This window comes from Amblyomma mixtum, chromosome 1 (assembly GCF_055824585.1).
Source record: "Amblyomma mixtum isolate Tamu chromosome 1, ASM5582458v1, whole genome shotgun sequence".
NCBI classification, from domain to species: domain Eukaryota; kingdom Metazoa; phylum Arthropoda; class Arachnida; order Ixodida; family Ixodidae; genus Amblyomma; species Amblyomma mixtum.
Genome location: NC_143012.1, coordinates 218000539 through 218105180, shown reverse-complemented (window position 1 = coordinate 218105180; position 104642 = coordinate 218000539). Strand labels below are relative to the sequence as shown.

The 104642-nt window shown below is 47.6% G+C and overlaps 5 protein-coding genes across 5 annotated transcripts; 2 read left to right on the top strand and 3 right to left on the bottom strand.

Moving 5' to 3' along the window:
• Positions 1-4105: 4105 nt before the first annotated feature.
• On the top strand, positions 4106-12948 carry LOC149370909 (START domain-containing protein 10-like). Its single transcript, XM_089563520.1, has 6 exons — positions 4106-4411; positions 4503-4650; positions 4725-4828; positions 5083-5200; positions 5299-5351; positions 5468-12948. Exons 1-6 carry the CDS (start codon positions 4256-4258, stop codon positions 5690-5692), a joined length of 804 nt encoding a protein of 267 aa, XP_089419646.1. The 5' UTR covers positions 4106-4255; the 3' UTR covers positions 5693-12948.
• Positions 12949-19173: 6225 nt separating this feature from the next.
• Positions 19174-24030, top strand: LOC149370908 (uncharacterized). Its single transcript, XM_089563505.1, has 2 exons — positions 19174-19408; positions 19476-24030. Exons 1-2 carry the CDS (start codon positions 19393-19395, stop codon positions 22064-22066), a joined length of 2607 nt encoding a protein of 868 aa, XP_089419631.1. The 5' UTR covers positions 19174-19392; the 3' UTR covers positions 22067-24030.
• LOC149370907 (2-aminomuconic semialdehyde dehydrogenase-like) lies at positions 22161-60386 on the bottom strand. The gene is made up of 11 exons (XM_089563512.1): positions 60305-60386; positions 53403-53537; positions 51860-52021; positions 49494-49694; positions 43960-44171; positions 43188-43354; positions 40692-40762; positions 39062-39166; positions 33266-33437; positions 24061-24270; positions 22161-22371 (listed from the first exon to the last, which is right to left on the bottom strand). The coding sequence occupies exons 2-11, from the start codon at positions 53414-53416 to the stop codon at positions 22222-22224; spliced, it is 1464 nt and encodes a 487-aa protein (XP_089419638.1). The 5' UTR covers positions 53417-53537; positions 60305-60386; the 3' UTR covers positions 22161-22221.
• A 4925-nt stretch (positions 60387-65311) lies between these two features.
• On the bottom strand, positions 65312-86169 carry LOC149370906 (kelch repeat and BTB domain-containing protein 8-like). The gene is made up of 11 exons (XM_089578828.1): positions 86053-86169; positions 84841-85247; positions 81197-81293; positions 78605-78727; positions 76258-76465; positions 73941-74057; positions 72362-72545; positions 69875-70075; positions 67363-67574; positions 66261-66534; positions 65312-65597 (listed from the first exon to the last, which is right to left on the bottom strand). The coding sequence occupies exons 1-11, from the start codon at positions 86152-86154 to the stop codon at positions 65312-65314; spliced, it is 2211 nt and encodes a 736-aa protein (XP_089434954.1). The 5' UTR covers positions 86155-86169.
• Positions 86170-89858: 3689 nt separating this feature from the next.
• LOC149370905 (uncharacterized) lies at positions 89859-94167 on the bottom strand. The gene is made up of 5 exons (XM_089578815.1): positions 93912-94167; positions 92973-93152; positions 91997-92150; positions 90035-90245; positions 89859-89951 (listed from the first exon to the last, which is right to left on the bottom strand). Exons 1-5 carry the CDS (start codon positions 94165-94167, stop codon positions 89859-89861), a joined length of 894 nt encoding a protein of 297 aa, XP_089434941.1.
• Between the last annotated feature and the right edge of the window lie 10475 nt (positions 94168-104642).

Sequence of the window (104642 nt, the reverse complement as noted above, 5' to 3'; positions counted from 1 at the left end):
TTACTTCGCACAGCTCGCCCACGCGTAGAGGTATAAGCGATAACTAGCCTTTGTTTTTCAGATAATTTCGCGATTTTCAAGCTCTTAGGCCTAACTGTGTTTACCTCGCAAGAACGACACCTGGTGAAGCAGTTGTCTAGCTTTTATTCACTTGCTACATTTTCATCTATTAGCAGTTTTTCTACTTGGAACGAAAAAAGGCTCGCAATGCACCCATCGTAGTTATCAGCAATTACGGATAAAAAAATTCTTCAACACAGCGTTTATGTGCTTTGGCGTCTTGTCACTAGATGGCGCTACCGTTTACGCGTGCCCCTGATGGACGGCGCGGCCAGCTAAAAGCGACTCCTCCGAGAGACAACACGCCGCTCGGCCGTTTCGGCCGAGAAACCCGAAGCCCAAGCCTCGGTACTATAGTGAACTAGAACTCGGTACCCTCGGTGTGTCAAACGCCCGTGTTTCCGGATAATAACTATGCTTTCCGGGAAGCACGACGCAGTTTTGGTGGTCAAGCTACAGTGCCAGAGAGAGCTCGCAAGCGCGTCTCTCTCGACCGGCGTGGCTCCGCCCAGAGTCACGTGACGCCCGTTCCGGCTCTCATTGGCCCTCTGTCGCTGCCCTCTCCTGGCGTCGGCGCGGCGTCGACGTTTTTATCTGTTTCGACAGAACCCGACGATTTGGCAAAAACGTCCTCTCCGGCGGCAAAAAAACGCTCCGGTGCCGTCGACGCCGACGAATCGCCCGGAAAAACGCTCCATGCGGGCCACGCTTGACACTTTATTTTTCCGTGTAGCAGCACACCCCGATAGTGTCACTCGTTCTGGAGAAGTGCACTTCGTGAAAGTGTCACTAAACTTCCCCGTGTGACAGGGGTATTAGACCATGTAGCTTGTCCACTTTATTCTTAATACTTCTGCAGTTAAGTACTAGAATCGACAAAACAGAGTGATCCGGCTTAACTTGTCAAGAGGCTCGAACTACCTGCCCCTGCCCCTCGAACTACCTGTTGCTTTGTCGGGGCTGTAGACACTGTAGACAGCCACGCATTTTGACGGCGTCTTCCCCCCGTGTACGCGACGCCGTAGTCAAGGCAGGGGCGACTAACAACAAAGGAAGCTCCCCGAAGTTTCTTTTCAGTCGGACTGGAAGGCTGTCGGCAGTAGCTCCCCTCCCCCCCAAACTCAACTCCCGTCTCCTGTCCGGCCTTTCTCTTCACAATTCTGGGCAAGGTGTGTCGACTGGCTTTTTTTTTCGCTGCCGTCTTGGTATGGTCACGGCCGGTTTCGACGCGCGAGCTTTCTGGTTTGATCCAACGTTTTTTGAACAGCGCTGGCCGCCAAGAAGGTTTGAAGCGGAATGGAAAGTGTCGCCCCTAGCTTTATTCTTGTTAGTTTTCGTTCGCTTTCCTTGCTTCTTTCCAGTCTTTGTGGCATGGGAAAAGCTTTCAGTACTCAGAGACTTAACATTTTGGATCCATTTCGCAAGTATAAAGGAACAATATGCAAACTGGACGCCCAACCAATGAGAAAGGCAGCGCCCTATCTGGATGCCAGCTCATTTCCGCTGCCGCAAATGGCCGCCGCGTTGCGCCACCATCGGCTCGAAACAAGCATTTCTAGCGAAGATTAAAATATCAATTATTATGATTTCGGTGATTTCATTGCGCGTTCAGGACTCACAATGTTCCTTACTCTGCATACAAAGAATAAAGACCCCATACTTTATCTACGTTGCAGGACACCTTTAATGCGTCATTTTTTTAAACTTCACACTTATTTATGGCACCAGTTCTAAATAACTACCCAATATAGCTCAATAACTCGCTTGTAAGGGTCTCGAGTCGCACTTCATCTAAAAGCTGCAGAAGCAGTTTTCTTTTCGGAGCAGTAGTTTTCGTAAATATCCGGTCAAACGCAGGCAAGTCGAGCGAAAATATCGTTTTATGCCCATCGCTCTTTTGCTCACTGCTATCATACTAACGTGAATAGCTTTTAGTGACACATACCATCAAAAGAAGATACAATTATCTTTACAATGCGCTCAATATCACTTTTCTAGCGCAAACGGATGAGCCACACCGCTCACACAAACATGATGAAAAACGGCTGCTGACCGCCGCTAGCGTGGTACCAGTCTTTCGCCTCGTCTCCTGTCGCCCACAAGAAAAGGTACGAGTAATAAATTTGCTTTATTTTGTTATTTAGAGTGACGATTCTGCCCCTTTAGGCTAAGAGGAGCGTCGGTTTGTTGACAACAATGGTTCCCATCTTAACCACCAGATGGCGCCACTAGTCTGAACATCGTCAGGCTCATTTTAAAAGTGACAATGTTAGATATGGCGTAAGGTCCGGGAAAAATAGCTGCATTTAGCGTACTACGTAAGCGTGCATACGGTTATGGTATGTAGACGGCATCGATTAACATCTTGAAATATCTGTGTACGTCGTATGCAGACACTCTAGTATACATGTAATTAAAGCAGGAAAGTTTCCTCCAGCTGACTGACATATTTTTTAAACTGAAAACTACCAGCTTTTGCTCTGCCTGCAGTTAATGCTGGCCTCTCTTAAGCTCCCACGTTTCTACCACCAACACTTGAATAAACGGGTTCTGCGTCACTTGCGCTGCAGTGAAACTGCTGTCACAAGTTGTGCTGTACGTTAAAGAGACGCGCTCGACGTAAAAATTACAGGCTGACATGTCAACACTCTATACTGTTACCTTTCGTGGCAATCCCTACAGTCGGATACAACTTAAGTCTGCAGTGAAGCTCCGCCCACATTCAGCCTCCGCGCACAAAATTCCTCCACGACGAAAAAGTAGTCCTCTGGTTAAACGTTTCTTGTTACGTAAACAAGAAGCTTATCACAAGAAAAAAATGATAAGCTCTATGATTTTGACCCGTGGATTGTTTGATATAGCCAAGCATTAAAAATCTGATTTCGTTTAGAGTTGCGGTTGGCCAGCGGAGTAATACAAGACGCCGCGGACCGCAGCCCAGTGTTAGCAACTGCTGTTTTTTTAAGTTGTATCCTACTATAGGTGCCGGCCTTTCCTTGCATACAGGCAAGAAAATGCTGGGGTTGTAACTTGGGCTGTTGGATTCCTCTGATTTCCGATTGCCGACAAAATGACGACTACAGATGCGGGTGTGCGGCTTCGGATCCCAGGTTTCCGTGCTGTCACCCCTGGGCAACAGAGAGCACAAAGCTTCCGGTAACAGCAAAATTTTAAAAACTGCCGCAAAGTTTCCACAACAACACAGTAATCAAACCCGTGCAAACGTACCTCTGTCTTCGAACCAACCGTATCCAGGTCGCCCGACGATCACGCTGGTGCGGAAACCGCTGTGATGGAAACCGGTAGAAATGAATCGGCATAGAAGCGTCCGACGAGTTTGCGTAGCTGTTAGTGCAGCCAGCAAGACAACACGTCTGCCTAGACTTCGTTTCTTTGGACATATTCACGCACAACACCACCTTTACATTAAAAGCACCGCAGCAAACTCCACACAAACCAACGACATGGCGCACTCCAAAGCGCTGGCTGGCGCTGGCCCATTCCGGTAATGAGGGAAGCGCCGAGAGGCGGCGCCCGTCCAGTTGTCCGGGTGTCTTGCGTTTTGGTCGAAACGCGTGCTAAACGCCTGAAAGCTGTCACTACTGAGCCACTGCAACTTTCTGGTCATTGCAGCGGGCATGCAGCGGGTATTTGTACTGATATTGTTTTGCGGTACATGCCAGAAGTAGATGGCAGGCTGATAGGAGCATGCTGCCCATGGGCACCTCTTACCAGCAGAAATAAAAGTGAAACACACCGCTAAACCAGCTTTAGGACACTCTTGGGACATGCCAACATTGCGACATTAAAACTTGACTCGCGATGTCACATATTTCGTAACAGAGCGCGGGCGGCGGCTTGGAAGGGGGCGTCGTCAATCCAATTCCAACACTGTAATTCGAGGTCAACGGTGAAGCGTTCAATTCCTTACATTAGTTCGACTTTGTAAGTTACACTTATGTTCGTGCAAAGAAATAAAGCAAAAAGAAAGTCGGGTTCGCGGTTTCGCCACTGGAATGTGGCCCTGCTGCGCCCATCGCAGTTCTTATCGCCATTGGCATCAAGCCATGGCTGCTACAAAAATCGGCTTTCCGCACTCGAGAATCGAACACGAATGAACCGGGTCAATTTGTGCTTTTCCAAACTGCCTTAGCAGCGATTATCACCGACTACTGATCATAACTAGAAGTGTACCATGGATGTGGGCGAAGTTCGCGTGGCGGATGATGGAGATTTTGAACGGCTAAGGGTTCTAGCCGAGAAGCATGACGGCTGGAAAGTTGAGTACAAGAAAAAAGACACCACGGTATGGACTAAGTCAACCCAGCAGACTGAATTCAAGATGATCAAGGTAAGCGGATCAGCTTTAAAATTAAGTGGTCATGCTTTCATCTCATGTGTTCACCCGGCGAGCAAATGGCATTCGTGACGTGTCTTTTCAGTTGCACACGGCGTACAAGGATGTCAGTCCGGCTTTACTGTTTGACGTTTTGATGGATCCGTTGTACCGAAAGAAGTGGGATGTGTACATGTTGGAGAGCTACGACATCGGGTTCTTGAATCCCAACAATGACGTTGGCTATTACGCAGGTGATGGCGGTATTCTTCATAAAATAGCGATGCTATGCTTTCGTTGTTTGTAACATGACCTGTTTTCTGTGCAGTGCGGTCTCCGCCACCTTTCAAAAATAGGGACTTCGTTCTCCAGAGATCTTGGCTGCAAACAGAGAAAGAGTCTCTGATCCTCAACCATTCAGTTTACCATGAGGTAGTCTTGATTTTTGCCTCTGTGACGTATCATTGAAATCAGTGGTTTAAACAGAGAAGCACAGAGTTAGGCGTTACTATTAAAAGATGTTCTCTAGCTCTTTCTTAGAATTTTGTGAAGGCTATCCTTTGTGTGAGGTATATGCGAGCTAGTGTGCCATCTCTATGTGCTGTGTATAAATATTTTTATGTTATGATCTGCTGCTGTTGAGTTATTGTTTACCACCCTAACATGTGCTGCCTTGCTATTTTCAGTCTGTGCCACCAAAGAAGGGCTTTGTTCGAGCTGTGTCCTATCTCACTGGCCTTGTCATTCAGCCGGATGGAAGCTCTGGTTCGGGGCTAACCTATGTAACTCAGTGTGATCCAAAAGGTAAAATTGGGCAAAGTTCTGTGCTACTGGTTCATGTAGCACAATTTTTCTCTTGTGTTTTTTATTACAAAGTAACGTCGAAAACTTTCATTCCATAGGTTCGCTCCCAGCATGCTTTGTGAACAAGCTCACAAAAATTTTTGCCCCAAACGTGAGTACCATACAAATATGTTCACATTTGGTTGTATTAGTCACCTTGAACATGTTGATATCGTGCACAGGAGCTTGATTCTTAGATTCTTGTATGTTGGCTTTTGATCACTGTAGATGGCAAAGAAGTTGCGAAAGGCTTGTCTCGAGTACACTGATTGGAAGCAGGCTCATCAGCCTGGCTACAAGCCCTGGCTGCATCCGGAACAGATAAACCTGGCAAAGCTTGACGTGTCCTGCTGTGTGAGCAACGGACAAGAGGAACCACCGGACGACATCTTGGACGAAAGTCTCGTTGAAGAGAAAGATATTGCTTGTTTTGAAGAGCTTGATAACGTGTAGCTGCATGGAAAGAAAATTTGGTGGGTTCGGTTTGTTGTTGGTACTGTTTTTTGGCCCAAGGCCAGCGTTTAATCTAGGGCTGCGGTGTGGAATCTTGAATTGCGCATAATTGCTCGATAGGGTGGTGTTACGGTGAAAGCAATACTGAAAGCCACAAATTACCCGGTGCCTGTTAACGTGATTCAGTTTACCAAAGGTGACAAACAAGAAACTTTTGCATACTCAGCCACTGTCGATGGTTCCTGTGAAGAGAAGCATCTAGGTGATTTTTTTTTTAATCTTGTGGATACTTCATTAATCTACAAGCCTGCTGGAAACTGTGTGCAGTTATTAATAAGTTATTAATAAGGCACCTAGATTCTGCTGCCAAGGAGCATCAGAATGTCAGATGAAGTGAAAAACTGCAATTTAGTTGCTTCATCTGCTTTCTACCTATGCTTTATCAGGTCCCTTTGCTTTTGGCAGGGTGTGCTTCGCTATGCTCTTATTTCTGTTGTTTCTTAAACACCGGTGACTGCTAAGCTGTTATACCCGTGCCACACGGACAGATTTAATGCCATTAAGTGCTTACTGCCTTAAGTTTTAATGGCATTCGTGCGGTGCCACACGCATAAATTTAATGGCATTAGCCTTACTGCCATTCGCGACCTACTGAGTTCGCCACAACTCATTCACCCGTGCAATGTGTACTCTCGTTCCCATTCCACACGCAGAAAAGCATGCAGCTTTGTCAGTTACAACTGCCTAGCCCACTATAAAATTGTTAATTCTTAACTTTCAGCCAGACGAGGCACCTAAACCGCATTTTCGATGCGAAGAGCGCCATTTTAACCAGCCTTATTGACTGGTACTCTCGACTTATGTGCTGACATGCGAGTTTATGGCTACTTTTTCGACTTGTAAAGCAGGAACAGCCGTATTTTCTGGAAAATCGTTTTTACATTACATTTGAACATCATTCCCGATATATTCTGCTCATTAGGAATGTTTATATTAAGATGAAACTTTTGACTACCTTGCAAGCGTTATCGTCATCGTCACTTTCGATAATGGCATTAAAAGTGGACGTGTAGCACCAACTCCGAAAATAATGGCATTAACAAACTTAAGGCCTTAAGCATTTACTGCCATTTCTTGTGCGCGTGTGGCACGGGTATTACTTTCCGAGTGAATTTTTCTATTTGTGTAGCCAAGGTCCAGAGACATGAATATTTTTTTCCGTCCGAGGCTGCAGTTTAGCAGACAGGTTTTACTGATTATTTTTTGCTAAGCGTGGAGCAGTTCCACTGCCAGTGATGCAGGCACCAGCAGTGGGTGCCAGGTCGGACTGCATTTGAATGCCAACGCAAAATGAAAGGAAGTCTTGCCTTCTCCTCACTTAGGTCGCATGGACCGGTTGTTAGTTGGTGGTTATGGAACAAACAAGTTGCACTGCTCAGCAGTTCTCTTGACCTGAGAGTTGTGTTACTCCATAATTAAGCGCTAGCCATGACAAAACCAGTACTATCTGCCAAATTTTGGCTTGTGTTTAGACTGCACCTAATGGTTGGTTACTTGTCCCAATCACTTTGGTGTAAACAATAACATACTGTTGGTTTAGTAATGATAGCCTGGTATGTCATTCCAGACACTGCATTAATGAACCAGGGTAGTGCAGTGTCGTCACATATCTTAGAAATTAGTCTTTCTATGTTTTGAAATAGGCAGTATGTTGTTATATGACGTGGCTAATTATATATGTGGTGCTACTTTGCCTGTTCCAGTTTCGCTTTTTTTGTGACATTTCTTCCCTTTTTCTTGATGCAAACAGTAGCCTTTTGTGTTGGAAACGAACCAAGGCAGCCTTGTTTATAAATCTGAGTTTATGCAGAATAACTAAAGCCTTGCCTCTATGTGAGACATTGCCCAGTTCTGAGTAACAAATTTTGTTATAGGTGGCATCTGAGTGCAGAGCATAGCAGCTGGCTTTTTCATCTATATGTTATAGGCATGTTGTTGTAAGATTATTTAAATTATGAAGCCTCTTGTATGAGCCACTCTCTTCTTCTCTATTCAGCTTTCCCTCTTATTTAGACATTGTTAAAGTTATAGAAAGCCTGACAAGGCACAAACTGTGCCCACGTTTCGTAGCGAACCTTCTTGTTGCGTCTTTTTAACCTTTCACTGATGTGCTCATGAAACAGCACATCCTCCTCATTGTACAAAAAAACTGGTCAGTGGTGGAGACACAGCGCGGCAGAAGCCATTCTGACATAAGTTGTGAGCTGCAAAAGGTAGTGAGAGATTGAGAGAAACATTGCACAGTGCTGGCAATGGTATCTTGGGTCTTTTTAATTGTTGCTTCCTTGTTGGAAATACCCAAGTATCGTCTAAGCTTGCTGCCTGTATAGTGCCACAAGTGGCATGTTTCTCATGTTGCTTGTTTGTTCTATTGAGAGATGAACCAAAGAGAATATTTGTGTTGGTCAGCTGTTTACGAACACTATGAGAATAGAAGGAAAACGAATTTTAAGCATGATGCAGAAATAGATTGGCAGTTCAACACTGGTTGTGTCCTGGTTTTTGCTCTTGGCAATATTTATTCTTGCATGCTTTTTGAACTTTATACAGTAACTTAATTGTGCTTGCTGAATTTATCTGGGTTCGCTTTTGTCCACTTTGTTGTTTGTTTACTGTTTTATGATCTGTACAAGCTCAATTTTTTAAAAAAGCCTTATATATTAGGATAACAAATTTATTTATTTCTTAAAAAATGTTAATTTCACTCTACGTTGACACATGTAGCATCTTTTTGGAAGCCGCACATCAACTGTATTTGGACAAGAATTGACCCATCAAACCGTCATACCAGAATTTGCTCCTGCATTCTATACTTCCTGTTCTTTCTGCTGTTGTTTTTTTCTCCATGTCCTCATGCATAAAGGGAGGAACATGAGGCTGTGTTTCTAATGTATTTTGTATTATTCCAAAAATACTGGAATGCTGTCAAACTTTGTGCGCGGTGTTAAAAAGGCTACAGCAACTGTAACGTATATAACATAGTTGCATGTTCCACGAAAGTTGCAGAATGAAAATGATTATTGGCGCTCATCTTGCAAGCTGTTAATTTTGTTGAACCTCATATATATCTTTTAACTGATTGTTCTTGTCTAGGTGCATTAAAAGCACTATCATGTGGCAGTTTTAGTGTATGCAGCAGGCAAAAAAAAAAAGCTCAGTCTAAACAAGTCTGGCACAGCCAGCTGGTATGAAATTTTGCAACCCTTGACTAGTGGTGGTTCTTGGGCATAAAGCATTCACTCTTGTTGTGCTTACTCTTGTTGAATGTTGAACAGAGCAGTGGGGTGATGCTTACGCTGCTTGCAGTCTGTAAAAGAGTTAGTCATCTTTCGAAAGCATATATGTGCCCTCTACTTGCATACTGTTTGGAGTGAAATAGAACATTGTTTGTGCCCAACTTTTCTGAGAACATTTGAGAGGAACCCTGCAAAACTCTTCGGTCATAATGTGGTGTTTCAATGCCGAGACTCTTGCTCCTTTTTTAGCAACACTACCAGTAGGTTGGAAGATGCTGTGTTACACACTCTGTGGAGGGTGTGGATGATATGACTCTTGGTCAGTCACATGTAGTCCTGCTGTACCTATTTTTTTTGGTTTATCTATTGGATGGGACATTTAGGGACATGCTATTGTGTGCTTGTGCACAAGAAAACTGGGCAATGGCTACTTTGTGTTTTCAGTGGCACACATGGACATCACAATGGATGGATGGATGTCATGGACATCACAATGGATGGCCAGGGATTGAAACAAACAGAATAAGCTAATAGAAGTTTTGCAAAGACTTTTGCTCATTTGTTCATACCAGACATTGCTCAGAAATTATCTCTTAATTGTCCCAGAAATGTGTTAAGTTTGGGTTCAGCTGTTCTAGAACTTGTAGAGTGTGGGCTTTGTAACACTGAGTTGGAAGAAACAAACGTTTTGTATACTATGTGATGTGGCAACAGATACGTTCAGCTCTAGGTGTGCGTACATGTATTTCAACATGTTTACGGCTCAGAGCAGCACATTTCATGTTACGACTCCCTTCAGGTTGCGTGCTCATGGTTGCAGTTAGCATTGTGCACGATTAACTGCCATTGGGCTTTCACTTTATGCTGTGCCAGCACATGGGTCTTGTGAACATTGGTAGAGCGGTTGAACTAAATTCCTCCTCAGGTCTGTCGTGACAAAGGATTTGCACGTGCTGTTTTGCTGCGGTCTCACTGTGCTAGTGATTAGAGCTGTGCACGGGCCACAAATTTCAGCCCGCGCCCGGCCCGAGCCCTACACTACTGACGGAGGCCCGGCCCGGCCCGACACTGAAGAAACTTAAGCCCGCCCCGGCCCGGCCCGAGTTAAGGCCCGGCCCGGGCCCGGCCCGACCTGCAAAACTGAAATTGATTTGACGACGAAACAGAAAGAGATAATTTAAGGAAAATCAGTTTATTTCAGTGCTTTTAAAATGCTCGGCTCTCATGGTCTAGATGAAAATTAGTGAGTATATGCAAACACGGCACATGTAGAGAGTTATTACTCCAAGTTATTATGTAAAAACAACAAATCGTCCATTTATGACGGCTTGAGGCAAGTGCGGCGCCCCTGCATAATGAACCCGGCAGCGCTGAAATTTCTCTCGCTGCTTGAACTGGTAGCCGGAATGGCTAACACTTTCTTGGCAAGAAGAGAAAGCTTTTGGTACGTCGCTGCCTTGCTTCTCCAAAACTGTGATAGCTCAAACTCTGAGCAAGGGGGCTGGAGCCACGCAGGAGCAATCGCGATCGCGAAGCCAGGCCGGCCCGTCCGAGACAAATATACCGTGGCCCGAGCCCGGCCCGGGCCCAGGTGAATAGACTTCCGCAAGGCCCGAGCCCGTGCACAGCTCTACTAGTGATCCCTATTAATTCTTGTGGCATAGGTGTGATTGTCGGCACGGTCATCAGGGACAGGTCCGGTGCACATGTTAAACTTGACCAGCGTCCAAGCAGGCCAAGATTTTACAAGATTACTATGTTTTCATTCACTCTGTGCCTTTGATATTAATATGTTGGAATTGGCATTGTGTGTACAACATGTAGCAACAACAACAACAAAAACTTTGGAGCCAATGGCAATAGCTGGGGAGGCCGTACTGTCTGTGTGGTTATATAAACATTACTGTGCTGAAGAGCTTAGTGATGGAACAATCTGCTATTGTGAATATTGACGTGTGTCATACCACTAGATATTATTTTCAGTATGCACACCAGTCGTGCTGTATTGAAACAGTCTATGGCATTATTCAATAGGTAGTTGCCTGACCTATCATGCATCACCTTATGAAATATGCATGACTTGGCATTTGTAGTAGAAGGTCCGTATTTTATCTTTAGCCACACTAGTATACTTGTCAGTATATGGCTCAAGCTTCATGTTCACCTTTCCTAGCTCACATGCCAAAGATTTATAGCTAAGACATCTTGCTACACTTTTCTGCCATGGCATTATAGCGAATAGGTGCACGTAATCTTTCACATCTAGTCTAATAAACTTGTGCATATAGTTTCTGGCGCCTTATTATATGTAGTGCAGTAGAGCTTTGCTGCGGTGAATTCATGATACTGTAAAGAATGTGCGCTGTAAACAAGGTGGAGAGGTGAATGACTGCTTGCCTGTTCTTTTAGCTGTTGGGAAGCACTCAAGGTGTCTGTATATTTGTTAAATGACACCTGGGGTGATTCTTGTGTTCCAACATTTCTTGGTTGCATCTGTTCAGGGAAGTAGCTGATTCTGCTGTCCTTGGTGTTGCACTTTGGTCTGATGGTAATTGTGAGAACAGGATGAAACCAATCTTCCGAGTGCGGGATTGGTGCGTCGAATTCCTGAATTTGGCTTCCTACTTCTTTCTTCATTGACCCAGCGACTTTCATATCACAGATGTACTATCAGGTCAGAATCAAATAAAAACACTGCCTATACGCTAAACACAGTCTGTTAGGTCTTTGCATTCTACATTTTGTGAACAAATTGCATGGTTCACCACTTTGCATTGAATGTTCCTGCACAGTTTACGCCTGCTGTCAAAAGTTTATGGAATGTCACTTTGGAGACAAAATGCTATCTATGTCTTTGTAGCCAGGGAGCATCGTTTGATGTTTGATGTTGCACTGTGAAAATTGCACTCTCGGTATTTAGTTGAATGCACCTATTCCAGGCTTCATGCAAAGACACTAATGAAATTAAGCTTTTTTGCTAATACTGTTTTCCATGAACTTTTGCCTGAGCTGTGCGTCAGAAACCAGTTATGTTGAGTTGCACATTGGTGGAATAGAACATTGGTGTGCTTGCATTTGAATCTGGCCTGGTAGTACAAGCTTCTGAAGCTCTGCACAGAACTTTTCTGCAGTCCCTTTGCAATGTGCATCTGCTTTGACGCCTGCTTCTACTTCTCAAGAAAGGCAAATGCTTATGTTTGCTGCTTTGGAGATGCTGGAGCAAAATGCAGTTCTGCCCAAGGGGTATGCTTTTGGTGTGACTCGTGGTCCGACGTACTCTTTAATCGTGAAACTGTGGATTATGGGTACGTGGATCTATGTTTTGGCTCTCTTCCTTATTTTTGAGGAGCAGCTTTTCAGGCTTTTATTTCACATAGCTACTTCAACTAGATGTGACATGGGCATCACCAGATGTTGGAAAAAATGTTTGGTTGACGTCTTTTCTTTTTGTTTATCTCTGGTGTTGCAGTCCATGGCTGTTCAAATGGGACAGCTGTGTGTGTCCTTCCCATTGGTAACTTCACTTTGTGCACATTCACAATGGCAGGGGTCGGCCGCATTAAGCAAGGCTGCAGTGCATCTTTTGTTATGCTCATCAAGCGTAGTGTTCTTGTGTTTTGTGCTTGTCACTTAGTCATGTTTCTTAGCTAGTACACAATCTTACGGGCTTCCACTTAGCCTCATGCAGCTCGTTTACACCACACACGACTATAGGTATTTTGATGTGTGTGCTTCTGTACAGCACATGCTCACTGTCAATGCAAATGGTTGCTGACATTCCTTCAAGTGTCTGTGATGATAATCGGGTAGTGTGTCGCCCCGGTCACTAGAGTTTTGACTTGCTTTCTGCACCACTCTTGTGTACGTTTCCTGGTGCAACAAAATTATAAATTATGTTTTGCGTTGTGTTCTGGAATCTTACATACACGGACGCAATAAAACGGGCTTCATCTTGCCAAATTGGTGCCCTCTGGTCTTGAATGCTTCTCCCCAAATAACGTTGCAACAGAAAACGCAAAATTGGAGTACGACTGCGGGTCGCGTTTACATCAAGCGTTGAAGTGAACATTTTTTGTCCGCTTCTCCGCAAGGCCCCTTTTCCAAGCAAAAACTCGCATTTAAAGACTGCATATTTGAATTAATTTTTTTAAACGAAAAGAGATGCCCCATTAGCAGCTCCCGTTCAACATGATGTGAAAAGCTGCAGAGAAGGAACAATAGTTTGGCTGCTTTAGCACATTGTTATTCTGTACATAGAGAGAAAAAGGTAAGCTATGGCCTATTTTTGGTGCAAGAGCTTTGAGGAAATTGTAATGGAGGGCTGACCGGTGCCTCACTCCTTTCTTTGTGCTAGGCAAGGAGAGAGAAAGAAAGCCTTATTTCCTGACCTTAGCCTGGGTCGCAGTCTGAAGTCTTGAGTGCCTGAGCCCATGTAGCCCAACACTTGGGCGATATGGGCGATGAGCAGCGGCTACAGTATTGGGCAGGGTGCAACAGGAGTGGCCAAGTTCTTTCAAGAATGGGTACTTCGATGGGTAGGAATCTGTATTGGAGGTAGTGTGGCGACTGTGTGGCATGTGGGCAGGTCAGATGCGTGTGTGTTGTCAGGGTAGGTGCCACATACCTGACAGTGAGGGTGTCCAGAGTGCTTGAGTATATGGTGGTTGTACAGATCACACGGTAGAGAATTTGTTTTCACTAGTCTAATGAAGTACACTCGCAGCGAGTAAGATTTGGTGGAGGGGAGGAAGGAGGCAGCGGGAGTGTTGTAGTTCTTTCAGTCTTACTCTTCGATGTTTTCGGTGCATAGCCCGCTAATCCTTGGGTTTGTTACCATCCGTCCAAGGGGAAGGGTTGCTTGGAGATATGTCTCGACTCGCGAGCGAGGGCATATGCCCTTTCATTTCCTTCTATTCCCTGATGACTGGGGACCCATTCCAGAAGGACAGTCAGGTCTGGGTCCTGGTGAATGTAGGTGTTTAGCTGGGCATGGATATGTCCCGGGGGTATGTTGGTGGTGAAGTCACGGAGGGCGTTCTGGCTGTCCATGCGCACTGTGATGTCAGTTTGGCGAGGGTGGGGAAGGATCGCTTCTGAAATTGCTTGTGCTTAAGCTGCTGTTGGATCAGGAATGCCAGTGTGAATGACGGACTTTCTGATGGCGGGGGCCTACAGATGAAGTAGTAGTGTTTGAGTCTGCAAAGGCAACATTCATGTAACGGTTGGTTGGTTTATGGGGTTTAACGTCCCAGAGCGACTAAGGCTATGAGAGACGCCGCAGTGGAGGGCTCTGGAAATTTCGACCACCTGGGGTTCTTTAACGTGCACTGACATCGCACAGTACACGGGCCTCTAGAATTTCTCCTCCAAAGAAATTCAACCGCCGTGGCCGGGATCGAACCCGCATCTTTTGGGTCAGCAGCCGAGCACCATAACCGCTGAGCCACCGCGGCGGTACATTCATGTAATGGGTATCGTGAGGCGGGGTCCTAAAGTGATATGCTCTTGCTTTTCAGCTTGCCGAATCCTGCTTCGGGTACATGTTGCAGGGTATAGGCAGTATGGCGATTTGGGGTAGATGATCCCGTGGCGATGGAAGATCTGGGATCAGTAGAAGGTGCGGCGTGCTGTATCCAGGTGTTTCTAGTATGGCACAGCCCTGACAGGAGTTGGTCAAGCGGTGGTGGTGCTGTGCCTCATGATGCGTGGCAGTCTTCCTCTCTAGTGGTAGCTACCACACTTTGAGCAATTTCGTTTGTAGAGTGAGGGGCACCATTAGTGGAGCTTAAGTGGTGTTATGAGAGTGTCTGTAGTAGTCTTCGGAGGGTGTGTTCTTCTGCGTTGTCGAGTTTATTGAGGTGTGGGGTATGTCTGTCTGGCCTGTCTGTAGGCCTGTAGGTGTTGGGCGAAGCTCATTATGGGCTGTGTAACGTGTTCCTTTGCCTTGTCGGCTAAGGGGTAACCTCAATGTAAGACAGCTTGAGTGTGCTGGTGAGTGGCATCATTCCCTCCCATGATTTCCGTGTGGGCAGAAAACCATATGACTGAGGCTTGATTAGGAGAATGTTTTGACTAGTGTGTGAGACCTGTTTGATGGATTAGTCCGTTGTTAATATCTCTGCACAAATTATGGGAACCTGTGAGAACATTATCGTTTGGGTTGGTAGCACTAGCGCAATGGCCGCCTCCTTAGAATGAGGGGTTGGACATGCGCACTGACGAACAACTAATTAGTTTGCCCTCAGGATTCATTATGATGATGGTCATCTGCTCTTGCATTTGACTGGCTGCATCCATGTAGAGCGTGTACGGGCAGCCATTCCATTTTTTGCGTAGGCTTTCGTCTCTGGCGCTTGTTCACTCCTCGTTAAATGTAGGATGCATATTTCTGGGTATTTGATGGACATAGGTGTTCTTGTGAATCGATAGGGGAAGTTCACTCCTTTGGTCAGGGTACTGTGGGGTGTATCTTGCTCAGAAGAGTCTGGTCTGTTCGAGTGATGGCCAAGTGGTTGAGCTGTGACAGTCTTTGCACCTCCCAGATTTCTTGAAATGTGTGTGGATGCTGAGAGACACGAGGCGCAATGTTGATGCTGTCTTTGGGAGGTCCAGTGCCATTTCGTGGGCCTCCCATATTAGTGGTTATAGTTTTACTATTTCTGACTGGGTGAGGTGCAGGTAGGCAGTCCCGTACATTATTTATTTATTTAGAGATACTGTCAATCCACTGGGGATTTTAACAGGAAGGGCGTTCAGAACAAGGCATATCATAGTAAGGACCACAACAACGTCAATGAATTATTGACAGAAATAGTGATCAAGAAAAAGGACAGAAGGGCACTATAAAGTGACTACAGTGCTGCACTTAATTAAGGTTCAACACATAAAAATAGTTGTGGGATACAGCAATAGGATCTTCAGAATGTACAGTTAGTTGAGGACACAATCACATACTCAATATATGGGATATATGTGTAGATTAGAAACACACAATCACTGGTGTAATAAAGGCAAGGCAATAAAAAGGAACCTGCTAACAAAGGCTCACAATTGTAGTTTGATTACAAGTGAAGATAATTTTCTGCCAACTTAGTTAAGATACCTAGTGATGTGCTGCTGGTAATGGAATGATCAAGGGTATGCCATTCTCTTATTGTAAGTGGAAAAAATTTCAGGCATTCAGTACGAAACATGTGCTCTTTTAATGTTTCTGAATGTCTGACATGTCGGTCTTGTCTCTGAGGCCATCATGTACCTAGTTTTATCAAGGTTAAGTTGATTGGGGAGTAGCTGGTAAATTATTTCTAGTCGTGCAAGTTTAGCTCTATTTTCCAGAGTGATAATGCCGGCTTTCTTGAGTAGTTCGAGGGGTGAGTCAGTAGGCCTGTATTTGTTAAACGTAAATCTTACTGCCATTCTTTGGATACCTTCTAATTTTCCTATGAGACATTTAGTATGCAGAAACCATGCAATGTTCGCGTATTCAAGTACCGACCGTACGAAAGCGTTGTATGCAATCAGTTTTGTTGGAGGAGGAGCTCGTTGAAGATGTCATTTGAGGAACAGGAGTCTTGACTGCGGCTGATGTGACATAGGCAACATGTGAATCCCATCTGAGATCATGAGATATTATTACGCCGAGGTATTTATATACCTGTTAACTCTTGTGAGAGGGGCGTTGTTAACAACGTAAGAGTAAGACGACTGATGCTTTTTTCTGGTTATTGTGAGAAGAGCAGACTTATTAATGTTAAGGGTCTACATTAATGAGGGACTTATTAATGTAGCCTTTGTCATCTCACAGATGACAAAAAGCTAGCACCAGAGATGTGTATTGTGTCCCTTTCTTGTGGTGCTTGTTGCTGATGTGGCAGAGCATTTTGGTTTTCTGCTGCGTAGTTGCTGTGAGCTTTTCGACGGTCATGGTGTTTTGCCGACCTTGTGGTATATACTGGCCCAGGATTTTAATTTCGGATGGCTTGGGGATTTCGTATCTATCGATGCTGATCGAAAGGTTTTGGAGTAGAGGTTGTCTTGGGTTCTTGAGTATGAGTGCTTACAAATTCTCCAGGGCTCATTGTAGGCCTCCGGTTTATGTGTACTGGTGGACCAGATCAGCTGTGGCCTGGAGACATTTTCTACGTCTGCATCGTTGCCGGTGCGGCACCAGAATGTGACATCTGCATAGATGGCGTAGTGTACGGTTTCAATTTTCTTAAGCTGGTCTGTTGAACGTATAGCGGGGCACCTAGCTCCATGCGTAAGCACTTGCGGATGGCTATTTCAATTTTGTTGAGTTTTCGTCTGGTGGAGGTATGGGTAAGCATACATGACTCATGAGAACACTGTTGCTTCCGCAATATTGAGGAGGTCGTGTTCACTGAGTCCATGGCTGGTACAGCTACTGCGTCTGAGCATGTGGTGGAGGTTATTTATTTGTCGTAGGATTGTTGATATCTGCACCATGCTTTTGCCACCCTGTTGCTAGATCAAGCCAAGGATGTGAACATGTGCCTGACGTGGATGTCCAGGCCTTGTTGACGGTAGCTTCGTGACATACTGGGTTACCATGGGCACAGCAGAGTGTGATGTCACCCGCATATATGAAATGTTGGAGATGGGAAATGGCAGCAAGTTTAGCCGAAAGATTTTTTATTACCAAGTTGAATGATTTGAAGGGTAGAAACAAGCCTCGGGGTGTGCCCCATTTGATGGGGACAGGTGGCGAGGGCTGATTATCTGGGCCAGTGAGTCTTACTGTTCAATTGGTTCAGTGGTCAGGCTCCTAGATCAGTTTCCTGAAGGTTCGCTAAGATTTCACTGTAGGCGACATTGTCGCAAGCTCCCTTGATGTCCACACACACAAAAGTGTGATATTGGACAGCACTGGGGACTGTATATATACGCCTTTGCACATTCGTGCAGCAACATCTTGACGGCACTCTTGCTTACGGAAGTCAGCGAGTGTAGGGGGTAAATGGTGATCGTGTTTCTTCAGGCGAGTGAGCGTCTTTCATAACCTTTCCCATGCAGAAAGTGAGTGATATAAGGTGGAGGTTTGACTGAAATCATTGGTCTGCCTGTGAATTCATTGGTTTTCCTGTGAATTCATTGGTCTGCCTGGTTTTGGTACATGAATGACATTGGCTTCTTTTCCAGATAGATGGTAGGTGCCTCGTCTTCCAAACATCATTAATATGGTGCAGTAGTTCGTGCAACTTGGAGTCGGGAAGGTTAATTACGAAGCATGCTGTAGTTGACTTGATCTGCTCCAGGAGCTTTACGCCAGTTAAGATGGAAGAGTGCCACGTGCGATTCGGGGAGTTCAAATGGTGAGCTGGTGTTCTCATTGAGATTTTCAATGGGAGTAGGTGTACAATCAGTTGGCGTAGTAATGAGCTTGAGTGGATGGAGAGCGCCCTGTATCTCGTTTATTGTCTGGTGAGACGTTCAATGTAAGCAGAACTTTGGCTAGCAAAAAGGGTTCGGAAGAGCACAGTACGGAGTACACACGATGCTAGTGAACGAGAAAAACAATGAACTTCCCAAATTATTTAAGCAGCAGTGAAGGTAAAAAGCGACAAAATTTATAACAACTGAAAATTGCAACCTCAGCCATGTATCTTATGGCTTCTGCTGGCGCTTTTTTCTGCAACGCTACAGGCTACAGCGGCTTTAACATCAACGCAACTAATGGCAGCATTCTGATGCACAGATCGAAATACGCCCGCCTCCGCGCCCCCAAAACGTTGGCTTTGACCAAGGAGGTTGTGCAAGAAAATTTGTTTATTTTTATAACCTCGTTAGATTTGGCCACCGTGGCTAAATGAAAAGCTGCCTTTCGACTATACTGTGCTTAACCAGACCATCACGCGCATGCGACCTGTACATATGTCAATATGTTTAATATGTAAATAGACTTATTACAGTGTACCTCTCCCCGTCCGTTCTACTATCCCCTCACTCCTTTCATTTCACTTCTACACACTGTCTGCTATCCTTTATTTTCGCTTCCCCAGCTCAGGTGCTTCCAGCAGCGACAGCAGTTACCGGGGCAAGCAAAATCTTTTTCCTTCCATTTATTATGTCATTAAAACCACTTACTACTACTACTTTCGACTAGCGTTGACTTCGGCGAGGCTAGTCCTGGCTAGTCGATCGGCCTGCTGGCCGGCTACCGTATCGGCTGCATCCGAAGACACATCCATATCCTGTGGTGTGTTTACGCGCGCGGACTGTGGCGGGAGTGAGGCCGAAGCTTTAGTGGCGGGAAAGTGATAAATTAGGTCATGGTTATGCTTTAATTGGACATGTAGCTTTTCCGACAACAGCCTACCTTGAGTATTGCCTTCTGCTGTCAGATGTTGCACCCTGTTGTCTGCGGTTGCGATTCAAACAGCCTTCATGCCAGCTACACAAGGTATGCCGGTAGCCTTAATTAAGCTTTGTTGACATTTTTTCACTGTTACCGTATCTCTTGTTCACAGATAACGAAAACGATCGCATCAGATCGCTGCGACCCAGGAAGCCTAGGGAAGTCAACTTGTCTGCTGAATGCAAACAAAGTCGGAATGGCCCTGTGCTGCAAGAAGCATGTGCCGAACGGCCGTCTCGCCGCCGGTGCTCCAAGGTGTCGAGATGTGCGTCAAAAGCGGCTGAAAAACGTGAAGATTCGAAGAAAGTGGACACAGCCACGCACAAAGAAGGCCGTTTGGGAAATTTGGCATGGACGGACAAGTACAAACCTTCGAAATCGTGCCCGTTCGTTGGTAATGGCTCAGCGATCTGTGAACTGCGATCTTGGCTGTCGCAGTGGAAAAACAAGCCTCTAAATTCTGCGTCACGACCCTCGCTGAGTGACTCCGAAGAATCAACGGAAGGCTTGAGCAACTGCTACTTGCTTGCGGGGCCTCCTGGCGTCGGAAAAACAAGTTCGGTTTATTACCTGGCGGAAGAACTTGGTTTTAAGGTCCTCGAGGTCCATGCGTCAAGTGAGAGGCCTGGAAAAAGGATCTTGGCTCAGCTACATGAGGCAACGCAGTCCCACCATGTTGAAGGTAGCAAGCTGCTGTTTGCTACTTCTGCAGCACCGCAGACCACGTGTAGCACTAAGAAAGTGGAAGTACAGAAGAAGGTGAAAGTCTCAGGTCCACTGCAGCAGATGTTTGAAAAGGCGGCAGCCAAAGGCCAAGCAAAAACTGTGAAAGCTACTGCTGAGAGCAATGTGAGGAAGCCCAGTAAAGGTACACTGGATGGCTATTTTTCTGCAAAAAATGGTGTAAGTGAGGCGCCTAAAGCACATGTTGCATCAACTGTGACTGCACCTGCTGGTAAAGCAAGTCCAAAAGGCACACTGCTAAAGTATTTTGCAACACCTGCAAGAAAGAGTACTGACTCAACTGCTGCTAGTGCAACCAATGCTAGCAAGCATGAAGAAGAATGTATTCCACATGCAGCGAAAGGTGGATCAGAGAAAGCAGTTTCACCTTCTACTTCAGACAGTGACGTTGAGTTCATTGGCGTGACTTCAAAACCAGCAGAGGACCAGAAGGCCTCTGGCCGTGGCAAAGGAAAACGAAAAACCTCCAAGAGGATGTGTGCACAATCTGACGACGATGATGATGATGTCATATTTGAGGTAAAAAAATCAGCACATAAAAAAAGGTTAGCTGACACAGCCAAGATGCCATTGAAGAAACAGAAAACAGATGAACTGGCTGAAGAAAAACAAAACAAAATTATGTCTTCAGTTGAGAAACCGCCAGAGCAGGATACCTCAACACTTAAATTTTCCAGTCACACCATTATTTTATTTGATGATGTTGACACCATCTTTGAACAAGATGATGGCTTTTGGAGTGCGGTGGAGTCAGTTTTGTCCACTACAAAAAAGCCCGTTGTCTTCACTGCCACCCGAAATCTCGTTCAAGTGAAGGCGAAACTTCCAAGTGGTTGCCCAGTTGCTGAATTTGGGCATCCGAGGCCTGAAGAAGTGTCTAAACTGATTATGCACGTTTGCCAAACTGAAGGTATGGACCGGCCAATCAGTGACAGTGCAGATTTCTTGCTGCAGTACTACCACTGTGACGTGAGGAAGTGTATGCTTCAGCTTCAGCTTGACACTGCATTGTATTCACAAGGACAATGTGCCAGTTTCCCTTTCCTTGCAAATGCTGTGCCACTCGAAGGTGATGTGTGCAAGCTGCTTCATTCCGAGGTTCTCGACACGCGCTTGACTACCCAGCGCACGTTTGAAGAACTTGGTCTGGATGTCAGTCATCTCTGCCTGCCAAGCACACTTCCATTGTCAACTTTTCCAGCTCCTGTGCCACAAGAGGTGGACTCTGATGAAGTGCTTGTGGAAGAAAACACCAGTGCTCTGGACTCTAGCTGGCTCTCTGATGCTGCTGACGATTGCTGTGAAAGCAAACCAGCAGTTGAAAATTGTGTCAGAGAAGCTCACCCGCAGGCTTCTGTCATTAAGCAGTGTGTATCTGAGCTTGCCAGCATTTTTGATGTCTTTAGTAGCATTGACTACCTCTCTGGCTGCCTTGAGAAGTGTTCCTCTGGTGCTTATAGTGCAGTACCATTTGACAGAATAGAAGCCTGGCAGAATGGTAGTATTTGTTTGCCACTAGCTACTGACACAGGGAAGTTTCCCCTGCCTTTCGCTGTGTCCGATGCCTTAACTTATGTTAAGATGGGCTCGGTAAGGCAAACTAGCTCCAAATTAGAGAAGTGCCTTGATGCTGCAATGTGTGCCATTCCGGAGTTGAGTCTGGCAATTTACCCTAGTGTGCCAAGCCTCTCAAACCTTTACGAGACTGCAGAGCGAAGCAAGTTTTGGAGCACGTGCTGTCAGCAAATCATGGGTTCAGGGCTTCCTCCAAGTGCTGTGTTGAACAGACGTGCTGCGTCTGATTACACAGACACCTTGCAAATAATTTGCAAATGTGAAAAACAGCGAAAAGGTTTGAAGGCAAAACGTGCTCAGAGGTTTTTACACTATCTCAGTTCTGTGGGCATATTTTTGTCAAGTGACCTGATGGTAGCATTGTGCAAAGGTTTTCGCAGCTAGTCATTAAATGTATGCTGCATGTCTGGAACTAAATTGATGCAGTCTCATATTCAAAGTTCTGTATGTGTTTGTTTTCAAAATGAGCACATCATGCTTCTTTGTTTATCTTGACAAATTTTTAATTGGAGAGCCGCATGCGAGGGGTCTACTGCTGTTCAACTGTAGTCCAGGCAGATGGACTTCACTTCAGTGTAGAATTCCCTGGACGCATCGGTGCCTTCACGCCCAACGCCGGACATCTTCATCCCTCCAAATGGCATGTGAAGGTGGCGCACCATCCAGCAGTTGCACCATATTGTGCCAACCTGGGAAGCAATGTTATGAACGCTATATAGTGAGATTTGTAGTAAAACATCAACCTATACATTTAGTGTACTTCATTTTGAGATCAACATAATGCAACTTTACATTGCTTCTCTAAGGTGTGACAGGTGATGGATTAATTATAGCTGTCAAAAAATCTCTTTAATGTAAAGGATTTGATTCTGAACTGCCAGAGACTATTCTGATGAGTGTGGTTGTGGTGAGTGCGGTTACGTCCTATAACAATACCAGGAATAAAATTTGTAAATATCTATGGTGTGTGTGCATTTTATGAGGGATTTTTTTCTCATGTGGATTTACCAACTCTTTTGGATTGTAGGCGCTGTTATGTTCACAGATACGTCATCAATTTCAACCTTGTGTTTAATTATTTCCATTCGAGGTGTGAGATGTCAGGAGCACACTTAGGCCATGTGCAGCACATAATTAAAGTTTTACCTTGGCCTAGGCTGCAAGATATTTGCAGCCTATCTTTATGTGTTGCTGCCTCTTCTCGGATCCAGCATTATACAGTAAACACGGAAGCAAAATATTGCTCTCTTGCCAATATACATATGCAGTGAATCTTTAAGTATACTGAAAAAAATGTGAGCAGTTTACTGCATCATATCAATTGTTCATCATCATCCTCAGCCTGACTATGCCCACTGCAGGGCAAAGGCCTCTCCCATGTTTCCAATTAACCCTGTCCTTTGCCAGCTGCGGCCATCATATCCCCGCAAACTTCTTAATCTCGTGCACCCACCTAATTTCCTGCCGCCCCCTGCTAAGCTTGCCTTCTCTTGGGATCCACTCCGTTACCCTTAAGGACCAGTGGTTACCTTGCCTTTGCATTACATGCAAAGCCAACATCTTCCCCTTGATTTCGACTAGGATGTCATTAACTCCCGTTTGTTCCCTCACCCACTCTGCCTGCTTCTGGTCTCTTAACATTACACCTATCCTTTCTCATTCGTAGCTTGCTGCATTGTCTTTAAGCTGAACCCTTTTCGTTAGCCTTCACGTCGGTTCTTGAGCACGGCCAATGCGCTTTACAACTGTTTCATTATTATGTGGTGCAAAAAATGGAAAAAGAAAAGAAGTTGGGTGCATCCTGGTGTTTACTGCTCTTGTGTGGTGTATTTTTTCCTTTCCTCTGTGCCAATTTTTTTGTGCTGTATAAACTTGTTCATAACTCTCCCAATTCATCACTCTGCTCCAGAAGTTCCCAACAGAGAAATTTTTGGTTGGTGATTGTAGTGACGATGCAGTGGTGCCAGATGATTGGGGAATGTGGTTCTGATTTCTTGTTGCATCGTGGGTAATGGGGAACAAAAAAAGTGTGTGCGACTTTGAATGCAATTTGCCTTGACCTTGATACTGCAGATATTAGTTCACCATGCTACAGTAGTAATGAGGCAGTGCTTTGAAGTGGCATGTCCACAAGTTATGATAAATAAGGTGTTATACCCTCACTAAAGGCAAAATTTGATGCTTTTGTCATGCAGGTGTTACCTGTAAAAAATATGTCTAGTTTTTCCTATATCTACACTATTGTAGTATGTGCTGTCTTTTGGCCAGACTTGTATCAAGCTTGCTGCATGGCTACATTAACCACATCGTTGTTTACAGGGAAAAATAAATCGCTCTTCAGAAGCAAACCGCGAAATACTCTGTGATCTTATACGTACGTCAAGGCGCTGCGCCATCTTGTGAATGCGGCAGACATCCTTGGACCAGATGCTGGCACAGAGCCCATATGGGACACCATTCACTTTCTCAACGACCTCAAGGTCAGTCTCGAAGGGCGCCAGGCACGTGACTGGCCCAAAGATCTCCTCTTGGATGCAGCGTGATGTGTGTGGCAGGTCCGTGATTACAGTGGGTAGTAGGAAGTAGCCCTGTAAGGTGGTATGAAAAAATGGTAGTGCATTAGGATTCATGAGGTATCTAAAGCAATGAAAATACCTTCATCATACCCATACGCACTTGCACCACTTGGATGAAATGATCAAGCAACTCCGTTACCCTTTTGTAATGTTGGTACAGTGTGAGAGTGCATAAGGCGCCATATCAGCATGTCACAGGACCAATTAAGCACATCTGTACATTCTGGGTCCTCCAATTTTGTCTCAATTTCAAACATGAGATTGTCACTCTCATGGATCGTGATTTAAATCCGTGATCGTGATTTAAATCCAGCATTTTCTGACAAATCTTACTTTTCACTTTGCTGAGCATTATGCACAGTGAGTGATCATAATATAGCTTTTATTTTGCAGTGAATTCTGGCTGCTTGTGCATCCTGTGTGCAATTGCAAGTAAGTCTTCCCATCTTTGCATGCTGTTAGGTAGATTTGTGGGAGTCTTCTTTTGGAGAGTACTGTAAAATGTATACTTCTTGAGATCTACCTTGAAGGTAACAGCCCACAGTATACTTATGAAGTTGCATAACATTTTGGTTTTGATAGGGCACTGCCCGATAGGTTGCTTTCCTCAATAACTTTTAAAAGATTTGTGTAATTGGAGTTGCAAAAAGCCGAAAGTGGCTCATAGCAGTATTCAAGATGGTAGTGAGCTGGGCTTCTCTTTTTTTCTCTTTTTGATCTCTTCATCCCTTTCCTCACGACACAATTCAGATGTCCACCCTGAGTGATGATCACTCGGAAAGGTATGATTGCCTTTCTTTTCTTGATGACCTCCTATATTCCTTGCAGCATTCAACGTTTTGCTTTCCTCACGGCATTTATACCGGTATCAGTAAGTGGTTTTAAGAAAATGAAGGCAAAGTACTGTCAGTGCACTTTGCAGAACTCCAGGTGGCCAAAAATAATCTGGAGCCCTCCACTATGGCACCTCTTTTGTCTTACTTTTTTCACTGCCTTCTTTAACTCTTCCCTTGGTTGGTGGGCCAATTATTAACAAGACAGTATCTGTGCCTCTCCTTTTTCGTAACCAAATTTTTATTTCATACGAAAATGAAAGTGCACGAGCCTGTCAACTGGTGCCAACTGAGCGACTATCATTCCTGCGGGGAACAGCAGGAAGAAAAAAAAAGTGAAAGGATAGCTCTATTTCTAGCATGCTGGCAGCTCATGCAGCACTAGTACTGTTTTGCTCAATGAGTCATTTTATGGTGCGCTCTACTTTTTCTAAATATTGTGTGGTGTGGAAATTATGTGCACTGATGGCTTTGCCGCTGTGCTGACCTCTGCTTTTTGCTTGTTCTGTGCCCCTTGCACTGCTTGCTGTGGCTATTGCCATTCTCGAAGTTATCCTAGACAACCAAAAATTAAAAGCCAGCCAAAACCTGTTTTGTGACACTTGTGCCATGTGTCTCACGAAGTATGGAGAAATGAGTTACTATACTGTTTATGAAGGTGCAATATTTGGTTCTGATATTATGACATCATCTTATGGCTGGAAGGGTTTATTTAACCCTTTTAGAAAGTGTTGCAAGAGTTCCGTAAAGGCTCGCGTTTGCGCCTTAATTGTTGGGTTAGTGGAATTACATGTGGCTGGTAAGGTCATTTGCTTTATGCACAAATAGGAGGAAGTCGCATGTCTATAAATGTAACCGCGACCTTTATTATGAATACTTTCTAAACATTTTGCCTTGTTCATCACCATCAGCGCACCGCCTTGCTACCTGGCGAGTGAACATGTAAGCGCGGGAGATTCTGCGCCGTTCGGTATCACGGGAACACCCAGTTGCACTCAGTATTACCTGTAACGCAGCGGCAGCGGCAATAACGGAATTTGCACTTAATACCAACCTGCTTTTTTTCACACGGCCGCTGCGCGCATGCACGCCTCTCCTCTGTCTCCGCCCGAGCTGCGCTAGTTGCAAACAAACTTCTGGTGCGTATGTGCATTTCATGTTAGTGACAGGTGCAAGTGACAAACAGCACCAGCTGTCAAGCATACATCTATCACTTCGTATGCGCAGTCGGTGTCTCGTTACGGTGGCTAGCCTCGTGGAAGCGGATACAGCCTTCACTGCCCACGTGCTTAATTTTTGTTTTCGGCCAGATTTCTCGGTAGCAGACGAATTTTCTAGCACTCTCCAGATGGCGTCACAGCCACACCGTGTGAAACTGCTTATGAAACTGCACGAAGGTCTATACTTTTGAATAGCAGTTTGGGGCACAAATTTTGACAACCAGGAAGCTTCGCGAGAGATCATCGCAACAATCGTAGCCATTCTAAGTCCATAATCGCAACTCCAAGATCATGTGCATAGCCTCTGAAATTCTCCTTCAACGTTCGGGTAATCTCGGAGGCGATGTTGTGTGTGACTTGTCTAGGTGTGCGCTCCAGAGAGGACGCCACCATCCTGAGCATTTCGATTTTGCGTTTTTATTTAACGAATTTGAGAAGCTATGCGCGCGCTTTTCTTCTTTCCCTTGGTAGAGCGACAGCTTCCTTCGCAAAGCAATCGGTGTTGTGCGATTGTAGATTCTTTGTCAAGATTGTATAACTTTTGTGCCTTAAAATTTAAAATGCCGCGAATTTAGAACAAAAAATTGCAATAATCGGCGGGAGACATGACACACACAGAATAAATAAACCGCATTGCTTAATACATCCCTTGCGTACTGCAGATGTACCTTCATTAAAAACGAACTCGATGCTCGGTTCACAATACCGCAGCAGCAGCCGTTACTGTAAGCAGGATGCATCCCAACAAGCTTGACAGTTCTGCCGCTCACTTTCGTTCCTGGACAGCCCAATACCACAACATGAGAAAGTCGCAAGTATTGAAGTTGCGCATTACTTGAAGCTAAAAGCGTTTTCTGCCACTATATACAAATACCATATTTACGCGAATATATGATGTGACCATTCAGAACCTTCAGGAAATGCAAAAAAATAATAACTACAACAACATAGCTCGATACTTCAAATTTTCAGGATAGCCACAGCCGAGGACTACGTACGAGCACTTATCATCTTGTCAGTGTTGTTCGCGATGCTTCACAAGCGCATGCGACCAAGGGCGTCCGCAGAATTTTTTGCAGGGGGGGGGGCCCCATTTGTTGTTGGCGCCGGAGTGGGGGGGGGGGGGGGGGGGGGAGGTATGTTCGTAGCAAAAAAGCACTATTTGCGGATTAAATTTATTTATTTATTTATATATAACTAAAAATAAGTGAAATACACAAATGAAAAAAATTACAAACAGCAAATTAAAGCACGTACGTAGAAAACCAGCGAAAAGTACACAGGACAACGCAGGAAACACAACTGAAAATTCTTTCCTGGTGGATCACCAACATTAAAGCGTGGCTAGGAGAGATACATTGGAGTTTATGAACGAAGAAACATTTAAAATCAGTACAAAATGCAAAAAGATACTATTACTTCGTGGAAAAGAGTGCTCAGTCTTGCTGCATACGGGTTCTCGACTCACCCGGATTGATGACCAGCACACAGCACAATATGTTCACAAACGCGCAACTACAGTCACTCAGTCAATCTTCCTTGAACAGCAACTGTAGGCGCCTCGGATTTTTCTGGGCGAATTGCGTGATTACGAGGCTGATAAATTCATTTCTGTGCTTCATTACACGCTCTCGGTGCACACTCATCATACACATTGATTGGAAAAACGGTTGAACGCGTACGTTGAAAACAAAAGGTGACTATATATAGAACGAAAACTTATTTACAAGATAAAGGCGCACTCGCAGCTCCATCTCCTCGCTCCATCTTGCTCGCGCACCCGCACAGTCGAGCAACCGCACACACACTGCTCGCCGCTCGTCGTTTTCTCGTCCGCTGTCTTGGTTGTTCTCAGCATCGTTGACAACCGGCCACTAAAAACACCTAGAGTTATACAGTATAACTCTAAAAACACCGAAGCACAAACACAGAGGCGCGCACACGTGCAAGGGCTTACTTTGGGGGTGAAAGGAACGCCGCGCGACTTCCGAGGGGAAGGGACACTCGCCACTCCGGTCGGAAAATTTGTTTGTGTTTTTATGGGGTTCAGAGCCCCAAAACGACTCAGGCTATTAAGGACGGAGTAGTACAGAGTTCCGGATAATGTCGACCACCTGGGTCTCTTTACCATGCACTGACATCGCACAGTACATGGGCGCTGTTGTGATTTGAGGCCCAGCCAGAGGTGACAGGCGAGCCAGGCAGGCGCCATCGGGCTGCTTTGACCAAAGGCGCTGGTTTTCGGAGAAGACGCAAGGAACGCTGGTGTGGGGGCGCCTCTGGAGACTGCGTCGCCGTGAACAAAAGCAGATAATCCCCTTTGCCGAAGATTCTGAAAGCGGCGCTTCTACCGAACTGCGCTCTCCCGTGGATCGGAGGAGACAGCGAGCGGCGGCGGCGCCAACTAATCGCCCGCTTGCCCCTGCGCAGCCCGACAAAGCGGGGGTGGACACGGCTGATTTGTCCTTCCCTCCTGAAGAATTCATCGGTGGCCGGCGTACGAACGTATCCTGATTGTAGCGAGCGACGAAGGCGAAAACAAGATGCCCTGTGCACTGTCTGCCTCCCTGTCGCTATCTCTCTAGAGATCAAAGAAACAGACACCCATCTCAAGACTGCTCGAAACACATGCTCGCCGGTGCCGCTGTATTTCTGCAACAGGTCGCCCTTCAGCAGAGCTAACGATGGCGTGGTTTGAAAACGGCGGAACGACGCGCGCCCGTACGCGGCGTTTCGCAGATGTGACCCAAAGCGTGGAAGAGGGGCTGCTTTTACCCTTTTGGCTGAGCGCACCACCGCCCCTGGCATGCGGCCATCACTCACGGTTCGAGTGAGTGATTCTCCAGGGGGGTGCAGCCGCCCCCCCTTGCCCCCCCCCCCCCCCCCCCCCCCCCCCTCCGGACGCCCATGCATGCGACACAATCGAGCGCAGCAAAACTACCGCCTTTAGGGCAGCAGCGGCCGGTCTCCGTGATGCCGCATCTTGCGTTTGTGCTTCGTGTGGCACAGTTCTGTGTCCGACCGCCGCCTTTTCCCTTGCCTACTATTCGCGACTCTTTCACTACCTTCTATTTTCTCTTTCTGAGCCGGAAAGCCCGGGTTCAGACCCGGCTGCGGAGCCGCGTTTCAGTGGAGGCGAAACGCAAAAAGGGGCCCGTGTGCTGTTCGATGTCAGTGCACGTTGATGTGCCCGGGGAATCAAAATTATTCCGGAGCCGTCCACTTCGGCACTTCTTCTTTCTTTCTTTCTTTCTTTCTTTCTTTCTTTCTTTCTTTCTTTCTTTCTTTCTTTCTTTCTTTCTTTCTTTCTTTCTTTCTTTCTTTCTTTCTTTCTTTCTTTCTTTCTTTCTTGCTTTCTTTCTTTCTTTCTTCCCTCCCTCACTCCTTCCTTCCTTCTTCCTTCCTTCCTTCCTTCCTTCCTTCCTTCCTTCCTTCCTCCTTCCTTCCTTCCTTCCTTCCTTCCTTCCTTCCTTCCTTCCTTCCTTCCTTCCTTCCTTCCTTCCATGGTGCTGTTGATGTGTCCACCGAGATGTGAGACAGCTACTGCGCTATTTCTTTTCCTCAGAAACCAATTTTCTCACTTTTCTCGCCTTCGTTTCATGCCTTTAGTGCACCGTACTACTCGCTACTGCTTCTCGCCGTGTTTTCTCGCTTTCGCTTTGCCTCAATAGCCTGCAACCGTGGAGAAGTTGGCTTTTCCACTCAGTTTACGAGCTTAGTGGGTGAGCTCACCACTGTGGGAGTCTCGAAGAAGACCGGAAAAACTTTACTTTGGTGCGTTATGAAGCAGATGATTTCAGGGAAAAAAGCTTGTGTTATATCCGTGAAGTGTGGTAATATTGCTTTAGATGGGCGCCAATATCGCGATTCTTCCAAATGAAGCGCATGAGCACGCTGCGTCCAGAGCCGCAGCGCCTGACAGGCTAGTTTGGTGGAGGAGTAAGCATGATAAGGCATCATGGGCGTCCGGAGGGGGGTGCAAGGGGGGGCGGCTGCACCCCCCTGGAAAATCCCTCGAACTGGGAGTGATGGCCGCACGCCAGGGGCGGTGGTGCGCTCAGCCAAAAGGGTAAAAGCAGCCCGCTTCCACGCTTTGGGTCACATCTGCGAAATGCCGCGTCCGGGCGCGCGTCGTTCCGCCGTTTTCAAACCACGCCACCGTCAGCTCTGCTGAAGGGCGACCTGTTGCAGACATACAGCGGCACCGGCGAGCATGTGTTTCGAGACGTCTTGAGATGGGTGTCTGTTTCTTTGATATCTAGAGAGATAGCGAGACGGAGGCAGACAGTGCACAGGGCACCTTGTTTTGGCCTTCGTCGCTCGCTATAATCAGGATACGTTCGTACGCCGGCCACCGATGAATTCTTCAGGAGGGAAGGACAAATCAGCCGTGTCCACCCCCGCTTTGTCGGGCTGCTCAGGGTCAAGCGGGCGATGAGTTGGCGCCGCCGCCGCCGCCGCCGCTCGCTGTCTCCTCCGATCCACGGGAGAGCGCAGTTCGGTAGAAGCGCCGCTTTCAGAATCTTCGGCAAAGGGGATTAGCTGCTTTTGTTCACGGCGACGCAGTCTCCAGAGGCGCCCCCACACCAGCGTTCCTTGCGTCTTCTCCGAAAACCAGCGCCTTTGGCCAACGCAGCCCGATGGCGCCTGCCTGGCTCGCCTGTCACCTCTGGCTGGGCCTCAAATCACAACAGCGCCCATGTACTGTGCGATGTCAGTGCATGGTAAAGAGACCCAGGTGGTTGACATTATCCGGAACTCTGTACTACTCCGTCCCTCATAGCCCGAGTCGTTTTGGGGCTCTGAACCCCATAAAAACACAAGAACAAATTTTCCGACCGGAGTGGCGAGTGTCCCTTCCCCTCGGAAGTCGCGCGGCGTTCCTTTCACCCCCAAAGTGCGCATTCGGGGATATTGCAGCAAGTAAGCCCTTGCACGTGTGCGCGCGCCTCTGTGTTTGTGCTTCGGTGTTTTTAGTGGCCGGTTGTCAACGATGCTGAGAACAACCAAGACAGCGGACGAGAAAACGACGAGCGGCGAGCAGTGTGTGTGCGGTTGCTCGACTGTGCGGGTGCGCGAGCAAGATGGAGCGAGGAGATGGAGCTGCGAGCGCGCCTTTATCTTGTAAATAAGTTTTCGTTCTATATATAGTCACCTTTTGTTTTCAACGTACGCGTTCAACCGTTTTTCCAATCAATGTGTATGATGAGTGTGCACCGAGAGCGTATAATGAAGCACAGAAATGAATTTATCACCCGTGTAATTGCGCAATTCGCCCAGAAAAATCCGAGGCGCCTACAGTTGCTGTTCAAGGAAGACTGACTAAGTGACTGTAGTTGCGTGTTTGTGAACATATTGTGCTGTGTGCTGGTCATCAATCCGGGTGAGTCGAGAACTCGTATGCAGCAAGACTGAGCACTCTTCTCCACGAAGTGATAGTATCTTTTCGCACTTTTTATTAATTGTAATTGCTTCTTCGTCGATAAACTCCAATGCATCTCTCCTAGCCACGCTTTAATTTGCTGTTTGTAATTTTTCTTTCATGTCTGTATTTTACTTATTTATTTTTATTTATATATAAATAAATAAATTTACTCCGCAAATAGTGCCTTTTTGCTACGAACATACCCCCCCCCCCCCCTCCGGCGCCAACAACCAATGGGGCCCCCCCCTGCAAAAAATTCTGCGGACGCCCTTGTAAGGCATCAGCAGAACTTCGTCACCAGCTTGGACCTTCATTAAGTTAACCGCATTCTCGTCATTCTGTCATCTCTACCGATGTCCAATAACGCAATATGATTAAAGAGAATGTGGCTGCTAGAACGAGTCCGCGAATTGAAATGTTCAAATTTGCAACTTTTCGCGTAATCGCGGTAGGGGTGTCATGCCTCAATAGAACGCAGCTAACAGACTCTTTCTCTAATTCCGACTAACTCTAGCGTTTAGCCCTTCAATATAACTAGCATAATTCTCAAGATTTCCCGTGTCCATACGCAGGAAATTGAGAATTATGCTAGTTACACTGAAAGGCTACTTCGCAGTTTTTTTTTTTGTTTCTTTTTCCCACCGCCCGCGGACTTAACACAAACGCTCGAGGGCGTGGCTTGTACTGACATTTTCGACGCTGAGCGTTGGCCGTTGGCCTGGGACCATTTCAGGGTGGCAGCAGGCCACCACCTATCATCAGCCGCTGCAAACGCAGCATACCTATAGTCTCGGACACAGCGGCCAGCTCTTAGCGGCGCTTATGTCAGTCGAAACCACGTGCTCGAGCGTTCGTGTTAAGTCTGCGGGTGGTGGTACATTGCAGGCGTCTTGCTATGCCTCGAATCACGATTCGCGATTCGAAGGTTATCAGGTTCGTTCCGTAAACGGATCACGCTCAATGCGACATGCTGTACTCGTACTCAACGTTACTAGATCCTCTAGTTCCACTGCTCGTACTAAACGTACCCTACTAGCCTGGCTGAAATAGTGGTTAACAGTCATTTCTAAAACATCTTAAAATGGTAGACGATTACCGTTGTGGTGTATTCAACCTAGCTAAAAAAAAAAATTTGTCGCAAAGAAAATAACTTGTTAAATAACTCGTGGTTGCCCTGCGTCGCGTCTGTCAAGCCACCTTTTCGAGGGTTGGCAATGGAGAATAGTACGCAAAATGAATGAAGTTGAATTCAATTCCAGAGTTTCTCAAAATGCGATGAAATGAATCGGTTACAGTGAATTGAAATCAACAAACAAACTCCCGTGTATGGTGCGCACGTCGAATCAGACGCATTCGTCCAGCACGGCAAACGGCACTTTGAAGTTATCATAAATCTTCGTTCATCATTGTTTTTCTCCGCCTTGCCGCTGTTTAGGCAGGCTTAAACAATGAAAATCTGTGTTGACCGAAGGCAGAAGAGCAAGTGTACAGTGCAGCACGCTCAAGGGTCTTCGTCATTCTTTACTCACGTTCTTGTTCTCCTTGGGCAGGTCGGGCTCCTCCCGGAGGCCTCCGCAGAGCACTTTGCCCCCGTCTTCCATGGCGAGCTTGATGTAGAATTTGACCTTTTCCAAATGCTCCTTGCTCACCAGCGCGCCCATGAACACGGACTCGCTCTGCGGCGGACCCACCTTCAGCTTCCTGCAGGCGAAATGGCGTGCCGCAAAGCGCGTGAGAAGACGTTCGATGCACACACTTCCAGAAAGTCGCCGCTTGCTTGTGTATTCAACAGGGTTGCTGCCGTTGCTACTAATTAGTACTGGCAAGTTGCAGCGACCGTTTCAAAGGTTCAGTAGCAAGCATAGGGCGGGCGCTCTCGTCACAGGGCCTCTTCCAGTCACTTACTTATCATCATTGGTGGTAACTTATCAAGCTTTACCGTAGCGTTAGCAACACTACTGCAAGCGAGCTTTTAAGCCTTGAAGAGTTTTTGTTCGCGGAATATTTCGCACCGGTCCTTCAGTGGAAAACTGTTCGTAAATTAACTAAATCAAATTGAACTGAATTCTGATTTTCGCACATAGAAAATTGTCTCGAAATGTGATGAAGTGAATCGGTCGCACTGAATTAAATTTGACAAACCCCGGCCTAACAATGGCGTATGTAAGGTGCGCACGTCGAATCCGTTGCATTCCTCCAGCGGAGTAGACGAGATGGACACGTTGAAAATATTCTGCCTTTTTTAATGTTTTTTTTTGTCTGCACCTGTGTAAGCATGCTTAAACAATAGCAGTGCCGTAGAGAAACCCGCTTGTACAGCCGTTCGAATTATCGTACAGCGTTTCTTCGCGAAGAACAGAAAAAAAAAAAGCGGGGCAACGAGCCTACTCTGCAGAAAGACAATTGTCGCTGGGCCATACATATAGCAATACACATATAGCACTTCGGCACATATAGCTACATAAATAACTTTCAAGGTTGTACTTGATGGCAGTGAGCAGTTTCTAGGGCAAAGAAAATAGTGACAAATGAAGAATGCCTAAAAAGTTATCTATAAATTGTGGGGATTGAGCTTCTTGGGCTACCCGAGTGTGCGCCCGCTTCTGCCGTTTCGTTCGTTAGGGAGACCCCCCGTGGGGTGTCCGCGAGCGGAATGGGGGCAGCCGCGCTGCTTGTCCTCCCTTGCAAGGGAAGCTCTTCCGAGAACCGCAGTAAATCACCCTCCCTTCCGTTCTTCCCGCTTCGACCTCGCGTCCCCATTGGGTCACACCGAGTGACAGTTGGGCGGCGTTGTTTCGGCGAGAGGTCCCGAGCGGGAAATGAACGGGGAGATCGCCACCGACTCGGGCAGCGGAAAGGTGCGTAGAGTTTGGCTCCCGGGTGCCCCGGCCTTTGCCGGGGGCCCATGAACGCGGGTGCTTTAACGTGCGCATCTAGTAGGTATGCTCGAGTCCAGGCCCGAACCTTCGGAGTCGTGTAGCCCGCCTGTGCGGCGCAGACACGCTCCGGATTCGGAAGGGCCTGATTTGGCTGGTTCTCCGTCATCGCCGGCCATTGCCAGTGACGACGCGCGATGAGCCATCGATGTGTGACCTGCGTCGTCAAGATGTACTCCGCGTATACCCCATCCTTCCTCGTGTTGCGCTGCGCGTGATTTAACCCTTTGGCTGGCCGCGCGGCATGCGATCGCCCTTAGCTGTGCTGTCACGCGCGTATGTAGTCTTTGCTTTGCGCGCGCGGCTCCGCGGGCCCGCTTTCGGGTGCTGCGGCGGGGCTACGGGTTGCACCGAGGTCTGGGGATTAGTGCAGTGTTATGTAATGCAGCTTTCTGTGTAATAAACACTTGTGCTCTCAAATAACTGCGCCTTCCTTCCTTCGGAGCGAGAGCGCAGGCGCGCACCAAACACTGGCAGTGCCCTGAGCTTGCTCCGTCCCGAACCCGCGATATGTGGGCGAAGTGCTTCGTAATTAGCACACCGTCACTCTGGTGTTGACGAACCAACATAATTGGCGCACCAACGTTGGGCAGTTCCTACCTTTGTAGTTACTGCATTCTGTTGCAAGCTTCAGGGCTAGTTAAGCCAGGTGGTAACGCGCATGAGACGCCTTTCTATCCTCCGTTGCGGGTAGTTAGGATCTGTTAGCAAACTTTCGAATTCGTAATTTCGGGTCGATGGATGCGTGAGAAAGGAACCTATATTCGGAACTAAAGTAATTCAGTCAGCCGCCTTTTGCGTGGATGCTATCGCGCTGGCGCCGAAGGGGACTACGCGTACGAGCTTCCCCGCGCCGCGCCGAGGAGTGGCACAGCAGAGGCCTGGCTTCGTAGGACGCTGTGTAAGGGCGGCAAAACTAGCCGGACTCCTCGGGAGTAGCTGGGATTATCTCCAGCCCAAAGAGCTTTTCAGGGCCCAACGCGGTGACCCCTTTCGCGTTTAGAATTCACGGTAGTCTCAGGGAGACAATGCGTCGGAAAGTCGCTGGTATTGCGTCGCGCGCATGAGGCCGTGGAATTCTGTCTCTTGAGAGAGACCTGGCGCCGGAACGCTAGCTTGTATTGCAGCGTGCGCCGAGGGGCCGAAGCCAGACGGAACTGGCGTCCCCGGGGCTTGCCCTGATGGGTCATGACGGCTCGTGCTGGAATATCGAGTCCACCCAACAGCGTCGCAGCATCTCTTTCTAAATTAACCAAGTTCCGTCACGACCCATGGCTGTTGATTGTCAGTAACGCAGATTTACCGCGGAAAGGCACTCGTTCTCGCTTTCGAGGTGTTGAGAGCCGAGCCGCCGAATCAACCCTAGCGATACCCGCGAACCTTTGTTCCGCGGCGAGAGACAGGGTCGAGATGGCGCGAAAGGATCTTTCCTTTCTGCGCGCAGTTTTTCTCTCCTCTTTTTCGTGTCCTCTGTAGCGCGCGGAGAAGTCGAATTACGCTGCCGACTTGATCGCTCACTGTTGTGAGCGATATAGGTGATGCTGAGGTCCATTGATTTCAAGTTTTGGCAAGCGGGCACGACCGAAGCATACGATCGCTTTCGGTTGTCTCTTCGGTGCCTCCTCAGACGACATTCACTTTTGTGTTTTGTTCCGTGCTTGATATCGGACATCTTCGGTTGAGAGCTGAGCTCGGACTTTTACCAGCCTTCGCCGTGGCGAGGCCGTTCCGCGGCGTCCCCGGAGCGAGCTACTTCGCTGAGCCTTCAGCCCGATATGTGAGTTGAAGAATGCATGTTTCGTGTCTGTACAGTGCCGTGAATGTTTCAAAGTGTATTTTCGTGCTAAGTACTTCCCGTCTGTATAATATGCGTTTTGAAGTGGTTTGTTGTCTCGCTTATGTACAGTGTAGCATTGTAGTTAAGCAACCGCGTTTCCGGTCACTTCGGAAGAGGGGCTTCTTTGTCTCATTGTGGCGCGAAGGGTAGTGTGCGGGGTTCCTTTTTTTTCCCGGAAGAGCCGGGAGGGCCTGTTGCTGTGGGGGGTGAAAAGCTTTCTTTTCCCCCGTGCGTGGGCCGCTGCCCTCATCCTTTCCACTGTGCCTGGTCGCCGCATAGCTGCTGCCGTTTGCGCCTCTCGCTCGCCAAGTGTTTCGGAGATGTCGGAGAGGTTGTGCGCGCGGGCACGAAACGGTCGAACGGGGCCCAGATGTTGCAAGAGAAGGTAAAAAAAAAAAAAAAGAGCGTGCCGGGAAACCGCTGAGGGGCATACTTGTTAGCGACGTTTCGGAATGTATGTGTGCTCGCAGTCGGTGTCTAAGTTGCTCGCAATCCTCCTTACCCCGGACCATTGTAGCGTCGTCGGGCGCTCACTCGCTGGGGTGGGGGAAATTGTGTTTGTTTGTAAATAATTTTTCTTGTTCAGTGGTATTATTGCCCGTCAGGAGCCTTGCAATGGACAAGGGCCATGGACCTGGCATGTTTATGTTTCCGTTTTGGGACGCCTGTCACCGCTTTCTGGTTCCTTGAGTGCGTGTGCGCGAGCCCCAGGCTCGGCGGTATGTGCCAAAGCCGAATCAGCGGAGCTTCAGAGGCAACCTGCACGGAGATGTCCGCACCGTAGCACTGCTGAGACATCGTCTTCAGAGCATCGTGTGCCTGGAGAGGACCGCCATCGCGGCGCGACGACGCCGGGGTGAGCTGCTTCCGGCGCCTATCGGTGGCCGTTCATCAGGACCGACCGATTCCGCCGAGATATCGGCTCCGAAGGCTAATTGTGTCGAACGTTTTCCGGCGCCCCATCGTGCGCGCTCTGATTCATTGTGGCAGCATGGACGCTCGTATATATATGCCAGATTTTAACTTATGTAAAGATGTATACAGAGTGCATTGATTATGTGATGTTCGAGTAACCGCATTTGTAATTTTCTATGGCGCGAATACTTGTGTGCACTTATTGCGTAGTGCGGCATGCGTGATGTTTAATCTTGTTGTGTGGGTGTGTTTAAGGGCTGGAGGTATGGCGAAAGGCTGGTATTTCAGTGATTCTAGCGCAGACAGTTTTGCGTTTTGTGTAATGACCGTCGCTCTGTTTTCAGAGGGACGGGGGCATTTAAGAAGAGGGGGATGTGGGGATTGAGCTTCTTGGGCTACCCGAGTGTGCGCCCGCTTCTGCCGTTTCGTTCGTTAGGGAGACCCCCCGTGGGGTGTCCGCGAGCGGAATGGGGGCAGCCGCGCTGCTTGTCCTCCCTTGCAAGGGAAGCACTTCCGAGAACCGCAGTAAATCACCCTCCCTTCCGTTCTTCCCGCTTCGACCTCGCGTCCCCATTGGGTCACACCGAGTGACAGTTGGGCGGCGTTGTTTCGGCGAGAGGTCCCGAGCGGGAAATGAACGGGGAGATCGCCACCGACTCGGGCAGCGGAAAGGTGCGTAGAGTTTGGCTCCCGGGTGCCCCGGCCTTTGCCGGGGGCCCATGAACGCGGGTGCTTTAACGTGCGCATCTAGTAGGTATGCTCGAGTCCAGGCCCGAACCTTCGGAGTCGTGTAGCCCGCCTGTGCGGCGCAGACACGCTCCGGATTCGGAAGGGCCTGATTTGGCTGGTTCTCCGTCATCGCCGGCCATTGCCAGTGACGACGCGCGATGAGCCATCGATGTGCGACCTGCGTCGTCAAGATGTGCTCCGCGTATACCCCATCCTTCCTCGTGTTGCGCTGCGCGTGATTTAACCCTTTGGCTGGCCGCGCGGCATGCGATCGCCCTTAGCTGTGCTGTCACGCGCGTATGTAGTCTTTGCTTTGCGCGCGCGGCTCCGCGGGCCCGCTTTCGGGTGCTGCGGCGGGGCTACGGGTTGCACCGAGGTCTGGGGATTAGTGCAGTGTTATGTAATGCAGCTTTCTGTGTAATAAACACTTGTGCTCTCAAATAACTGCGCCTTCCTTCCTTCGGAGCGAGAGCGCAGGCGCGCACCAAACACTGGCAGTGCCCTGAGCTTGCTCCGGCCCGAACTCGCGATATGTGGGCGAAGTGCTTCGTAATTAGCACACCGTCACTCTGGTGTTGACGAACCAACAAAATATAAACTCGCATGGAGCCGCATTTTTATGGTATCGCAAAACTCACGCCGAGTGGATGTATATACCAAATTACCGGTTAAGGGTCGAGCGGATATTTCATGGATATTCCAAAATGTTTGATACTGGGCCTATACTTGTAGACTTCCACTGGATGTCTTTTGATGGCTACAGCTATACGTAATGTCGCCGTAGAAAACAGCCGCCTTTTCTGTAGAATGTTTCTAATTGCTCTGGGAGTATTGTAATTGAAAAAAAAAAACAAAGACAAAAAATGGTCGTGAGAGTACTTTGCCTATCACTGTAGGCAAAGGCATACCTGGCCTCTTGAACAAAGGTGTCCGTGAATTTTTGGTAGATTTTCTTGTGGATGTAGATCCGGCTCGTGCAGAGGCATATCTCGCCCTGGTTCAGAAAGCTGGCTCTGCATTGGGCAAGAAAAAAGCAAGCAAACCGAATACCTGTAATGCCACATTTCGTGCATTACAATTGTTCGGAAGTTACACAAGAAAACAAGTTCGCTTTTTATTTGTTATTGGTGCTGTTCACATTTCGACATAAGACTGACACGCTACAAAGCAGCATGCGAACACAGCAGTGCACAAAATGGCGAGGTGCCACCCACTTACGTTTTCTTTCGAGGTATTAGCACCAAATCATGCTTAGCAACGTCATAAATGCGCCCAAACAACACTTAAGAAAAATGTTGAATGCTTTAAGTGTTAAACTAATACTATGAGTTATAGCAAGCGTAGCAGAGGGTTCGATATTAGGGCGAAAGCCTTTAATGCCTCATACTGTCGTTAGCAGACGCGTCGGCAGGAATGTCGACAGACGCGTCGGCAGGAGTGTCGACAGACGCGTCGGCAGGAATGTCGACAGACGCGTCGGCAGCCGTGTCGACAGACGCGTCGGCAGATTTGTCCGCCTTTCGGCGTCACTGCTTAAAAAGAAACTACGCCGAGGGTGGGAATCGAACCAGGGCCTTTGGCATTTGAAGAGAAGACGCTGCCACTCCGCCACGAAGGCTCAAGGTTCCAGCATGAATAAAGGCGCATCTAGTGAATGCATAGGTTTCATAAATAAAATAAAAGGAATAAAGTCAAGAAAAGGAAAATATAAATAAGAATATAAGCAAAGATAAGAACAAAATAAAATAGGGTATGAAAATAAAAATAAGAAACAATAAAAACAAGAGAAGGAGCAAAAATAAAAAAAATATGAAAAATAAAAAGTAAATAAGAACAAACAGAGCGCCAGGAAACGTTTTCACCTTGCAGCACTTTAGAGAGCCAAAGTGCCCCCTGAATTTTTAATTTTGGTCATTGACGAGCGTTTCTGCATTTCGCTTTCACCAACATGCGGGCACCATGGGTTGCGATTTTGTTTTCAGTAGCCGAACTCCACAGCCATTTAGCTACCGTGGCCTGTAAAGCGAGCTGCTGTTGTACCTCCGCCTGATGGTTGCGAGTCTGACGGCTGCGAGTACGTTATAGTTGCAGATAACGCCAAGTTCCTGTAGCTAAATTGCAATACTGCGCGAGGCAGCATCAACGTGTATAGTTTTTGGCAATATTATCATGTATCCTTGCATCTTCGACGATTGTCCATCAGTCTTCTACAGACTCAGGGAAATGTGCTGTAAAATAAACGATCCCAGAGATTTCCCCAGGAATTGAAATTAAGTGGGAGTGTCCAAATTTATAGGGGGGGGGGGGGGGGGTTGAGGGTAGAGGAAAAGCATTAGTCATTCTCAATTTTTTATTTGTGTCGTTCATGTGTCGCATAGGGTTGGCAATGTTTATGGCTCCAACACTCATGACAAAGATGGAAAAATATTGTTATGAATTAAGGGGATGTCTTCAGAAAACCAGTGTGAGCACCCCCACTTGGGGGTGTGTAGGGAAACCGCTGACTGATCCTCCCAGAATACAGAGAAATGCGCTTACTTTATGAGAGTGGCGATGCACTTCTTCAGGTCGGCGTCCTCAAACACGATGGCTGCATTCTTGCCGCCCATCTGCGTGGGAGGAAACGTGAGCGGGGATGGTGAAACAACCGGCTGATGCCCTCTGCATGCCGACGAAACTCGAGGCATAGTTAGAGCGCTGTCGTTGTAAACGACAGCGTCTTCCTCTCGTTGCAGTTTGTTGGGAAGTGCGAATAGCATGAGCTATAACGTTTGTATAGCATGCTCACAGACGGACGAAATAGTGGGCATTTTGTACGCTAACGCACAACTGACAAAGCGCTGATCTAAGAACTCGCATAATGCGGGTGACAGCCCGTCTAAGAGGTTTATGGGCGTCGTGTTTAACCAATGCAGAAAGTTGGGCGAGTTGGTAATACATGTTGAACTTAGCAAAGCGCAATAAAAAGACAGGGACAAGAAGAAGAAGAAGCACGCAGGACAAAGCGTTTGTCCTGCGTGCTTCTTCTTCTTCTTGTCCCTGTCTTTTTATTGCGCTTTGCTAAAGTCGTGTTTAAAAATAGACCATTTGTAGGTACAGCCTTTGTCAGAAGTTCAGAGCCCGGGGGGTTTGCTACTGGGCCACACTGCTTTGCTCGTAATGCGCGCTCAGTGTCCCAAATCTCCTGAAGGTAAGAATTTTCGTCCTCCTCCCTCCGATGCGTAGGACTTCCGTGAGTGCTACAGGAGCGCCACAATAGTGCTTTGAAGCAAACCCCCTGGGCTCTAAACTTTTGACAAAGGCTGTACTTTCCATATGAAGTGGCTTTCAACTGGTCACTCCTTAAAAATTGTGTACTTACTTTTGGTAACTGATAACGATATTGTTATGTTGCCCGAAGGCTAGTGAGACGTTGCAATATATTAATTGTTGTGTCTTTCACTGGGGACAGCACTGTATGTCGCCTGTATTGGATACAGTACTGATTGCATTAATAGCTGCCAGCAGTATTTTGAAGACTTCAAGTGTTTCCTGTTTGTTGCTGTCGTTTGCGCTCGGAACTGGGGCCTCATCGGTGCTAGAACCTTTGTTTCAACTTCAACTTTCTCTGGGAAGAAAGTAAATTTCAAATTAAAAACAGCCAATCCCAAAACCTGCTGCAAGACCCTTTTTCAAAACGATGTTCATCTGTGCGGACTGACCTCGTCATTTTCAACGGTCGAAGCTGCTGCACTCGCGTGCGAGCGACGCAAATTTGTTAGCTTTTTTTTGAATTTTTGTAACTATTGCAAATAGTGTATAAAGCTCTCCCCTGTCCATTTTCGCTATCACTCCCACCTTTGTACATCTCCCTTCTATCCTCTCTCTGTCGGCCGCAGCTCGGGTGCTTAAGATATTCGATAACAGTTGCTACGGTCGGCAACATTTTTTCTTTATTTTTGTATTTTTATAAAAATAAACCACTACTACTATTGTACGACAAGTTTCCAATGAAGTGGTGCTCGGAGGTGTCTGTCTCAAGTCTGACAGAGCCAGAAGAGGCACAAATCGTCGGCGCCCAGTAATGGGCGGGGGCTCAACTGATTGGAGGTGCTTGCTTGCAGCCGACATTTTGATTATTTAAGCGGACGTGTTAGCCTGTGCGTTAAGCCTCACGCAATAAGATAATTCAAAATTTAAGATAAAGTGACTGGGCTACTTCTGTTTAGTTTTTGCACCAAGTGACTGCCACGGATTTGTCACTCTTAAACGCAGTGCGCACACAGCCTACTGTGGCGCTCCTCCATGCGATCAGCAACCATCCATGTGGTCGCTTAGGTCCGAGTGCCACTCGCTGCGGCCTGGTGCAAGAAAGCTTGATTTCGCAAACCAGTTTTGCTTCAGTTTTGCTTCAGTTTTGCTTCGAATGTAGCCCGTTTTGCAAAATGCGAAGTTGTTGCGGAGTTCGATTCTTTCTAATTTTAAATAGTTTTAACACAGCTGAAGGATTGTGCGACAACTCCTTGCCGTTGCCTGTCAACTGCATATATTCAAAGAGTGCTGACGAAGCGTATATCATGGTACGTCACGAAAGCTGTTAGGTCTTGCAAGAAATGATATATAGCTCGAACATTTTTAAGCCTCTTGTGCTTTATATCAGTTGCATTGATTCGCAATGTAGGTATCTACGGAGATGCGTTTTTCTCTCCTGCCCCGGAAACGTGGACTGTTCTGTGGATGCGGTAAAATAAAAGCATGTAAGCGTCAGCTCCCGACTGCATTTCCAATAGCTTCGGGTCAATTTCAGCCGTTGAGACGACTATGGACAAAGCGATAGCATGCTGGTCGACAATAAAAAATCTGGCACTTTGTCTGCAAACCAGTCTTTCCTTTAGGAAAACAAATAAACGAATAAACAAAAAGCCCGATCCTGTTATAGAGAGCATGCATTGTCTATTCATGATACTTCGAGCCGTTCCCTTATTAAGCAGATGTCCCCGATCTGCTGCCTGTGGTGGGCGGGAAGTAAGCAGTGGCTGGTCATGTGTGATATACCTCGAGCGAGAGCTTCTTGGCGTGCGGCGCGGACATCTGGGCGATGGTAGTGCCAGTCTTGGTGCTGCCGGTGAACGAGACGGCCTTGGTGTTCGGGTGGCGCACGAGCGCGTCGCCCACAATCGGGCCGAAGCCGAACACAAAGTTCACCACGCCGGGAGGAAGCCCTGCGAAGGCGCGCAAAAGATCCGCTCAGTTTTCATTCATTCATTATATGTTCTGACGTAAGACTTCTTTCGCTTAGAAGTACCCAACTTGACCGGGTGCCGCGACTTAACGGTTAATCTTCTACATTCAATAAGTTGGTCGGAAGCGCGACACATTCACAAGCCAAAGCCCGAATATGGAACGCACAGTTTGTTTGAGCTATCCAAGCATAGCACGGGCCACCAATCGACGTGCCCTGAGCTAAAAAATGCGCCTTGCTGCATCTGCCGCAAGCATTAGTTCACTAAAATCGTTGTTAAAGAGTTCTGAACACTTGACACAGCTAAATCCTGGTGTCCGTGCGTCACGACTCCTAATCAAGGCCTCCATCGAGAGCAGTACAGTTGAACTTAGACATAACGAAGTTAAGAGGCCAATCGATTACTTCGTTATAGCGTTAGCTTCGTTACAGCCCGTGTTGAAAGAGCTTCCAAGGGGATTCGTCATTCCTTCGTTATATCCATTATTTCGTTATAAACCGTTTCGTTCTAGCGAGGTTCGATTGTATATAGACACTACTCGAGGTGTTCCGCCACGGTGGGTATGTACAGCGCTGCCGTCTCACCGGCGTCCACGAAGACCTTGGCCAGCATCCAGGCCGTGACGGAGGTGAGCTCGCTGGGTTTGGCCACCACCGTGTTGCCGTAGACCATGGCCGGCGCCAGCTTGAAGGTGAGCAGGTACAGCGGCAGGTTCCAGGGCACGATCACCGCCACCACGCCCACCGCCGAGCGGACCGTGTAGTGCAGCACGCTGGAAGTCTGCTGGGGGATGGCCCTGCCCCGCCCCCGTTGTGCCATGAGGACCGGACCTCCGACGAATAATGCCACTTTTGAGCCACGCAAGCCGGCGACAGCGGGAGCCTTTTGGTCACGGCTTTACAAGCCTAAGAATTGAGCTTTTAAGTTTTACCGCGTGCAGTTATACCAGCACTCTGCGCACGCCAGGGTAACTCGACTGTAGGACAGTTTAGCTAAGGTCAACAAAAATAATTTGTAATCTTGGGTAAGCCATTCAGTAAGTAGAATAGCGAACTCGTGGAAAAAAGTACCAGAGGAAGGTGAGTATGGCGCAATGAGAGCCCTAGTCATGCCTGTGGCCAGAGAGGATGAAATGTCTAGTATGAAAAGTTAGCTCACTTTCTTGAATGAAAGGCTCTGGAAGACACGATTGTTCGAATTGCCGACCTACGTCACGACGCGCGTGGTCTCTACCGAGAAGACAATTTTTGTTGACTGGACTAAATGTTTGCTGAGGTGCCTCAAAAACGGCCACGATAAGCAAATCTACTATTCTTAACAAAAACAGCAGGACAAGTGCGCTGATAATTTCCTAACCAGCCGTTACTAGTTTCGTGTTGCTAATGATTTCATCTTCCTTATATAGGACGTGTTAAATCTGCTTGCAGTACACAACCTTCGTACGCTCGTAAGCGGAATTCACATCACTGATCTGGAATTCCTTGCCTCATAAACAAGCTCGAATCCCTTCAGGATCCCGTACCCAGTGTAATTCGAAATGTGATTTTTCCTTACTGCCTTTACTTAGGTCTTTTATGAATGGTTCTTTTTGTTGCGAAAGCAACACTACGCGAGTCGCCGAGCCATTTCGCGGAGCTGAGGCATGGCCATACTGCGCATGCACGTGGAGCAGTGACGTCACAGGGCGCACAGCTGGCGCGCCGCCGCCGTCGCTACGCGGGTGGCTCAGAGGTGCCGCCGCCGCGCTCGCCAGTTGCGCATGCGCAGTAGCGGCGCATAGCTAGCGTGCCGGGGCCGCTGCCGCGCGCTCTCCATCGCATCTCTCTCTCCTCGTTGCTTTCGCAATCCTCTAGGTTTAACCGGAGCTATACCGCTGCCAATTCTTTTTCTTTCCTTTTCAAAAGCCGAAGCGCATTTTTAGATATATGTGGGTTTATTTCTCGGTACATTGTTATGCATATATCCTTGATAGTTTGCTGCAACTTTACTCGCCCCTGTGCAATGGAGACCTGGTTTTAATGCGATAGCGAAAAAGGGACACTGAGGAGAAATTGAAGTTGGCTTGTATCAACAGAATGCCAGCTCCTGATTACAAAAACGCCACTCATACTGACAACAAAGCTCTTGTAACGTAGAAAAGAGCAAGAACCAAAATACAGGTACCGCCGCCACAGGCCAAACTCGCAAGTACAAGCGTGATGACATCATAGGACAAAACAGTGTTGCTAGAACCAATGGTTCTAGAAACACTAGAACACGAGAATCCACGAATCACTGAGGCGCAGCCAATGCATGCGCAAATCTCCTTGACGTCGCCAGATGGCGCCACGTATCCGGCAGCTACGCGCGCGTCTGCAGCATCGGGATCAATCAGCGCCTGCTCACTGGCAGTAGGCGTGCTCCCGGTATTCCGCTAGCGGTAACAAGGTACACGGTATGCTAAAGGTGTCTATTTGCTAGAACTTCGTTGACGACTTCGAGAACGGGATCCATCGTAACGCTGGCAAAACGCTGGTGCAAACGTAAACGAAGCGACGGTAGCGACGGCCGCAATAGCCGATAGATGCCTTCAACGTGCGGTCGGCGGTAGCTTTGTTTTCGGCTGCTGCTAGGCCGCTGTGCTGGCTCTCAGAAATCACGGAGTCTGCGTTACGTCATGTGCACGTCATGTTTCACGTCACTTAGTCCTGTGTTGTCATAGGAGAATCCCAAGTTTGAATCTGAGCGGCGGAAAAAACTTTTTCAACTTCGAATCCAAATTTCTGAGAAATAAATGGATCTTTCGCTGCCGGCCAAGTGGCAACAAAGCCATGAAATGCCGAACTATCGGATTTTGCTATAAAAATTTTTTTAGCAGAGCTCTCCTCACTGTCCCTTTAAAGGGACCACGAAAGGAATTAAAAGCCGCTTGTAAATGTTAGAAGTTATGCTCAGAAGCACTGACACCAAGTATGAGTCTTGGGAACTGAGCCGGCAATTTATTATGGCTTTTTAAAAATCGCGGGCCGTTTGGTGTCTTCGTAGGGAGCGATTTTGAAACTAAAACCGGGAAAAAAGACGTCACTAGTCCCATGACGTCGGTAGGCCACCACACACTGTCATTCGCTCGAGCCGCGGCAGCTACGACGTCATGGGCACACTTCCGGTAGCGGTGAAAATCGTCTGCTCGAGGCGCCGCGCGACCCCCTCGGGCAAGCGCGGGCCAGGGCATTGCCTTCACGCATATGTTTTCAATTTACCTCTGCCGCCTCTTTCTGCCGGGAGTTCGGGAGCAAAGAAAGCGCCGAGACCGGAGAGACGCTGCCGACGCACGCTGCTCCTCGGGAGTGCGACAACCGGAAGTCGTAAACCGAACGTCAGCGAATGACGTATTCATGGGCGGAGCCCAGTCCCGGAGCTGTTTTCTTTATTTTTTCTTGGTGCTCCGAGCGTATGAGTTGAGGGGGGAGAGGAGGAGCGTGATTTTTAATCGTCTATAACTTCGTTGTTATTCATGCTAGCTCGAAAATTCTTTCGCTGGGGTGACGAGTGATGGATTGCCTATCTTTACGTAATCTCAATTAATTTGTTTCATAGTCCCTTTATAGGTCTCGCTTGGGGACAAACCCGGCTGCGGCGTCGTCGTGGCTAGAAATTCCCGAATAGTCGAGAGGGTAGTGACATAGAAAAGCAGTTTCGCTTAAAAGAAAAAAAGGTGGTCAAGCGGAACTGAGCTGCTATGGTCTCTGGAGCTGCTGTCCTTGGGTCGGATACCGGGCACGTTACCTCTGCACCACTGAGGAATGTTCGTTTAATGGAAAAAATGGAGGCCTTTCACGAGCACCTCACACCGCACAGTACAGGCGAATTACAGTAGATGAACATTTAGTTAATCAGGGACACTAATTAGCGTCACCAGTCAATATGGACAATGATGTATGAAAAAGCAGTATGTGATGGCAGCAGGCGTGTCGATGTCTGCGTAAGGGTGCACCAGGGGAACCACAGGCGACCGTCAGGAGCCTTTAACGCTACAGCGTCCTACATTTAAAGTAAACTTACGTGTCCCTCAAGTTTTTTCTTTTCACAACAGCACATCAGTTGGTCAGATGTTTTAAGGGAATCCACCAAGGTGGAGCAGATTTGTAATAAGGGAGTAATTACTCAATGGCATCCATCCAAGCACAGCCATACGGCTACAAAGGAAAGCTATAGAGCTTTCTCAGAAACTTTGCAGTTACAAAAAAATTCGTCCTGGTGCGGCGTTCGAACGCGGCACCACCGCTTCATCGGAGCAGTCACTGTACCAATTGAGTTAACCGAGTAGGGTGAGAGCGAATTGATCAATAACTCGAAGTGGGAACAGCACATCAGTACTCGCGTCTTTAAAGTAAATTAATAAAGTGAATACGTAATCATGCGTTCTAGCACATAACAGGTTTTCGCTTCCGAAATGATCTTACACAAGGTGCAAAACGATATTTTCTTGTCTGTTTCTCCGCGAAGCCGCAAAAGGAAATATCGTGACAGTGAGGAGACTACCGCGCAGAAATTTTTAATTGATTAAGTATTTAATCGAAAAGTGGCCGCCAACGCCCGGACATTCCAACAAGTTTTGGCCGGTTTGTTGTTCTGAGGTCATCAATTCGGCGTCCGAAAGAGCTTGGATTAGAATTGGCATGCGCTAACGCGATACGCTTTTTATATCTTGTAAAACCTTCAAAGAAATGACGCCGAATGATCCGCAGTTAAATCGCGACAGAATTTTAAACTGTGGTATAACTGTGGTATAATCAGTCTCCAAATCTGAGCCTTTTTTATAATTGTACTAGGAATCCATAAACACTAACGCTAATTTGCATTTAAGGTTAAATCTAATGATATCACCTAGAAAGCGCGTGTTTAGGCATAACTATAAACTCAAAGACAGGCCAGACAAGGCACTAACAATCATCCGGGTGGTATCTACTAAACGATAACGCTATATTTGTCGACAAACTTAACCGACTACTAAAAACTGCATGCTTTTCAGTGGTTTCCTCGTGGAATTCTTGCTGTCTGCAAAAAATCACACCGTATTTTACGTTTGTTTCTTATTTTCTACCTTGACTTGCTCCACTGACTAGTGTTTTTCCACCAGTGTCCTACATTCTCTGCTGGCGTTATTGCGTCATTGTATTGGTTCTTCAATAATTTCCATGCATACTACTGCTGTAGTAGGCCCATTTTTTTGCTTTATTTGTGTATATGAAATTGTGATCTGATTTTTTTTTCTCAAGTTTTCATCAGTGTTATGTAGTTTCCTGCTACGCATTCCTGCATTTTCCTCCATTTGTTAACTGGCTTGTGTATAAACAGCCGAATTTGTTCACTTTCTAAGAGGAGGTCCCCCGGACGGTGTGTACGTGTGGACCTCCTTCTGTAATACTGACGATTCCATGAATTAAAATGTAGCTCATATTGAAATGATATAGGATGACGTATTGCAAACAAGAAGGTACTACAAAGTTTAAAAAGCAAAAAAAGTTGCATTTCATCGCTTGTCAAATTAACATTACAAAATCATTCAAATCGTGATGGCGCAAATTGTGCAGCAAAACATGAGAAGGCTGACATGGATAGTGTATTTTAGCTTTATTATGATTTAGAAGTATGCTGAGCTCCGAGTTAATTATAGAATAATTATTCAGGTGATCATTTACAATATCTTTCTCCTTCATTCGAACAAAGTGTAATCATCCTTGATATAAATTTGGCTCATGTTGCATTGAGCGCCCTGTGTATGGGCGCTCCACGATTTATTGATTTCCTGAATCATTTCTTTTGTTGTTCTTCTTGACTCTTGTTTTCAAGTTCATTTTTTTATTGTTTACACAGGAGTGTCATTGAAAAAAAATTGACTTTTCTACTGCATTGCATAAGCCTTTTTCATCGATATACGTAAATAATTTTCGTTATGCTTGCATTTACTACTGAAGGTAATTATTTGCATGGATCCCAACTAGCTTTTAGCTAGAGATACAGATGTTAGTGCAGTCATGCCTCTGTAATGATGCTTGAAAACAAGAACCAATAAAAAAAAAAAAAGAAATCTTAAGCCTAACGAACGCATCGAAGCGGAGGGCTGTCATATACGCACATCTCTCGGTCGCACTGCGCCGTGGTGGCGAAGTGGCGGAAGTTGTGCACGGCCCTCGGTATGTCCACGGTGCGCGCCAGCCAGACGGGCTTGCCCTGGTCCCGCGACTCAGCCTGAGCGAAGTCGTCGAGCCGGCTCTCGATCAGGTCGGCGATGCGGATCAGGAACTTGGAGCGCTCCGCCGGAGACTTCATGGACCACCTGCGCATCGAAGGCGCATTGGCAACACCGAGGGAACAGTACAGCGCAGACGACTGTAGTTCACGTTGTCTTTTTTCTGTCGGCTACAAAATGGCATTTGAAAATTTTGAACCGAACTTACTGTGCGTTTACCAGAAAACTTGGATTATCAGATCGCAGAGGGAACATAAGCGGCTCTGCCGCAGATATTCACCTGCACATAGCTAGTCTACTCCTGGTTTGGAGCACAGTAAAGGGGTGGAGTTTTGTCTTTTGAATTTCAGTTAATTTATCACAATAATAAAAATATGAACGGAAGGCTTATGAAAGAAAGCTTGATGCCAGAAAGCTAATACACAAGCAGCAATAGGCAAAGCCTTTGTACAACTGTTTACATAAATTAAATACTGAGAAATGTGTATCCAATTTGTTTGAGCAGCGTGACAGAAATGCGACAGAAAAATAAAACGCAGAGAAAAATGAGTTTGTGGGAGAACTGGAGAAACAAAACGACCAAAAATACAACTGTTAAGCAGGCGCAATTGCGGCAATGTGTACAGGTGCGAACAGGAGTTAACGGAGAAGGCTGTCCTGTTCTAAGTGCAATCACGCTTATCTTACCAGGAATCGAGAATCACGCTGTTCATGGAAAATCGAACCAGCGATCACTACCAGCCTGCACATGCCATGTACCTTCCAGTTCCCATCAGCCTAAAGCGTAAAGGAGGATAGGATGCTGTAGCGTGCCCCGATTACTTCTTTATGTACTTGTGTACTAATGCAGGGGGTAAAAAGAACTAAATGCCGAGCAACATTGAAATACGCAAAGTAGGAAGCACATTTCAGCACGGGAAAAAACGCCTGGTTATTTTTTCCTGGTAGTGCAGCACCAGCTTGTAACATGACATATACTCGTAGCAATCTGGTACTCTTAAATACCAGACGCTACTCTGGAGCTGGCAGCGTCCTCGGTGCCAGCCGATGCATCCATCATGAGTCTGGAGAAAACTAAAAAACATCTTTCTCACCTTCTTCCAACTTTGACTTCCAGTCGCCTACAAGTCGTATATTGAGTCGCCTATTGAGTCGCCTAGCATTTTCTTCGTTTTCGTATGCGCAGAACGCAGAAAGTACGACGAAGATGAACTGACAACTACGAAAAGTCTACGGACTTTTCCTATCAGTTCTTTCTTACCTATTATTTGCAATTATTTCCTACTGGTACTAATTCATTATCGCCACCCTTGCGGTGTGGTTCGAAGCTGACAGCAGCATGCATGGTGTCTGTGGCTATGATAACTAATACGCAGTTTCGTTCTGCCTGATAACCACATGGACTGATAAACCTCGCATGCTCTGCGGTCCAGGCCTGTTCGTACAAGTAATGCTCGACTGTATCCTAGTGCCCGGCATTCTTGACGCAAGCCAGACTCCAAAGGACCAAGAGAAAAGGCGGGCGCTAGAAATGAAATGTCCTCGTTCTCCTGATGAGGGCCCTTATCTCTGGACTTCGTTTACAGCGTGCCCGCTGCTGCCGAGCCTGTCTAGACAGGGCAGCAGCCGGTTCCACAGTTAAAACAACACAGCTCGTTATTTGCACTCTGTCTTGTTGAACTCGGACCTAATGGCGTCAACCTGCTCCATTACAGTCCTCACACATGTTTTTTAGAATGACTGCCACGTGAGGCGAAACGCACAGACCGAAATTCAAGTCGCCTGCATGCATTGCAACGTTTAATAAATGACCTCGCGGTCGAAATGGGAAACGGCAAGGTGGCAGCACCAAGAAATCACTCAAGTGAATCTGTTGTTCACTGCATTACCTTCAAGTGGGATTCAACGAGACTAGCTGCTCAACCGACGAGATCAGAAGTAAAGGCAGCTTGCTTCACTGCCATCTCCCTTTTTAACCGTGTTGTTTATGCAACCGTTCTAGTCGTATCCGACATGGACGATCTTGTCCAACTACGCGTTATGGCCCGCTGGCTCACCTAATGCTCTGTTAAAGTGTATTCTGAGTCCAGCCTACAGACGGGGTTTCCCGTTGAAACAAGCCGTTAATGTCACAGATGGGACGAGAACTAGCGCATGAAGGGCTTAGGAAATGACATCAGAAGCGAAGCATGCATGGGTCGACTGGATGCATAGTGGAATGCAAGAAGCACATGGAACCAGCGCATGCTCACGTGGTGAAGGCCTGCATGGCGGCTTGCACTGCCTTCTCGACCTCGCGGGATCCGCTGTTGGGCAAGCGCGAGTAGACGGCGCCCGTGGACGGGTCCACATTCTCGATGGTCTCGGCCACGGACTCGAACTTGCCGTTGATGAAGTTCTCCAGGATCAGCATCCTGCGCGAGGGCAGGTGCATGCTCATCCGGGCCGGGCTGCTGGACCGCTCGCAGACTGTGCCACCGTTCAAGGCCACGAAGCGCGGCAGCATTGCGACAGCGGAGTCGTTAATTAGCGAGGCGCAACAGCGTTTAGAGTGCCTCGAAGACTGCGCTATTGACGACGTCCTCTGCTAGGCGGGGTGCCTGCTGAACGGGTGCGCAGTGCACAGCGGGGAGATACAACCAGATAGCAAGCGGGGGCAACGGGCAGGTTCGCCACTGTACACAATCTTTTTGTCCCCGCAAACGAGGCGAGGCGAATTTCTGGTGCCAGCAGCGGTCGGCCGTTAGGGTTTCATCATTCGAGTCGCTTTAACAGTTTTGCTGTAGTTGGGGAATACTGAGATAACCGTCGTATAGCGAAGAAAACTTGCTGGACAAACTACGCTTGTTAGTTGCGGCTGCGCGGCTGGTAGGGAGCAAAAAAAAAAAAAAAGAATTATTGAGGATTTCTCATCAGTAAAGATAATGAGGATTCTTGGTGGGTACAGCCGAAATAACAAGACGCAGACACAGAAAGGAACACGTAGAACGTAGACGTAGAACGTAGTTTTCTACTCTTATAATGAGGATATTTGCGAAAAAAATAATTTAAGAGCTAAATTTCACTAAACATCCCTGAGACCAGTCGCTTCGTACGCTTCCGCGGTCTTCGAATTGTTTTATGATAATGCAATCGTCACGGTCTTCCACACAATTTTGTTCTCTACATGCAAATCATTGGAACGTATTCAACTTCACGGTGATGGTAATCGAACGACTTAACATGTCATTAAAATAAACCTTTCGCCTAACGCGATTGACACCACCCCACACTGGAAACAAAGAAAATCAGGGGAGATGTCACGGGTAGCCACGAAATTCTCTGCACACTCACCAGAAAAAACCAAATAAATCACCAAACACCATTTCCTATCACCGCATATGCGTCCCGAAACTGTCCAGGCATATCTTCAGCAATGGAGAACACAGTGGATTGCTTGGCTTCGACTTATCAAGAAATTACCACGATATAGAAATCCACAGTCTAAACTATTACTGCCACGTTTCGTAGGGTACGCCGCATGTTACTACCCGTAACCATTCAGAGAGGCGTGCCACAGCTCCGTGTAGTTCTGTTGAGGAAAGCATGCAAAGACGGCTTTTCCATCCAGTCCTCTTACACGCGCTCTATACGACCACACGACGTGGTCCCGCGACCCGTCAAAACGCTGTGCAAGAAGGCCTGTGGGCACAAGGCACAGGCAGCGAGCAGAGCTGCTCTGATGAGAGAGCTCGTACGGGGGTGCCCGCCAGCGGATGCTGTCCTGCACAGGCCCTGGCGAAAGCCCCCACTCACTCGTCGGGTTTCATGGCCCCTTGGGTGGCAGCGGCCGCCCGCACTGCTCCAGAGTCCGGCTGCCCTGGACCCGCTGATCCCCGGTGGTCTGCGTTCGCCGCCGTCTTGACTCTCGCGCAATGGCCGCCGCGAGCACTGAAGAGGACAAAGCGCCGCGGTTGGGCTCTCTAGATGCACCGACATCGACATCATTCTCGGACATGGGTGGTCACTGTTCTAAAGAACTGTTCCCAAATATTCTGTTCTATAAATTTAGATTCTTGTCCCTTATTGATCTTATTTTTTATTATTTGACCTCTATCGAACCCCACTGATCTTATTCAACCACTAGTCTCTTTCACAAAGAAATATTTTGCTTTTCAAGTTTCGAGCTCCCTCTTGAATATGAATTCTTGGCCGGTTCAGCCCAATCCTTTGCCAATAATACCATATAGTAGGAGCCATATCAGTTTCGAGCTCAACATCGACATAAATATCTAAATCGGCATTGACATCATTGAGAGTGAGAGAGACTTTTTAATGAAATACAGAGAATTTAGCCGGCGTTGAAATTACGCTGGCATGCTACTCTGCGTAGGGAGGGGAATTTGGGAGATAAAGACAGAAGGAGAGCAGCGTTGAAGAAGTAAAAAAAAAACGAAGATAAAAGGCGGCCATGAAATGGGTACTAAGGATGCAATGGCGAGTATTGATGCAACCTATGGAATGATGGAGTGCATATAGTCCGACAAATGGGCTGACGAAGTTCACTGCATGAAGAATGCATGAAGGTAACGTGCAAGTGAATTTAAAGCTTATCGAGATGTCCAATGTCTTTTAAATATGGACATCATTGACGGTTAGAACATTTAGTGGACATCATTGACAGTTAGAACACTTAGTGTCCATCCTACACAAATGAAAAGGCCAGAGGTTAAAGTACAAAATCGCGCAAATATGCCTGACGTTCTGCGCTTTCGGCGACGAAGTGACGCCAGCTTTCAGCATGGCTTCCACGTTGTGGTACTTCCATTTAATTGAACATGCTGGTCGTCCAAGCTGCGCTGCTTGTGGCATCTCAGAGCTTATGGATCATGTAAATGCTGTTTTACCTCGAATGCGTGCTCGTACAAAAATGCCATTGTCTGCTACTTTAGTGTACACTGGGCACTCGGTCATGGAGTATAGCTTTTCGTGTCGTACGGTTCTTCTTATGAAGCACGGGTGTGATCAAGCCCGTTGGTAATGCGTTTGTCACTAGTCATTCACGCCTCCTTGCTGTTCACATCATCAACCGTCGTAACCCTCTTTCTTCTTTTACCAGTCATTTAGAGCAGGGTATCAGGCCAGTCGGTAATGGTCTCCTGCCACGCCTCCTTGCTTTTATTCGTAACCTTCCGAGATATAAGGCCGTGCGTTTACCAGTCCTGAACAGCCAGATTCCCCATAACCCTCGCGTATACCGCAAATTCTCACTTACCGCAGCTACTGAAATGAAGAGTACACCATGTCATAAAGGCATGCGTGGGCGTCCTCTGTACTGAACTCCGTTGTTACAGAATCAGCGAACTCAAAGCACTCTGATTGAAATTGGGCTTACCAACTGCGGCCGTGATTGGTACGCTTGACTGACTCTTTGCTGGTGACTGTGAGACCTTATATCCCTGGCGTGCATTGTTCAAGGCACCAGAACGTGTTCTCTAGACAGAGCCAAGACGAGGAGGACTGAAGCGAATTCCATGCGGTGGAGTAGAGCGATTGCTCGAATCCTTAACTATAGAATCGAACAGCGCTTTGAGTAAACCTCAAATGCCTTTGAAACGCTTAGAGATTTGAGCTCTTCACGAGCCTGTCACTGGTCACAAGGTTATGCAGGCAGAGCACTTAAGAGATGGCACGCATAAAAAAAAGAAGCGGAAAAGCACAGTATGTGCCAGACGTACCAATTGAAGCGTTTTATTACAGGGCGTTTCTCCCGGAACATTGCCAGCGGCAACAGCACGCACTGTAATATTATTGGCTTTTTAAACATTGACCGTTAATCGTGAGGCTCCAGACGAGAGTCTCCTATTTAACCTGTTCTAACTTGCTACCGATTCTAACGTGCATCGACATCATTTGCAGAAAATGTGAGATCATTGATGCGGTTGCTGGCTTATTTAAACGAGGCACCTGTCTGTCTGTGTTCAAGGGACAACCTGCTGACTTTAATCGACTAAACTTTTTTTCCGGCAAGCTCCTTGCTCAAATAAACGAATACCAGGCTGTGGCGCTGGAAATTACCGAAGAACAATTTAAAAGCTAATGTTTCTGTATGACAGCCTCGCTTTCTCACGATAGACAGCGTCTGCGAACCCTGACATCAGGGATTCGAAATACAGTGACTCTATGGAACTGTATGGACACGACGACTGTCAAATCGACTGCAGTGTGCAACGGCAATAATGAGCGTGACATTATGGAGATGCTGGTTTAGTTTAGGTTTGGTTTATGGGGTTTAACGTCCCAAAGCGACTAAGGCTATGAGAGACGCCGTAGTGGAGGGCTCCGGAAATTTCGACCACCTGGGGTTCTTTAACGTGCACTGACATCGCACAGTACACGGGACTCTAGAATTTCTCCTCTAAAGAAATTCAGCCGCCGCGGCCGGGATCGAACCCGCGTCTTTCGGGCCAGCAGCCGAGCACCATAGCCACTGAGCCACCGCGGCGGCTATTACGGAGATGCACGGGCATTAATAAAAGTATAGTTGAGAGCACTAAGTTTCTTGTAACAATGCTATAAATTAGTAATGGTAGTGGTATGTATCATAGATGCCAGCAATCGCTTTTTCAGGTAGCAGCTGAGGGACAATCGGCCTTTCTGTCATCTGTAGAGATAGGAAAGCGTGGTTAAATGGTGTCTGACATTTGTAGAGATAGGAAAGCGTGATTAAATGGTGCGAGGAACAGTGGCTAGTTGCGAACGAAAAAAATTACGCCATATATTGCTCTCAGTCGTATTCATAAAGTGTAGTTGTTAGCCCAGGCGACGTTTTCCGACTACCGTCCACTTTGTGGAGAGCTGCTATGCTTTAACACAGCACGGCTACATTAACCGTCGCATCTGGACTGACTCTCTTTGCCTATTTAAAATATAAATTCCTGCCAAAACCACCAGTCACCAGAGGGAAAAATCAACAAGAACATGCCAGGGTTTGTGCACTAGTCTCGCGCAGTGAGCTGTCATTTTAAGCGTTACTTAAAACTGGTCCCTGGCCGAAGTCAGCTTGTGTGCATGCTGTTGAAGTTAAACTTTAATTTTCCCTCATTTCGCACTGCCGATTAGCCCTGATTGAAACACTGTTCAGAGAAAAGGTGTTCACTCCGGGCGTTGCCTTCGCAGTGGAAAATCATTATTTCCCTGTACTCAAAGAATTCAACCTTCAAACTTCTCGCGCCGGACATCGCTACCAGCGCTGAACTTCTGAATTGAGAGGGCCACCCTCGCAGTCAAAAGTGTGATAACATTTCCGCCTCTTTCGGGATGAGCCAGTAAATAAATCGAACGTCGTATCAGGACGGGATTAAAACCTAAAAAAAAAGGGGGGGGAATACGAAAAAGGAAAAGGGCAGGGAGCAAATAAATATGCGAGTTCTATACGGAGCCGGATGGCACAAACAAGCGAACGTTGCGCTAAACCGAATCAATTTAGCATAACCCAAAACTGTGAAATAAAGGGAAGGTGAACGGAATTCAGTTTCGTAGAGCATACTCAATGAGCGCCTGAAATAAACGTTGACAATTCCAAGGCTATCGCTCAAGAATTTTCGCAAAATGTTCTGCTGCCCAGAGTGATTTCAGAGTAATGTAAGAGCTTTCGCTCCAAGGGGAATGTTTTTTTTTCTTTTCGGCTAGCTACGTAGCACTGCGAGCGTCCATCAACGCTGCTGAAGTATCTACTTTTATGGCAGCGCAAGATAAGCGCAAACAATAACGGAGACTCAAAGTATTTTATGACGTCTGGCTTGTCCAGGCGTTACACTTCGCGGAAGTGTGGGCAGCTAAGTTATGCATTAAAAACTATAAATTATGCTGCGCATAAGGTAAAATATCCTTCCCAATATTTAGTGGTTTAGGAGCGAAATATATGCGGCGTGCATCACCACGCGACCGCTTTGGTCACCCACTCATTGAGTACTTAGCTTTCGACAGAGTGTGCATGCGTCGGTGTCAAATGAAGCGCGAATGAGACAGTTCGAACTTTAACGAAAGGAAAGAAAGATAGAAAAAATACAAAGTGATAACTGAACTTCATTTTGATGTTCGCAATCTAACCTTCCCGTCCCCGTTGGAAATGTGGATAGTCGGATGGAAAGGTTTTCGTTAAGGAAAATTAAACAGAAAACCGTGTCAAGACCGCTTAACCTGGGTAATATAAACCTGGGCAATACAATTGCCTCTTAAGGGGAGACGCGGGTATTCAGAATCAACATTTATATTATTAAACATATCGAAACAAAATTAAGTATGTATATGTGTTTCTTCTTCCTGTTTTCAAAAGCACATTTAGTTTTAGTGTATCTCAAATAGTTTTCATATTATAGCAAAAAAATAACCGAAACCTAATTAGTTAAATTCTCACGGGCCGTTAAGACACTTTTTCGATTTTTTTTGTTTTAATGGAAATAGGGCTTTAGCCAAGTACCTGCCACGTTGAGCTATGCTAATTGTATTGTTGTTGAAGTGCATCGTCATATAGAAATGTTAAATTTTGTCCAAGCAGTGTAATTATGAAGTATAGTTAGGTGATAGTATGGTTAACAAAATTTGAAATGCTTGAGTCAGCCAAACAAAAGCAGCATAGCTCTACAGTTTAGTTCTTTCTGAATTCAACGGTATAAGATCAATTGAAATTGCACCATAAAAACCTAATAAAACTTCCGTAAGGCCAGTCATGCTGGCAAAAAAAATAAAAAAAAACGTAGCTGAGAAAATTGCATTTGAAGTGCGCGCGCCAGCCATTCGAAGGTCGTTAGAGAAGCCTAAAAAAAACAACAACAAAAAAACAGCGGAATGCGGATGTTCCAAAATTATTTCGCAGTAGTGAGTAATACCAGGTAGTGGGGAAGGGGCCCAGCTTTCAAATAAAACCAAGATGGCGGCCATCGGGGCGCAGTCGTGAGAATCGACGGGCGCGAAGTCCTGCCGCATTTCGGGCTGAAATCGGGATTTCCGGGCTTCGCAGGCGCAAAATATATAGATATTTTACGAGTTGAAGACCGAATTTAGACCTTGAAACTTTTTAGACCGGAACTTTAGGGTGTATTGATACCGAATATTCCATTTTTTTTTTCAATATCGAAATTTTCGCATTTTTTGATAATTTCAACAGCCGCTTCTCCCCTTAAGCTGGATAATATAAGCCTGTCATGGCTCTTGAATACGACGACCGGTTTCCGAAAGTATTGCGTTTGTATTTCGGTCCTTCCAGTGATCACTTTTGGATATAATTGTGTTAGCGTGTGAACTGCCCCATTCACATTTCGTTTGGCGCAGATAGAACCTGGTTTCCGCTGGAACGTTTTGTCCAGTGTCTAAGAAGTGGTACTACTAAGCTTAAGTAAAATAGCCCTCGGTTTTTCTACCAGTGCTAAGATTGCAGACGGATAGGAATTGACACGCAAGGTGCTGTAACGTCCAAACTTCCATAGGTAAAACCACGCTCCTCGAAGAGCACACCAGCTTTAATATCTTGGGCATCTATGTTACCTCATGAACTGCAACTTGTTTACGTCATTCTTAGTGAACTTTAATTGTTTGCCTTTCTTATCGTATGCGGCATTGTATATCCTTGTTTAAGAACTTTCTGGAGGTCAGCAGTGCTTTCAAAAGGGCTAGTTGGTCTTTTATTATTATAGGGAAGCGCTTAACTTAAGAACGGACAAAACAGACGTTCGGTGTCTCGTGCTGTTTCGTCTGTTGTGTCCGTTCTTAAGTTGAGCACTTCCCTATAATAATAATTCTTTGAGGTGGTTGTCCAGCACATACCGTCATCATGTCGAGTAGCGCGTGAAATGAAATGACGTCACTCAAGGGCAGGTACCACACAAATAAATAATGGCAGTGAACACGAAGCTCTATAATTTCCGGCGTGGCGTAGTTACAAAAAATTGGCAGTAGTTTAGTTCTGGTTAAACCTGGAGGATTGCGATAGCAACGAGGAGAGAGAGAGAGGCGATGGAGAGCGCGCGGCAGCGGCGACAGCCCCGGCACGATAGCTATGCGCCGCTACTGCGCATGCGCAACTGGCGAGCGCAGCGGCGGCACCTCTGAGCCACCCGCGCAGCGACGGCGGCGGCGCGCCAGCTGTGCGCCGCGTGACGTCACTGCTCTTGGCGCATGCGCAGTAGGGCCTTCCCTCGGCTCCGCGAAATGGCTCGGCGACTAGCGTAGTGTTGCTTTCGCAACAAAAGCTTTCAGACTTTGTAATAGTGGAAGCTCTAGCGTGTTATCCGCCTCCCCCCCCCACACCTCCCCCTTTCCACACCTCACCTTTTCCGTTCCTCACCACCCAATGCAATCATCTACTCCGAGGCTGACATGTTCCTCCAAAATGAATAAATGGAAGACCTCTGTAATGTTGATTTGAATGTAACTCGTGACGAGGGGAGATTCAACGCTCTGCTAACTGAAAGCCTCATGGCGCCGCCACTGGAAGGAGTCCGGCTACTGGCTTTGCATCTGAGACACTCTTTGCCAGAGGGGGGTCAGGGAATTAGGAGCCGTCTTCGGAAGGCTGCTTTGCAATCGCGTTAGGCTTACTTAAGTCGCGAAACGCATCAGCACACAAATCGGCTACTACACTGCCTTTCGGCAGGCGTTAGTCAAGCACCGGTGCGCGCACGCGTAACAAAGCGAAACCGATCGGTCTACATGCTCACCTGAAGACAGGTCGCCCAGCTTCTGGGGGCGCTTCCGAAGAGTGAAAGGAGCTCCACGGTTCTTCGCCGAGGCGTAATCTTATCTCGGGGCCAATTTTACGCGTCTCGCGTGAGCTCCTCTGGCGTCTGGAGGTTTTACGACCAGGCCTTGTCTACCGAGGCAGTTAACCACGCTCCGTTGAGGCTCTGACTGAAGCGCTTGGCTTCACTCGGGCTGCTTCGGAATGTATTGGGGATTGGCAACGCGTGCTGCCTTATCGAGTGGCTGCTAAGGTGGCCATCGAGAGCCTTTCATTACTATCGTGAATATCGATTGGCTGACTGCTGAAGCTCATTATACTGGCCACGTAGCTTTGATACACGTTTCTCAATGAACCGCTGCCTGTAGACTTGATACGAATGATGGCAGCGCATGGCTTGGACTAGATTTAGCGCCACTGAGCATTGGCTTCTGGGCCTGAGACCTTGCTGCACGGCAGGAATGGGCAGTATCGAAGATACACGTATCTTCGATACTGTTGTTCGATACATTTTGTGTACCGCCTTTACGTATTGCTTGCCAAAGCTGAAAGTATCGGAGTGTCGGTATAGGAAAACATTTTTAATATATCATGTATTTTAAATACACCCAGTATTCGAAAAAGAAGTCTGCCGCAGATTTTGCGGCTGCTGTGAGTCAGACTTTGGGTCGACGACGTTCCCGAAGGCGCACTGAAAAAAGGGAGGAATTAGGAAGAGACGATGATAATACTGTTGGCCTGGTCAGTCTCTTCATACGTTCGTTCCCTGGCAGATAGACGACATATATATGTTGCGCTTCTGCAGACTCGGTGACAAAAGGGGCGAGGAGACTGGCTAACCGTTATTGTAGAAACAACGCCCCTTCACACCTATCTAAACTTGCAATGGTTGCCAACAGATACGGAAGACTTTCGCCTTCATGCTCAGGAGCTTACACAACATTTATTTCTTTACTTTCTAAGCACGATAAAGGTTACGCACTCTTCCACGCGCAGGTAATCGCAGTCATCAACGCCGGCAGCGTAAAATGCATCAGCTTAAGCATTCTTTTTGTTTGGAGGAGCAACGCAACGACAAGCTACAGTTCTCAAGAGGCGCTAGCGAAACATCAGTTTCTTAATGGTACCTCGAGGATCTCTTGACTCAACATGGCTATTCGCACTTATCCGTTGTTAAAAGGCACTTTCATAAAATACCACACGGCAACGTGCTTGCTCGTGCGCTCCTTTAGAGAGGTTTTTTCACTTTCAGACTGGGGATTTCAGAAAACCCTGCTATTTATCACCGTTAAGTAAAAAAAGGATGTAAATAACAAAAATCAGCAAGATATGTTTTGTCGAAAAAAAAAACTTCTAGCGCTTTTATTCTTCGTTGCTTTCATTTAGCTTTTAACAAAAATGCTCACATTCAAACTTCTGTTAAACATCGTGTTGGGAAAATAACCACTCGACTTTCCCAAGCGCACAGCACGGAGCGAAGGGAAAGGCGGAGGCAACCGGTAAATACTGCAGTAGTGAACGAAGAGAAATAGTTTCAACTTTATTGATATGTAGTCGAGTGAACTGAGGCCGGTTTGCATGAAGAACATTAGTTTTAAAAAAAATTTCGCCCCGCTCCTGATGTAAGTGATCGTTCTAACGTCGCCATGGATTCATTCCAATGCTAATGTTTCCTCGACAGTAGAGCTTAAAAAAATTATTAATGAAATCCGTGCGGCCGGATTCGCTTAAACCATTTCAAATACAGTGCGCTGCATCAAATACACTAAAAATTCCAGAAACCGCAATTTTTTTTTAACTTAGCACATCATATTGCTAGCTTTATTACTGCCTGCGATTTCACGGGTGTATGGAAGTATCGACAATACAGAATCGAATATCTCTATCGCAAATCAATTTGGGTTCCGTATCTTGTATCGGTATTGAAAAAGCAATTTTGAGGGCATCGTGTATCGGTATCAGTCACTTTTTTCAAATATGGGCCCAGCCCTGCCGCACAGTGTGTTTGCGGCGGTTGACAACAGCGGGTGCCATGCAGCCACCCTCCCTACAGTGGTCTCGAACCCAGCAGCCAAAGCTCAGCGACGCCAATGCCAGTCTATGTTCTGCTCTAAAGCATTCGTATCAAGTTTGCAGGCGGCAGTACGCTACTTATTGGGACGAAAAAGTGGGATTGGGCTTCAGTACGTTACTATGTGGCAAGCAGTTGCCATTGGTATATATGTGAGATGCGGAGCTAGTGTAACTTTAATCGAGGCTGAGATAGGAATCGTAATTTAGAGGGGGGGGGGGGGGATGAAACTGACGATAAAAGAAAGTTCTATGCAGCGTCTTTTTCTTACCGTAGCTAAGGTAAGGAAAGGTAAGGAAGTTTACTTTACCTTACCTTACCTTACTTTTACTTACCTTACCACGCTATAGGGTAAGAAAACTGGCTTGATGCTTACCTCAATAGAGGTAGAGAGGTCGGCCTGAGCTATCATGCCCTGGCCCGGCCACTACTTCGCACTGGGGGATGGGAAGGAGGGAAGAAGACGATGGCAACAGGGTATAGGTGCGAACATACACGAACGCACGGCCATTTCGCCCAATCACAGCCGACAGTCAAGACCGGTTCTGCGTAATAAGTGAAGAAATGCCTCAAATGCCTGGAGAGTTTTTGAAGCCTTTGGCCAAGTGGCTTGCAGTGGGGGCAGCTCTGACTATGGCTTGCGCTGTCGAAACACACCGAAGAAGTCAGCAAATCTCTTTCACGGACTTAAAAGGTAAAAAGGGTTAAACTGCATCAAACGCCTGCAGTCTTGGGGGTATATGTCACAACTACAAAAAAAAAAAATCACTGGGCCGCTGTGAGTGTGTAGTGATCCAGCGTTAGCTGACTTGTGATTCCGTTGAAATATTAGAGTTGATGGACGCTATGAACCTATAAGCCACGCGTACGCTGAAGGTACCGGGAGGTGCATTTTTGCCCTAGGGTGCACGACGGTGGCCTTGCGGACGCTGAAGCCAAAGACGGAAAAGTAAGGAAAGAGTCCAGAACAACTAAGCTGTAAAAATGCACGCATGCCTAACGTCGCATTAGATAGCAAAGCATTTAACGATTTGATGTGACGACTGCGTCGACAATGCCTCTTTCATTTTCTTACCACAACTGTCACAAAAGTGCATGTTGCTGTTGTTATTGTGCTGATGAATTGTTGTTGTTGACCTAACAGCAGGTGGTACGTACCTACACTGGGAGATCGGTCAAGAACCGGGAGGCTCAGATGGCTATTCAGCTTTAGTGCATTTACGTGGCCAAAAAAGAAAAAAAAGGGCAATGATAACGCACGCGGGAGTGCAACACCGGTGGATCTTAAAGCAACTAGGGCATGGACTGAAAATAAAATAAAAAGAAAAATAGTTAAAAATGTAATAATAAAGACAAAAAAGGCAGTAACGTAAAATTTATCAAGGCAGTCATTGAGGATCCAAAAATAAATTTTGAACGGCGGAACAAATATACTTGCGGTTGTAATAAAGTGTAATAAGGGAGTAATTACTCATTGACATCCACCCGAGTGTGGTGGCGACGAATGATGTACAGTCGGGGACAAAAGTCTCCGGACCACGTGTTCCACGTGTTCCTACTATCATACAGCGGCTGGAGACCCCACTTGTGGAGATGAAAGAAAAAAATTTAACTTTTACCTCCACAAGTGTGGTCTACAGACGCCGACTAATAGCAGAGGTATCGGCTTCGTTAGAGGAACACGTGGTCCGGAGACTTTTGTCCCCGGCTGTACATGTTCTATCGACGCTATCTTCTCCTTCGTGCACAACTTTCAGGACGGAAAACCACAGGCATGCGGTGTTACCGCGCCATTCCTACGCTCTTCTTCCTGGTGCTCCCGTAGAAGCCCATGCATTCCACTAAGCCTATCACCTTTTGATGCGATAGCATTAGGAGGGCCACGAAGGAGAGAACTCTCCGGCGGTGTCGGCGCCTGTGTGCAGCCTCCACCTGCCTGATGGTCTTTGGGGTGATTTGCCTCTATCCACCTGCCACCTGTCAACCGTTCCCCTACCTTTTTGCTCCCCTCCCCATCTTCACTTGTAGGAGAGAGGAGGGAGAGGCCGGACGAAGAATGACTCAGCAAAAGCGCAAACGACCAAGACGAAAATTAATCCGACAACAGCAGGCCTACATGTAAAAAATACCGCGTCCCGAAGAACTGTCTGTGCAAAAATGACGCTTGCGGGAGCTATTCCTTCTCGCATCGCTCGGGATGAGCAATCTGGGTCTCACAATCCTTGCCGTTGGCTCTTTTTGTAAAAGCCACCTGCCAGTGCTGAAGTGGCGCATCGTTTAACCGCAGCTTCACTGCGCTGGTAGAGGTGTGAGGACTCGCCGCGATCTAACAATGTGACACATTTTGCGTAGCTGCGTAGTCGTACTTAGAGAGAGAGAGAGAGAGAAGGACGGAAAGGCAGGGAGGTTAACCAGGCGATGCCCAGCTGGCTACCCTACACTTAGAATAGTCAGAACTGGAATAGACTGACGAGTGAAGGAACAATTCTATCGCGTTTCCTCCGCATCTCTAAATTTTTTCCTTGACTTCAACTTCCGTACTGGAGGAGCAAGCCGACGGCGGCCAGTGCAGCACCACCAGCCCTCCAGGCTATTGGCGGGTGAGAACTGCTTCTGTCTGCAACCCTTCAAAGTTTAGAAGTGCCAGAGGTGTGCTTCAGGGACTTTGTTTTATGCAGCCTAGCAAAAAAAAAAAAAAGACCCCAAGGCCGTGTAGTTGGATGCACATCAAATTCAGAAACCTAAAAAAAATAAAGCCTCAAATTTTGTCCCCCAGATAGTTCGTTTATTCAGTCGCACACTTCACCCACAGCTTGGTTGTTGAACAGGCGCACGCGGGCAAACACGAGACATGTTTCAAAAGCAAAGGCGAGGTCCACTGTGTGCCCATAGTCACCCGCCGGTGCGTTCGGGCGCCTACTTTTCGGCCCTGTGAACGGATCTCCTGTACTCCGAATGAGCGCAGTGCTGTTGCGGCTGCTGCTGCTTCTGTTGCTTCTTCTGCTGTTGTGCTCGTTGGGGTGACGCGGGTGCGGCTGCGGCAGACTCACTGAAGATCGACGCAGGGTGTTCGGTGCTCGAGCGGCGCCATGTAAGCCACGGGTCCCCGTGTCCCGGCGGAGGGCCTGTCTGGGGTCGGGTCGGAGGCGCAGAGCTGGCAGATGAGCCGCGCCCGGAGTCAGTTGCCGCAGGCCGCCGAGTACTGCGTACGCGCGCTGGGTAAGACGAAGGTTGGAAATTGGGATACGAACAGCGCAGTTCTATACACGTTGAAGCGCTGTATTGTAGAGACCCTCCGATTTAAAAGAACACGGTGGAGAAGGTTCAGCTATGCTTTACTAAACCTGTCATGGGCCTAGCTGATACATTCTGGAAGAAAAAAAAGGCACAGTGAACGCGCTCATGTTGAAAGAGGAAATCAAGGACGGAAGTGCGAGAATAGCGAGCTTCTTATCGGCTGTTATGAGAGATTCACTTGAACCAGAAGGGGAGTAGTATTGTCACGGCGTTTAAAATACACCGCATATCTGTTGGCACAACTTCCTGCGAACTCGCGCAACAGATGCCTATGTCGTTTAGCGCAGTTTAGCGTGCTTCTCAGCACTACATGGGGCTGTCAAAATATAACTGCAGCTACCCCAAAATACGGAATGTTACGGTGGAGCAGTGGGAAGGAGCGCTGCCCAGCGATAGACTGGAAGAGTAGCGAAAACTGATTACCGGGCCTAGATCGCCGCAGCAGCGGCGATCTAGGCCCGAAGAAGACTGAGGGCTCCATCCATGCACGACCAAAATTTCCGAGCAAAATAAAAGTATTTTTTCCTTCTCTCTCAGTGAAGGCGCAAGCCTCGGTCCGCTTTAGTACCTTGTGCCCAGGCTGTCCGGAGGGTGGGGTGGCTGCTCGGACTCTACGTCGGAGCCTCCGCCTCGGGATGAAGCTCGGCGTTTGTCGTCGTCGCTCTCGGCGCCGACGTTGAAGGCCAGCGGCGGCAGCACGACGACCGCGGCCCCACACAGGGCCTTTGGCAGCGGTGCCAGGTTCGGAGTGAAGGCGTTGTCCCCCGTGCGGTAGCAGGACACGGCGCGGATGCCAGACTTGGTGTCCGAGGAGAGGCCGCCCACCATGTACACGCTGTCGCCTGCGTGTACATTAGGACCAGAACCGACTCCGTGATCACCATCTGTGCCAGATGGCAATGTAGCCTTGCCTCAATGATCCGCGCAAGAATAGTTTCCGTATATAGGTTTTTTTGTACGTGCCTGTCGGCAGGAATATTCCATACAGATGCTGCTGGTAAGTGACGCTGAGGATATGAAGTTAACATACGAAAACAAAAATATGTTTATTAATGAGTATAAACTGACAATAGTTGGCCTAGAAAGCCGGGTCTGTAGGGCTAAAAAGTACAAGTGGTTCAACTATGCTGAACCGAGTTTTCACGTAGCGAAAGCAGAGCGCACAGCTCCGGTTTATATACCCCATACCCTGACGTCAGAACTGTAAAGTGAATCACGTAACGCGTACCACGTGATTACAACGTGGCTTCTTACCACCCTTTACCGTCAACTTTGAAGGTCAAAGGTCAAGTGGTGCAGCACCAAGGTGGACCACATGGTTAAGGCAGATGTGCAACCATTATTTATCTCAAGGTTCTTTTAAGGTCATTCTGAGGCTCACGGCAAAATTCGTCGCAGCTATAGTAGTGTAGCTTTTGCTACAAAACCCCAACGAGAATAAATAACTAAACAATGGTATACTATTCGCCTTCATTATCAAAAAGTGCACATGCAAGATTTCATCACACTTCCGTAATGATGCTGTAGCAGCGAAGCATTGGGCTGTGCTCCCTTCGACGACAGGCGACAGCCGAGAGCTACGAGTAATCTGCCGGACCTCGGCATCAGCAGTCGAATAAGTTTCAGACTCGTGTTTCCGGGCAAAAGAGGCAGCCTTAATCGCGGCTCACCGTAGCCGACGGTGCCGACGTCGTGGTATCCCTGGTCGAAGGTGCCCTTCCTCTCCCAGCAGTGGTCGAGGCAGGACCAGACGTCGCCCAGGCTCTCCAGCTCGTTGTTGTCCCGCACCGAGCAGCCGCCGAGGGCGAACAGCCGGTTGTCCACCGCCACGAGCGAGAAGAAGCAGCGGGGCGTCGGCAGGAAGCTCACGTGGAAGTAGAACCTGCGCACGACGCCTCCCTCGTGTTCGGCACGCGATTTGGCTACATAGGACGATGATCGCGCTTCAGGAGTCACAACAATGTTGGCCTCAAGGGTGTACTGCACTCCGGCTAAAAAATTACGTAGGTAGGCTAAGAAGAAAAGGAAGGCTTAACCAAGCAGTTTCCTAGCTGTGTATAGGAACACTTATGGCACTGCTTAAAGGTGCACTGAAGAGGAATCTGAACTCGTCTTTTTGCCGCGGGAACTCGATCTACACGTTCCTAGCATTCTTAGAAACTGCGACTTATTGCCCGGTGTGGTCGATTTCCCTAATTAAATCGAATTAACGTCCGGCTCCCGCCTTTATTTTTTGAATTCTGCCTCGTACGGTGGGCGGAGTCGACCAACGCGTGGAGTGCCTTTCAGCCAGCTCCGTGGAGGCTTTGCTTTCGCTTCATTTTGTTTTTTAGGTTTCCGTGAATAAATAGTTTCATTTGCAGATGATATAACCGCAAAATAAGCCCGCCGAAATAAAAATACGCGCGGACTATTTGCTTCTACGGACTACTATGCATTACTCCGCCGACGGCAGAGCGGCAAGCCGCCACGGGACTGGGTGAAAGGCACTCCCCGCGTCGGTCGACTCCGCCCACCGTACGAGGCAGAATTCAAAAAAGAAAGGCGGGAGCCGGACGTTAATTCGATTTAATTAGTGAAATCGGCCACACAGGGCAATATATCGAAGTTTCTAAGAATGCTCGGAACGTGTAGATTGAGTTCCCGCGGCAAAAAGACGAGTTCGGATTCCTCTTCAGTGCACCTTTAAGCTTTAAAATGCCTAATATACGGAACTTTTGTCCTCGCCTTTCGAGACATCTTGGTCTTTAGGGGTAATGTAAGGACTGAATTATACGGCTGAGAAGCAAACCTCGTGGCCTGATTATATTTAAGAAAGACGGTACGTACACGCAAGCTATTGCTTATGCGGGTCCTAACCACTTGTGTCTGGAGCTGCAGTGTCGCGACTCATGAGAAGCCTGCACGTTACAGACGCCTCTAATACCCCTGTCACACTAGCAAATTTAATATCATTCGAATCGAATGACATTAGCACCTAATGTCATTAATCGACTGCTACACGGGAACATGTAATGTCATTAGGTTCGAATGACATTCGCCATCGAATGAGTTAAGGGAACTCATTCGCATTCGATTTCGAACCGAATGCGTACTCTGGACACCAGATACGCAGCACGAACAAGCGACGCGAAAAAAATAATGTGCACACTGCCAAACTTAGAAAGGGCATTTATTTAGTTCTGCTAAAAAAAGTTAATGTTCGTGTGAATCTGTTCACACTAGAGGCTGTCGTGGATAGCTGTTACTCTCGGTCTCAGCAGCCTACCGCAGCGGCCGACCGTGAATCAGCGTCTTTCCCGCGACCGTCGGTCATTTTGGGATGCGTGATTCTTGTTGGTTGGCGTGCCATGTTCTTTAAGCTCGAAGGTACTTAAAGACGTAACTGAGCAGTTCACCTTTTGGAAGTCATTTCCAAGCTCCGCGCGTGTCCGCGCGCCGCCATGTCAGCCATTTTGTTTGTTTACATTTATCGGATTTGTGGTTGACTTTGTACTTGGCTTGGCTTTTGATGGCTAAAGTGGTGCAGATTGGCCGCAAATAATATTTTAAGCTTATAATACGGCACACAAACGTTCTCACCCGCTTTTGAAACACTGCACAACAATTTCAAACATATTTTATGCGCGCTGATGTCGTTCAGTTGGACATTTTTTTTTTCACTGATCGTCGATGCCATCATTTTCGAATGACATTATTTTCTTCCGTGTAGCACCGAAGGAGACCGAATGATATTCGATGCATCGAATGCCATTAGGTTCGAATGACATTAAATTTGCTAGTGTGACAGGGGTATTAGTATACTCCAGGTATAGAAGACGAAGGTGTTCAAGAAAGCCACTACGGAGGTATCGTCCAGGACAACTGAAGCGCAGCTAAACTTTAGTCCCCGCTTGCAGCAGCTCCGTTGTGAATGTTGACAACACTCTCTCTTATTTTTGAAAAAGGCATTAAGCAGAGCATGCATCTAGAAACGAAAACTAGTGAAGAAAAAAATGAACGCTGCCCGCTCATACTAGGGGAGAGAATCTTGCTTGCATGCTAATAATGTCACGTTAAATGCTTCTCTGATAAGGAGGCTGAGGTGCTTGTGTGCATGTCAGGAAATACTGCATAATCATCCTAGTTTATACAGTGTAACGATTCTCGGTAAGCATATGCAGGTAGAGCGGCCGAACTCACTCGCAGGTGGCCGGGTCGAAGCAGTCGACGTCTGAGATGACCACGAGCCCCGCGCGCGAGTCGGTCAGTCCGCCGGCGAGCCACAGGCGGCCGCCCATCTGCGCGCTTCCGGCCGCCATGCGCGGCCTGCACAGGCGGCACGGCAGCTCCCGCCACTGGCGCCGCTCCTCCAGGCACAGCGCCTCCACCGAGGAGAGGATCCTGCGCGCGCACACATCTCAGAGCCCATTCAGTGCCCGACACAAAGCAGGAGAGCGGAGGAGGACCTTTGTGCGGAGCTTGTAGATGAGTGCAATGCTCACCACATTACATCACAACCTAGGCGGCATTCGTGAGTCTGCGCCTCTGACTTGCCTCCAGCAGCAAGCAAGGAACGTGATCATACCGGTTGAGAACGTCCCCACTGTACCCGCGTACCAATACCGGGCACTCTGATTGGTCCTAAGCCATGAGGGCAGCTGGTGGTCATGACCACACATGGGCATATGAGGGCGTCCTCACCTTCCATGAGGGATTCAGTCAACGAGATGAGGGTGGGCAGATGTGGTGCGGTGAGGGTGATGGAGGGCAAGATACACAAGTTGACGGTGAGGGTGTGTCACAAAGTTGGTTCCTGCCCCCACCATTCATTATGTTGCCCGTCCGCGGCGCAGCCGATTCCAGAACACGCGCGGACGACTAAGGGAAAATTACAAAACAAGAATTATCTAAAATCGAGCTAGGGTACGAACGCCTTCTTTGGACGGTCTTTCTGTTCGACCGCATCTGTGGACAGTCCTACTTATGAGTCATGACACACAATGTTCACCAGAGCCTCTTCTGCCTCCCTCCCCGCTCACACCGCCCCCGTACGGATGCATAGCCGCGGCTGCTGCTGCACAGGCTGCCGACAGGGACTACACACGCAGCTGCATGGTGGCGATTGCTTCAAAGAACAGGATGCTTGGCAGCTTCGTGTTGAACCCCGCGGCATCCTGCCCAGTCGCTGCTTATTAAGACGGCCTGGGTTTTCGCTCTCGTTTCTTCGCCAAGAGTACAGGGGTTGCTGTTGGTTCTTGGGGCTCCCATTTCTTCACCGTTTCTTTTATTGAAGCAGATGGTAACGAAGCTCTGCACAAACTTAGCCTCGATCGCCTTGGACATTCCAGGAATAAGAGCGAACATTCAAGGTTGAAAATGAAGCCTTCAGAAGTAAGAGGAGCCCCTTCGATCGCCGTTACTGAAAGAGCAAAGGCATACATTTCTGCAAACGGTGATCGTCGTCGAACATAGGTTCTCCCTTCTTCTGTTGCCGTCTTCAGTGCGTTATTTATGCTTTCCTTATTAACGCGATAACGTTAAGGTTCTCGTTGTGTAGAAAATTCGGCGTGGACGTTGTGAGCGGCAAAGCAGGAGCCCACCTGTCACCTAGGTCACGTGACCTAGATGACGTCATCAAAACCTGGTCATTGTGGCTGGTGGCAACCAGCCCATCGCACTGTGAGCAAACTACCCACCGTAGAAAGCTGGCAGTTAAATCAATGACTGAGGATTAAGGGGGGGGGGGGGTATGGGGGTAGAAGGGTGCCGTCTTATCGGGGCCTGGAGATTCGTTGAAGCTAGGCTGGCTCACAAAATTTAAACGAGCCCAGTAATGTCCAAGTACTCCAAAAGGAGTCGAATGACTGAGACATGGTTACGGCTGGGGAACAGCAGGCGCTGTCCTGTGTCGGTCGGTAAGCCTGGGAGCAACTCTCCTGCTTTGATTGGCTATTTAGAGCGTCACGAGCAGATTTGTTGCGTTTTTAACGGTCCCGATTTTCCGGCGCAGTATATTTTAGTCGCTGCCATGAGGAGTGCCAGGCTGACCCGCCTCTTGCTTGTGATCGGCTACAGCATGTGTGTAGTCCCTCTCTTAATTCGTGCGGCCATTCTCCCCTACTCATAACTTCAGAGTGAGGAGCTTAAAAGAACCACTTGGCTCAACACAGCTGAAACCGGACCAAATGAAATGTAGCTTTCGCCTAGTGGGACTCTATAACATCGGCAGATATCGGCAATAAGGAAAAATAACTCAAATGTTAAAACTGCTGATTGTGAAGGTGAGGGAGGGCTTACAAAGCGAGGTGAGGGAGGACCACCACATTTTACGAAGTGAGGGTGAGAGCGAGGGAGGGCCAGGGAATTTTACAAAATTAGGTTGAGGGAGGGCCACTGATATAATGGTGAGGGTAAGAGAGGAAAGGCGAAAATGAGGATATTTGCCCCATCTCTGATTGGGGCTTTACAAGTAGGGCAGACAAGACTACAGGGTTCTGAGGACGTGGTAAGGGCAGCAGCTCGTAAAGAGACTATTAGGACGCGCACGAATGCGCCATGGGGACTTCCGTTACGTTGCATCTGTCTTTTCTTAATGTTCTTTGAGGCTGTCTTTCGTGATGCTAAACTCGTAACCTGGGTTGGCTCGTTCGCTCTGCATCCATTGCGATGCGTGTTTCGGTCGCTCACTCTCCGTTGGCGCTCCTGCCCCCGACGACGAACAGCGTGCCGTCGAAGCAGGCGGCTGCGTGGTGGGCCCTGCCACGGGCCATGTTGGGCAAAGGCTGCCACAGCCTCTTGGTCAGGTCGTACGCGAAGCACATGCTGGTTGGCTCCAGCTTGAAGCGCGCAGACTGGTAGTTGTCGTAGCCCCCTGCGAACGACACTTTGCTGAGAGATTACCCTTACTCTGTAAAACACTGGGAAAATACGAAGAAGCATCTGAAACGGTGTGCGTATAAATTTAAATAGAGGATACTGAGGACAGATTGAAGTTGGCCTGTACGGTTCGATTGCCGCGTTCTGACGGCAAAGAGACTCACTCGTCTCACCGAAAATTGAGCTTTAATTTGCAAGCTAGAAAATGCCGAGAACCAAATACAGGTGCCGCCACCACTGGCCGTTTTCATAAGCAAGTTGCGATGACGTCAATTTTTCTACGTGGATCTCTGAGGCTAGGTTACATCACCATTCCTTCGAAACTGTGATTAGAGTGTCCTATAACTGACGGCGAGAGTTGAAATAGAGTGACAGGGAAGGAAAAGCTCTATGTATCAAATCCAACTTTCTCAGCAATAAATGGTCTTTTTTTTTTTTTTTGCTGAATAAACATCAACATAGCCGCATGGAATCAAAGAAAAACATAAATTATGTGGAGTTGGCTTCGCGGATGTTTATCTGCAAAAGCAACGATGTGACCCGTTATCTACTCCGCTGAATAGGGTTAGCGATTAATTTCGTCGATTTGGAGTCGTATAACGCGCCCTGACATTTCAGTGCACGGGCACTTTCACACTTCGCCTCCCTCCAAATGAGGCCACAGCGGCCCAGGATCCGCTCCCCTAACGCGAGTTTAGCAGCCGAACGCCGGAGACATTGGGCCACCGAAATAAATTGGGACGTATAAACGTCTAGATGTCGTATTTTACAATCACTTTGAAGTAATGTCGGGTTTTTCGCCTATAACAACGAGCGTATTCGAAGGACTTGGAGTTTTCGAAAGACCGGGCTCACAAAGACTATGGTATCGACCCATGAAATGTTTCGTATGGGTGCTGGTGCTTTGTACGGACCAGCAGAAAGAACCAGGGTGAATGCTGTAAATACCTCCGAGCGGCATTTCAACGTGCATTGCAAATTTTTCTTTGAAGGCATAGTTGAAGGTATGGATAGTTTTGCTTCACGCATGAAACGGGTCTACAATATTTTCGAAAATTTTTCGGCACTCCATGCATTAGGAAACCAGCGCCATGTCAAGGGAACAAGATGAACACGATTGCATGCCATCTTTTTATAGTAAGTGCATTCGTCCGTGGTTCTGGAACAGCGCTCTGGCGCGGTTGATGGTTTCTACGGAAAGACGTTTCTCAATGGAATCAATACATTTTGGCTCCGCTATGTAGCTTTAATTTTGTAATTCCATAAGTACCTGAGGTGTGCGATCAGTTCGTATACTCAATCCGGGCTCGAAGAACAACACTGGCTGAATGGGCCATGTTGAGGATAAATATGTAAGAAAAACGTACTTTCTCTTTGTTTGCACTGTTACCTGTAATGTACAGTTTGTCGCCGTGTAAAATGGCGCAGTGGTGATGCCGCGGCATCGGGAAGGTTCCAAATTTTTCCCAGATGTTCTTCTCGACGTGGTATCGAAGAATCTTGGTACCTGTGAGGAGAGAAGTGCAATGTTCTAATGAGATAGAGATATCGAAAATAAAAGTGTTCTGTCTACTTTTTCTTCATTTTCAATCTTAGCCGATCGGCTGGTTTCGGAATCATTATCACCACCACACGATTCACATCAGCCACAGAAAAGATGGAATCTCGTAGGTTTTAGCATACGCTGGGTATTATACTCGACACGTATAAGCGCAAAAAAACACGGACAGAGAAGAGACTTGGACAACACGAGCGCTTCCTTTCAACTCTGAGTTGAAAGTAAACGCTCGTGTTGTCCAAGTCTCTTCTCTGTTCGTGTTTTTTTGCGCTTATACGTGTCAGCTATGAACCAACTAGCCCAAAGGTCTGTGCTACATTATACTCGATACTGTTTACAGATCATTCTCGCATGGGCGAATGAGCATATCGCTGTGCTTTGTTGCATGTTGCTGAGTAACTTGCATGCCTAGCTCAAAGCGTGTCGATTTATCGGAACGACGCGAAACATGCTTTCACTGAAGCTCGACACTGTCTTCCTTTCAGAGCAGGGCCCAAAGACTTGCGGCGTCACAGCGGTCACTCATGCTGTCCTCGACTGCGCAGGCCACCTATCACGGTGAGCCAAGTGACACGAGATTGCAAGCGCGAATGTGCACTTTCCAAATATTTTTACTCCATGCTCTTAAAGCCCCTTTATCGAAACAACACGCCATCAAAGAGTAGAGGGCAGTTAAAGAGAATCAAAAAGGAAATTGCCCGGCCCGCAGCACGTCATAAGTAAGAACTGCCTATCCCGCAACAACAAGTCCTGCTTTCGAATTACTGTTGGTCGAGGCAAGGAACGAAAAGAATGGAATCGTGGGCCGCATCCAGCAAATGCAACAAACCTTTTGATTGGTTGGTGCGGTTCACTTCCTAAAGCTATGGGCAGTGTACCGCTCTTCTAGAGGTAAGAAGGAAGCCATTAAGGCCGCGATAGGGGTTCCTCTCGTCTTGTGCCGGAGACTTTGCCCCAGGAAACTTCACAGTTAATAGTAAACAGCAGAGTCAACTTGCTAGTTGTTTTATTAAAGAGAGGAAGTAATGAGGGTAGGTGGATTTCTAATACCCTGTACCCTGCAAAACAGAGAATGCAGGAAGATGTGATTCTGCACAACACAAAACAAAGTGAACGAGGATTGAAAGTGGAGCCTCAGGGGGCTTAGTGAACGTTTCGTCTAGGCCCAGCCGAAGACAAGTCCTCTTGTAGAAAAGTTGGCTAAGCCCCTGAGGATCCCTTTTTAACCCTTGTTCACTTCGTTTTATACCCTGCAAAGATTTGCGATAACTGCCGGCAAATCACTACAGCTGTGCAGCCTGCAAGCTGGACAGTAAAGACCATGAATTATTAATACAGCTGAGCTGCGATTTGCGTTACTTTCTGCGTCTTTTGACCTTAACGCGGTAAAATCAAGCCTGCCTTAAGGCGAATGACATCATGGCAGCATAAATATAAAACAGCTAAGAAGCTGACTTTTTTGGAGAGGTGGCTTGTTGGTGATAAACATCAGTAGTGCGCTAATCTGAGTACTCTATAGGTCAGCAAAACGGGAAAGTACAGGCAAGACGAACGCACTACTGACACTAATTATTCGAGACCTGCAAGCCCTATTCACGCTTTACTAACATTAATTTTTAGTATATCGGGGCTACACGTCCATATTTTATCCCTGTTACCACGAGCGCATTGCTAAAATTAATTATGCAATGCCAACTAGCCTCACAAGTATCATTTCGTGTTTCACCCCTTCTGTCTGATCTGTTCGTGGCGCTCGACCGCTGACCCGAAAGACGCGGATTCAATCCCGGCCGCGGCGGTCGAATTTCGATGTAGGCGAAATTGTAGAGGCCCATGTGCTGTGCGATGTCGGTGCACGTTAAAGAACCCCGGGTGGTCGAAATTTCCGGAGCCCTTCACTGCGGTGTACCTTATAGCCTGAGTCACTTTGGGACGTTAAACCCCCATAAACCACAAACCACCAAACCTTCTATCGGTTCGAGTTTTTCCTAACCAGCGGCTCCTTATGTAGCATGAGCTCAACTGGCTCTTGAAGTTGTTCTTTACGTTCACTCTTCTGGTGTGAGCTTGGACTGTCCAGCTCGTTCCAGTAAGCTAGCCCTGCGTCTGCAGTGTAAAGCACGGAAGGGTGGCAGGGGGCCGTTCGCACCGACGCTGGTCTCGGCCGGCGCGTCTGGGTTGAAGCCTCCCACGACGAGCAGCACGGGCGAGCGCGGGTCCCTGAAGTGGGCGCCGCAGGCTTCCAGCGTCTCGTACGGGTCGTCGCTCCACGCCGTCAGGGGGATTTCGGCCTTGTTGCGAAGCAGGTAGTCGGCCAGCGGGTCGCTGTAGAACATGGGCTGACGCTGCACAGGAAACTGCGCCACAGAGTTCGATTCGATTATACATGCAACACTCGGTTGTGGTTTCGTGTGCATTGCAGATGTTTTCGTCACTGCGCTGCCCAAATGTACTGCGTTGCGACAATAGTTGAGGTGCTTCACAAGACTCGTTTGATGGGTGCTAATGCTTGAAGTGTTGGAAGAGCCAACTGCGTTAACGAGAAAAAACAATGGTGCCAGCAAGAAGAAAAAACACTAATTAATATATTGATTTACTGACATGTCTTCGAACATGCGGTTACAGAAAACGTGTAGAAAACCAACAAGATTTGATTGGGACACTGGACTACTTAAAACAAAAGATAGTTTATGACATAATACGGCGTAGAATAAAGAATTATTTGATATAAAATTACCGTAGATATTTCGGGCCATCACATGTGGATTTACATGCTTACAAATGAGGAACATGAAAATATCAGCACCAAACTATCATTGAGAGTACCCCTTTGTTAAATTTGGAGCGTGTGAGTGTAGCAAAACATGCAGCTTTTATAAGGCGAGCATCAAAAATACATATTCTTATTTGGAAAGGCGTCACTGCAGAAATTTGAACACACAACTATGTGAACAATAAGCGATCGAAAAAGAAATTATGTTACGGTATTTTTACACCTACAATATTTAAAGCGAGGGATAAGCTTAGAAGCAGGCCGAAGGTTCATGGATGGCTCGAGATTTAATTCGACCATCTAGGATTCTTAAACGTGCACCGGAATCTTTTTCCTTGTGCACCTCACGGTGATATTCGACTGCCTTGGCAGCTGTCGAACTCTCAACCTCTTGCATGCTTAGTAAAATAATGCCACAGTAAACTATCAAGGAAAACTCGTAATAAATATAACTTGGAAATAGCTGTGCGCTTTCAAAATGAAGGCACCCGTCTATCGACTCTAGAACGGTGTATAGGTTTACTAATGCATTGTGTAGTGACGGTAGCAAACGTTTTTTCAGAGTATACGCTGCTGAAAACGGTGTGGGAATGGTAGGCAAACCGTGCCACCGCCGTGTACTGCAGACAAATGGGTCCTGTATTTTAATGGCGATGAGTAATAATTTTACGTTAGTTATTGGGTTATACGCACCTACACCCTGGATAAACCAGTATATCACTCGTAAGATTGTCTGAATTACGTAGCCTCGTGTGTCTTTTCGTTCGTAGCGCTTTGGGCACAGCTTCACACACACGCAAAAAAGGTGCTGGCAGGGCAATATCAGTAGCCTATGAAGCCGGTCTGACTGGTATAACCGCATCGTCGTAGGCGTGCACAGAAGGGCACAAAGGGGTGAGTGGCCCCCGGGCCTAATAGGCCTCATATAGTTTCCTACTACATAAGGACTTGAACAGGCGCTACTAGGAACTTTGCACCCCCTTATGAAGATACCTTTGCACGCCTACGCACATCGTCTGTGCTTTTCTGATGCCTTTTAAAAAATATAGGCGCGTGGGCAGTATAGTATGCGCTGTGTGCTATATTATATACATGCAAGACCATACTGGGCGGCAATCATCGTTTCCTGCCGGCTTGGTTGGACAGCCTAACTTGCGGCTAATATACATGAAACGCCTTTGTTTGCGGACCATCCTGGAGCTTCTGTAATTAACAAAATGATGACCATTTCATACTCTTCTTGAGTTTAACGCATTAAGGTAATACAACCTTCAACAGAAACCTAGTCGAATATGACTTAAATTACAAATACAAAAAAGCACAATAAAGACGTGCTCTTGAAATGTACCGTGACAGACAGCCTCTTGCGGAGAACGTGCCGACATTCCACCCGGAATTTCAGACTGAGTGTCATCTAAATGTCATTTGAAACTGCGAGGGCTATAAATCTAAGCCGACAGCATGCCGATAAAAAGTAAGAAGGAAAATAGAAACGAACGAAGGTGGAGAAACACTGCGCCCCTGTCCCGAAGTGCGACACGCCCATGGTATTGACCCCCTGATGAGTGGGTGCGGTCGGCCATTTGTTCGGCTTCATTACTGCGGTCTACAGAAAAACGGGCAACGGAGCCACGTGGCTTTCAAAAATTTGGCAATTTGGCGATCGCCGAGAGACAGCTCACGACCGCTCCGCAGCGGCTGGGGCAGCGCGGGGCATGCATACCTGGCTGGTGAGCGGCGGTGCTTTTCGAAGAATGTTGGCGCCGACGTCGTTGATGTACCTCAGGTACCCGGAGGCTGGCACCGTGGCGTTCGGCGTCTTCGCTGTGCTGAACATGTTGAGGTCCTGAGGTAGCGCGCAGTATAACGCATCGATGAAAATGTCTCTCAAAGGCAAGGAAAAATTGCGAGGACACTTTGGCAACAAAAGTGTTGAGAGGCGAAAGCAGAGGACACTATGACGTGACGACTTCCGGTGGATGGGACGTCACACCGTTCCTGTGGCTATATCGATACTCAAGTTATACACCTTTTGGGGATCTTAAGTGTTAATTAGGCTTAATTACACATTTTCCCATCTAATTTGACAGAAATCCCACGTTTTTCCGACCACTCTATGACAATTTTTACTATGCTGTGACGACTTCTAGTGGACGTGACGTCACACCGTTGCCGTGGCCATATCAACGTCCGCGTTATTTCGACGCAATTTCAACACTTTTGCCTATAATTAACTAACTAATCTACAGTCATCAAACTTGGCTTCTAGGTTCATTTTTCTTCCTTTATCGAAAGCAACCATTGATTTTCTTCTATCTTTTTTAGCCACCTTTTAGTCGCGTGTGACACGCTTTGTTAACGCATGACAGAATGAGCCATTAAAGGCTTTCGCCTTAAAAATGAAGGGGACACTTAAACCTCGCAGTGAAGTTCGCGGTGCTGTATTTTGTTTGCCGCATCCGGTCGCGTTAGTGGAATGCCCATTACGTTCTTTCTCTTGGGACCTCCGCACAACCGCACAGAAGGGGGTGAGCTCAACTCAGCGGGATAGGGGGGGGGGGGGGGCGCCGGATAGCGGAGGATGACGGGAAAGGTCAAACTCCCCTCATGGACGGAGTCATTAGGTCGCATCCTGTGTGCACGTGTTTACGGCGAGGCGGACCCGTGTCACAGTGCGTGGCTTTGGTTCCATGTCTGCAGCGGCGTGCGTTGACAGCTTGAAGCGCGGTCGGCTGCAGGCATGGGGAGCGACGATGCGGAACAGATGAATTGAAGTGACTTTCCTTGAGCTTGGGTCAACCCGACGTTGGGAAAGTGAGAGTATTCGCGAAGCTCGCAGCAGGAAAGCATAAGTTTACAAAATAGTGATGGTAGAAAGTGTACATATGTGTACAGTGTTTGTCACGATGGGTTACCTTCTTTCCCCAATCATTCATTGGTTGTATTATCCTTTCCAAATTGCTGATTGGTGATGTTTTCCTTTCCCCAATAAGTTATTGGGTGGATGTTTGTACAGTACCTGATTGGTCATTCTCCCCACCGAGGGCGGGGACTTAGGGTTTAAAACCAGCTGTTTCGGCAGGACCGAGGGCTGGTTTCGTCACGTCGAGTCAGTCAAATGTAAATATGTTTTCTCCTTGCTTGTATCTTCCTTTGTGCTTTTAATTGTTATAAAAAGTTAACCTCTCCAGAAGTGTCCTCTTGCAATGTGATTGAGCAATTCGAATCTGCAAGACGGCAAGCATCCTTCAACAATTATCATCTTCATCAACTGAATTCCCCTCTACAAGATCCAGAGAGGGAATCTCAACTCTCGCCTTAAGGGTTTATGACTCCATAGCGTTAATGGGTTAATGTCTATATATGCGGAATTGGTCATTATCGATTTTACATTCATAGATCGCTGGGAGTCCTCACACTATTCCTGACGAAGTAGTGCAGGGGTTAAAGTGATGCGCCACTGCCCTGCGATGGCAGGTGGGGTGCCACCGGTAGGGCTTATGCGACCTAGGTTGCCCTTCCCAAGCAACCACTCGCGACCAATGATTGATTTAACTACCACTTGACACGGTGGTCAGTTTGCTCACAACCCGGTGGCGGAAGTTTTGAGGACGCCACAAGGTCACGCGACGTAGGTGGCCCACCTAGATTGCTCCTCTGAGAATTTTTCGCTCACAACGCCGACGACGACGACGACGACGACGCCGGATTTTCTGAGCAATGGGTGCCATAACGCTATCGCGTTAGAACTAGCAGTCTCGTTGGAATTCAGCTGGACCATTTCATTTGTGTGAACGAAAAGATGCAATGATTTCAACCACTGCAAATCGCGTTTACAGCAGTTTCCGGTTGGGAATACAACGAGGCATCGTTCAACAAAGCGAAGGTCCGTTATACAACTGTCGCTTTATGATTGAATTTCTGCTTCCTTTTTCGCTGAATATCATTTTTCGGTTGATCGCTCCCAATTAAGCGAACGTTATAGTGTTGTAGCACACGCAGGCCCTTTCACGACTTGCCGCAGCGTGCGGCGGTCCTCAATCTAGTTCACTACTGCAAACCAGGAACATGTATATAAGACAGTTTGTGTTCGAATACCATAGCGATGCCGTATGGGCACAAGTGCTGTGTTTAGAAGAGGCAATAGCTCCGGCAGAGCCTAACACAAACTAAGAAATAATCGTTGTTAGAAGAAACGATGCCGTCACTTTCGTAGCCATGGTTGTTTGCCACATGCTATTCGCACATGCTGTTTTTTTTTGTTGAAAATAGGTATAAATACTGTTTTCAGCTCAACGTAAGAAACTGTTCTTACCCAGAGTGTGACTGGTCCGTCGAGCTTGAAGTACCGCGGCTTGAGCTGGGGTGTGGGGAACAGATGCTGCTGGTTGTACATACCGGCCACCTTGTAACTGAAATAGGAACAGCAGCAGTCAACAACCGGCACACGAACGCACATTGCGAGTGTCATACCGTTCAACTGCTGGTGTTCTGGATTGAACACACCGATTTTCTGGTGCCCGGTGCCTACTCAGCGGTGATGCTGTGGTGAAAGTGTGGTGGCGGGAATTGCATCTACCATCGAAAGTTGGTGAAGGTAAACTTTTAAAAAACCTCAGATAACACAAAACTCGATTTGTACATAGGCTGCAGTCACCGCCATTAGGAGAACAGAAAATGATCAACCTTCATTTCTCCGCAAATGCTATGCTTACTAAGCGTTGCTTTTTCGCCGGTTTTTCGACCAAAATTGGATTACAGCGGCGTTAATTCCTAAAGTGAATGGGTTGCATAGCGTAGTTTAGATAAAATTTAGATACTAACAAATAAACAAGTGGGTGACCTCTACCAGAAAAGCACTGTTTTTAAAGGTAGTTTTCAGAGATACACGGGCTATATTTTTTAAGCGAATGGTTTCGAAAACAATTTTCTCTGATATTTTGTAAAGTGGAACTGGAGTTAAAGAAGAATAAAACGCACGACTGAAAAAAAAAAAAAAACGTTTTGCTTCCCAATGGAACCTCGACGAATTTCAATATGCTTACCCTGTATACGGCTGCAGTAGGCCGGATCGAAAGCCATTATTGTACAGCCGGTCAAATCTTTAGCTGGCGTGCGCGACGGCCGCTTTTTCTGTGCTCCTGCGCACTGGGATGAGGCAAACTTGCGGAAACCTCTATAAGCACGGGCTTAGTGAGCCCGTGCTTAAATTTGATATTTTCGCAAGTTTGCTCCGTCATAAGCTACAGGAGCACGGAAAACGCGGCCGTCGCACACGCCAGCTAAAGATTTGGCCGGCTGTACCTTTTTAGTGCGCTGATGACAAAGAGAACTTGCCGCATAGCGATTCTTCTACGGAATCCCACTGTCGAGTTGTTTACATACCCGGTCAGAGACACCAGCAAGCCGTCTCTCGGTGTCACGGACAATCTGTGCCCTCCTGATTCAGCGTCCACTCACAGCGTAGGATGTTTTCCTCAGTTCTTCATTAGCTCCCTACCACGGTCTATTTCTGTTCGTCGCTGTGAATCGAGCACTTACGGCACGAACAGCTCATCGCTGGCTCGCGGAATTCGTTCGCTCACTTCTCTCCGTACATATTGCCATTTTGTGAAAAGGATAATGCTCCTCAGCAACAGAACGTCTAATATCCGACACCGGCATTTGTATCACAGGCGTTGCTACGGAAAACGTAGTTTTGGAACCCACGTTGTCGTTAACAATGAAAAGCAAAATAAGACTACAATGAGACAGAAATACTTGATGAAATGTCGGAGTCGGGAGAATAGGTCCGTGTATGCAGCTGTACGGAGTTTCGTGCAAAAAAATGAAAATCAATCTTTTTCTTTATTCGCCTCCTTTTGTAGCGTAATGCCCAGCTTTCTTGGACACTTAGCAACTACACTACAGAAATGAGTAAAAAGAAAGCAAATTGTTCTCTAGCGCACTCCTGCACTAGAGGACACCTTAATCCCTTTTTACTCTCATATAGGCGTATTCGTGTTCAGAGTGTAGCGCTATTTGTTAGCCGCCATGAATGAATAGCGCGTAACTGAATGGGGATATCTTAAATTCCTAATAATTAGAAAACTAGAGTCCTGAGAGATTCTGCGCTAACATCGTCATTAACATGGCTGAGTCCTCCCCCTCGCAGCGAAAGATGACCTACAAAATCCTTTCTGCGCTCACAGCAGCTATTTCTGACGGCCATAGAAAATCAATGGACGTACCGAATGTTCGAAATTACCGCGGTGATTTTGAGTGTTCAGCGCCACGCGGCTCCTGGTGGCAGCCGCGCAAACTAGAAGCATTTGTCCGGATTTCGTCGCTTTGACTTGAACCGGTGTAGATGAAGCCTCGTCAGAAATCAACAGAAACGTAACGTTGCGTTCAGGGGTTATGAGCGTGGTGAAGTATGCAACAGCTTGTGTCTAAACTAATCACGGCTTCACCCGCTCCAGATGTGCTAATAATTGTGATTAAAAAGTCGTGTAGAGAGAAAAAAATAAGACGTATCTGCTTGCCAGATGCGTGGTAAGCGCGGCAAAGGTCTTAAAGTCATTTTTCTTACGCCTGGCGTACGCGGAACTTTCTCGCATTCCTTCTCTTCGCCGACATCGAGAGATAAGAAAAATTTGATTATCTCGCCGCTGTGTACTGTGAGAAGAAAAAGCATAAGAAAATGAGGTCTGGGAAAAAGCAGCCCCGCTGTCTGCTCAGGAAGCTCTTTTCTTCTGGTCAGGTTTCATCCAGAATGCGCCGAACGCATCTTCATGTCTAAGTATTTTCTCGAGTTACCTTCTCCCAGATGGAAGTCTATGAATGTATTTTAAGCGCTTACGAATGCATCGACTTGATATCCCATCTGCGTTGCTAGCCTTCATGCAATGTGTCGGCGCAAGGTTTACACTCTGAGCTCTAGTGAGCTGCGGCTAGCATCGCATATATTCAATCAAGAGGGCGGACAACTTAGTCCACACACGAATCTTGCTCTCATCCTGTTGTAAACAAAAAAAAGGGTAAAAATCTCAGTATTTTCGATTTCCTCTGGCGCAGATTAACAGAGACTGCGATACCTGGTCACTGATTGGCAGAAATAATAGTGAAGTCGGTTTCAGCTTTCTTTCCACGAGTTTCTGGTTCCCATTGTGTCCCGAGATCGCTGCTGAATGCTCGACCGGGGTAAGCTGTGCTCAGAGGCAGGCGCAAACATTTTCGCACCAGTAGATTCCCTTTACGAAGAAAACTTTCGTTCGAGAATTAGAATGCGGGAGCTTGCGAGTGAAGTTTATATTATTTTTTTTCTTCGTCTGGCTTCACAAACTGCCTCAATCTATACAACACTAAATTTTTAGGCATTGCGTGACACCTGCGCCATTTATTCTTTATCACAGCGATAAACATGCAGACTTTTAAAGAAAGCCAGCCTAACATATTAAAATAATATTTTTTTTAATAAAACCGTGACTTTGTTTTTCGTTTACGCTCTGCGCCTAGTTAAAGTATATACAAAGCGGGAAAAGTTGACAAAAAGTGTTATCCGCTTGTCAGCGTCCATCTGACCTGCATATTGCGCACACACAGCCTGCCAATTCTTCAACAGTATCACGCAAGCATCGATCAAACGGCCGTGCAGGGTCGTGTGGAAAAGTGGAGTTGTGAAACAGATCACTAGCGGCGTGCGATAAGTTGGCACGCACGTATTCTCTTCCGTTTCATTGCTTCACTTCTACATACACTCTAAACACAAATACGCCTATATGGGAGTAGAAAAGGGAATAAGCCGTTCTCTAGCGCACTAAATTTGAAAAACGAGAGTGTGCTAGAAAACGGCGTACTCCCTTTTCACTCCTTTGTGTTTGGAGTGTACGGTGGCGCAATTGCGTGACAGTGTTCAAAATATGACCCACTGTACGCGCGTTTTGCTTTATGAATTCTCAGCTGCGCAGTCGCACCCACCTGAGCGCTGCGAGCAGGTGCGCTCGCACCTCGTGTATCTCCATGATTCCCGGCAGCAGCGGCGGGTGCAGGCAGCACAGCAGCTCCTCGATGCTCATGGTGCCGAAGCGGACGCACTGCATCACCTTCAGCACGTACGGCTCGCTCTCCAGGTAGTTGTGGTTGAGCCAGTGCAGGGCCGCCAGGAAGATCACCATCTCGCCCCGGGCGCCCACGGCGTTGCCGGAGAGCACCTCGCACACCTGGTTCACGTCCAGGTCCAGGAACTGCTTGCACGTGACCGTCTCCTCGAGCCGGTGGTGCAGCAGCTTCAGGGCGCGCTTGCAGACCGAGGAGAGGCCGTACTTGCGCGCCGTGACGTACACGTACACCGCGTGCTTCGGGTCGTACGGGGACTTGGTCAGGATCTGCGTCAGACGGCGCCACGGTCGAGCCCTCTACCGGGAGCTTGGGGACCGAGTGACGGGAAGAAAGCACCCCGACCATCTAACAACCGTTTCGCGTTGCTGTAAGTTTTATTTTGGTGGCCATGTCGCCCCTTCTCTCTACCGCATTCTACTAGCGTGTGAAAACATTGGGAGAGGCCTTTGCACTGCGCTAGACGTATCTGGAAAGATGGCAATAACGATGTGTCTGGCACCAGGGGGCAATCTGGCGCTGTAATCAATTAGCACCCAAGGTAATCATTGGAAGTAGACGTGCCTCAATAGAATTGGCTCCGAACTTTCTTATGACTTTCTATTTGTTTGGGAAATGCGCACCCCAACCACCTAACAACCATTTCGTGTTGCTGTACGTTTCATTTTGGTGGCCATGTCACCCCTTTTCTCTACCGCATTCTACCAGCATGTGAAAACATTGGGAGAGGCCTTTGTCCTGTGCTGGACGTATCTGGGAAGATTGCAATAACGATGGCACTGGCATCAGGGGGCAATCTGGCGCTGTAATCAATTAAAAACCAAGGTAATCATTGGAAGTAGACGTGCCTCTATAGAATTGGCTCCAAACGTTCTTGTGACGTTGTTTTACTGCTTTAGCGGTACAGACCTCATTCGGCGGAGTGACGCTGTCAGTGTGTCATGGTGTGTGCGTGTTTGTGTGTGCGTTTCATGGTGTACAGCCGGTAAGGTTCGAATTGTCAGTGTCCAGAAAAATGCGAATTTGTAACGAACTGTAGGCGGTAAGAAAGAAGCGCTCGTACAACACTCCCACCTTTGCGCATTTCTTCTTGACCCTGGCTATCCTAAGGATGCTGGCGGTGACGTAGAGCTTCCCGATGTTCTGGCAGGTCAGATGCAGCTTCCCGCTGTACATGTAGTCCAGCAGCGAGTGGAAGGCATCTGCGGATACTCCTTGCAGCTCCAACTACAATGGAAAGCGGCCGTTATAAGACACTCTTACGCGACGTCACTGTTTTATTTTTTCTTTTTGTGGCGAAAGCAACATTACGCGAGTCGCCGAGCCATTTCGCGGAGCTGAGGCAAGGCCATACTGCGCATGCGCGAGGAGCAGTGACGTCACATAGCGCACAGCTGGCGCGCCGCCGTCGTCGCTGCGCGGGTGACCCAGAGGTGCCGCCGCTGCGCTCGCCAGTTGCGCATGCGCAGTAGCGGCGCATAGCTAGGGTGCCGGGGCTTCTGCCGCTGCCGCGCGCTCTCCATCGCCTCTCTCTCTCTCCTCATTGCTTTCGCAATCCTCCACGTTTGACCAGAGATAAACCACTGCCGATTTTTTTTGTTTACTTTAGTTGTTGCAACGAATACGAGAAAGTGCCCACAAAAGCAGGCAGTGGTGTTCCATACTGCTACCGGATTTTCTCTGAATTAAACTCTCATTTCCCTATTTCAGGCCCTTCTTCCCTGCAGCAGCGTGAAAAGTTGTTAGTTTGGCAAAATCGAGACAATTTCGGCCTCAAATTTCCCTAGAACTCCGCAGAAATTTCTGTTAAGCCAAATTTGACTCCTAAAATTCCGTGGAAGCGGAAAACTTCCCCGAATGAAATATTACCAGGCGAAGCGGTGTCTTAAGCGGGGAAAAATATAAATCAGACGAAAGAATACACGTGTACGTAAACAGTACTAGAATGAGGTTCTCACAGAAACTTTACTTTTAGATGAAATAGGCGCCCGTTGCCTTGCACGACAAACGAGAAAAGCAAACATTCCCGGGAAATGTTCTTTATCAGAACGAACGCACAAGTACACAAGTACGGAGAGAGTAGAAAGAGTGGTTAATGTAATTTTTTTTATTCATACGTGCCCTTAACGTTTGTTGTTTCGGTGACTAAGAAAACGGCCGGATTCTATTTGTTCGAAATAAAATTTTACTGAGCCCTGGAGGAGCTTGTTTAATGTCCGGGTTCAAGTCTCGTAGCATAGCGACGGGCTATCATAAATCATCCTGCTGATTCCCAGCTGCTGCCCCAATATACACGCGCTGCCAGTAAAAGTCTGGAACAATGAATGGTACACATGCCTGCAAAGACGACTGAGCCACATGAAAATAACAGTTTATAATCACACCAACCGGGCAACATGTCGATCATATGCAATGCGCTCTGAATCTTACAAATAAAAGCTGAATTTTAGATTCGCTATTGTTAAAATTCATGTTTTTGACCATGTTTTACTTTGTCGTTTCTTAGAAACGGTAAGTAAACAAAAAGCGCAGCTCAGAAACAGAAAACAGAATGTGGGAGAAGTCGCATAATGCAGACACCGCATTCCCGCTCACTCATTTTTCAAACTCTACCACATTTGTTCAGCACACCTGCTCATCACGACGACCCGAACCGTACCGTAGCCTACGATCTCTGAAGTCATTTGCACTAAAGCCAAACCAGTGGATTACTGGACGAGAAAGAAAAAAAAAACGTATAGATGCATACTGACGCTATGCGCTGTGGGTAAGGTAAGGACTCAGTGTTCAAACAAACAAACAAACAAACAAACAAACAAACAAACAAACAAACAAACAAACAAACAAACAAACAAACAAACAAACAAACAAACAAACAAACAAACAAACAAACAAACAAACAAACAAACAAACAAACAAACAAACAAACAAACAAACAAACAAACAAACAAACAAAACGAGGTTTAGGTTTATGGGGTTTAACGTCCCAAAGCAACTAAGGCTATGAGAGACGCCGTAGTGGAGGGCTCCGGAAATTTCGACCACCTGGGGTTCTTTAACGTGCGCTGACATCGCACAGTACACGGGCCTCTAGAATTTCTCCTCCAAAGAAATTCAACCGCCGCGGCCGGGATCGAACGCTTTCGGGTCAGCAGCCGAGCACCATAACCGCTGAGCCACCGCGGCGGCTCGCAGCAACGAAGCGCAGCAACTCTTCAGCGCTGCTTCGCTGCTAGAAAGCAGTTATTTGCTGCCAGAGCAGAGTCAATTATGGCGAACCTGATTTTACTGCTCTTTCTTGCGCCTAGATATGCCTAGTAGCTTCCGCAACAATGAAACGAAAGAACGTGCACAATACTACGAGCAAGCATTTCTGTCCATTCAAGTGACCACTTTGTTATGTGAAGTCACAACTGGAACCTCAAATCCCCGACGTGTGGTAAGGGCGGAGTGCGGGTGCGGGCGCAAGCAAAGCGTGTCAACTTTCGGCCCGACTTCTCGACTTATTTTCAAGCTCTCTTGAATCTCTCTCGTTTTGTAATTTCTCTGTGCACGGAAATAGAGCCACCTCACATCATTGAACATGCAGAATTTCCCTTCAGCAGAGATCTCCTTAAGGTTCTCCCCAGAGTGGTTTTAGTACTTCGATCGTTACCTCTTGCTGATCCAGGAATACCCTTTCCTATTATACCTGTTATCTTTTAACTCGTAATTCTTGTTTCCCCGAGTGAAAAAGCGTATTCATGCGCGCAAAGCTGGCACGCGAAAGGCGAATGCAGATTAAGGATTGCAGTAAGGAAGGTGGGGCAGGGCGCCGTCCGCTTATACCTCGCTCTCTTCCCTTTCCGCCTTTGTTCCCCTCTGTTATCCCTAAGAGGACAGTGGGGAGAAAAGGAGCGTCTCAGAAGCGGAGCGACTCTCTCCTCGCCTTTACCCCATTATTGAGGAGATGGCTAAGGAGAGGATTCGGTTACGCATTGTTCGAGCCACACAGTCCCTCCTCCCCTACTCTCCTCGTTGACGTAGAGCCTGAGGCGGCGACTGTGGTCCCCTCTTCGTCATTTGCTGTTCCTCTATCGACCGGAAATCGGTAATTTGATAGCGGCCGCCGGGTTAGGAAGAGGGGAAAGCTCGTTGATGGTATCGCGGTTGGAGCCCCCCCTTAACGTTGGCTTCTCCACTCTCTCTCTTTCGCGCTCTTGATGAAGGAGAGGAGGCGGAAGATGAAGAGGAGGAGAATATTTGGCTCCCGCGAAAGTATTTTACGCGTCGACAACAGGATATGTTCGTATACAGGCCGGCAGTGGCGGTGGCTTTTAGGAATGACACTGTCGCGGGTCCGCTAATAAGGTTGGCTCCTGTGGCTGCATCGCCGGGGATGTTGTGTCCTCCGTCCGACGTGCCCGCTCCCTGCCACTCCCCCGACGCGCTTCCCTTTTCCCGCTATCTGTCGGTCCTCAAAGAGGCTGCTGTTGCCTAGGCTCTTCCCATACGTTGTTTCCCCTGAGCGTTGTCGGTGGATCTTTCGGGAGCGCTCTTTCTTAGGGTCCGCCGTGGGAAAAGGCTCAAGACAGCGATGCGCCGCCGAGGGATTGGGTTTCGGCAGACACAAGGGAAGAAAGGGGAAACTTTTTCTCGGAGTTCTTAAACTTACACTCAAGGCGCGCACTGAAACAGGCACGGGGCTTTGTCTTCGGCTCAGGCAGCGAGCGCCTGCAACAGGGAAACAATTCACGCCGGTTCGACAACTTTCTTGCCTTTAGTGGGAAGCCTGTTGCAGCAGAGGCGACCGTGTTCCTGCCCCAGTTCTATGCAGCGAGGATTGTAAAAGGCGGCGCTCCTGTCATCGTACTCTACAGAAGGTGTCCTCGCATGCTGGTTCAGATGTCCAGGGTGCTTAAATAGAATATTGCAGCTGAAATATACACAGCAACAGTGACAAGTGCTTTTGATGTGTCACAGGCCCCGTTAGACTGAAACAAAGAAACATTGTGTCGGGCTGAATTGCTGTTCCAGCGTCGTTGTTTGCCTGATACGATCTACCACTCCGCAAGACTCTCAGAGCTGCACAGAATTTCCGCGAGGGAGCAGGCACAAAGAGGCTTTGTCGGCAGGGTGCGCAACTTTCCTTCTGGGTCTGGGGATTAGCAGCGAGGATCTGCTGGAAGTACTGCGAGTGAACGGAGAGCAGCGCTCGGTGGCAGGGAAACCTCGTTCCGCCCAGGAGCACCAGGATGTCGGGATTTTCGTTGCGCCGGCACTGGAGCCTGCGGAAGAGCGCGACCGGAGACGATCCTGTTAATTCGGGGGATTTCTTTTCAAACCTTTGCTCAAGGACAGTCGATGGAGGGAGCTCCCTCTGATTGCGAAAGACGGGGCTCAGACGCATCAGGTGCGGAGCACGAACCACCGGCGACACAGAACGGGAGGGTATAGGGGCTCTGTTTGCACTAGGAGTGATCTGCTTGTTGCGTGCTTGTCCTACGTGAGTGTGCAAGCGAGTACTTAGAGCCTAGAACAACCTGTGCCTTCCTCCACAATTTTGAAGTGTGTTTCAGTGACTCGTTGCGAAAAGAACATGTCGCCGGTAGCATAAGGACACCTGTGAGTGGCGTGATGCTGACACAAGGTAACAATTAATTTTTCCATACCTTGAGCTTGGCGCATGATAACTAAGATGCTTATGCGCCAGTAAAGTCCACGCAGCCACATAGCCACAAGGTAAAAATTACTTGCAATAATACTTAGTGTTTGCAACTAAACAAAAGTATAATCCTTAGCTTAGTGGAATACAACCTTATATCAGAACTACCTTTCTGCTCCTCTCGTTTCCCGCCTCTTTCTTCGCATTTTCACGAATTTGTTCAATCAAATATTTCCTCTCTTCACAGAAGAAGAAATTCTGCACTTGAATAATAACAAATGGTCCAAAATAAAAGTAAGAATAGAAGAGGGAAATATGAACGAACTGCAGCACACTTCACGCCATCCAGGGCCAGGAAGCGACTATTCCAGATTACTCGCTGGAGAGCATCCGCAGTTCACTCAACCTACTCCACCTTGAGGGATTTCCCTAAAATATTGGAACAGTGCCGTTCCCACTTCGAGTTGGGGGAGGGGGGGCTTGGCCTGGCCCTTCAGAGCTGGCATATATATGGGCTCTTGTTATTGCGGTGGGGGTCCCTTATCACTGGGGTATCAGTTGCTAAAGCCGGCGTCGTCGCTTCGGCGGTCGCAGTTGTTGCGATGCGCGCCTCTTCTTACAATCTTTGCCCTTACATCTCTTCCAACACTTCTCTGTCCACACGGAGTGGTGGCGATCGTGGCTCAGCTCGAGCCACTGGGCAGGCCCTTGCAAGTTTCTTTTCATTCTTACTTCACTCGTAACAACAACACTTCGAGTTATTGATAATTCGCTTTCGCCTTACTATATGGTAGCTGTCCTGGTTGGCTCAGTTGGCAGAGCGACTGCCCCGGGAAACGGTGGCGCCGGGTTTGAACCCTTCTTTAACTACTAAGGTTCTGTGGAAGCTGTATAGTTCTCCTTTGTAGCCGCATAGCTCCGCATGGGTGGATGTTAATGAGTGATAACTCCCTTATTAATAATAATATCAATTTTTCGGACTTAAAAACAGCGACCTGAATTATAGTTCAAGAGCGTAGCTTTTTGAGCTTGTTTGTGCATGATCATAGCGAGATAATATAGCGCAGAGTAGGACAGGACACAAGCAGACAGGAACAACACAGGAAATAAAATTTGTTGGAAGTTAGCGCTAGTGTTGTTCCTGTCTTCTTGGGTCCTGTCCTACTCTGCGCTATATTATCTCGCTATGACCTGAATTAAATCAGAATGTGGGCGGGGTAGTTTCCGCTCAAGACAAACCACGCCGACAACGCAGTTCGTGGGTAATATAGTTCCCATATACGGCTACTGCTGACGAGCCCGTTTTCAATGGCTTCGCGCCCTGCGTGCGCCCTCTGTGCATGTGCCTCGGGGTAACCCTAAGTGCGCACTCACCCGGCAGCCCTGGCCTCGTGGCGTTGGTCGTGCCGCGACTTCCTGTCACGCGCGACCCTCTCCGGCTCGGCGGACAGCGACAGCGTCGAGCTGGAGTCCGTGAACGACGATTCGAACAGGCTGCTCCTGCTGTCGCCCGCCCACGAGGCCTGGTCTGGGACGGCCGACAGGGGGCGGTCACTGACGCTGCCATCGTCACGCACCGCTAATCCGTGGTCCTGAATACGCACTAGACTCCCGCAATCGCTTGTAGGGTCCTTTTCAAGTATATCACAACGCCAGATTGCGGTGACCATGTCGACAGTGGTTATCTAAGCTTGCTGCTTAGGCTTACGCCGGTGCTGCCTGAAGTTTTCGAAATAGATTCTTGGAGTGTTGCACAATAACTGAACAATCCTGTAGGCATAGTTCTTCACTGGACGACAGAAACGAATGGGCATTTATTTCAGATCTCCGTACCGGCGCACTCAGAAGTAAACGGAGCTCGCTCCACTGTATGAACGCATTAGCTTCTTTCCTTATACACTCTGAAAACGAATACACCTATATGGGACTGTGCACTGCCTTTAATAAAAGGGAGTGAGCTAAAAGGCAGCTTCCTTTTCACTCCTTTCTCTTCAGAATGCGCAATGATATACTCACAAAAGGGTTATATTGCACTCATGTACGGCATTATCAACCTTTAACATCGCACATGCCTAGAAAATATCTCAGAATGTCTGCATGAAGGGCAAAGTTTCTGAGCTTAAAATGGTCTCTTCGGACATAGTTAGTACACGCTTAGAAAGCAGATTAGCCCACCTTCCCAATTTTCTTCTTGTTAAAAAAAAATTGGAGGGTGAGATTAGAGGATAATTCTCTCCGGGCTTGCATGTATTGGAACATCAAATACGCTTCCGTGTCGCAAAGAAGGTAATAGAAATTGGGCTCTGCGTCGGTGATCGCAAAAGCTAGCGCGCTGTGTAGCCAGCCGCACCTGAGAAAGCCGTGTAAGCGGAGTTGGTGAGGTACGAGCAGTTCCGGACGCTCGGGTACACGATGTCTTCGATGCAGCACGCCTTGACGGACCAGTCCTCCAGCGAGATCTTCTCGGGGATGCCGGGAAGCACCATCGACGCCTGCGTCTTTCGCTGGCCGACGGTCGGCCGCATCTTTCCTGAATGAAGAATGCGAAGCCGAAGTATAGACAGATTTTGTGTCTTCATGGAGGAAGCCTAGAAATAGCTACTGTGCGTTGAAATACAGCGTTGGAGCGCGTTGGTTCATGACTTCTTGAAACAGAGCGCACGAGACAGAGCACACGGTGAATGAAATGGACACGGACACTGGTGTCTGTGTTGACTTCTTTCGTACCGTGGAGAGAAGCGACGCGCGCGCCGCTGCCGCCAATCCGGCCGTGGTCCTGAAGACGCCCTTTTTACTTTAGTCTTTAAGGGGGGGGGGGGGGGGGGTTAAGTACACTGTGAACAGAAAGGTGTAAAAAGGGAGTAAACTCTACTCTTGAGAGAACTTTTTGGCGGGCTAGTTGGTCAAGCACCCTGTATCGAACAGCGCGAACACAGACAAGCACAAGAGACAAGGAAACAGACGAACACAGCGCTGCGTTCGTCTGTTTCCTTCCGCAAAGCGGCTTCCGTCCAAGTTTGCTCTTATTGCTGTTTATACTAGAGGCTACTCATATGTAACCACTGATAACCCGTTCCTTCAGAAGGCTTAGCGACTGTTTCACCCAAGCAAAAGCAGCATGGAAATTTTTGAAACTCCTGGTACATAGAAGCACCCAGAGAGATTACGGTGGGAAAGCCGGATGTCTAGGCAGATTTGCTGTTCGGGAATGACGGGCGACTCGATATGGCGTCTCAGTGTCGAGCTTGCTGGCCACCTCAGGACGTCACGCGGCACGAGCGCCACTCACCGGTGTTGCTGAGGGACGAGAGCGTCTGCAGCAGGGAGGCGATCTGGCTGTAGTCTTCGCTGCCGCGCTCGGTGCTCGGGTCGTCGTAGTCTGGCGGAGCCACCGGCTGCGTCAGCTGGTTGGAGTCGGTCGCCGCCTCGTTCCCTCTCCCGTGGTGGAGCGAATCCCTCACCTCGAGCTTGGCCCGACCTCGCGGTGCCTCGGCGCTGCCACGCGCCTTGGACATGGCGCCGTGGAGGGACAGCTTGCGCAGCATACGGGCAGCTGGGGATCTTCTTTTCTGCGGGCTTTCGTGAGCAAGAGCCGATTTTTGGATGTCGAAAGGGCAAGGAACGGCAGTAATTGCACTCGAGCTCTTGTGGCACTGTAACAGGTGTAGGGACGAGTTTCAGTTTCATTATATTGTCACCGACAAACCTAGCAGGGAGCAGGACAGCACAACCGTTCACCGGGGTGAGGGTCGCCGAATAGCCGTGCTCATTTCGAGACGATGAAGACGCTCGGCCACGCACCAAGATATAAGGTTCGGCCGCATGGTGGCGCCGGAAGAGTGTCAGCATTGTGGCACTATAAGACTGAATTGGTTCGGTTGTTGCAGGCCGTGTTGTTTTGTCATGCATTGTTTTATGTTCTTTGCCATATCTGTGTCCGGATAACATTTGTGTGTAGAGATACATAATCAATATAGTCTGCATCATTATCATAGCAGCCACTGATGGACAAAGGCCTTTCCAACTGGCTTTTAGTTAACCCTGTCCTGCGCCAGCTGCAACAACCTTAAACTTAGTGTTCACCGACGTCATCGCCATCTTTAGGTCAAGAAAAGGTTGCCAAAACCTTGGAGTCTTCCTTATTCCGCTTAGCTCCAACCCGTCCCGGAGAACACTGTGGAAGCTAGCCTGTGCACACAGAGATGGCGCCTGTGACGTCACGTGAAAACTATCTATAGCCGCAAACTTCTTAGTCTCGTCTATCCACTTGACTGTGCCGCCCTGCTGCGCTTGCCTTTTCTTGGAATCCGAAACCAGTCCGTTACCCCCAACGACCATCGGTTATCCTGCCTTCGGTTTACTTTCCTACTCAGGCTGATTTCTTCTCGATATAAACTAAGACGTCATCAACTCATTAGCTAACTCATTAATTAATATATAATTAAGTAAGGACGTCATTAACACTAAACTCATTACTATTAAATAATCTTCGTCTTCGGTTCTTCGTTCCACGCCCACCAGTGAGTGCCGGCTCTTGCTTCGGTCATCCTCGGGTAAACACATGGGTTAATACATCACTGCGGTGTTGAATGAAGAATAAGAAACAACCGCTGTCCGCACCGTAACTGCGCAGCAGTAATAATGGCGCTCGAACTATCCAGAACATTTGGGGAGCGTGATTTGAGGATAAATTTTGTAGAGAAAGGTACAGATTTCGCCGATTTCTCCCCAGAGTAGGTTAGTCCGGGGAAGCCATATACGAGATGCGGCTGACGGTTGCAGTCCACATGGGACTGAGCGCAGTGATCTGTGAAATACCCTTGAAGGATGTTTCTTACTTGCGAGCGCTGGCGTCATTCCAGTCACAATACAGACATACTAGACAGTCACAGTACTCTGAAAACATTTCCCTGAAACTGCAAACGTTTAATTAAATGTTGGTGCACCAGATCATCAGCGGGGATGTAACGCTGACGGGAATTTCTTTGCTAGCCTACACATCATCGCCCGAAAAAGCGGCCAAGAGAAAGTCTTAAGGAAAACACCTGACAGTCGTGGAGAGACGTTAACCAAATAGCTGGATAACCAAAACAGGGAAGAGGGCGCTTACCCTAAACCGTTGTCCACAAAGAGCCGCTGACGGATTGCAGATGCTAGGAGAAAGGTGAGACTGTGCAGGCTGTCATCAGTCAGCAGTAATTTGCTGCGCGACTTCACGTGCTGTCCTGCTGGTAGCGATTGGACTGCTGATATTTTGGAGGAGAAAAACGAGACACAATAGAAGATGAAGAGAATTTCTAGAAAAAAAAAGTAAAAGACGCCCAACGCACTGTAATGGGTCAGTGTTTATTTGAGGTCAACCGACCAACTAATGGGTCAGTGACTATGTCGTTTCGGTGGGAAATAGTTACGAGATGTGGGGCTGCATGGCAATAGTGGCGACATGAAAAAGCACCCTAGCGAGTTGCTTTTTCACTTCGGTGCATGCATGTTGCAGACAATTTCCGAATCATTGAAATTAAATCGCCCCTAGTCCTTCATTTCGGCGTTCAGTAGAATCGAATTATATCACTGGTGCGTTTAAAAAATGTTAATTTTTGTAAATAAAGAGCGCTGAAAAATTAACAACTCAGCAGCGCCAAAAAATGAATTATTTTGAGCCGGAAGGAGAAACAAAAAAAATCGTACTCAATCAGTGGGTAGATGGATGCTCTGCCGTCTGCTGACAGCTCAGTTGCCAGGAGCGCCAGTTTCTGAGCCAAACTGTTTATAAAGGCTCTGAAACTCAGAGGTGAGTATATAAACTCGCGCAACCACTACATTCGCCCGTCATGAACACCTTAGCCAAATAATACACTACTACACGCAGCGGATAACCCATGATCGCTTGCGAAAGTTAGCGAGTCCTTTCCGGCGACTTGTTCATGCTCGCGCTCTCATCCGTCACACGCTGCAGCATTATGTTAAGAGATGGATAATGGTTAGATTATATCAGGCGTCACACTGATACAGTGGCCGCGGCCAGTCAACTGTTTCAACTGCGGCGGGTCTAACTGCCCCCAGGGAAATTCCCGCACTCATTGGCGGTGGGGCCTGCGGAAAAGCGCCGACCTACGAGCGTGCGAAAGGTGGCGAAAGGAGAGGGAAAAAAGCAAATACATAATAATCGTAATCGTCGTCATCACCAGCCTGACTACGCCCACTGCAGGGCAAAGACCTCTCCCATATCTCTTCAATTAACACTGTCCTTTGCCAGCTGCGGCCACCGTATCCCCGGAAACTTCTGAATCTCATCCGCCCACGCAACTTTCTGCCGCCCCTGCTACGCTTCCATTCTCTTGGAATCCACTCGGTTGCCCTTAAGGTCCAGCGGTTATCTTGCATTCGCATTATATGCCCTGCCCAAGCCCATTTCGTCCTCTTGATTTCGACCTGGATGTCATTAACCCGCGTTTGTTCCCTCACCCACTCCGTCCGCTTCCGGTCTCTTAACGTTACACCTATCATTTTTTCTTTCCATAGCTCGCTGCGTTGTCATTAACTTAAGCTGAACCCTTTTCGTTAGCCTCCACATTTCTGCCCCGTAGATGAGTACCGGTAAGATACAGCTGTTGTATACTTTTCTCTTGAGGGATTTTGGTAAACTGCCATTCATGACCTGACAGAACCTGCCATATGCGCTCCACAACATTTTTATTCTTCTAGTTGTTTTCCTCTCATGATCTGGATCAGCGGCCACTACCTCCCATAACTAGACGTATTCCCTTGCCACTTCCAGCACTTCGCTACCAGTTGCGAACTGCTGTTCCCTTACGAGGCTGGTGAACATTACTTTGGTTTTCTACATGTTAATTTTAAGACCCACCGTTATGCTCTGCTTGTCCAACTCATTGATCATGCTTTGAAGTTCAAGTCCTGAGTGACTTAGCAAGGCAATGTCATCAGCAAATCACAAATCGCTTAGACAATCTCCATTAACTCTTATCCCTAAATGCTCTCAATCCAGACCTCCGAGCAACACCTGTAAAGAGGCGGTGAGTAGCATTGGCTAGATCGTATCTCCCTGCCTGACACCCTTCCTTATTGGAATTTTATAGTTGATTTTATGGAGGGCCATGGTAGCTGTGGAGTCGTTATAGACATATTCGAGTATTTTCACATAAAACTCTTCTACACCCTGATTCCGCAATGCCTGTGCCGCCGTGTTTGCTCAATGGTGATGGCGCTCGGCTGCTGACCCGAAAGACGTGGGTTCGATTCCGGCCGCGGCGGTCGAATTTCGATACAGGGGAAATTCTACAGGCCCGTGTGCTGTCCGAGAAACCCCGGCGGTCGAAATTTCCAGAGCCTTTTACTACGGCGTCCCTCATAGCCTGAGTCGCTTTGGAACGTTAAATCCCCAAAAATCTTAAACGCAATGCCTCCATGACTGCTGAAGTTTCCACTGAGTCAAATGCTTTCTCGTAGCAATCAACGATATAAATAGGGGTTGTTTATATTCCCCGCATTTCTGTATCACTTGACTGATAGTGTGAACATGGTCTATTGTTGAGTATCTTTTACGAAAGCCTGCCTGTTCTGTTGATTTGGTTGATTGAAGTCTAAGGTTGTCCTGATTCTATTAGCGATTACCATAATAAATACCGTGTATGCAACGGACAATAAGTTGATAGGTCTGTAACTTTTTAAGCCCTTGACGTTTCCTTCCTTATGAATTAAGGTTATGTTAACGTTCTGCCAAGCTTCTGGTAAGCCTGAGGTCATAAGGCACTCGGTGTACAGTTTGGCTGGTTTTTCTAGCACAGCCTTTCCTCCGTACTTCAAGCGATTTGCTATTACCTGATCCTCACCAGCTGCTTTCCGCCTTTCCATTGCTCCTAAGGCTTTCTTTACTTCCTATTTCGTTACTGGCGGGATGTCCCGTTGCTGTGCTCAGCTGCCTTTCTCAGTAACGTTCTGAGTAGATTGGCTACTGTGTAGATTTGAGTAGAACTCTTCGGCTACTTTAACTATCTTATCATATTGATAATGACATTACCCTCTTTGTCTCCTAAAGTATACATGTGGTTTTTACCGGACGTTGCACCACGGTCCCACCACCACTACCATCGTCACCATCAACATTATCAAACGCTTATTCTGGACAAGAGAAAACAAAGTGAAGGGTTGAAGGGGAGCCTCAGTGTGCTCAGCAAACGTCTCGACAAGAGGACTTGTCTTTGTCTGGGCAACGCGCTCGTCATTGGCGGGCATTTCACAGACCCTTCGCTCACGGGAGGAAGTCCTGGTGAGGGGGAGGAGGGTGTGATGTGGGAAGAGTGGCGGTATGGGGAATGTACGTTGAAGTCATGAGTATGTCTGTCAATACAAGAAAGTGTTCACGAATGTACGATCGACTGATATCCTTCAAACGTAGGCTTGCGCAGGAGTCATAAATTTTCAGCGCTATCCCAACCTTTAACTATTTTTTTTGGGGGGGGGGGGCGGGTTGTGGGGGGGGGGGGGTGGAGGGAGGTGGTAAAGTAAGAAGACGGGGAGGACATACGCTTCCCTCGTCTCTCCTGTAGAGCACACATGCTTACAAGTCAGTCTTTAACCCCAAGAATTTGATGAAATGAATGAACTCGGTGCCGAATTTTGTGTAAACACGTTCGAAATTGTTGGCTATTCATGGCTTCAGCATAGTCATACACAAAGTAGAGAAATTCAGCCTCCTGTTGCCTGACGTGAATTCGTTCATCAAGAGTACTTCCTTAAGAGTGAGCGGATGGGCTGCTGAAAACGCTTGTAATATAAAACCCCTTACATCTCCCCCTAGACTCCGACACGTAGGCCATAAAGCTGCCCCATCCACCCCAATAATTATTATTTACGTGTCGTTCGACAAACTGAGCTGAAATCGAAGGTCATTCAGATGAAATAAAGCGCAATGCTATACCCCTAGCATGAACTCGGTACTGTCCTCGTCAGATGATCCAATGAGGGCAACAAGCTACGTCGGCAGATAAAAAGAGAGACAAACCGAGTGCGCCATTCAGTGTTTGCTGAAGAGAGCACTATATAGGCCAAACTCTGCTCCTTAATGTTGCTTCTCGCTATAGCAAAAGAAATGAGGCTGCCAATAGAAAGCCGTAACCGGAACAGCCTTGTGGTCAACAACGCCCAAGCGAAACTCCCAGTCGGGGAAGTAAGACGGAGTGCAGCGGAGAGTCGCGAAGTGCGTGGCCGTGCCGCCAGTCAGACAACCCTGGGTGGAGAGCGGACGCGGCGGAGTCCTCGGCGAGGCCAAGGGGGTCGTATAATACGGCTCAGCGGGGAACTGCCGCGGCACCTCAGAGGGCCTTCAAAACGAATGGCTGCTCGTGCTCGGCAACGAATGGTAATCGCAGGCTCTCGGCGCCTCTTACATCGATGCCGAGACTCTCTCTTGCCTGACGCCCATCTTCCTCCTCAGCTGCGCGCCTCACGCTCCCTGCGGTCCCTTCTGCACTAACCCTTGCCCGCCGCGCTTTCTAACACCTTGAAGCTTTCCTTATTTTTCTTCTGCCTTCTGGAGCTCCTCTTCTTCGCTCCCTCCTGTGCATGGTCTTTAGTCCTTCCTTTTCCATCTCTTTCAGAGCGGCCGTTCCTGCCGGTGTTGGTGGCGTGCAATACAGTTGCCTGGGCATCAGGCGCCTCTTACGCCCATAGATGGATCCTTGGCCAAAGAAGACTCTCTTTGGGAGAATCCTCCCCAACCTCGCGTTCTCCATCCTCTTTATTCGAGAGTTCTTACAGGTCTTGTTTGTTCTATTTACTGTGGAAGCATCGTCGACGCTTTTCAGCCTGCTCTCGCTAATGTGCTGGCCGTGAACCTCCGTGTGTTTTATGGGCCCATTCTTTCGCGTTTGCCCGAGACGTGTTGGTCTATCTTCCTGGTGGCTGTTGATTGTACTGGCGGGAAGCGATGCTCTAGAGGTGGCAAGCAAAACATGCTAAAAGCTTGATACATAGCTCTGTGTGTGTGCAGAAGTGCGTTCCTTTTTCCGTACGTTTCCCGTAAAGTATCTTCCGGACCAGAGCTCAATGTCGCTTGATCTTTACAAGGAATCTTGCTGGTTTGGCTTTCGTTAAATTACTTCTGTCGTCTATGTTTGACGCAGCAGCGAAGCGGTTGGGAAAGGCGCCTGAGACATCACTTAAGGTTTCCTCTAACTGCTGAGGCGAGCTGCAAGACGTACTGAGGCACGACAAGGTTGCAAAAAAGCGGGTCTAGTTCGGCCGTTAACTGTAGAGGCCGTGTTTGATTGCCGTTACAGGTACCATCTTTGGAGCTAAAAGAAATAGCGAACGGTAATAGAACGACAAGTAATACTGGGTTGTTTTGTCTTCGGGGCTCCTAGAAAGAAAAATAAAAGCTTTTAACGTCCGTTTTGGAGGCTGACTGGTCAAAAACAACCGCTTTTAAGACGGGTAAGTGAAGCGGAAGTCGACCTGAGAGGCGGGAGCGAGTTACTCTCCGTTGTGACACCCGGAGACGGACACGGATAGCGCAGCGCCGGAGAAGCTCCCAGGGCGACGGCAGCCTCGGCCGGACTCCCCGGTGGCCGCGTCTCGTCATCGAGGCACGGGAAAAGAGGAGCGGCGGTGTCAGTTGGCCGCAAACGGGGGGCGTCGCCGCCACGTCAGCGAATCGGTCGGCGCCCGAGTGTTCGATAAGGGGCCAAGTGTTCACCGCCGGCTTCTCCCGAGAGCCATCGGCGACGGGAAATGTGCTGACAGGTCGGGGGGCGCGGCGACGGCGCGACGTGGCGCCTCGCTCTGATCGGGTCCGCGGCCGACGGCTCGAGCGCCTCGCCGGCGCCGTCTCCAGTCGCGGGCTCGATAAATCTATGGGGCGCTGGCCGGCGGTGAGATGATGCGGGGAACGGGGTGGGAAAGGGATGCTAGGTTCTCAGACGATGACCGAGGCGCGGTGCGTCGCCAGCGTTTGGAGGGAGGTGGCGGTTGGTGCCCCGCGGCTTATCGATTAATGAGGAGACGTGGTACGATGACGATGCTTTCGTCGTCTCGAGTACTGGGCGCGCATTCGGACTCGATGCACAACCCGAGTAGTAATAATAATAATAGCGTGAGAGCTTTCAAGTTCCAAGGCCAGTGACCTGGAGGGCATGAGAGGTGGGTCCGGGTTGTCGTAAAATGGTTTGTTTCCTTTTTTTTCCTGTTAGAAATTTTGTTCGCCAATAACTTTGTTGTGGTCGACGGAAGATTTTTTTTTTTTCAGGTTTCTTCGTGATTAGACTATGGCTGCAATGCGGTTTGCGACTGCCAAAGAAAGTACAACCCTCGGAAAGAGGCGGCCTTTATCGGGGGTGTCTTTTGATGGCAAGAAGAACTGCTTCCTTGGCGCTGTTAGCTATGGCTATAGTTATAGCACTCTTGAAGAGCATTTTAACCGCTAAAACATTCAGCTTACCTCTAGAACAAGGAAAGAAGAAGCAGTGATGACTCAAAATTACGAAGAGAGATCTTCGAGATTTTTCGCGCTAGCTACTCAAAGAAGCACGAATTCCCACATGCTGACTTAGGCAGCCAGAAAGGAAGCAAGTGCTTTATTCTAAGTCAGTTGACTCCGAAATAGACTGCCGTAGGAGCTCGGTGATATAGAAGCTCGGTGATAACAGCCGGAACGTGGCTTTGTCACGATAGATGCGAAGGGACTCTTCTGGAGTGTTCGTAGCCATGCGCAACTTGTTCTACGCTGTTCGAGATTATTGCAGGTGCTTTCCGACTATTAGCTCGAAACTTCTTCGGTAGCTTAATATTTAGCGTGGACGAGGGGGGCTGCTGTGATTCTGTTCTTCGAGGATTGCCAATCGCGCTTGTTGTTATCGCCGCTGCCGAGCTGTTAGTTTCTCTCCGGGCGCAAGTCAGCCCAATAAAGAGTTAACTTCAGTGGCGTGTTAGTCTGATCGTGTGTTCCGTACGACGTTGTCACAACCAAATGACAAGGTTAGCTACGCCAGTGAACACAGAACGCTCGTTTGCAGGAGCTGCTCGGAGGAAACTGTTAACTGCGGAGTCTAAGGCTTCACGGCAAGCACGCGTCGAAAGTAATCTGGAGAGGAAAAAAAACAACTCGTCGCTATAAACTCAACCGAGGCGAGATAGAGGGAATTAAAATATGTTGAAAAAAGAAGAAGGGCCATTGTGCGCCCGTTTTCACTTTATCAAGCTCACTTATTTAGTAAGATAAAAGTCGTTGAACAGCAGCGAAGCGGCAGGGCGAAGTGGCATACATGATGAGAGAGATGAAAAATAGAAAGATATTAGCGGCAAAAAAGGTTTGGTTTGGTTTATGGGGTTTAACGTCCCAAAGCGACTAAGGCTATGTAGTGGAGGGCTCCGGAAATTTCGACCACCTGGGGTTCTTTAACGTGCACTGACATCGCACAGTACACGGGCCTCGAATTTCTCCTCCAAAGTCCAAATCCAAATCCAAATCCACTTTATTTCCAACCTACAAGTTGGGGGTCCCCCAGGCAAAAAGCTGTCTCAGACAGCTTGACTGGGCCCTGGGGGCCTACAGGCAGCATCATGCAGTGGACCTCACAGCACTATAAAAATGAATATGAACATGGAAATGCAGTGCTTACATTTCCTAAAGAATTACACACACACAACAGATATCAAGATGAATATGAACATGAAACTTACAAACAGCATATACAGTGTTTACACTTCCTGAAGAGGTATACAATAATATTTCAATATAATATATTTGATTTCAATACGTTTAAAAAGAAACAAACCAATGCATGCTAGCACATTATGATGCAAACAAAAGTTAAGGCAGCGTCACGCAGTGGACCTCACAGCACTATAAAATTGAATATGAACATGGAAATGCAGTGCTTACATTTCCTAAAGAATTACACACACAACAGATATCAAGATGAATATGAACATGAAACTCACAAACAGCTTACAAACATCAGTTTTCCGCCGGACGAGTAGTGGTGTCAGTTCATTGGTCAGTGTCATTTATTTGGATTGCAGTAATATTCATTGACTCATCAGAAAATTTGTTAATTCGTATCTAAATGAGCTAAGTGGGGCTGTAAAATCAATGTGGGGTTTAAGTTTATTATAAAGTGATGGTATGCAGAAGTCAAGTGTGGACCGGCCATAATTAGTTCGTGTACGCGGCACTCGTTTTATTTCCCTACGTAAGCTGTAAGCATGCATGGGACGGTGTGCATCGTTTGGAAGCTTATGCTTATGCATATACAGAGACAGTTTGTAGTCATATAACTTAGATGCTTTAAGCAGATTATGTTTAGTAAACAAGGAATCAGTAGATAGCTGGCTAGGGTTTCCATAAAAGTTCTCAAGAATTCGTAGCACTTTTTTTTGTAGTCGCTCCAGTTTATTGTAATTATGGATGGTTGTAACTCCCCAAACTAAGATGCAATATGAAAGACGAGAGTAGAAGTTAGCAAAATATATTGCTTTTTTGAGCCTCAGTGGAAGTAGTTCTCTCAGCTTATAGAGACAGCCAACTGTTCTGCTTAGTTCTATCACCAGCTTGCTAACATGCGTGTTCCACGACATGGTTTCTTCGAACCATACACCTAAAAATTTTTCTGATGTCACACGCTGCAAAGTTGTATCTTGAAAATTTAGGACTAGCTCAGTGTCACAGGCTTTGTTATGTGGCTTAAAAATAATATACTTAGTCTTTTTAACGTTCAAGGTTAATCTGTTTTTATGCAACCACTCTTCAAGTTTGACCAAATAACTATTTATGACAGTGTTCAATTGGGTTACGGTTTGTGCGGAGAAAAAAATATTTGTGTCATCAGCGTACATGACCAGTTTCGGTGAAAGAGGCAAATTGCACATGTCATTAATATACAAGATGAACAACAAAGGCCCCAGGATCGACCCCTGAGGTACACCATGTTTTACCGTTGTAATCGAAGACGTGAGGTCACCAACTTTTACACACTGTTTTCTGCCTGAAAGATAACTTTTGATA

Coding starts and splice junctions, on each gene's coding strand:
- LOC149370909 (XM_089563520.1), top strand. CDS start 4,256: ATGGATGTGGGCGAAGTTCGCGTGGCGGATGATGGAGATTTTGAACGG. Junction 4,651..4,724: donor TGACGTTGGCTATTACGCAG/GTGATGGCGGTA, acceptor TTTTCTGTGCAG/TGCGGTCTCCGCCACCTTTC. Junction 5,352..5,467: donor CAAAAATTTTTGCCCCAAAC/GTGAGTACCATA, acceptor TGATCACTGTAG/ATGGCAAAGAAGTTGCGAAA.
- LOC149370907 (XM_089563512.1), bottom strand. Junction 40,763..43,187: donor CCAAGAAGCTCTCGCTCGAG/GTATATCACACA, acceptor CCTCCCACGCAG/ATGGGCGGCAAGAATGCAGC. Junction 22,372..24,060: donor AGATGGCGCAGCGCCTTGAC/GTACGTATAAGA, acceptor ATTGCTTCCCAG/GTTGGCACAATATGGTGCAA.
- LOC149370906 (XM_089578828.1), bottom strand. CDS start 86,154: ATGTACAGCGGGAAGCTGCATCTGACCTGCCAGAACATCGGGAAGCTC. Junction 74,058..76,257: donor GCCGGCCGAGACCAGCGTCG/GTGCGAACGGCC, acceptor CTCTCCTCACAG/GTACCAAGATTCTTCGATAC. Junction 70,076..72,361: donor GGCAGGAGCGCCAACGGAGA/GTGAGCGACCGA, acceptor GTGCGCGCGCAG/GATCCTCTCCTCGGTGGAGG.
- LOC149370905 (XM_089578815.1), bottom strand. CDS start 94,167: ATGCTGCGCAAGCTGTCCCTCCACGGCGCCATGTCCAAGGCGCGTGGC. Junction 93,153..93,911: donor CTCGTCCCTCAGCAACACCG/GTGAGTGGCGCT, acceptor TTCTTCATTCAG/GAAAGATGCGGCCGACCGTC. Junction 89,952..90,034: donor AATTCTGTGCAGCTCTGAGA/GTCTTGCGGAGT, acceptor TCTTTGTTTCAG/TCTAACGGGGCCTGTGACAC.